General features: G+C 43.2%; 6 protein-coding genes and 2 long non-coding RNA genes across 19 annotated transcripts; 4 read left to right on the top strand and 4 right to left on the bottom strand.

Moving 5' to 3' along the window:
• Window positions 1-351: 351 nt before the first annotated feature.
• Window positions 352-23,242, bottom strand: LOC125098829 (uncharacterized). Its single transcript, XR_007126957.1, has 3 exons — window positions 23,120-23,242; window positions 21,487-21,574; window positions 352-656 (listed from the first exon to the last, which is right to left on the bottom strand). It is a non-coding gene; the product is annotated as an uncharacterized LOC125098829 (long non-coding RNA).
• A 4,993-nt stretch (window positions 23,243-28,235) lies between these two features.
• On the bottom strand, window positions 28,236-45,829 carry ANP32E (acidic nuclear phosphoprotein 32 family member E). Of its 2 annotated transcripts, XM_047727296.1 has the most exons (7): window positions 45,391-45,822; window positions 41,954-42,103; window positions 41,226-41,348; window positions 40,097-40,259; window positions 37,967-38,145; window positions 31,897-31,951; window positions 28,236-30,582 (listed from the first exon to the last, which is right to left on the bottom strand). In XM_047727296.1, exons 1-7 carry the CDS (start codon window positions 45,442-45,444, stop codon window positions 30,512-30,514), a joined length of 795 nt encoding a protein of 264 aa, XP_047583252.1. In that variant the 5' UTR covers window positions 45,445-45,822; the 3' UTR covers window positions 28,236-30,511. The 2 variants fall into 2 exon arrangements, with proteins under 2 accessions (XP_047583252.1, XP_047583253.1); XM_047727297.1 differs by lacking the exons at window positions 28,236-30,582; window positions 31,897-31,951; window positions 40,097-40,259 and having other exon boundaries at window positions 37,984-38,145; window positions 45,391-45,829.
• Window positions 45,830-57,239: 11,410 nt separating this feature from the next.
• On the bottom strand, window positions 57,240-72,505 carry LOC125097880 (uncharacterized). Its single transcript, XR_007126643.1, has 3 exons — window positions 72,355-72,505; window positions 70,058-70,193; window positions 57,240-57,299 (listed from the first exon to the last, which is right to left on the bottom strand). It is a non-coding gene; the product is annotated as an uncharacterized LOC125097880 (long non-coding RNA).
• On the top strand, window positions 69,484-76,774 carry CA14 (carbonic anhydrase 14). 5 transcript variants are annotated; one of them, XM_047726026.1, is made up of 13 exons: window positions 69,484-69,792; window positions 70,055-70,132; window positions 72,191-72,211; window positions 72,377-72,481; window positions 73,108-73,287; window positions 73,652-73,794; window positions 74,002-74,097; window positions 74,258-74,324; window positions 74,487-74,644; window positions 74,745-74,865; window positions 75,111-75,131; window positions 75,246-75,330; window positions 75,448-76,774. In XM_047726026.1, exons 2-13 carry the CDS (start codon window positions 70,078-70,080, stop codon window positions 75,509-75,511), a joined length of 1,116 nt encoding a protein of 371 aa, XP_047581982.1. In that variant the 5' UTR covers window positions 69,484-69,792; window positions 70,055-70,077; the 3' UTR covers window positions 75,512-76,774. The 5 variants fall into 5 exon arrangements, with proteins under 5 accessions (XP_047581982.1, XP_047581981.1, XP_047581984.1 ...); XM_047726025.1 differs by having other exon boundaries at window positions 70,032-70,132; XM_047726028.1 differs by lacking the exon at window positions 72,377-72,481.
• On the bottom strand, window positions 76,283-80,016 carry APH1A (aph-1 homolog A, gamma-secretase subunit). The gene is made up of 7 exons (XM_047726030.1): window positions 79,658-80,016; window positions 78,928-79,098; window positions 78,675-78,748; window positions 78,315-78,437; window positions 78,034-78,161; window positions 77,462-77,585; window positions 76,283-77,126 (listed from the first exon to the last, which is right to left on the bottom strand). The coding sequence occupies exons 1-7, from the start codon at window positions 79,999-80,001 to the stop codon at window positions 77,062-77,064; spliced, it is 1,029 nt and encodes a 342-aa protein (XP_047581986.1). The 5' UTR covers window positions 80,002-80,016; the 3' UTR covers window positions 76,283-77,061.
• Window positions 80,017-81,812: 1,796 nt separating this feature from the next.
• Window positions 81,813-88,157, top strand: C4H1orf54 (chromosome 4 C1orf54 homolog). Of its 4 annotated transcripts, none has more exons than XM_047726033.1 (7): window positions 81,875-81,938; window positions 82,345-82,403; window positions 83,628-83,711; window positions 84,140-84,198; window positions 84,600-84,710; window positions 87,295-87,393; window positions 88,079-88,157. In XM_047726033.1, the coding sequence occupies exons 2-6, from the start codon at window positions 82,358-82,360 to the stop codon at window positions 87,388-87,390; spliced, it is 396 nt and encodes a 131-aa protein (XP_047581989.1). In that variant the 5' UTR covers window positions 81,875-81,938; window positions 82,345-82,357; the 3' UTR covers window positions 87,391-87,393; window positions 88,079-88,157. The 4 variants fall into 4 exon arrangements, with proteins under 4 accessions (XP_047581990.1, XP_047581989.1, XP_047581987.1 ...); XM_047726031.1 differs by having other exon boundaries at window positions 81,884-81,938; window positions 87,292-87,393; XM_047726034.1 differs by lacking the exon at window positions 87,295-87,393 and having other exon boundaries at window positions 81,813-81,938.
• A 1,316-nt stretch (window positions 88,158-89,473) lies between these two features.
• CIART (circadian associated repressor of transcription) lies at window positions 89,474-93,844 on the top strand. Of its 3 annotated transcripts, none has more exons than XM_047726021.1 (6): window positions 89,474-89,641; window positions 90,239-90,664; window positions 90,833-90,908; window positions 91,347-91,425; window positions 91,538-91,649; window positions 93,162-93,844. In XM_047726021.1, the coding sequence occupies exons 2-6, from the start codon at window positions 90,299-90,301 to the stop codon at window positions 93,684-93,686; spliced, it is 1,158 nt and encodes a 385-aa protein (XP_047581977.1). In that variant the 5' UTR covers window positions 89,474-89,641; window positions 90,239-90,298; the 3' UTR covers window positions 93,687-93,844. The 3 variants fall into 3 exon arrangements, with proteins under 3 accessions (XP_047581977.1, XP_047581979.1, XP_047581978.1); XM_047726023.1 differs by lacking the exon at window positions 89,474-89,641 and adding an exon at window positions 89,716-89,801 and having other exon boundaries at window positions 93,162-93,843; XM_047726022.1 differs by lacking the exon at window positions 89,474-89,641 and adding an exon at window positions 89,727-89,859 and having other exon boundaries at window positions 93,162-93,843.
• Window positions 93,845-99,722: 5,878 nt separating this feature from the next.
• On the top strand, window positions 99,723-113,221 carry MRPS21 (mitochondrial ribosomal protein S21). 2 transcript variants are annotated; one of them, XM_047725503.1, is made up of 3 exons: window positions 99,723-99,854; window positions 100,282-100,397; window positions 112,421-113,221. In XM_047725503.1, the coding sequence occupies exons 2-3, from the start codon at window positions 100,315-100,317 to the stop codon at window positions 112,599-112,601; spliced, it is 264 nt and encodes an 87-aa protein (XP_047581459.1). In that variant the 5' UTR covers window positions 99,723-99,854; window positions 100,282-100,314; the 3' UTR covers window positions 112,602-113,221. The 2 variants fall into 2 exon arrangements, with proteins under 2 accessions (XP_047581459.1, XP_047581460.1); XM_047725504.1 differs by lacking the exon at window positions 99,723-99,854 and adding an exon at window positions 99,866-99,963.
• Window positions 113,222-118,570: the final 5,349 nt, after the last annotated feature.

Here is a 118,570-nt window from a genome sequence, read left to right as displayed (position 1 = left end):
GCAGAGGATCATAGGGGAAGAGAGGAACAAATTAAACAAGATGAAACCAGAGAGAGAGATAAATCATAAGAGACTCAATAATAGGAAACAAACTAAGGGTTGCTGGAGGGGAAGGGGATCGAGGGCTGGGGTAACTGGGTGATGGACACTGGGGAGTGTACGTGTTGTAATGAGCACTGGGTTTTATATGAGACTGATGAATCGCAGACCTGCACCCCTGAAACCAATAATATATGGGTTAATTAAAAAATATATATACAAAATAGAATGAAGAGTAAATGTTAAAATAGAAAACAAAAAACACAGGCATACCTCATTTTATTGCACTTCATTTTTTGACATTCTCTGATACTGAATTTCTTACAATTGTAGAATTTGTGGCAACTCTAAACTGAACGAGTCTATCAGGACCATTTTTTCAACAGCCTTTGCTCACTCTGTGTCACATTTTGGTAATTCTCACAATATTTCAAACTGTTTCATTATGATTATTTTTCTTAGGGTGATCTGTGATGTTACTATTGTCACTGTTTTAGGGTGCCATGAATCATGGCTATGAAATGGCAAACTTAATCATAAATGTTGTAGGTGTTCTGACTGCTCCACTGACTGGCCATTCCCCTGCCTCTCTCTCTCTTCTTGGACCTCTCCATTCCCTGAGACACAACAATATTAAAATTAGACCAATTAGGGGCGCCTGGTGGCTCAGTGTGTTGGGCCGCTGCCTTCGGCTCGGGTCATGATCTCAGGGTCCTGGGATTGAGTCCCGCATCGGGCTCTCTGCTCAGCGAGAAGCCTGCTTCCCTCTCTCTCTCTGCCTGCCTCTCTGTCTACTTGTGATCTCTCTCTGTCAAATAAATAAAAAAATAAAAAATCTTAAATTAAAAAAAAAATTAGACCAATTAATAACCCTACAACAGCCCCTAAGTGTTTAAAGGAAAAGGAGAGTCACATGTCTCTCAATTTTTAATCAAAAGCTAGAATGACTGAACTTAGTAAGGAAGTCATGTCAAAAGCCAAGATAGGCCAAAAGCTAAGTCTCTGGATTCAGTTAGCCAAGTTGCAAATGCAAAGGAAAAGTTCTTGAATACAATTAAAAGTGCTACTCCCGCGAACACATAAATGATAAAAAGCAAAACCACCTATTTGCTGATATGGAGAAGTTGTAATGGTCTGGATAGATCAAACCAGCCACAATACTCCCTTAAGCCAAAGCCCGATCCAGAGCAAAGCCCTAACTCTATCCATTCCTGTGAAGGCTGAGAGAGGTGAGGAAGCTGCAGAAGAAGAGTTTAAAGCTAGCTGAGTTTGGTTCATGAGATTTGAAGAAAGAAGCCATCTCCATAACATAAAAGTGTAAGACGAAGAGGCAGGGGCTGATGTCAAAACTGCAGAGTCACCCAAACAATCTAGCTAAGATGTTAATGAAAGTGGCTGCACTAGACAAGTTTTCAATGTAGATGAAACAGCCTTGTGTTGGAAGATGTCATCTGGAGCTTTCATAACTAGAAAGCAGAAGCCAACGCATGGCTTCAGGGCCTCAAAGCTTTAAAGGACAGGCTGACTCTCGTGTTAGAAGCTAATACAGCTGGTGAAGCCAATGCTGATTTACCATTCTGAAAATACTAAACCTTTAAGAATTACGCAAAATCTACTCTGCCTGTACTCTAGAAATGAAACAAGGCCCACCTCTGAGATCTACTTCTCAGAAAAAAGATTCCTTTCATAATATTTCTACTCCTGGACAATGTTTCTGGTCACCCAAGAGCTCTGATGGGGAGATGTACAATGAGAATAACATTGTTTTCATGCCTGCTAACCCAGCATCCATCCTGCAGCTCATGGATCAAGGAGTCATTCCAACTTTCAAATCTTATTTTTTTTTATTTAATTTTATTTATTTATTTGACAGATAGAAATCACAAGTAGGCAGAGAGGCAGGCAGAGAGAGGAGGAAGCAGACTTTCCACGGAGCAGAGAGCCTGATGCGGGGCTCGATCCTAGGACCCTGAGATCATGACCTGAGCTGAAGGCAGAGGCTTTAACCCACTGAGCCACCCAGGCACCCCTCAAATCTTTTTTTTTTTTAAGAAAGGTATTTCATGGGGTGCTTGGATGGCTCTGTGGGTTAAGCTTTGGCTCAGGTCATGATCTCAGGGTCCTGGAATTGAGCCTTACATCAGGCTCTCTGCTCAGTGGGGAGCCTGCTTCCCACCCCCCTGCCTCTCTGCCTACTTGTGATCTCTGTCAAATAAATAAATAAAATCTTAAAAAAAAAAAAAAAAGAAAGAAAGAAAGAAAGAAATGTTTTTCATAAGGATATTTCTACCAAACGATTCCTCTGATGGAGCTGGGCAAAATAAATTGAAAACCATCTGGAAAGGATACACCATTCTAGATGCCATAAGACTATTCGGGATTCATGGGAAGAGGTCAAAATAATAACATTAATGGGGCGCCTGGGTGGCTCAGTGGGTTAAGCCGCTGCCTTCGGCTCAGGTCATGATCCCAGGTCCTGGGTTCGAGCCCCACATCGGGCTTTCTGCTCAGCAGGGAGCCTGCTTCCTCCTCTCTCTCTGCCTGCCTCTCTGCTTACTTGTGATTTCTCTCTGTCAAATAAATAAATAAAATCTTTAAAAAAAAAAAATAATAATAATAATAACATTAACAAGAGTTCGGAAAAAGTTGATTCCAACCCTCATGGATGGCCTCGAGGGGTTCAAGAGTTCAGTGGAGGAAGTAACTGTAGGCTGGTGGAAACAGCAAAAGAAGGAGCATTAGAAGTGGGGCCTGAGATGTGACTGAATGGCTGTCATCTCACGATCAGCCTTGAAGGAACAAGAAGCTGCTTCTTAGGATGAGCAAAGAAAGTGGTTTCTTTTTTTTTTTTTTTAAGATTTTATTTATTTGTCAGAGAGAGAGGGAGAGAGAGCAAGCACAGGCAGACAGAATGTCAGGCAGAGGGAGAAGCAGGCTCCCTGACGAGTAAGGAGCCCGATGTGGGACTCGATCCCAAGACGCTAGGATCATGACCTGAGCCGAAGGCAGCTGCTCAACCAACTGAGCCACCCAGGCGTCCCAAGAAAGTGGTTTCTTTTTTTTTTTTTTTTAAGATTTATTTATTTATTTGACAGACAGAGATCACAAGTAGGCAGAGAGGCAGGCAGAGGGAGAGAGAGGAGAAAGCAGGCTCCCTGCTGAGCAGAGAGCCCGATGCGGGGCTCGATCCCAGGACTCTGGGATCATGACCTGAGCCAAAGGCAGAGGCTTTAACCCGCTGAGCCACCCAGACACCCCAAGAAAGTGGTTTCTTGAGATGGAAACCTCTCCTAGTGAAGATGCTGTGAAGACCGTTGAAATGACAACAAAGGACTTGGAATCTTACATAAATGGAGTTAATAGAGCAGTAGGAGGATTTGAGAAGACTGACTCCAGTTTTGAAACAAGTTCTGCTGTAGCTCAATGCTATCAGATAGAATAGCATGCTAGAGAAATTATTTGTGAAAGGAAAAGTCAATCACTACAGCAAACTTCATTGTTGTCCTCTTTTTTTTTTTTTTTAAGTAATTGCTACACCCAATGTGGGCCTCGAACTTACAACCCCAAGGTCAAGAGTTGCATGCTCTTCCGATTGAGCCAGCCAGGCAGGCACTCCTCTTGTCTTATTTTTAAAAATTGCCTCATCTGTCCCAGCCTCCAGCAACCACCACCCTGATCAGTCAGCAGCCATCAGCACTGCAGCATGACCCTCCATCAGCAAAGAAGGTAATGATTTACTGAAAGCTCAGATGATCGTTAGCATTTTTGAGCAATAAAATATTTTTAAATTAAGTCATTTTTTAAAAAGATTTTATTTATTTATTTATTTGAGAGAGAGTGCACAAGTGTGGAGGGGGTTGGGAGAGAGAGCATCTCAAGAGAGTAGACTTCCTACTGAGCATAGAAGCCCTAGCACGGGGCTTGATCCCACAACCCTGAGATCAAGACTCCAGCAGAAATCAAACGTTTAACTGACTGAGCCACCCAGGGACCTCTCATGTTATATTTCTACTATAAAGCTTGACTTAAAAGGACTGGACTCTAAGACTTCAAAGATCCCAGGTTTAAGCAATAAAATTTTTCCAAACTGTTTGATTTCAAATCTCTGCTCTGCCACTTCCTAGCTTTCTGACAATTATTTAAGCTCTCTGTGTTTGGTTTCTTCATTGGTAAAAATGGAGATGGTAATAATACCTACCTCACAGAGTTCTTATATGGATTAGAAGAGTATATACATGTAATGCACTGTGCTGAGCACTTACTCACCAGAGTTGACTTGGGTTAGCTATTTTCATTATCATTCACCATGCAGTGCAAAGTCACAACTGTGTCTTTACTGTGTAAAATACCTAGATGAAAAACAAAATACTGTATTTGGAATTATCAAAGATAATTATCAAGATAACATCTTGATAATTCCAAATATAGTATTACTTAGTATTAAATGATGTATTCTAAATATCCAAGAAGTTCAATGAATTTCAAGCCTTCATCAAGATGGATTGTGTCCTATACATTCATTCATTCAATGACCAAAGAGTCCTTGAACATCTACTACATGCTAGGCATTTTTACAAGTAGAAACAGACAAAAATTACTGCCTTCATGGAGTTTACATTCTAGCAGAAGGCAATAAAGCCAGCTCAGACCAATAAAGTCCATCTGAACTACTTACGTTTTCCTTTATATGACTTATTCTTGGATATTTAAGAGAGATCTTAAAAGTAAGCTCAGGGGCACCTGGGTGGCTCAGGTGGTTAAAGCCTCTGCCTTTGGCTCAGGTCATGGTCCCAGGGTCCTGGGATCAAGCCCCAAGTTGGGCTCTCTGCTCAGCAGGGAGCCTGCTTCCCCTCTCTCTCTGCCTGACTCTCTGCCTACTTGTGATCTCTATCAAATAAGTAAATAAAATCTTTAAAAAAAAAAAAAAGCAAGTTCAAAAATTACATGAGCTCATTATTTTCCTCATCTTTTCTCCATTCCTAGCACCCTCTCAAAACAACTATATATGAAAACGAACATAACATCATTATTTGTATTAGTAAATTTGGAAACAACCTAAATATCAATAATAATAAAAATAACAAATAAATGTTGGTATTACTAGAGCTATTTGTATCAACATGGACATAACTGTTGAAGGAAAAACACAAATTACAGAACACTTACATGCCATGCATATAGAGTTTTTAAATAAAAGTACAAAGAAACAAAGGAGAATGTTAAATATCAAACTCATTTCCCTGGGTCTAAGGGCAGGGCAGGAGGCCAGGAGAGAAGGATGCAAATGAAGAAGACATGTCTATTCTTCATACCATGTTGTATACCTTGAATGTTTAACAATTTATAAAAATGTGAATTTAGGGGCAACTGAGTGGCTCAGTGGGTTAAGCCTCGGCCTTCGGCTCAGGTCATGATCTCAGGGTCCTCGGATTAAACCCCTCATTGGGCTCTCTGCTCCGTGGAGAGCCTGCTTCCCTTCTCTCTCTGCCTGTCTCTCTGCCTTCTTGTGGTTTCTCTTTCTGTGTCAAATAAATAAATAAAATCTTAAAAAAAAAAAAAAAGTGAGTTTAACATGAGTCTACCAAATGGTTTAACCTGTTTTTGGGGAAGGGGGTTCAATTTTTATTAAAAATCCCCCAAAACTCAGGTTTACGCCTGGATGTCTCATACTAAGAAGAAAAAATAATTATCTCATTTATTTGTTTTTTTTTTTAATTTAAACTCAATTAGCCAACATATAGTATATCATTAGTTTCAGTTCAATAATTTCAATAATTCATCAGTTGTGTATGACACCCCTGTCTTCATCACATCAGGGGCCCTCCTTAATGCCCATCACCCAGTTACCCCATCCCCCCACCCACCTCAATTGTTTCATTCTTAAAAACTGGACTGACTCTTAGGAAAAAACAGAAAGTGTTACTGTATTCTTGGATAGATGGTTGATGTAAATAACTTCCAGCAACAAACAGGGTATTATTTATCTGTTTCATAGAATCACAGAGTTGAGTCTGACTCTGAGTTGTCTAATGGGTTCAATTACTTTGCCTAAGTTCCCCTGTTCTAGACACAGCTTCAACAGCATTACAGTAATCCTTATGCCCTAGGAATAGCGACTTGCCATCACCTGCTTCAAGGGAGCACACAGAAGTGTAAGTGGCAATGACGTTAGTGTTTCAGTGTGTGAAAACCTAGTGTGAATTTTCCCCTTTCTCTGCAACAGTTCACAAGGTATCATTATAAAAAGAAGAAGGAAAAAAACCCTTCTTGCTCTGCTTCTACCGACTTCAGAAACAGTAATCGTTAAAACTGTCTTTTGATCTAGAGTCACTTAAATACTCCTTTAAGGATCTTTCACAGTCACTTTTCTTCACATTACCTAAATCACAAGCTCTTTTTTTCCCTTAAAGACCCTCCCCTCTCCTCACCAAATTAACATCAGTGGCAACTGTTGGGCAGGTACTGCCCCCTAGTGCTTACACTTTTATAATAACATTTTAAAACACTGACCTCAGTACCACAGACAGTCCATCAAAAATTAAATAACATCCTATTAACCCAAGATTTTTCAACTTCACACTATTGATATTGGGGGCCAATCAGTCTTTGCCCTTGAACTGCTGGATGTTTAGCAGCGTCCCTGGCCTCTACCAGCTCAATGCCGCAGCATCTCCCCAACCCCAGCTGTGACAAAATGTCTCCAGACTTGGCCAAGTGTCCCCAGAGGAGCAAAATCACCTCTGGTTGAAAAACTATTGTATCATGCTAAGGGTTGTCCAAAATGTTCACATTACTCCTGAAAATTATAAGCAGAAAAAGTCTTCTTCTGTAGACTAATTAAGTGAGATAAAGGAGAATTTCATTGGTGCGGTAAACAAAACAAAAATGGAGAATTAAGGTTTTCAGGTCTCCTGCTCCACTCCCCAAAGTCCTGGCTAGTGGGAATTTCTTCACACCTTTAACTTTGTATTCCAGTTTTGCTTCTCAGATCTTTTCACTTCCTTTCAAAGTGCTTAGAAAACAAATCTTGCTCTTCTAGCTGAATATAGTGGAGGCTGGCAGGGAAAAGGAGGGGCTGAGATTATGTGTCTGTACTGTTCTAACATAATATGAAACATAATAAATATAATACAAAAATTCTTACAAAATATCAGAAGGAGGGTGCCTGGGTGGCTCAGTTGGTTGAGAGACTGCCTTCGGCTCAGGTCTCAATCCCGGAGTCCTGGGATCGAGTTCCGCATCCGGCTCCATGGGGATCCATAGGGAGTCTGCTTCTCCCTCTCCCCTCTCATGCTCTCTCTCACTCTCTCTCTCTCAGATAAATAAACAAAATCTTTAAATAAAAAAAAATTTAAATATCAAAAGGAATTTCAAACCTGGATTCCAGAAAGTTACATTAAGAGGGTTTATTCAGATCTGCTGTGAATTATTATTCCTCATGTAAGCACATTATGCTTATAGATCCTGGTTCTGTGAATTTTAAAACCTACAAATGACTGAGGACTAGACTTTTTTTTTTTTTTTTTTTTTAGATTTATGTATTTAAGAGAGAGAGAAAGAGCACCTTTGAGAGCAGGGGGAGGTGGAGAGGGAGAAGCAGACAAGAAGACTTCCCACTGAGCAGGGATTCCTACAGGGGTTGGGGTGGAGCTCTCCTGGGGGCTTGAGCCCAGGACACTGAGATCATGACCTGAGTCAAAATCAAGAGTCTGATGCTCAACCAACTAAGCTACCTAGGCTTGGACTTGCACTGAATGTAACTTCCTCCCCTCACCAAATTTCTCACTGATTTAATTGGTTTTACTAAAGAAAAAAAAAAAACAATAAATAAGAATCTATAAGCAAGGGGCGCCTAGGTGGCTCAGTGGGGTAAAGCCTCTGTCTTTGGCTCAGGTCGTGATTCCAGGGTCCTGGGATCAGGCTTTCTGCTCAGCAGGGAGCCTGCTTCCTTTTCTCTCTCTGCCTACTTGTGATCTGTCTGTCAAATAAATAAATAAAATCTTTAAAAAAAATCCATAAGCAATTTTTATTATATGATTAAAAATATATCACTTTTTTTTAAGAATATATCACTTTTTGGGGCGCCTGGGTGGCTCAGTGGATTAAGCCACTGCCTTCGGCTCAGGTCATGATCTCAGGGTCTTGAGATTAAGCCCCTGCATCGGGCTCTCTGCTCTGCAGGGAGCCTGCTTCCTCCTGACTCTCTGCCTACTTGTGATCTCTCTTTCTCTGTCAAATAAATAAATAAAATCTTAAAAAAATAAAAGAATATATCACTTTTTATTAATGTATTCCAATCCACTATTTTATTTATTACTTAGTGAAATTGGAAATACTATACTCTACAATTGTCAAGCTCTTATTAGCAGAATCTTGGGATGGAAAATCTATTCTGCCTACACAGAGCAGTTTGTGATCATTCCCTAAACCTCCTCTGAGAAGCTTGGGCTTTCCTGACTCTGTATATATTGGTTTCATCCTATCCTCTCTAACTAAATTCGATTAGAAGGTCTTCTGGTGGCACCTGGGTGGCTCAGTCAATAAGCATCTGCCTTTAGCTCAGGTCACCATCCCAAGCTCCTGGGATGGAGCCCAGCTTCAGGCTCCAGGCGCAGCGGGAAGCCTGCTTCTCCTTCTTCCACTCCCCCTGCTTGTGTTCCCTCTCTGGCTGTGTCTCTCTGTCAAATAAATAAATAAAATCTTAAGAAAGAAAGAAAGAAAGAAAGAAAGAAAGAAAGAAAGAAAGAAAGGAAGGAAGGAAGGAAGGAAGGAAGGTAGGTAGGTCTTCTAATCATGTAATAAAGCAAGACACAAATAGGTTTTATTTATTTTTTAAAGATTTTATTATTATTATTATTATTATCATTATTTTTGACAGAGACAGAGATCACAAGTAGGCAGAGAGGCAGGCAGAGAGAGAGGAGGAAGCAGGCTCCCTGCTGAGCAGAGAGCCCTATGCGGGGCTCCATCCCAAGACCCTGGGATCATGACCTGAGCCCAAGGCAGAGGCTTTTAACCCGCTGAGCCACCCAGGCACCCCTTATTTATTTTTTTAAATTCTATTTACTTATTTGACAGAGATCACAAGTAGGCAGAGAGACAGGCAGAGAGAGAGGAAGGGAAGCAGGCTCCCAGCCAAGCAGAGAGCCCAACGCAGGGCTCGATCCCAGGACCCTGGGATCATGACCTGAGCCGAAGGCAGAGGCTTTAACCCACTGAGCCACCCAGGAGCCCCCACAAATAGGTTTTAGCCTTTAAAGGACAATCAAATGGTTTAAAATATATATTTAAAATGATAACACAGAAAAGATACATGACTTGCACCAAAGGAAAACAAAATCTAGAACGATATCACTCTGATCAGAGAGAGAGGAGATATATATGTCACCCAGTAATATTATTTGAGAGTTATTTTGCATAATTTTTTTCAGTCATACAAAGAGTCCAGGTTACTCTGTAATATGCAGATATTTCAAAGCATTCACAAGTTTTTTAAAAAGCAAATTATTGAAGAGGCACCTGGGTGGCTCAATCAGTTAAGCAGTTAATTGGTTAAACATCTGCCTTCAGCTCAGGTCATGATCCCTGGCTCCCCTCTCAAGGTGGGCAGTGAGAGAAGAGTCTGCTTATCTCTCTCCCTCTTCCTCTCCCCCCCCAACTTCATGCATGCTCTCTCTCAAATAAGTAAATAAAATCTTTCTTTTTTAAAACATATTAGGGGTGACTGGGTGGCTCAGTGGGTTAAAGCCTCTGCCTTCGGCTCAGGTCATGATCTCAGGGTCCTGGGATCGAGCTCCGCACCGGGCTCTCTGCTTAGCAAGGAGCCTGCTTTTTTTTTTTTTTTTTAAGATTTTATTTATTTATTTGAGAGAGAGCGTGAGAGAGAGAGAATATGAGAGGGAAGAGGGTCAGAGGGAGAAGCAGCTCCCCAGTGAGCAGGGAGCCCAATGTGGGACTCGATCCTGGGACTCCAGGATCATAACCTGAGCTGAAAGCAGTTGCTTAACCAACTGAGCCACCCAGGCACTCACAGATTTTATTTATTAGAGAGAGAGAGAGAGAGCATAAGAGGGGAGAAGGTCAGAGGGAGAAGCAGACTCCCCATGAAGGAGCCTGCTTTCCCCTTTCTCTCTGCCTGCCTCTCAGCCTACTTGTGATCTCTGTCTCAAATAAATAAATCTTTAAAAATCAAATTAAAAAATAAATAATAAAAATAAATAAATTATTCTAGAAATTAGTTTATGTATTCATTGCTAATCTCACATCACTTTAAACTTCTCCATGAGGGAAGTATTTCCTTAGGTTTTGATTTAAAGGAACTGTGGTCATCAGAAGCCCCCAAAAATCCATGTCCCAATCCCCAGAACCTGTGAACATATTACCTTATATGGTAAGTGGGATTTTGCAGGTGTGATTACGGTAAGAGTTTTGAGACGGGGAGATTCATCTGGATTATATGGCTGGGCCTAATGCCATCACAAGCGTCCTTAGAAATGAAAGAGGAAGACGGGAAAGTCAGAGGAGATATGATCACAGAAGCAGAATTCAGAGTGATACAGCAGCTGCCTGTGAAGATGGAGGGACCAGGAGCTTAGCAGTGAGGGCTGGAAAAGACAAGGAAGGATTAGTCTCCACTAGAGCTTGCAGATAGCCGGAACTGGCCCACAATGTATTCTCAACTCATTTCACTGGTATTTTAATAGTGAAAGCAGCAGCCACTGGGAAGACTCCCTACACAAGCATCCATACACTATTCCTTCTCATGTAGAAGTATTATTTAGACATGCTTTAAGGAATTCTAGTTAAAATCTACTTCAAATAACCACAATAATGGCATATACTCCCAAAAGAAAACAACTTTCCCTCCTTTGCCAACCCACTAACAGATCTGGAAAGTTACAATTCCAAACATAACATTCATTATTGCTTATGATTTTGTTCCTTGAAACTTTATGAAGAAAATTCTGTACACGTCTTTTCCAAAGTACTTATGAGAAACAAGAATATTTAATCCAGATGCTGTTTCCTAAATTGGCCAAAATGTGTTCTTCCCTGATTCAAAATGTAAAAAATGAGTTTAGCTTAGCACTTGCCGTTCTTTAAGAAAGTAAGCTTCAGAAATTCTCTTGCTTCATCTCCTCTTGTCCTGTTTCAATATTATCTGGCCTTTCAATTAGAACATGAGTTCACTGCTTCTCAGTGTCCACAGAGTTAATTAATTCAATACAGAACATTCTATTTTCAGCTAGCATAAATGTGGACATTAATGTATTCTTTGTACTAAGCAATTTAACCTGAATTGGCAATATATTGATTAAATATGTATAGTAATTTAGGGATTATTTTGTCTTCTTCCTTGAGATAGTAAAATGTCTCTAGATGACCTTGTGTTTTAGGTCTAAACAGCAAGTACAATGTGAGTTTAAGGGGAAATACTTCAAGAAAACTAAACTCTAGCCTTTTTTTTTTTAAAGATTTTATTATTTGTCAGAGAGAGAGAGAGCAGCAGACAGAGCGAGAAGCAGACTCTCTGCTGAGCAGGGAGCCCGATTAGGACTTCATCCCAGGATTCCGGGATCATGACCTGAGCCGAAAGGAGACGCTTAACCGACTGAGCCACCCAGACGTCCCAAACTCTAGCCATTTTTAACCTGTACTTGAAATTTTTCCTTTTTTACAGTTCTATAATGGACAGCTAATAACTGAGGGGATTATAAAAATCTAAACAAGTACTATAAATAAGGCATTGCTACAAAAGGTAGAAAAGGCAAATTCCTGCGCTCTATGAGTTTTTCCCTTTCATGGTGCTGTAACAGGAATTTAGTAAGAAAGAGATGTAACACTTCCACTTCTATTTGTTTTAACAAATTTTGTAACAGATTTTTATATCAGGTCTACATCTTCATAATATTAAATTTGATAATGATAGTAACAATCCATTAGAAAAGAAGAAAACACATTTACATCGGATTACTTACATCGGATTACTTTAAAATGTTAATACCTTGTTCACTAATGTATCCCTAGAGTTTGGAACACAGAAACCAAGGAATATGTATTGAACGAATAAATGTCTTGCTCTTTGTTTATTCTTTAGATCAACTGTAGAAAAAATTTTCAGTTGCTGCCCAGAAAATTCCATTGAGAATTTAAATGGAAATTGCATTAATTTTTTAAATTGATTTAAGATGGCCTGTAATATTTACAAAGCTTACACTTTCCATCCAAAACTTAGCATGCCTCGCCTTTTATTCAGTGGTGACAAATTAAGGGTGTTTCTATTAAAGGGTGTTGCCAGTGTTTTTTCTCTCTGGTAACAGTTTGAATAGTTTGCATTATATAGATCGAAAACACTCTGTATTAAGAACCTAACTATAAATTGTATTTGTTGATATGGTGAATGAAATCTTTTTTTGTTACATTTTCTACCTAATTTTTGCCAGAATAGTAGAGTGCTTTTTCCTGAACAACTCTATTAATTCAAATGCTTAGTCTAACATAAAAATTCTATCATCTACTTTCTGCACCACCTCCCAAATTTAAATCACTTGTTTACTATCTGACTGCATTAGTCAGAAATTTCAAATCAATTTTAAATTATAGTGCATGACAGACTAAATATACAAACGGACAATGGCCAGACCATATAGAACACAGAACCTTGACCCATAAGCTGCAGCCATCTGCCCAGGAAACCAACCCCTTATCTACAATAAACAACCCAGGAAGTCAGCCTGTTACAAGTCAGACTTACAGGAAGCCAGGCTGCTTTCTATAGTGACAATCCAAGAAGCTAAACAATAACTTCTGTAACAATCTGCCCCAAATGGCCATGACTTCATTAATAACTGACAGCTTCCCTAATTTTGGTCCAACTTCTAATGTGGGACCAACAACAATAGAAAGCAAAGTATGCACCCCTAACCAGGTGCATAGAATGTCCCATTTCTAGTTAGCCTGCCTCCAAGCTTCCCCAGGCCAACAGTTTCCAGTTGGGCAGGACATATGTGAAGCCTTTCCTTATCTCTACTACAAAGTTTTCTCAATTTTCTGCCTGCCTTTGAGTAACTGACAGAACTCTGGTGATGGTAGCTGACTCCCTTCATTTATTTACACCGGCAAGAGCCGGGCATCCCTTAATTTTGCTCCTCATTTTAATGGAAATATTAATTATTTTGCCATTAAGAATAGTATTGTTATTTTGATAAAGATGTTATCATGTTGAGTGGTCCTTCTATTTCATTCCTAAACAGTACTTAAAATAGGAGGTTCATTTTTATCAGATAACTTTTCAGCATCTTGTATTTTTCATACTTAAAGTTTCTTTTTTTTTAATTTATTTGACAGACAGATCACAAGCAGGCAGAGAGGCAGGCAGAGAGAGAGAAGGGGAAGCAGGCTCCCTGCTGAGCAGAGATTCCCCATGCAGGGTTCAATCCCAGGACCCTGCGACCATGACCTGAGCGCAGGCAGAGGCTTAACCCACTGAGCCACCCAGGTGCCGCCATACTCAAAGTTTTAAGATTAGAGTTATTATTGAACCATCCTCAAATTTCTGAGATAAGCATTTCTCAGTTATTGAATTATTCTTTCAATATATTGTAGGTAAGACTCATTTTTAGTAGTCAGTGTTGATCTTACTAGTTTTTTTTTCCAATGATAATTTTATTTTCAGATTAGGAGGGCATCTTTTAGGTAACTAAAAAAGATAAACCATAACGCTAGTAGCCACTTATAATTATAAAGGAATAATAAGCAAATACCTCATCTTCAAGGGTGTAACAAAAATCAAGTGTATTCAAAAGTGAAATGAAAATAAACCTACTTGCGGGGCGCCTGGGTGGCTCAGTGGGTTAAGCCGCTGCCTTTGGCTCAGGTCATGATCTCAGGGTCCTGGGATTGAGTCCCACATTGGGCTCTCTGCTCAGTGGGGAGCCTGCTTCCCCCCTCTCTCTCTGCCTGCCTCTCTGCCTGCTTATGATCTCTCTGTCAAATAAATAAATAAAATCTTTAAAAAAAAAAAAAGAAAAGAAACCTATTTGCAAATTTCTGCTTTAATCAAATAGAAAACCATTATTTTAAGCATTGCCTTTATTTGAAAATTCTCTACTGTTGAAACGATGTCTCAGAAACAGGAATACTACATACATATAATAATGCTTTCTTTTTAAAAAATAATGCTTTCTTTTAACACTACTCCTATATTAAATGATAGCAAGTTTTAGAGATTAGATTAATATATGTTTAAAATTTAACTTAATGATATGAATATCCTGATGTTAATGATACTCATATTTTCAAATAATTAGACATGTAAAATATAACACACAAGAATATGCTTAAAAGATATCACAAATCACTGGCAAAGGGATAGATTATTCAATAACAAGTAGTGCTGGGATAACTAACAATTTGGGGGTGTGGAAAGACAACAAAGATTGTCCAAAGAATTATCCAAGGGGCTCCCCCAAGTTACCTGCCTGACAATGAGCTAGCTGGCTGGTATCTTGAGGGCCTGATCTCACCTTCCCCCAAAGTACCCAAGTGCTGGGCAGCCAGCATTTCCAGCAGCTCTCTAAAGAACTGTCACCGAAGCTCCAGCTATCTGACACCCAGATTCAGCTCCACTCTCGAGGCCTCACCCATGTTTGACCACAGTGCTCCTGGTACACTCAAGCCAGCCCACTCCTCTCCTGGATGGTGAGCACATGGCCGCCCACTCCTGCTGACTCTTCTATTTATGAATTCCTGCTTGAACCAAATCATGCTTGCTGGGGTATGCCTGAGCCCTCTTGCTTGAGGAAATAACGGGTTTAAACTCTGACCTCACATTATGCACAAAAACTAATTCTAGGCGGTCCATAAGTCAACAAAAATAAATCAAGACAATGAAAAGCTAGAATAAAATAGAATTCAACGATCATCAAATCTCTGGAAGATGAGACAAATTTCTAGTCTTCGTAAGAATAAGATGAATCACATTGGGCGCCTGGGTGGCTCAGTGGGTTAAGCCGCTGCCTTCGGCTCAGGTCATGATCTCAGGGTCCTGGGATCGAGGCCCGCATCGGGCTCTCTGCTCAGCAGGGAGCCTGCTTCCCTCTCTCTCTCTCTCTGCCTGCCTCTCCATCTACTTGTGATCTCTCTCTGTCAAATAAATAAATAAAATCTTTAAAAAAAAAAAAAAGAATAAGATGAATCACAAATTAAAAACACTAATTGACTTACTACATAAATACTTTGAACATTCATATAACCAAAATAAAAAGAGGAATAATAGAAGAAATATTTTTATCTAGTATGACAAAGGGTTAAAGTCCCTATTATGTAAACACACTAATACAACTGATTTTTTTTAAATCAAACGCCACTCGATAAAGTTATAAACAATTGACAAAGGAACTTGCAACTGGTAATCAAGAAATGCAAATGAAAGCAACAATGAGGGGAGGTTTTTACCTACTTCTCCTACCTTTCTGACAGCTCCTTCTTAGTCTCTTTTGCTCTCCATCTCCCCAACTTCAGTATGTTGAAGCTCTAGGAATTCCACACTTAGATTTCTCTTTTTTCTATCTCTACTCATTCCCTAATGATCTCACCCAATCTCATGGCTTTAAATAGCATCTACTTGTCAATGAGTCCCAAAATTTAGATCTCCAACTTGGACTGGAATATTCAGCTGCCTACCTGCCATTTCCACATGGATTTTTAACAAGTGACTCAAACTTAATGAAAATGTGTCTCAGTCTGAACTACTGATACTACCTCTCACCCCCCAAGCCCGTTCTCCCACAGCCTTCCCCTTCTCAGGGAATGGCAATCCCATTCTTCCTGTTGCCCAGGCCAAAAATCTTGGTACCACCCTGATCCACTTTTCCCCTCATCTGCCACATCTCATCAGTCAGCAATTCCTGTCAGCTCCACCTCCAGGACACACCCACAATTCAATTCACTTCTCCCATCACCACCAAGATCCAATCCACCAACATAGTTCACTTGGATTATTGCAATAGCCTCCTAACTTGTGTCCTGGCTTCTGTCCTTGCCCCTCTTCCTTTGTTTTCAGGAGAACAGCCAGAGTGAACCTGTTAAAACCTAAGATAAATGTCCTCACTTCTGCTCAGTTCTCCAATAGTTGTCCATTCCCAGTAAAAGTAAAGTCCAGGGACACCCGGGTGGCTCAGTGGGTTAGGCGTCTGCCTTCAGTTCAGGTCATGATCCCATGGTCCTGGAAGCGAGTCGGGCATTGAGACTCCCTGATCAGCCAGGAGCCTGCATCTCCCTCTGCCTGCCATTCCCCCTGCTCATGCTCTCTCTCTGCCAAATGGATGAATAAGAGCTTTCAAAAAAGAGTAAAATCCAAAGATCTTATAAGCCCTACAGAATCTGTCCCCTTTTTACCCTGCTTCACCCCTTATCTCCCAGACCTTATCTAATATTGCCATCCTTCTTGCTGACACTGCTGTAGCCATATGGCCTTGTCATCTCCACCACACCAGCCATGCTCCCACTACATAACCTTTACACTTGCTATTCCTTATCTGGAATGGTCTTACCAAGGTATCAAATAGTTAGCTTTCTCACGTCCTTTGGGGATTAACTAAAAATTTTCCTTTACTTTTCCTCCTCCCTTTCTCTTCCTTTCCTAAAGAAATCAGTCCTACTGGGGCGCCTGGGTGGCTCAGTGGGTTGGGCCTCTGCCTTCAACTTGGGTCATGATCTCAGGGTCCTGGAATTGAGCCCCACATTGGGCTTTTTGCTCAGCGGGGAGCCTGCTTCCCCCCTTCTCTCTCTGCCTGCCTCTCTGCCTACTTGTGATCTCTATCAAATAAATAAATAAAATCTTAAAAAAAAAAAAGAAATCATTCCTACAGGATGGGGCAGAACCAGGTAGACCAGCACACAGTGGTGTGTCAGAGCAAAGAAGGATAATGAGGGCCTCTTGCAGAGGGGTGGCCTGTCATGCGTGGGATGTCAGACCCCCAGGTGGGATGTGCTGAATGAGGTGAGAAAGGTATTGAGGCAGGGAAAGGTGTGACAGCAGAGGAAGAGACCAATAATACACAGTGGGTTTGATCAAATATGTAAAGAAATTAAGGATAAAGGGAGGTAATTTCTCACAGAGTATGAAGATGGAAAGGGGATAAAACTAGAATGAGCCCTAAGGTGTTAGATTGAAATTGGTGAATGCATGATTTTCAATATAGGTATAGAGACATAAATATAGATAATTATTGTGTGTGTGTATTGTGTGTGTATATATCACATATATATATGTAAATGTATATATGCACATATATTCTCCGTCCATTAAATGGGACTGGGAGGAGCAACTCCATTCAACCCCAACAGCAATGAGCACACCTAGCACCCAGAGTTCTGACTTCAAAATAGCACTCTCATGGGATCCTCAGAGAAATGGCCATTTCGAGGACTGGGCCAGGAAGGTACAAGATAAGCCTGGAACATATTGGAGTGCCAGAAAACAAGGAAGTGTTCAAAGAATGATGGTGGCATGTCAAAAGGACACTGAAGCTAAGCCTGAAGGGGTTCCAATGGGAAAACCTAAGAACAGTTTAAACACCAAAATAATGACACTCACTCACGGACTAAAATAAAAAACTGAGCTCATACACATATAAACAAACAAACTGAAAGTCTGATGTGGAGTATATCCAGTTTCTTGCCATAAAACACTTAATTACAAAGAGAAGAAGAACTTTACAGTGGACAAGCTTAAAAGATACCTCCAAAATCAAGTGACCAAAGTAAACATTATCAGTAATGGAACAAACAGAAATTATGTGCCCCCGATAAGATACAATGAGAACACAGCATTGTTTTTGTCATACTCCCATCAAAAACAAATAACGCTAAGTCTAATCACAAGGAAACACCAGACAAACCTAAATTAGGGGATATTCTACAAAATAAGTGGCCTGGAATTTCCAAAGGTTATCAAGGTCACAAGAGCTGAAGAAACACTGAGAAACTGTTTCAGCCTGAAAGATACTAAAGAGACATGATAACTAAAAGCAACAACTTGATGCAGAACAGGATCCTTTTTCTATAAAGAGCAGTACTGAGACAACTGGCAAAAATCTGACTGGGATATGAGGATAAGACAATATTAACGTCTTGGTGTTAATATTCCTTTTTTGGTGCTTAAAAAGTTTAGTGTGGTAAAAACACACTAAACTATTTGGGAAGGTGGGACATTACATGGGTAATTCTCAAATGTTTCAGAAAAAAGACAGTTTTTGCTTCTATACTTGCAAGTTTTCTGTAGGCTTGTGATTTAAATTACAATATATTTTTAAATTTGTCACTTACTCAATGAGATCTTTACCAGCCACTCTAATTAAAATGCTCATCCCAGTGACACTCCTTCATGCTTTATTTTTATCCCTTAGCACCTATATTTTATTTATCTAGTTGACTGTATCATCCAAGAGGGTCTTGAAGAACAGGTATTTTTTTACTTTTTTATTAACATATAATGTATTATTAGTCCCAGGGGTACAGGTCTGTGAATCACCAGGTTTACACACTTCATAGCACTCACCATAGCCCACACCTTCCCCAATGTCCATAACCTAGCCACCCTCTCCCTACCCCCCTCCCCCAGGAACCCTCAGTTTGTTTTGTGAGATTAAGAGTCTCTTATGGTTTGTCTCCCTCCCGATTCCATCTGTTTCATTTTTTCCTTCCTTACACCTCAAACCCCCCTCTTTGCCTCTCAACTTCCTCATATCAGGGAGATCATATGATGATTATCTTTCTCTGATTTATTTCGCTCAGCATAATACCCTCTAGTTCTATCCACGTCATTGCAAATGGCAAGATTTCATTTCTTTTGAGGGCTGCATAGTATTCCATTGTGTGTGTGTGTGTGTGTGTGTGTGTGTGTGTGTGTGTGTGTACACACACCACATCTTAGAAGAACAGGAATTTTTGTCTTTTATTCACTGCTGTGTCATGAGAGCTTAGGACATTGCCTGGAGCATAATAAGTACTCAGTAAATGTTTAATGAATGAATGAATGTAAAAGCCTATTAAATAAGTAAATGTTTTAAGTCAGATAATAACCATTATGAAGGAAAAAAAATAACCATTATGAGGACAAGTGAAGTAAAACTGTTATTCTCATCATTAATGATAACTTGTTAACTGTCCTTTGGGAAAATAATTTGGCAGTTAAGAATCATAAAAACAGGGGTGCCTGGGTGGCTCAGTGGGTTAAGCCTCTGCCTTTGGCTCAGGTCATGATCTCAGGGTCCTGGGATCGAGACCCGCATCAGGCTCTCTGCTCAGTAGGGAGCCTTCTTCCTCCTCTCTCTGCCTGCCTCTCTGCCTACTAGTGATCTCTGTCAAATAAATAAATAACAGCTTAAAAAAAAAAAAAACCTGTTTGAATACAAAGTATGTTAATAGAAGAAAGCAGTTTACATAAAATCAGAAGAATTTGGCTTTATTAGTCTTGGACTCCTGAGGCAAGATATGCTAAATACAACAAATTCTAACACCATGAAAAGGTATACTTTAATGTGGATCAGGGTAGGATCATCACACCTGTCAGACCAACAAAATAGCACTCAAGACCATCCAGCACCTTCTGTTCTAATTCCATGATCTGATTATAACTTGGCCTCCCAGTTTTCTTTTCTTGGAGGAAAATATTCTAGACCTCTACTTAGCCAGAGGAGTACCTGAAATGCAGCTAATCCTAACTGAGATGTGCTTTAAGTGTAAGATCCACTCCAGATCTCAAAGACTTAGTATGGAAAAAAAGAATGTAAAATATCTCAGTAAGAATTATGTATTGATTATATGTTAAAATTATAACATTTTGGATATATTGGGTTAAATACAATATATTATTAACATTAATGTTACCTGTTTCTTTTTACTTTTTAAATATGGATACGAGAAAATTTAAAATTACTTCTGTGGCTCACATTTGCAGATAGTATTATATTTTTGTTGATGAGCACCAATCTGGAACACTGAACAAGAATACTACAGTCAATATAAATGTACAATCTCCCTAAAAACTAAGAAATTGACACCAGGTTTAGACAGCAGTCTCTCTGAGCTCTCATGGGGGCATGAGTTTATCCCTTGTATCTGTACTGACAAAATCAGATCTTCAATGAAGTGAGTAAATCGAGGTTCTGGCACCCTCTGAGCTTCCTGGGCACACGCTGTCCGCTCTGCTGTTTGTCTGCTTGCCATCATTTTTCTCTTGGCTCATAATCTTGAGTTTAGACTGTATTCTTCAGGGGATAGTGCTGTGTGTTCCCACCTTTGTTTTCCTAGCACTTCAGTGCCTTAAACAAAGGTATTAAAAGATTTTTTTTTTTTTTTTTAGGAGAGCACCTGGGTGGCTCAGTTGTTAAGCATCTGCCTTCAGCTCAGGTCATAACCCCAGAGTCCTGGGATCAAGCCCACATTGGTCTCCCTGCTCAGCGGGAAGCTTGCTTCTCCCTCTCCTATTCCCGACCCCCCTCAACCAGTTCCCTCTGTAGCTGTGTCTCCCTCTGTCAAATAATTAAAATCTTTAAAAAAAAAAAAAAAAAGAAAGAAAGAAAAAGAAAAAAAGGTTTTCTAGGGGCTCCTGGCTGGCTCACTCAGTAGAGCATGCAACTCTTGATCTCAGCATTGTGAGTTCAAGCCCCATGCTGGGTGTAGAGACTACTTAAAAATAGTCTTTTTTTTTTTTTTTTTAAGATTTTACTTACTTATTTGACACACAGAGAGAGCTAGTGAGAAAGAGAGAGCCCAAGCAGGGGGAGCAGTAGGCAGACAGGCAGAGGGAGAGAGAGAAGCAGGCTCCCTGCTGAGCAAGAAGCCCCATGTGGGGCTCGATCCCAGGATCCTGGGGTCAAGACTTGAACTGAAGGCAGCCACTTAACTGACTAAGCCACCCAGGAGCCCCCAAAATAAAGTCTTTTATAAAAAAAAAAGTTTGTTGTGGGGTGCCTGGGTAGCTCAGTCATTGAGCTTCTGCCTTTGCCTTGGGTCATGTGTGATCTCAGGGTCCTGGGATCAGGGCCCACATCAGGCTCCCTGCTCAGCAGGAAGCCTGCTTCTCCCTCTCCCACTGCCCCCTGCTTGTGTTTTCTCTCTCATTGTGTCTCTCTCTGCCAAATAAATAAAGTAAAATCTTTAAAACACAAAAACAGAACAAAACAAAAATTTGTTGGGATGCCTAAGTGGCTCAGTCGGTTAAGTGTCTGCCTTTGTCTCAAGTCATGATCCCAGGGTCCTTGCTTAGTGGAAAACCTGTTTCTCCCTCTGCCTGCTGCTAGCCCTGTTTGTGCTCTCTCTCCAAATAAATAAAATCTTTTTAAAAAATAAAAATGAATAAAATTTAAAATATTTTTAAAGTTTATTAAATGAACATTCTTCCACATATTATGCCTTTATCATACCTATAGACCTCCTTACCTTAAAAAGCTTATGTACAACTTCTCCATTGTTTTTTTTCTTCACCAGGTAATTATAACTGACTTGCAAAGATTGAACACATCAAAACCTGAAAGTAAATCACAATCATGTGAACCAAAAATAATGAATATATAACATGGAGTGATAGCTTAACAACCATCCCAACGCAATGTATTTTACTATTAAGGATAGAGCCTTAGAGACAAACCACAGAATTTATATTTCTTCGTTATGCAATGGCCTACATTATATGACCTCTTATTTGTCCCTGAATTCTAACAGCAACCTCATGGTTGATACAGAATAATAGTGGAAGGGAAAATAGATGACACAAAAAGGAAAGATTTATCATGAGATCAGCGTGATATTTGGCCTCTTAATGTAGACCAGGTAACAATAACGCCTTTCTCAGCAAGTAGTTTCTCAATGTTCTATCATTTGTAAAGGAAACAAATTCACTACTAACTTTCCCTGCTAAGTAACTACTTCTGAGTACTGTGTCAGCATCAAAACAATGCTGAAAACATAATCTCTCAATACAGGAGGGGAGGAACCTTCCTCCCAAATATTTACCCTGTCAAAAGGAAAATTGTTTTCAGAGAAATGCTGTTACCCAACAGAAAATCTTGGCTTCTTAAAATACAGGTATGTTCCCATCTCTTGTTTTAACTGAAGCAGTTGGTCTTCATTTAACCCAGTTTTGAGCATTTTATAAAAGCCATTGAAAAAGCCTGAGAAAATAGTGACATGAGATTTACTAGAATTAAACATTCACAGGGGCACCTGGCTGGCTCAGTAGGTAGAACATGTGACTCTTGATCTCAGGGTTGTGACTTCAAACCCCATCTTGGGTATAGAGATTACTTAAAAATAATTTTTAAAAAATTAAAGGATGGGTTTATGTTTCTATAGAATTAGCAACTATAAATTTTTTGTAAGATCTTATTTTTAAGTAATCTCTACACCCAAGGTGGGGCTCAAATTCACAACCCCAAGATCAAGAGTCACATGCTCTATGAACTGAGCCAGCCAGGTGCCCCAGTGTCCTTTGATATTTTTTTAAAAACTGTTACACCCAAATATTATCTGAAATGTGATTTACTAATCCCAATAAAAGTATAATTTGATGAGTTTTTCTTCAATAGTTTGAGACGCTTCTAACAAACTCCAGTTTAGCTGCCCTACCCAAAGGAAGAAAAACTCGAGTCCTTTGCAAACTTCCCCACTGGAAGGATTCTTTCCTTTCAGGAGAAAGAAAAAAACAAAACAAACAAACAAATTCTCAACCTATGTTAAACCTCTTTATCATTTTACATGTGGCCTAAGTGTCATTTTCCAGTGCTTTGTCTATGAGTTGCTGGTCGCTCTAATACTTTCCAGAATTGATTTGCCCTTAGGTACCAACTTGACTGAACTATTAAGACTAGGATCCAGCAATTTTGGCTTTAAATAGGGAAAATGAAAATAGGAAAACCATAGAACAGCTGGCTAGCTCCTAGAAACAAGCAGTAAAGGTCACGGGGCAAAGGTCACCCGAGTGCAAACTTAAGCATGCACAAAGAAACAGCAGCAAAGTGTCCTGAGCTCCAGTTGCCTTTCCACCTTAGAAATCTTGAAAACGTACAGAACACACCAATGTTTATACTTGCTAACTTGGATGTGATGCTCATGAATGGGAGCCCAAGAATAATTCAAATTTCAGATTAAGGAAGAAATTAATTCAGATTAGGAAGAAATCAGAAGCTCTGTAAATCCTCAAGCGAGGGTTGGAAAACGTTAAAAAAAAAAAAAAAAATGGATGAAAAGGAAGGTTCTAAGGAAGGACCCGACCGGCGAGTTCCTGTCGGCGTTAGCGTAGCCGAGCGGACCCAGAAGAGGAAGGAAGCGGAATAAGGACCAAGGGCGCTTTTCCGCCGATGGTTGGCGCGCGAGCTGCCGGCGCGACATCGGCACTCACGGTCCCCCGCGCCTGCGCAGCTCGCTGACTGGAAGTTGCAGGAGCGCTCCGCCCTCACTTATCTTGGGGGTGGGAGGGGCGGGCGGGGCGATGTCACGTGACCGGCATTGCGGCATTTCTGGCCCAATCCAAGGCATTTCGGAAAGCGCCCTTGCAGAGCAATTCGGGTAGCCCCGGCTCGACCAGAGGCTTGACCTCTTTTTAAAATGCTGGCTGTTCGAGTCTCTTCTTGGATCTAAGAATCTGGTTTTGTGCAACTTTTTGTCGTGCGTCTCGCAAGTCAAATTAGGGGCACAGTCTGGAGTGATGGGCGCTTTTTATTTCTTTTTCTCCATAATTAGAGTGTGAGCTCTTTAACTTCAAGGCCTCTTATCATCCCCCCAAGACGCTCAAATCCGATTCCTACTGCTGGAGACTCCAGCATCCCTGGAGGGCGTATTGTTGTAAAAATAGTACTCTGAAAAAAGAAAAACTGCTTTATCTGTATCTCAAGGCTTGAGGATTGGGGAAATTAAGGTAAAAATTTTAAAAGGCAGGTGTTCCATAGGATTCCGATAGATAACTGACCTCAAAAACGCACCCCCAGGGCGCCTGGGTTGAAGCCTCTGCCTTAGACTCGGGCTGTAATCCCGGGGTCCTGGGATCCAGCCCCGCGTTTGTCTCTCGGCTCACTGGGGAGCCTGCTTCCCTTCCTCTCTCTCTGCCTGCCTCTCTGCCTGTGATTACTGTCTGTCAAATAAATAAACTTTTTTAAAAAACGCACCCCCATAAGATCCCCCCCTTTTTTTAAAAAGATTTTATTTATTTATTTGAGAGAGAATGAGTGAGAGCATGAGAGAGGAGAAAGTCAGAGGGAGAAGCAAATTCCCCAAGGAGCTGGGAGCCCGATGCGGGACTCGATCCTGTAAGTCTGGGATCATGACCTGAGCTGAAGGCAGTTGCTCAACCAACTGAGCCACCCAGGCGCCCTCCCCCCCACCTTTTTAAAAGATTTTATTTATTTATTTATTTATTTATTTGTTTGTTTGTTTGTTTGTTTGACAGAGATCACAAGTAGGCAGAGAGGCAGGCAGAGAGAGAGGAGGAAGCAGGCTCCCTGCTGAGCAGAGAGCCCCCAGGATGCTGGGATCATGACCTGAGCCACCCAGGCGCCCCCCATAAAATCCCTTAATCTCAGTTTAAGCATTTAGGGATCTCTGGGTGGCTCAGACGGTTAAGTGTCTGCCTAGGGCTACAATCATGATCTCAGGGTTCTGGGACTGAGTCCCTAGTCAGGCTCCCTGCTCAGTGGAGAGCCTGCTTCTCCCTCTGGTTCTCCCCCTACTTGTGAGCTTGAGCTTGCGCTCTCTCTCTCTCTCTCAAAATTTTTTAAGAAAGGATTGATATAAAAATCTCTCACTCTTGTTTTTTTAGGCCTTCTATCAAGAATCTAAGGCAGCGATGCTGGGATAAGATTACCTGCACGATGTTGTTGGTAAGCCCCAGAGGAGTGTGAAAGGAAACAAGGCCTTAGAGAATCTCCGTCTTAAGGCTGGAGCCCTTGAAGTGAAAAGGAAGTGGGGTAAAAGAAAAATGGATTGAGGCTGAGTTCTAACGTTCTAATCCTTCACCTGCTGACTGCTACAGCTACTGCCCAGGAACCTTGGCAGTGGGGAATCAACAATGCAAAAGGAATCAACAGTGCAAAAGGATAAAATGTCAAATAACAAAAATAAAATAAAATGTCAAATAAAATGTCAAAAGAATTAAAAAAAAAAAAAAAAAGGATAGCGCCCTCCACATTTCCTATTACAGAGAGCTTGGTAAAAATAAGCACCCCTTCGACCTGGAATCCTAGTCAGAAAATTTCACTCATTTCCTACAAATGCTAAATCCTTAACACAGCAGAAATGAATTCGTTCTTAACTCAGAATATTCTCGTAAATGGTATGGGGTGGGGGGAGTGCAGAACTAAAAATGCTGGACTTGCACTGACTTCTCTGCCAGAGTTGCAGAGTGATTGTAATTGCTGCTTCCCTTGCAGATGCTAGTTTTCCCTGGTGCTGCTCTCATTGGTTCTTAAGTATACTTGCTTCAACTGCAATTCCTTCCAGTACACTTACAGGTTCTTCTACGAAGCCATCTTCCTCAGTCACAGCTGTCCATAGAAGTGATATTGAGCTCCCCTGAGCACACTGTGCTTCTCTGTGCTAGCTTCTCTGTGCCAAGAGAAGACTGGGAGAAAATGCCTCCACACAGAGAAACTCCGTCGCCTCAGGGAGCTAACTCTGGGGCTGTGGAATGAGTTTATCCAGCTGAAGTGAAAGCACAGATCATGGCTGTCATCTTGCAAGATGGTGCTGTCTGAGGGGCGCCTGGGTGGCTCAGTGGGTTAAGCCACTGCCTTTGGCTCAGGTCATGATCTCAGGGTGCTGGGATCGAGTCCCACATTGGGCTCTTTGCTCAGTGGGGAGCCTGCTTCCCCCCTCTCTCTCTGCCTTCCTCTCTGCCTACGTGTGATCTGTCTCTGTCAAATAAGTAAATAAAATCTCTTTTTAAAAAAGTCATAGTTGCTTCTGATTCTTAGTCAGAATTGCTGTTATGGGTTAACCCTGCTTCAGGCTTATCACCCGAAACAGTGACTAGATTTGTATGAAATAAAACTATTTTACCAGTATATATGCTATTTTTAAAGATGCTCCTGGAGATCAACCCATTTTATAATTTCCATTATGTGGTATAACCTGTTCTCCTCCTTCAAGTTAGGACTGATCAACAGACTAACACAAGTCACTGCCTCGGGCGAAGTCACCCAAGCCGGTTTTCAAATCTCAGGCTGATTAGTACATGAAAGAGGAATGCAGTAGTAGAATGCTATTATTAAGTAACAGCTGCAGAAAATCATTGCATCCAATACTAGGAACTGAGGGGAAATTTTCAGCAACTGGGAGAATGTCACATGTTCCAAAGCCTCTCTTTAAAATACAGAAGGAATAAACACTACTTAAGTGTTTTGAATCACAATCTCACAGAATTGCTTCATTATCTAACACCACCAAAAACCTTTAGTGTAGTTCTATCATTTTCTTTAACCAAGGGGGAAAAGGCTTTAAATCTTTTAAGACGTAAAACACATGCACACAAAAATACTAATTTTAATAAACAATTTCTATAGTTGAGATATACTTCAATATTTTCCATATCTCAAGGAGCAGAGTTCTATAATTAAAATACCTTTTCAATATTAAACCTTAGGCAATCATAAAAACATTACTTAACATATTTGTGCCTTGACTTTGTAAAATACATTCCAGAGTTGTCTATAAATGAAACATGATGAAGATTTTTTTTAATTTGACAGAGAGCACACAAGCAGGGGGAACAGCAGAGGGAGAGGGAGAAGCAGGCTCCCCATTGAGCAGGGAGCCCAACAAGGGGCCCGATCCCAGAACCACAGGATCATGACCTGAGTCCAAGGCAGACACCTAGCCAACTGAGCCACCCAGGTGCCCCAACAAATGAAACATGTTAAAAATCACTTCTCCCTTGAAAAACAAAAGACAGCAGAAAAAGTGTTGGTTCAGGTTTCAGTCAAGGTGAACACGCAAGAATTGTTTCTATTGGGGCACCTGGGTGGCTCAGTGGAGTCTGCCTTTAGCTCAGGTCATGATCCCAGGGTCCTGGGATCAAGTCCCACATGGGGCTCCTTGCTCAGCAAGAAGCCTGCTTCTCCCCCTCTCTCTCCCCTTGCTTGCATTCCCTCTCTCGCTGTGTCTCTCTCTGTCAAATAAATAAAATCTTTAAAAAAAAAAAGAATTGTTTGTATTATATTATCTAAGGATTCTGAAGAAAAAACTCTGCAATATAAATGAAGACTTTAGATTTCATTCGTTAAAACTATTGGTATACAGGGGTGCCGGGGTGGCTCAGTCATTAAGTATCTGCCTTCGGTTCAGGTCATGATCCCGGGGTTCTGGGATGGAGCCCCATGTTGGGCTCCCTGCTCAGCAGGGGCCCTGCTTCTCTCTCTCCCCTTCCCCCTGCTTGTGTTCTCTCTCAAATAAGTAAATAAAATCTTTAAAAAAAAATAAAACTATTTGTGTACAGCAGATTTATAATCACCGTAGTTAACTGTAGATAAGTTACTTCAACTATAGGTAACAAAGTTACTACTTCACACTAAAATACAGAAAGTACTGGCTCATTTGCCACAAAGTGAATGGAACTAGAGGGTATTACACTAAGTGAAGTTAGTCAATCAGAGAAAGAATTATCATATGACCTCACTCATATGTGGAATTTAAGAAACAAAACAAGAGGATCATAGGGGAACAGAGGAAAAAATAAGATGAAACCAGAGAGGGATTCAAACCATAAGAGACTCTTAAATCATAGGAAATAAACTGAGGGTTGCTGGAGGGGAGTGGAGAGGGGGTTAGGGTAACGGGGTGATGAACATTAAGGAGGGCATGTGATGTATGAGCACTGGGTATTATAATATGACTGAAGAATCACTGAACTCTACTTCTGAAACTAGTAATACATTATGTTAGTTCACTGAATTTAAATTTTAAAAAATTTAAAAGTACTGGCTCAGTTTGCAACTCTGAAAGGAAAATTAAGGGAATCCAGAACTTTTCCTGCTTCTTGGACAAAAAAAAATAAGGCAGATGATGGGTTAAATTATTACATTGTAATACCTCTTATGACATCCGAGTGTTTGAGAACTTCTAAGCTGTTTGTTTTTAAAAAGACTTTCAAAGCCCCCAGTGGTGGTGTTCAAAAAGTGAATGTCATACACTGAAACTAATAATTAACAACAAATCTTCCATTTATTGAAGCAATTCAATTTCAAAACTTTAAGTTACAGCAGTCACAGAAAAAAAAAAAAAACAGGAAACGGTCAGAAATAAAAGAATAATCAGGAGTGCTGCATTTTTTTTTAACACTGTCATGGCTTTATTCAAAACACAGTTGCACAAAAGTATTAACTTCAAAGTTTTTAAAGGAGAGTTTTGAGGAAATTTAACACACTATATACATACTGCCATACAAAGAGCATTAAAATAGGACCAAAAACTTCTACAAAATATAAAACCCGCCCTTACTTATTTGCATGAAAATACCACCCACAAAGCTAAATAAGTCTTAAAAAGTTATCTGGAGGCTCTAAATGTTGTTTTCAAACCAAAGAACTCTAATTTTGATTGCACAATAAGATGATTGGTAAGAAAGTCGTTATATAGATTTCATTTTAAAAATAAGTATTTTATAGTCTGGCATACACTATGCGATGAGAATTCTTAGGGACTAAAACAGGGCTTTTCAAGTGTTAAAAAAGGAGTAAAATGTTAGCCTTTTGGAGATACCAGTCCCCCCACTGAACTTATTCCAAGAGTTTTATTTCAGTCACTTGTACAACTTTTTTAGTTTACCCACAAATAACTTTGTAATTTTTACTTTAAAACCCCAAGTCATACATCTGAAACTAAAAAAGAAGCTCTTCACTCCGTAATTTAAATGTGTCCCAGTATAGAAGTATAACTTCAATTAATTTGCTGATGCTAACTTTAAAAAACTCAGATATTCAAAACAGCGGAAAAAAATTAAGCCAAGATTTGAAAAGCAATTGCCTTGAACACGGAGCCTCCGCAACAAAAAGGGGAATGTACTTGTCTTATTTTATCATATTTAGTAGCTGTATAAAGAAACACACCCAGCCTAAATATTTTTCTATTTTTAGTGGGTTTCCACTTGAAAACAAATCTTAATTTTAGCATTTAGTTTCAAATATTTTTCCAACTGCCCAGTGTATTCCAATTAAAAGTTATATCTGGTAATATCTTAAAACTGTAGGAAGAATAATTAAAGGTTCTATTCCGAAAAATTAGAAATACTTTGCAGTGTAGTATCTAAACCATTTGGGAAGCTAACCTCCCCCCAAATTTGACCTGAATGTCTCACTAATTATCAACAGGCAATTGTTCTAGCTTCTGTGGAACAGCAATGCTGCTTCTAAAAGCTTCCTCTGCTTTTCTTTCTTCACACTATTAATACAGTCTGCACATCTTGTCAACCAAGAGAGTTACAATAACCAGAATCTGTTGCATAAAGCTGTATTGATAATAATATTCATAGCTCAGAAAATACTCAATTTCTTTCATTTAACTTGTTTAAAACTGAGACCGTCTGAAAAGGTTGCTGAGGTATAATAGACTAAATAAAGGTCTTCCTGAAGAGCCATAAGTTTCCCAACTTTTTTTGGAGATAGAGGGAGGGGAGTGAAACAAGAAATGAAAGTGATCATAAAGGAATTGCTGGGAGGAAGAAAAAGAATGCACACTTAAAAACAAAGTAAAACTAACAACCGCTGGCATGTCATGATTTTCAGTGAGAAAAACAAAGGGCTCACCTGCATGTCTCTGAACTTAGTACAAGCATTTTTCCTTCAAAAATAAAATCTTATTAGTCACCTGGCTTAAAAGGTTTCAGAAGCCTCCACAAAAGCCTTGAACTATATTGTTGAATAGAACCTTTGCTATTCTGCTCCTACTTTCTAGGTTATTCATGTGACAAAAAAGCACCCAAATACCCATACGCAAAAAAGCAAAAACAAGTCATTGCCTTCAAACTAAAGATCTCTGGGTCACCTCTAAAAATATAACCAACTTATCAGTCAAGAGACTATTTTCATTTCATATTCCAGCCGACTGTGATTTCAGTTAACTTATAAATAACTTTATAACCTTATGAATGAAATGCACCAAACTACGCCTGTGTAAAAGTGATCATGTTTTAATTATGGGCTAAAAATAACTAATACAGTGAGCCTGAATGAGAAAAATGAAGATTCTAAATAAATTTCACAATGGGGTCAACGAAAATTTTTTCTCTACATATGATATGATCATTAACAGACTAGTAAATCTTATTTGGAATGATAAGGCAAAAATAGTAAAACCACACTTTTCCTATAAAAAGTTACAGGTTATCTTCCGTAGGGATCGCTATGGTACATGAAGAAACAAAGAAGATGGGATCACTCTATTGCACACCCAGGAACATTAGGGAATCTGGTCTTAGAATGATCTAGTCATCTTCTTCATCTCCATCATCTTCAGCATCTCGTTTCCTTTTTTCCCCTCGAAGACCTTCTTCTTCTGAAAGAAGAATGAAAGAAAAATTTATGATGTATTTTTTACAAATGAATATTTGTCAAATTACAGTTGTGAATCTATCTTATTGAAAACTTAATGGCATAAAAAATCATACGTCAAGTTTCCTCTCTGAATTTCTTTCAATTTTGGTGTACTGAACAGACTTAATAGACTTAGAAATCCATAAATAATGATAGCTTGCTGTGCACCCTTGTGGCCAAATCATGAAGTACAGACCAAGAACTAGGGGTCGGTCATTAAGAGTCATTAGTAAACTTTTAAGTTTATTTTGAAAGGCCTAGGTAAAGAGTACTAGAGAGCAAATCTCAAAAGAACATTATCTGGGAGTTCAACTGCTCTTCTCTTAGGGACAAGGCTTCATTCATCCTCTTCAAAATCAAAGACCTAAGAAAATAATAAATTAAGCTCAAGGTTATCTCATCTCTTCAAACCAGTTTTGAAAATAAATGTTATAGGCTAGGTGGTTTTTTTTAAATGAAATTATTGAATGCCTTGAGAAAATAACTTTTTTTTTTTTAAAGATTATTTATTTATTTGAGAGAGAGAGAGAGCACAAGTAGTCAGAGCAGCAGGCACAGACAGAGGGAGAAGCAGGATCCCCACTGAGCAGAGAGTCCCATGCTGGGCTCAATCTCAGGACCCTGGGATCATGACCTGAGCCGAAGGCAGACGCTTAACCAACTGAGCCACCCAGGCGCCCCCAAAAATTACTCTTTTAAAAAGGTTTTATGGGGCACAGTGACTTAGCCAGACGTCTGCCTTCAGCTCAGGTCATGATCTCAGAATCCTGAGATGGAGCTCCACATGGGATCCACGCTAGGCCTGGAGCCTAAGATTCTCTCTCTTAGGGCACCTGAGTGGCTCAGTTGTTAAGTGTCTGTCTTCAGCTCAGGTCATGATCCCAGGGTCCTGGGATGGAGCCCTGCATCAGGCTCACTGCTCGGCAGGAAGCTTGCTTCTCCCTCTCCCACTCCCCCAGCTTGTGTTCCCTCTTTTGCTCTCTCTTTCTCTCTCTCTGACAAATAAATAAAATCTTAAAAAAAAAAAAAAAAAAATTCCCTCTCTCCCTCTCCTCCTACAACCCCCACTACCACTTGCATGCTCTCTCCTTTCTCTAAAAAAAAAAAAAAAAAAAAAAAGGGAAGAAGGTTTTACACCTCTCAAGGCACTCTATGTTACCAAAATCAAATCAGGGGCCAGTAATAATTTGAATTATTAGAAACACATTCTTTAAAGCATGTGAATAATAGCTCTAACTTTAATGTCAGGATTCCTTTTATGGCAAATGCAACTCACCCTCTTCTTCCTCTTCTTCCCCTTCTTCAACATAGTCATCATCATCTTCTTCATCCTTGAAAACCAAATATTCAGTTTGAGAATAAAAAGCCTTGACATACTTTTCACCGTTTGGTAGTAATACATTCCAACAAAAGCAAAAAAAAACATGGTTATTCTGTGAATGTTCTAACAACCTCTGCCTAACACATAAGTCTTTTTTAAGAATGCAACTAAATCTAGCTTATGAAAATAAGTTACATTTTAGACCAGCACTGTTTAAAAGAACTTTCTGGAACAATGGAAATGTTCTGCATCTGTGCTGTCCACACATGGCCACTGAGCATTTAACATGTGATCAGCACAAGGGTGCCTGGCTGGCTGAGTCAGCAGAGCATGCAACTCTTGATCTCAAGGTTGTGAGTTCGAACTCCACGGTGAGTGTAAAGATTACTTAAAAATAAAAAATCTTTAAATAATTATAAAATAAAATAAAGTGTGACCGGTACAAATGAGGAACTCAATTTTTCATTTTATTTAATTTTAACTTAAATAACCAAAATGTGCCCAGTGGCTACTGTAACGGACAGAGTTAACATGACAGTTTCAAAGAAAGGTTTCCTATTTTATAGAGTGAGATAGAAGTTACCTGAATCCTAGCCCCAACATAGTTACATGCATTGAATAAGTCACTTAATCTCCCTGGACCTCATTTTTCCAATCAATAAAGGAAAGTGTTCATCTAGAAAGATCTATAAGTTTCTCCTATATCTAAAAATCTACACATCAAAATAGCAATATCAATAAAACCACAAAACTTGATCTACAACTTTTACTGAAGGAGCTGTTCTGGATGGCTCAGATGTAAACACAGCCTTGAAACATCATAACAGGTTTTTTTGTTGTTGTTTTTTGTTTTTTTTACTTTAACCAATTGGGATAGAAATCTCTAAAGTGCCCTTCTACCATTTTATGCTAAACCTAACAAACTTTTCTCCTGAATAATCAGTCATAATCATTTGATCATGAACATAACACTAATTAGCATATCCTGATTCCCTCAGGACCTATCAAAATATGTATGATGGTTTTCTCCTTTTAAAAACGACCCTGCGGGTGCCTGGGAAGCTCAGTTGGTTGGGCGATTGCCTTCAGTCGCGGGCTCCCAGGATCGAGTCCCACATTGGGCTCCCAGCTCCATGGGGAGTCTGCTTCTCCCTCTGACCCTCCCCCGCTCATGCTCTTTCTCTCATTCTCTCAAATAAATAAATAAAATCTTTAAAAAATAAATTAAATATAATTTATTTTATTTATTTATTTATTATTTATTTATTTTATATTTTAAAAAATAAAGTAAAATAAAAAATAATAAATAAAAATGACCCTGGCCTCTAGTTTAAATTGTATCTTTTCCTAGTTTTCATACCTTCTTCTTTTCAATTTCACTACTTCAATTTTAATTTGCTATGGATTCAGAAAATAGACTGTCAAGCTTATTAGAGAATTGAATATAAGAGAAAATAGGTTTAGAATAACAGCTTGAACACTCACCTACGTAGAAAGAAAATGTCTTTTGTTGCTAAATTTTGGCTAATCAGAGGTCTTTTACACTTACCGCCATGTTCTAAATAGTTGAGTTCTACCATATGTTTGAAAAAAATAGAACCAATCTAGGGTCTCCCCTCCAACCCCACAAAAGTTTAATGCTCCTTAAAAATACTTTTAAGTGGCAAATGTCAAGAACTCCTGTGTAGTTAGGGGAAAACTTGGACAATCCATCCTTTTCATAGTATCCACAGTCCCATTTGTGTCTAGAAATACTAAACAGAACCTGATTTCCCAGCATGTAGGTAGAATCCCCTGAGAAACTCGACTGTAGGAAATTTGTATCAGAAAACAATCTTATAGGGTGCCTGGGTGGCTCAGTGGGTTAAGCCGCTGCCTTCAGCTCAGGTCATGATATCAGGGTCCTGGGATCGAGTCCCGCATCAGGATCTCTGCTCAGCAGGGAGCCTGCTTCCCTTCCTCTCTCTCTGCCTACTTGTGATCTCTCTCTGTCAAATAAATAAATAAAATCTTTAAAAAAAAAAGTAAAAAAAGAAAACAATCTTATAGATGGGGCGCCAGGGTGGCTCAGTGGGTTAAGCCGCTGCCTTCGGCTCAGGTCATGATCTCAGGGTGCTGGGATAGAGTCCTGCATCGGGCTCTCTGCTCGGCAGGGAGCCTGCTTCCCCCTTCCTCTCTCTCTGCCTGACACTCTGCCTACTTGTGATCTCTCTCTGTCAAATAAATAAATAAAAATCTTAAAAAAAAAAAAAAAAAAGAAAACAATCTTATAGAACCAATTCAAACACTGAAAAGCATTCTGTACCAGAACACCATCAAGATACAAAGAGAAGAAGGAATAAATGGGCTAGTCAGTAGCATAAAAAAGGAATCACAATAAAAATCGCAGAACCTAAAGCTTTAAACTAAAGCGGAAAACAAAGGAAGAGAGGGTAGAGGAGAGGGGACAGGGAAGGGGGAGGGAGGGGAAGGAAAAGGAAAGAAAGAAAAAAGAGAGAGAAAGAAAGATAAGGGGCACATTTTAAACATCTCAGATCTGTGGAGAATGATAAATGAGGATGTTTAAGTATTTGTGATTTTTTAAAAAAACACTTGAGATACTAATCACATTTATACTTTGACAATTTAGAAAACCCCAGGTCTCAAAATCTAATTGCTTCTCCGGATTTTGTTTTAAACAAAATATGCTTAGATTACTTGATTCATGCTTTTAAGCCTTTCTTAAAATGGGAAGTACAGCTGACATACAGTATTATGTGAGTTTCAGGGGCACAACATGGTGATTCCATAAGGCTACACCTTAAGCTTTGCTCACCACAAGGACAGCTATCATCTAAGCCTTCAGTTTTTAGTGTCATCTATTAGATGATATCCCTCAATAAAAACAGCTTTCACCAGAAGCTTGTTCAGTAGAAACTATGATCTTTCCCTAACTAATGGGAAAGAACTGTTTGCTCATTGTACTCTGTAGAGTCCAGAGGGATTACAATTCCCAATTCTCCTAAAGTCCCCATCCCCATTTTTAAAGAAATATACTACCCAAACATAAAGCCCTTCTTTATACATATTAATTTCTGACTTCTGAAGAGTAACTGAAATAAAAATGATACTCAAACCAAAAACAGCTACTCAATTCCCGTTTCCATCTCCTTCTACTTTCTTTTTAAATCTCAAGAGTAAAAAAAATAAATAAATAAAATAAATCTCAAGAGTCTCGGAAGCTTGTACTGACTTTCATCTTCTAAAAAATATGTTTAAAACATAACTAATTAAGGGGCGCCTGGGTGGCTCAGTGGGTTAAGCCTCTGCCTTCGGCTCAGGTCATGATCTCAGGGTCCTGGGATCAAGTCCCGCATCGGGCTCTCTGCTCAGCAGGGAGCCTGCCTCCTCCTCTCTCTCTGCTTGCCTCTCTGACTACTTGTGATGTCTCTCTCTCTCTCTCTGTCAAATAAATAAATAAAATCTTTGAAAAAAATAAATAAATAACTAATTAAAAATACTAAAAACATCATTTTTAATATTCAAACCATTCATCATGTTTGAAAGCTTCTGGTACGTGTTAGCCAGGTATTACAACACTGACCTGACGTTGTGGTTATCATCTCAGAGATTTTTACTCCAAACTTGACTGTGTCACTTTTATTTTACTTATTTATTTTTAAGAGAATCTTTTTTTTTAAGATTTTATTTATTTATTTGACAGACAGAGATGACAAGTACACAGAGAGGCAGGCAGTGAGAGAGGTGGAGGCAGGCTCCCTGCCGACCAGACAGCCCGATGCGGGGCTCTATCCCAGGACCCGGAATCATGACCTGAGCTGAAGGCAGAGGCTTTAACCCACTGAGCCACCCAGGTGCCCCAAGAATCTTTTTTATTTTTAAGATTTTATTTATTCACTTTTGCAACAGAAAGAAAGAGGGAGAGAGAGAGAGAGGGAAAGCATGGGTGGGGGAAGGACAGAGGGAGAAGCAGACTCCCCACTGAGCAGGGAGCCCCACTGGGGACTCAGTCTGGGAGGGAGCCCCACCTGGAACTCAATCCCAGGACCCTGGGATCATGACCTGAGCCAAAGGCAGATGCTTAACCAACTGAACCTCCCAGGGACCCTGACTATGCCACTTTTAGTTAATGTTCCCCAAAATTCAATGGAATGATAAACACAAACATTTGCAGTTGCTTGAAAGTCATTTTTAAACTACTTAATACTATACAGGCTTAATGAAGAATTCCTGACAAAGACAAAAGCCAAATAACATGAGTCCATTATTTTATTAAATAACTTAAAACTTAGACACCTGGGGGCTATGTCAGTTAAGCATCTGCCTTTGGCTCAGGTCATGATCCCAGGGTTCTTGGGATCAAGTCCTGCATCCAGCTCCTTGCTCAGCAAGGAGCCGCTTCTCCCTCTGCCTGCCGCTTCCCCTACTTGTGCTCTAACAAATTAACTCTTTTATAAATAAACAAACAGGGGCAAAATATTCATGCTGTATGCTGATGTAAACTGAATGGGCTGATTTTCTCTAGGAATGCTTAAATGCTTATTGTACAGCTGCTGACTCACTAAGCCCCAAACAAGTTTAAGTTCTATTTTTCCACATTAGTTTCATATTTAAAATGGTATCAGAAAAAAATTATCATTGATCAGTGATATTATCTATCTAACCAATGTAAAAGTCATTAGGAGAACAAATAAGAATAACAACAAATAAAAACAAAAATAACAAATAACAACTTCTCGTCTAAATAAGACATATTATTTTTGATAATAAAAAACTTGAATTATGAAAATAAAACTCAGTAATTTAAAAACATTAGGAGGAAACAGTAATTCACAGGAGCTAAAGATCATTTGTTCAAGTCAACTGACACTTCCTATGAGCTTACAATGCCCCTGTCAGTGTATGAGATGCTGATATACCAAGACAGATGACCATCCCCTTGAGGAGCTCACCATCTAGGGGAAAGTGGCCAAATAAACAAGTTTTTACAAAAGTGCCTACAGGCAACAGAAGACTAACTGAGATTCAAAGGTAACAGAGGAAGGAGAGATTATCTATAAAAAGTTACAGAAAGCTTCAATAATGAGACAACTCCAGAACTAAATTTTTAAAGAGCTCACAAAGCATGATCTAAGTTTTTAAAGAACTCACAAAGCACGCACAAAGCATGCTCTCTCTCTCTCTAGTATATAAGTAAGTAAAATGTCACGAATGTGTACATAAAATCAATGCACTTTCCAGGCTTCAACTATACTTATGTTTACCTCTGTAAAAAAGAAAATAAAGTTGATCAGAAAGCATGGGTAGAAAGTCATTTCAGATAAGAGCAAACAATGTATCTACAGACAGAAAGGCAAGAAACAGCCTGGTATGACAATTAAATTTGGTATTGAGGGAAAAGAGGCTGGAGAAGGAAGCAGGGGCCAGATAATGATAGGCCTTGTATGCCTGGGTGGCAACAGGGAAACATTAAAGTGTTTCAACATTAAAGTGATACCATCACATCTGCATTCAGGCGAGGCAGGCACAAACCGAAACATGCAAGAGACACTTAAGTGGTGATACTGTATTCAGACAGGCCATTTGGAAAGCTACTACAAAACTGTAAGCAAGAAATCATCAGGGCAACGAAAGTTTTCCTGAGTGCCTACAATGTGCCAGTGACTAGACACTTGACATATATTATCTTCTTAAATCCTTCAAAGAAGCCTAAGAGGTTGATACAATCTTTGTTTTACAAAGAAGGAAGCTGAGGCTCCGAAACTTTTGTAAAATGTTTCCACCACACTTTGAGGTGCCCAGCAGAATGGATTTGAAAGATATCTGGGCAGTAAAATCAATATGCGTTTAGGATTATCTGGATACAATCTGAGCTGGGGGACAGTGGGAAAAATGACAGGCAAGACAGATACACTCAGACCCACACATTAGGAACTTTCAGATTTCTACACAACTCACTATTTATAGTACTTGGCCCTATGCCTAAATAATTAATTTTCAGCACACATAAAAAGTGCCCATTCACCTGGATTTCTTCTTTCATTAAGTATGAGAGGCCCACTTCCTCTTCTCCCTCTCCCAGCTCTGAGCCTGCTTCATCTTCATCCTCATCCTCATCCTCCTCCTCTTCCTCCTCCTCTTCTTCATATTCTTCAGGTGGACCAGCTTCATCTTCCTCTTCTTCTTCATCATCTTCATCTCCATCTTTAAAAATATTTTAAAAGATGAGCAAATGGCTGAGCAAATTTTCTTGCAAGTATGTTGATCCTATCCACCCTTGCCCCAATCACTTCAAATTCTTAAGCCAACGGGTAGGTGGAAAGTATCTCAGGGTGATTTTCTTTTTTTAAGATTCCCTTTTAAGGGGTGGGTGGGTAGCTGAGTCGGTTAAGCGTCCGACTCTTGATTTCAACTCAGGTCATGATCTCAGGGTCATGAGTCAGGCTCCATTCTCAGTGGGAAGTTTCCTTGACTATTTCCCTCTGTGCCTCTCCCTGCTTATGCACACACGCGTGCTCTCTCTCTCTCTCTCTAAAATAAATAAGTAAATCTCTAAAAAAAAGAAAAATTCCCTTTTACAACATCCATATTTACTATTTGAGAAATATGGTTTCTATTTTTTTTTTTTAAGATTTTATTTATTTATTTGAGAGAGAGAGACAGTGAGAGAGAGCATGAGTGAGGAGAAGGTCAGAGGGAGAAGCAGACTCCCCATGGAGCTGGGAGCCCGATGCAGGACTCGATCCCGGGACTCCGGGATCATGACCCGAGCCGAAGGCAGTCGTCCAACCAACTGAGCCACCCAGGCGTCCCGATTTCTATTTTTTTTTAAGATTTTATTTATTTATTTGACACAGAGAGAATGAGGACAAGCAGGGGGTAGGGACAGAGGAAGATGGAGAAACAGACTCCCCACTGAGCAGGGAGCCCGAGGATGTGGGGCTTAATCCCAGAACACTGGGATCATGACCTGAGCCGAAGGCAAACACTTAACCAACTGAGCTACCCAAGCGCCCCAAGAAATATGGCTCCTATTTTTTACTTTTTTTTTTTTTTTTAAGATTTTATTTATTTGAGAGAGAGCGCGAGCAAGCTAGAGCATGAGCCGGGGAAGGGAGAGGGAGAAACAGACTTCCCTGCTGAGCAGAGAGCCCAATGTGGGACTCAATCCCAGGACCTTGGGATCATGACCTGAGCTGAAGGCAGATGTTTAACCCACTGAGCCACCCAGACGCCCCAAAATATGGTTTCTAAATACTGAAATATTTCCAACATACAGATTTTCATTGAAACATTACATGCACTAAAAAGTTTGTTTTACCTTGTGGACACTTCAAAACTACCTTCTCTATCATTCTGTCATTTTCTATCAGATTTCTTTTTACAGTAAAAAAATTTTCAACCAAGAGTAACAGCGTCCCATTACTAACAAGAGCCATTCCATCATCTGATCTGTTAGTCACCCATTTATCCAATAATATATATTCACCATCTAATTCTAGAACATTTCCATAACCCCACACACACACCCCACACTTCAAAAAAACCCACAGTCATTAACAGTCACTCCCCATTCTCCTCTCACCCAGCCCTGGCAACCACTACTCTACTTTCTGTTTCTATGAATTTGCCTATTCTGGACATTTCATACAAATGGAGTCACACAAAATGTGGCCTTTTGTGTCTGGCTTCTTTCACTACATAGAATGTTTTCAATGTTACAGCTCGTATCAGTAGTTCATTCACTCTTATGACTGAAAAATATTTCATTGTATGGCTATATTGCATTGTTTATCCATCAGTTGACAGACCATTTGGGTTGTTTCTATTTCTTGACTATTATGGATAACACTACAAAAAGGAATGATTCCTTTTTTTTAAAAAGGTACTATTTAACAAGTTCCCACTTTTACCAGGTAGTGGTTAAACAAGTTTATACGGATATAAAATATCACAGAGCTTGACAGTATAATAATCATTTAATTCCCCAAAGGTATCAGAAACCTGAAAGAAGAAATACAGGATTAGGGTTGTGGGTTTTGTAATTTTTCTTGTCTTACTAACATCTTTTTTTTTCAACACCTAAATATCCAAGCCCAATCGAAATGGCATCGTTAGGCTGGAGCCTATATTTACAAGCATCAAGAATGATTACCCTCATCCTCCTCTTCTGAGTCTGGTGCTTCGTTATCCTCCTGATCAAATCCATCTAAGTAGGTGATTTGCTGCAGCAGCTCAAAAATACTTTCTCTGTAATCTTCCAGGTTTGTGATCTCACAGTTAAACAAGTCGAGACTTTTCAAATTTTTAAGATTTTGCTGGAAAAGTATAAAGTTAAAACTTAAACATTTCAAGATTTTAAATACTATGTTCTTTCTTTTTGATTCATGAACCAGAAAATATATATATGAAATCAAAAGAATGACTTGGGGGTTTTTCAAATTTTATGATGAAGAGTTTTGGTATCAATTATCTCTCTTTTTTAAAAGATTTATTTATTTGAGAGACAGAGAGAGGGAGGGAGCAAGTGAGCACAAGGGGAGGAGAGAAAAGGGAGAGGAAAAGGCAGGGAGGCAGGATCCCCATTGAGAAGGGTAGGGAGCAGGGCTCGATCAGATCTGGGACCTCAGAATCACACCTTAGCTGAAGGCAGAAGCTCAACCAGCTGTGCGACCCACGCACCCCACCCCCACCCCAACCCCCAATAGCAATTCTCTTAATGAGGCCCTGTATGTAAACTCCACAAGAATAGGAACTTTGTTTTCACCACTGAATCTCCAGCACCTGGCTTAGTGCCTTACTATAGTAGCCATTCAATGTATTTTGTTGACCAAGTAGGTACATAAATAGGCAACAACAATAATGTGTTTAGCTTAAATCCAGTCAAGCTCCTTGTCAACAATTTCAACCTTCTCCCAAGCTTTCTAAAATTGGAGCAACAATTTTTGTGGGTTTCACTTCATCTCATACCAGGAAAGAAAGGAGCAAATAAAATAACTTTAAAAAAAAAATCAAGAAGGAAGGAAAAAGAATAGAACTTAATACTGAGAAGTTTAAAACCAGATATTCAACTCCTTAAGTTAATGATAAATAAATTTCTCTTAGATTTAAAAATTTATCTGTTTCACTCTAAGAGAAAACAGTAAAACATATAGATACATATAGATAAAAACCTTTAAGAAATTCAGAAGTTTCAAAGAGTGAAATATAAATCAGCAAGATAAAACACAAGCAAATCTCAGCAGACAACCAAAAAATACCAAGTTCAGAGACTTTCCACTCACCAAAGCTTCTACTGTACTGAGATCTTTGATTTTGTTTCCACTCAGATTGAGGTAGGTAAGATTAGGACATTTCTCTGCCAGGACTTCCAAACCTCCAGAAATTATATTGTCACTAAGTTCCAACTATATATTCAACATGGAGGAAAAACAAACAATTATGAAGGCTTAGAGCAAATCAGATTTTTTTTAAGTTTTTTTATTTTTTAAATAATCTTTACACCCCATGTGGGGCTCGAACCCACAATCCTGAGATCAAGAGTTTCACGTTCTGACTGAGTCAGCCAGGTGCACCCAGATTTTTAAAATATACCAATTTAAAGAAGAAAAACAACTGTCATTCTCTCTAGCTTCAAGAGACTGTCACAACTTACTAATTTCCAAATTCCTACCCATAATCACCAAATAATATATTAGAACTCCTATATAATAAGCTTCTAACCCAAGTTTGGTTCCAGATGTGTTACAGATAGACTTTATGTTTCAGAAAAAAACATTTGGGAGATATTAAGCCCAAATTGATATCATAAAACAATTTCATTATTAAACTTAAATTTTTAAAAGCTGTATTAGAGCTGATTCTAAAAATCCTACATAACCCATTCTCTTATCTCTAGAAATTTAGAACCTTCTAATTAAAAGGCAGAATGGTTGTTTCATTTGACCAAAACCTAGACATACTAGCCCTTGACATCAAAACTATGATGATTTCGCACTTAATACCAACTTACCTTTCGAAGTTTATTTAAGCTGGGCAACCGGGCCAGTGAACTTAGTTCCACATTAGCCATACTCAGAAACTCTAGTTTTTTAAAAGTATCATTCAGACCTTCAATTTCCCCATTGACACAAAGGCAATTATCAAGGACTAACTCTGTCACCTGTAAGACAGAAAATGAATGATTCTTTACTTTGAGTCTGTTTAGCAAAAGACCTGGGTCAAGACACACTGGAAATGTGAATATTAAAACCATGAATCCCCCTTACACAGATCCTTTTCATTCTCTCCTCCCCTATCAAAAATTTAAATACAATCTAAAGTCATCATTATAAGTTAAACTTTTAAATTTAAACTTAGACCAAGAAGTTCAATGCCTGCTCAAATCCCTGATGCATAAAAAATAAAACTTTGGGGATACCTGGGTGGCTCAGTTAAGCCGATACCTTTGGCTCAGGCCATGATCCCAGCATCCTGGGATTGAGTCTCTCATCGGACTTAAGGTTCCACAGGGAGCCTACTTCTCTCTCTGCCTCTGCCTGCCACTCTGCCTGCTTCTGTGTGCTCTTTCTCTCTCTCTGACAAATAAATAAATAAAATCTTGTTTTTTTAATAAATAAATAAATAAAACTTTGAAAAAGGTCCCATGTGAAACTTGCTTCTGCCCCTGATAAGAAGGATTCTCAGGGCATATATTTACGTAGCGAGGGGATACCCAGACTACTGGGAAAGGATTCAAGTGAGCTGCCCTAAAACAGCAGGTAGAAGAAAGGAAACTATTTTATTCACATTAAAACACCCTTATCTTCAGTTGATAAATGCCACCATAACTCAAAAATACCTTGTTACCTTTCATGAAGAAATGTTAGAAAGCTCATTTTGAGAAAGCTGGCTTTCGGAGGTTATTTGTTCTTAATGGCAGGGCCAAACAATGTCACCCAGAACAATACATCCTTGACAAGATGTTATTTCTCCATAACACCCTAGTAGCATTTTTGTGGACTTCTCCCCATTGCGGGGTGGACAGGGTAAGTTAGGCTGCATCCCCTTATCACATCAGAGTTGTAGAACAAAACCTACTGGTTTTGTTAGACTTAATCTAAGGGGGAGACAAGAGATCCCAGATCTCTACTCCCAGTACAAAAATATGTTTGAGGAATTCTGAGGGCTAAAAACTAAACAAGGAATGCCACCTTCTTTATTTGAATATGACTTTGACATAATTATTTTAGAGACCAGAGTAGACATATAATCTCCTGTTTAGAAGTAAGGAAGCCAAGGGGCACCTGGGTGGCTCAGTGGGTTAAAGCCTCTGCCTTCAGCTCAGGTCATGATCTCAGGGTCCTGGGATAGAGCTGAGATGGAGCCCCGCATCAGGCTGTCTGCTCAGCAGGGAGCCTGCTCCCCCCCACCAACCTCTGCCTGCCTCTCTGCCTACTTGTGATCTCTCTCTGTCAAATAAATAAATAAAATCATAAAAAAAAAGAAGAAGAAGAAGAAGAAGGAAGCCAAGGCCCAAAGGATAAGAATGACTTGGCTAGGGTCACACACTTAGTATGACAGAGCTGTGCTTCCACTCTAAATTTTCTGACTCCTAGTCTAGGTGAATGGAGGAGAGAGGGCCACCAGATTTGGTGTCAAAAAACCAGTTCTTCCACTTGAGTAAAGAACTTCACTTCCCTGGGACTCCGTTTGCTAATTTGGATTCTAGAACAATACAATCCACCTTACAAGTCTGTCTGAAAGAGAAAGGTAAATAACAAACACAAAAAGTGGTTTGTAAACTATAAAGAGCTATACAAATAGATGGTTATTACACTCTAAGGGAGGAAGGAGAGGCTGCAAAAAGACAACGTCTGGCACCCCCCAAAATTGTAGAGGAAATTCCTATGGGTAGATAAACAAAAGAGGGTGGGGGAGCAAATCTACTTTTCCAACCCAAGACATACAAAAAAGCATTCTAAATGTGTGCTCCTGAGAGGAAGTTTTTAAAGTTTGATTTTGTTTGTTTTCTTGCAGCCCCCAAAGAGTAAGCCCTAGAAAACTCCCAGCTCCCTCTGGATGATAGTACAGACTCTTTCCTTTTCCTTGCCTTTTGCTAATTTCAGGGAACCAGAGACTTAAAAAAGAAAAAGAAAAAAAAAAGGTATAAAGACCTTGGGTTCCCACTGCGCACGCCTCCACAGCCCACCAAAAAGACCTACTCATCTTCTGCCCTGGTAGGCACCGGCACCACCCTCACCCCTTTTGAAAACAACTACATCCCTTAGAATCCACTTCTAGTGTTTATTTCAGAGGCCGCAATTAACAAGACTCTTGACGCTCTCTTCTGCGGTCTGAAGTGCCAGGTTCCTAGCTGGCTAGCGGCCGCGCTCTCACGACCAGCCGCTCCGACCCATGGGAAACCCCACACGGGGCGGGGACTCCTCAAGAGAAAGAGGGGTCGCCTCCCCGCCGGCGTTCCCAGCGCCTCCGCCCCGGGCGGGGAGGGCTGAGAGAAGCCGAGGAGGGTGCCCTGGAAAAGGAGGCGGAAACGCCTCCCGTCCGACCCCCGAAAAGTTGGCCGCGACCAGCTTCACGTGGCCCCTCCCAAACCCGTCTCTTTAACTAAGGGGACAGCAGCCAGAGAGCATCATTTCGTTTCGCCGAATCCATCTTTAAAGCACAAAACTACTACGACCCATTTGAGTTTTTTGAGACCTTCTCCAGGGATCAAATTCGGAGTTGCGGCCACTACGACACGACACGCCGAATATCGTGACACCGCGGGGGGACGAAGAGGATTACGCCTCGCGTCCCCTCCTCACCTCCAGTCTCTGCGGCGACTCCCAAAACTTACCCGCGGCGGGGGAACCGACCGCTGACCCAGATTCCGCCCCACCGCGGTCAGCGCGCGCCCCTTTCCGGGGGAGTGGGCGCCGACAGCAGTAGGTGGTCCTGAGACCTCCGGGGACCCCAGCCCGCGCCCGGCGCGACGTCACACACCCGGGCCTCAAGGAGGGGGGCACCCCCCCAAAAAGGAGAAAAAGAGTTGGCAGCATTGCAGAAAAGTTGGACTAACTTAGGCGACGATGGCTGCGGCAGGGGCAAGTGGGACTGGGGGGTCGCGCCCACGCCGCCGGCCCCCAGGAGGAGGAGGGAACCAAGCGGCGGAGCGGACCCCAGCACCCCGCTTTCCGCCCCTACCAGGCCTGGACTCCCGATTCGTAGAGAGCCTAAAGAGGCTAAGACCCCCAGGCACACACAAAAACGCCCCTAGAAACTTAAACCCTTCGCCATTTTAAGTAGAAGATTTTAATGATTTAACACTTAAAATTAAATATCCCCCAACCCTAACCCCAGGGGGGGAATAATTCATTACCCCTCCGCACACACATACCCGGACCCCCAGAAACCCGATCCTCTGAATACAGGTCTGGTGGGGAAGGGGAGGGGGCTGAGTCATCTCACCTCCTCCGGGGCTCTGTTCCTTAACTCCAGGTTAATCCTCTTCTTCATCTCCATGTCCTCCTCCTGCTCTTCTGCTACTACTCCCTTCCCTTACCCTTTCCTGCCTTTCCCACTACCCCCAACCCTTAAATTTTAAAAGATCTGGAAATGAATGAAAAGAAAAGCAAATATAAACGCCCACCACCTCCAGATAGGTGTGGGGGGAGAAAGAATAGAATAGCAAATGGAGTCCAAGGAGTTGGGACTCTAACTCGGCTGCCCCCACCTCCTTGTCCACACACTCGCGCGCACTCACACGCACGCATACACACACAAGTACGCACACGCGCGCGCGCGCGCACACACACACACACGCACACACACACACACGCACACACACACACACACACCGCAGTTCCTTCCCTTTCAATGGCTGCTCTGAGACTGAGCCTCCATGACACGGCACCGCCAACCCCCTGGCCTATACTCCACCCACCTCCCGAATGTATTGGTTAATTTTTCAGCATCGCACTGTTTCATTGGACCGCATAAGTGTCCATCAGTCTTCTGGGTGGACCTGAACCAGAAGCGCTGTATCTATTGGCTACAACCAAGCGCGCAGTTAACTCCGATAGGTTCGGGAGGGTGTTTGTCCTGGGGAAACGATTTTGAATCCCAGTAGCCCCCCTCCTTTTCTTTGTGTGGTTGGCGCGCTTTCCCTAGGCGTTCGGACGGTTTTAATACCTGCTGGATTTGTTTTTTTCGGTTTTGTTTTTAGTGTGAAATGGAGGAACAAAGCAACCTTATTATGGGCCCAGGTTGCAGGACTGATAATTTTGCACACAAATACGCACTAGCTCTTGGCTGTTTTAAAGTCCCTTGCAGCCGAGGTGCACGTGAGCTTTCGTGGCACTGCTCGGCTGGGGATAGGCTTCTGGTGCAGAGTTAGACGCTGGATAAAGATAGTATTTTAACTTCCAACAAGAAGGACTGAACGTTTTTGAAAACAGTTGGGTGAAGTATATAAGTTAGGCATCTTTAAACAAAACTAGCCCGGAGGAATTGTTACTTAGGTAATTGTTGCTGTAATGAACATTAAGCAAGACCTTGGAGGAAAAACGGTGCTGGACTAGTGAAAATCAGACTTCAGTTCGCCTGGAAATGGTACTGCAATGCCTCTCCTTTCTCATTTCCCTTTGGTTGGTTTCCATGGATATCTCTAGGTTAAATGTGCTTTTATATTTTTTAAGTCTTTTTTTTTTTTTTCTTTAAGATTCTATTTATTTGACAGAGTGAGAGAGCACAAGCTGGGCGGACAGTGGGGAGAGAGAGGGAGAAGCGTACTCCCCGCGGAGCAGGAGCCGGTTACGGGGTTCGATGCTAGGACCCTGGCATTACGACCAGAGCGGAAGGCAGACAGACACCCAACCATCTGAGCCACCTAGTCGCCCCTTAAATATGCTTTTAAAAGTCTATGAATGGGAGATATAAAAGAGCAGGATAAAAATGACTTTTTTAAATTTTATTTTGTTTTGAGAGTCGAACTTATTAGTTCTTGCTTAAATTTGCCCTTTTCATTCCCTTAATCCAGTTTCAGGATAAATACCCAAAGAAATTCCAAATTATTTGGGGAGAAAGTGGGTGCGTTAGTCCAACCCTTCTCAGATCCGGGTGCTTGCTTGCAGTTTTCAGTTGTTTGGCATTTTCATTTTCTCTGGTTAGAGACCTTAGCGTTTCAAAGAGACTCCTCACCACTTTGCCACCACCCCTCCTCCTCCCACACAGAGAAACACAACTCCTCAATTAGGCTTACATTGAAAATGTAGATATTTGGTAGTTAGCATGTTCAATACTTTAGGAAAACAAAATAGTGATTGTCTCTCCTGGATAAGTGTTTCCTTTGAATTCTTGAAAAGGAAATTTTGTGAAGATAAAAACAGAGGGAGAGGGAGAGCTTTTGGTATAAAATGACATCTTTGCAGGGCAATTTGGTGTCAATTAAGTTTATTTGTTTTCACACAGACTAAAGGAAGCCAGATAATAGGAAAACAAGGAAACGGGATTGAGGAAGAGTTTAAAAAGGGAGGAGGGGGGCAAAAGAGATAAAAACAACCCTGAAAGCATATTTTAGTACCAGCTTGGGAAGAAGTCGTGTGGTCTCATCCCACTAGCCACTGGAACTCTGGAATGGAATCCCAAAGAGAGTTCTGGAAGGAGATTCAGAGTTAGGAGTCATAGACATATGAGTGATAGTTGACCCTATGAGAAAAAAAATAAGATGCCCACAGAGAATATATTTAGTAAGAAGGCTATCAGGCAAAGGGGAGCAAAATATGATTGAGGGGAAAGAGGAGAGAGGGATTGTCTACCAAGGTAGTGGAAGAAACTGAGAAACAGGTAGAAAAGAATGAAGTGAATTTGGGTTGGATGTGGGCGACTGTATGAAGCCAAAGAGTTTCAAGGAAGACATGATTATTGAGGTTAAATGGTAGGACTTTTTTTTTTTTAAAGATTTTATTTATTTATTTGACAGAGAGAAATCACAAGTAGGCAGAGAGGCAGGCAGAGAGAGAGGAGGAAGCAGGCTCCCTGCTGAGCAGAGAGCCCGATGTGGGGCTTGAACCCAGGACCTGGGATCATGACCTGAGCCGAAGGCAGCGGCTTAACCCACTGAGCCACCCAGGCGCCCCAAATGGTAGGACTTTTATATCAGAATACATTAGACAGAATGGGAGAATGTGTTGGAAATAATGAATGTGAAGATAGGCCATGAATTCATTTTACCCTTGGATAATAGTTTCACAAAGTACACTGTAGGAAGCATAGACAGGGGTTCACCAAAGTGAGCCTTCTCACTTGCCATGGACCCCACTCTCATGTCATTTCTCAATGCATCACCTCAATACCTTGTAACCCACCTCTTTATAGTCTATTTTTTTTTAAGATTTTATTTATTTATTTGAGGGGAGGCAGGAGGGGAGGGAGAGTATGAGAGGGGGTAGGGTAAGAGGGAGAAGCAGACTCTCCGCGAGCCAGGGAGCCGGATGCGGGCCTCTAAGCGGGGCTCAATCCAGCGACTTCAGGATCATAACCTGGGCGGAAGGCAGACACTTAACCCACTGGGCCACCCAAGTGCCCCTCTTTCTAGTCTTAATCAAGAAGCCAGGATAAGGGGACCCTGAATGGGCTAGTCATTAAACGTCTGCCTTCAGGTTGTGTCATGATCCCAGAGTCTTGGGATCAAGCCCCGCCTCAGGCTCCCTTGCGGGGGGAGCCTGCTTCTCCCTCTCCCACTTCCCCTGCTTGTGCTTCCTCTCTCGATGTGTGTCTGTCAAATAAATAAATAAAATCTTAAAAATAAAATCTACACCCGAAAGGACAGAGAGAGTGAGCAAAGAGAAGACAGCTGATGAGAGAGGGCAAAAACATCTTTTTTAAAGATTTTATTTATTTGAGAAAGAGAGCACAAGGGGGTGGGGAAGGAGCAGAGGCAGAGGTTGAAGAAGCAGACTCCCTGCTGACCAGGGAGCCCAATTCAGGCACTTGACCAGAAAACCCGGAGATCATGCCAGGAGCCGAAGGCAGATGCCTAACAGACTGAGCAACCCAGGTGCCCCAAGCGCAACAAAATCTTAACATCTGGAAAGTGATGTACCATGTAGTTTAGAAAGGCTTGCTTACTCCTGAGGTCTTCTTGTGAAAAGAGCTCAGGTAGTGTAACTGGTCTTTCTCAGACATTTTTTCACCCACCTAAGTGGAATGTTCTGCCGTGCTCCATCCTCCTTGCTCTTGGGAGAGGGAGCCTGTTCCTCAGAACACAAAATTCTGCTTTGGACCTCCACAGGGAACCCTGTCTCTGTCCAGGCTGTCTGGTTCTGGGCACAGTTAGCAGGCCCATTAACGCCCATACTAAAGTACACCTCCAATCTGGCCTCTAAGAGTAATAAAGGTGGTATGTGTACCTCCATATTTGCCTTATTGATTTATTTCTCGACTTGTTCAGGACCCCTGCATCAAAGAAGGAATGCCATTATTGGAATCCCCTTCAGAGATCCCGGTAGATTAGAAGTAATCAGCTTAGAAGAAAAGAGAAAGTTGAAACCTAACAGCCTGCAGGAGATTGAGATACAAACTAATTCACATTAGAACTACACAAACATTTGGAATTTGGAATCACTAAGAACCCTTGAAGATGAGGGTGAGGGGAGGGCTAAAATAGATTTGGTTGAAGTTCATTTTATTTTATTTTTTTTTGAAGATTTTATTTATTTGTTTGACAGAGAGAGACAGTGAGAGAGGGAACACAAGCACAGGAAAACTGGAGTGGGAGAAGCAGGCTCCCCGCTGAGCAGGGAGCCCAACTCGGAGCCCATCCCAGGAGGATGGGATCATGACTAGAGCTGAAGGCAGATGCTTCATGACTGAGACACCCAGGGGCCCCTGAAGTTCATGTTAAAAGTAACTGAATTCCTTCCCAGCTCTGACCCACAGAGGTCAAAATAAGGTATTCTAAACTCAGAGACACCTGCCATAACAAAGACCAAGTTAAATGTAATGAAAATTGGCAGGAAAAGCAAAAAAATCTATATTTCGAACAGTGAGAACTCACCGCCACAAACCAACCCCTTTCTGTCCTCCATCCATCATACAATTGGGTGTACCTTCAGGTTAAAAGTTAAGCTTTCCTGTCTGGAGAAACTAATCAGCCTAGCAGAAAGTCCAGAAGTATTGACAAAACTGTAGGAAATAGCCAGATACCTGTCCCATCCCCTCACAGTACAGTCTACCGGTCAACAAGCTTCCATGCATGGTAACACACACCCCTTAAGTGCCTCACTCTTAAATGTAAATGGATAGGTAAGGATCACCAAATATTTTAGAAAGGCTTTTCACATAAAAGCAGAGACCAAAAATAAACAAACCGGAAAAAAAAAAAAAAAAACTAGAGGAAAAAGAGAGAAGCAGAATACAATTTTTAAAAGAAAGCCTAGGGGCGCCTGGGTGGCTCAGATGGTTAAAGCCTCTGCCTTTGGCTCAGGTCATGATCTCAGGATCCTGGGATCAAGCCACACATTGGGCTCTCTGCTCAGCAGGGAGCCTGCTTCCCCTCTCTCTCTGCCTGCCTCTCTGCCTGCTTGTGATCTCTGTCTGTTAAGTGAATAAATAAAATCTTTAAAAAAAAAAAAAAAGAAAAAGAAAGCCTAAATTAGCATGATACAAGATAATGTATTTGTGAAAGTTTAAAAAAAAAATAGTGCTATAGAAAAAACACTCATGGGACACCAGGGTGGCTCAGTCAGTTAAGCACCTGCCTTCAGCTCAAGTCAACATCTGTGAGTCCTGGGATTGATTCCACATCAGGCTCCCAGCTCAGCGGTAGTCGGCTCCTCCCTCTCTCTCCCACTCCCTCTGCTCATTTCCTCCTCTCCCTAACTCATGCTCTCTTTCTCTGTCAAATCAATCAATAAAATATTTTTTTGAAAAGAACATTCGTGGAAGAAAGAGCTTATGAAAATTAAATAAATGAATGCAGAAATTAATAATTTAACAGAGGTGACAAAGTTGAGCAAATCTCCCTGAAAGTAGAATAATAAGCAAAAACATGGGGGGAGACTGGCTGGCTCAGTCGGTAGAGCATGCACCTCTTGATCTTGATCTTGATGAGTTCGAGCCCCACATTGGGTGCAAAAATTACTTAAATAAATAGATAAATAAGAAGTAAAAAGATGGAAATTAGAAGAAAAAGTTGGGAATATTAGAGACCAGTCCAAAGGGTTCAACATACAATTAATAGGAGTTTCAGAAGAAGAGAACATATAAAACAAAATTATCAAGGACAAATTAAGAAAACATGGCAGAGCTGAAGTGCATAAACTTTTAGGCAAATGAGCTCACAAAACACTCTTCCAAGAAATAAAAAAGACCTACACCATGATACATTATCATGAAATTATAGAACATCCAGGGTAAAGGAAATATATTAAAAGCTTCCTGAAAGAAGTCAGTCTAACTTCAGAACTGAAGGATAGAGAGTTCCATGAGGAATATTCCTTTTAAAAAATGTTATGACCAGTTGCTTGATACATTTGAACATGAAAGAGTTACATTTTCAACAGTGAGTTTAGAGATGAATAAGCAACTATTAAAGCAAAGAGAAGGAAGGGCATTATCAATTCAAGGGAAATTAGAAGTTGTACAAGAAAATACACTGCTGGGGTGCCTGGGTGGCTCAGTGGGTTAAAGCCTCTGCCTTCGGCTCAGGTCATGATCCCAGGGTCCTGGAATCGAGCCCCACATCGGGCTCTCTGCTCAGCGGAAAGCCTGCTTTCTCCTCTCTCCCTCTGCCTGCCTCTCTGCCTACTTGTGATCTCTGTCTGTCAAATGAATAAATAAAATCTTTAAAAAAAAAAAAAAAAGAAAGAAAATACACTGCTGCTTGGCTCAGCTGTGAGTAAATATTGATGATTTTCTAAATGCTGACTTAGCTGAAATTATGATTCAATAACTAATTACCAGGGAAATGCAAATCAAAACCACAATGAGATATCTCACACCTGTCAGATTGGCTAGAATCAAAAAGACAAGAAATAACAAGTATTGGGAAGGATGTGGAGAAAAAGGAGTCCTCAAGAACTGTTGATGGGAATGCAAATTGATGCAGCCACTGTAGAAAGAGTATGGAGGTCTTTCGAAAAATTAAAAATCGAATTACCGGGGCGCCTGGGTGGCTCAGTGGGTTGGGCCGCTGCCTTCGGCTCAGGTCATGATCTCAGAGTCCTGGGATCGAGTCCCGCATCGGGCTCTCTGCTCAGCGGGGAGCCTGCTTCCTCCTGTCTCTCTGCCTGCCTCTCTGCCTGCTTGTGATCTCTCTCTGTCAAATAAATAAATAAAATCTTTAAAAAAAAAATCGAATTACCATATTATCCACTATTGGCTATCTACCCAATGAAAACAAACACTAATTCAAAAAGATATATGCATCCCTATGTTTATTGCAGCATTCTTTACATAGCCAAGATATGAAAGCAACCCAAGTGTCCATCCATGGATAAAGAAATTGTGGTGTATGCAGTATATAACGCAATGGGATAGTCTTTATCCATTAAAAAAAAAGAGAGATCTTGCCATATCAACAACATGGATGGACATGGAGGGTAGAATGCTAAATGAAATGTCAGACAGAAAAGGACAAATACTGTATGATTTCACTCATATGTAGAATTTAAGGAACAAAACAAACGAGCAAACGAAGAAACCAAAAAAAAAAAAAAAAAAAAAAAAAAAACAACCAGCCTTTTTTTTTTTGTTTGGTTCCCAAGTTTTATTCAAGAACTCATATAAAATATTCCAGATAGGGGCGCCTGGGTGGCTTAGTGGGTTAAAGCCTCTGACGTCAGCTCAGGTTGTGATCCCAGAGTCCTGGGATCGAGCCCTGCATCAGGCTCTCTACTCAGCAGGGAGCCTACTCCCCTGCCCCTCTGCCTGCCTCTCTGCCTACTTGTGATCTCTGTCTATCAAATAAATAAATAAATAAAATCTTTAAAAAAAAAATTCCAGATAAATGAGTTTTAATCTCCATCTTCCTCGCACTGATAAATCTAGACGTAACAATTCCTAACTGTTGTTAGCAACTAGATACAACCAATCACGTAGATTATTTTTCAAATATTTTTCAGTGAAATATTTCAAACGTCTGCTGGAAAAAGACACCTCAAAAGGTACAATAATCTTGCTCTTGTTCCCTTCCATGGTTACAACCCCCCCCCAAGATTCCCAGCTTTTCTATTCACTTTGAATCTCTCTTGAATAAACCGCTCAAAAGGAGCAGCAGCCATGATTCCATCTTCTACAGGGTGAGTGCAGTCAAGGGTAAACTTCAGAACTTGCTTCTTTTCTTGCCCCCCTTCCCCACAAGCTTTTCCAGGGGTCTCAGTGTGTCAGTGGAGGCAGAAAGGGAGGTGGGCATACTACACAGAGGCAAAAAGCTCACCGGAAAAAAAGGTGATTCTTTTAAAAAAATATTTTATTTATTTATTTGAGAGAGAGAGAGAGAAAGAAAACAAGCAGGGGGAGAGGCAGGCAGAGGGAGAGGAATAAGCAGACTCCCTATTGAACAGGAAGCCTGATGTGGGGCTCCATCCCAGGACCCTAGAATCAAGACCTGAGCAGAAGGCAGATGCTTAACAACTGAGCCCCCCAGGTGCACAAAAACAGAGGTTTTTATTTGTTTGTTTGTTTGTTTTGTTTTGTTTTTAAAGATTTAAAGATTTTATTTATTTGACAGAGATCACAAGTACACAAAGAGGCAGGCAGAGAGAGAAGGGGAGAAGCAGGCTCCCTGCTGAGCAGACAGCCCGATGCGGGACTCAATCCCAGGACCCTGAGATCATGACCTGAGCCAAAGGCAGAGGCTTTAACCCACTGAGCCACCCAGGTGCCCCAAAAACAGAGTTTTAAATACAGAGAACAACCTGATGGTTTCCAGGGGGGAGGTGGATGGAGGGATGGGTAAAATAGGTGAAAGGGATTAATAATACACTTACCTTGCTGAGCACTGAGCAATGTACAGAATTGTCAAATCATGGTATTGTACACCTGAAACTAGTATAACATTGTTATGTTAATTACACTTCAATTAAAAATATAATAACTATGGGCGCCTGGGTGGCTCAGTGGGTTAAGCCACTGCCTTCGGCTCAGGTCATGATCTCGGGGTCCTGGGATCAAGTCCAGCATCGGGTTCTCTGCTCGGCGGGGAAACTGCCTCCCTCTCTCTCTCTCTCTGCCTGCCTCTCTGCCTACTTGTGATCTCTGCCTGTCAAATAAATAAACAAATAAAATCTTTAAAAATATATATATAATAACTATATCAGGAGGATAGGATAGAAATGTGTTGGGGAGTAACACATGATGAGGTAAATACTCATCTTTTGTAGTTGGAAATTAAAAGGTAATAATATCTGGGGCGCCTGTGTGGCTCAGTCGGTTAAGCTTGGACTCTTCATCTCAGTTCAGGTCTTGATCTCAGGATTGTGAGTTCAGGTCCCACACTGGGCTCCACTCTGGTCATGGAGCCTCCTTAAAAAAAATAAAATAAAATAAAATAAATATATATATATATAGGCACCTGGGTGGCTCAGTTATTAAGCATCTGCCTTCCACTCAGGTCATGATTCCAGGGTCCTGGGATCCAGCCCCACATCATGTTCTCAGGCTCCCTGCTCAGCAGGGAGCCTGTTTCTCCCTCTCCCTCTGCCTGCAGCTCCCCCTGATTGTGCTCTCTCAATCTCTCAAATAAATAAATAAAAATATTTTTAAATAAAAAATATTAAAAATGTCTTGGGGCACCTGGGTGGCTCAGTGGGTTAAGCCTCTGCCTTTGGCTCTGGTCATGGTCTCAGGGTCCTGGGATCGAGCCCCGCATCAGGCTCTCTGCTCAGCGGGGAGTCTGCTTCCCTTCCTCTCTCTCTCTGCCTGCCTCTCTGTCTACTTGTGATCTCTGTCTGTCAAATAAATAAAATCTTTAAAATATATATATATATATATATATATATATATATAAAATGTCTTTTAAAAGATAATATCTAAAACTGAAAAATCGGGGCGCCTGGGTGGCTCAGTGAGTTAAGGCCTCCACCTTTGGCTCAGGTCGTGATTCCAGAGTCCTGGGATCAAGCCCCACATGGGGCTCTCTGCTCAGTGGGGAGCCTGATTCCCCCTCTGTGTCTCTCTGCCTGCCTGTCTGCCTACTTGTGATCTCTCTCTGTCAAATAAATAAATAAAATCTTAAAAAAAAAAAAAAAGAAAGAAAGAAAGAAAGAAAGAAAGAAAGGAACAGCAGTATAAACATGTTTTTGGAAAATTTGGAGTTCTAGGGGTACCTGGGTGGCCCAGTCATTGCACATTTGCCTTCAGCTCAAGTCATGATCCCAGGGTCCTGGAATCCAGCCCCACAACAGGTTCCCTGCTCAATGGGGAAACTGCTTCTCCCTCTCCTCCCCATTTATGCTATCTGTCTCTCTCTCTCAAATAAATAAAAATAAAACCTTTTTTCCTAAAAAGAAAGAAAATTTAGAGTGCTAGACTGCAAGACACCATTAAAAAGTTGTAATTATTGAGGAAATAAAAGTTGGATATGGGGAGAATAGAGTATTATGAATTTTAGCAATCTATTTGGCTTTTTAAACTATGTACCTATACTGCTTTGATGAAATTAAAAGTTAAATTTAAAAAATTAACATGAGGTAGCAATTCCTGGGTGGCTCAGTCAAGTAAGTGTCTGACTCTTGAATTCAGCTCCAGTCATGAGTTCACAGTTGTGAGATTGAGCCTGAGTTGGGCTCCAAGCTGGGCATGGAGCCTGCTTAAGATTCTCTATTTGCCCCCCTCTCTCTGCCCTTCCCCATTCCTTCCCCCTCTAAAAATAACAACAACAACAACAATAATATATGAGGTAGCTAACAACTGACTTGTGGATCTTCTACAAAGAAGAAAATAGAGTGTTTTAGCTATCTTTAAGCCAACATTTGCTTTTCTTATTCTGTAGTAAAAGATAAGAAGATACATATATTTTGTTACAGAGGAGTTTACCATGCCAAAGCCAAACTCACAGTTACAGGGTAGAGAGCTTATTCAATGCACAATGCCTGTTGGGATTTTGGCATTTTCTTCTGCCATGTGTTTGGATAAGTGTGTTCCTCTGTTTATTTCTTAATACAGTCTGGATTTTTGCCAAGGCTGTGTTTGGGTTTCCATTTAACTTTAGTTCAATCATGTCAACAGCTTCCACAAAATACCAGAAACCAAGTCTTAGTAACCCAAGAGTTTAATGCAATCCTATGGAAATATACTGAAATTTGACAGAAGCTGAGTGAACTGGTGCAATGTGGTTCATTGAATTCAGGTTTCTCCTGCTTGGTTATTTGAGCTGCTTTGACAAGCAGTATTTTGCATTAATATAAATTATTTTGGTGTTATTACTTCTTACAACGTGGTGGGTTTACTTTCAATATATGTCTTTTATTTGTTGCTTTGTTTTTGTGCCTTTTTTTTTGTTTGTTTCTTCTTCGTTGTTTCAGTGTGTCTTGGAACAGCTTGCTACACTCCCTAATGTAGACTTTACTCACCTTTAAACCAAAATTTCCTCCAATTGAACATATCTCTCACTTTATGCTTGTGATCTCTGTTTGTCCCATGAAATCCCATGAAAAGATGGGATTTGTTGTACAAAAATTTAACCATGGTACAAGTGAATCTTATTTCTGTAAAATAGCTAAAAGGTTCTGTAAAAGCTAAAAGGTATTTCTGTAAAAAGCTACATGCCTGTAAAATAGCTAAAAGAGAGAAAAATACTAAAAAATACTAAAATTCTGTTTGTTGTACAAAAATTTAACCATGGTACAAGTGAATCTTATTTCTGCAAAATAGCTAAAAGGTTGTGAGGGAGAGAAAAATACTAAAATTTTGCCTAGCCATGGAACACCAATTGAAGGGTCCTTTCTCTATCTCTCCAGAGAAAGAAGGAAAGAGTGACAATTTATGTATATACCATTGGAGAGTATGACCTTTAAGGAGGGAAATATTACAATAAATATAGAAGAAAAAAAACCTCAAAAGGAACACACCCCAAATTAAACATATAATATATTTTTATCCCCAGGGGTACAGGTCTGTGAATCGCCAGGTTTACACATTTCACAACACTCACCATAGCACATACCCTCCCCAATGTCCATAACAGCACACCCCAAATTAAAAAGAAATACTGCGGGGGACCTGGGTGGCTCAGTGGGTTAAGCCGCTGCCTTCGGCTCGGGTCATGATCTCAGGGTCCTGGGATCGAGTCCCACGTCGGGCTCTCTGCTCAGCAGGAAGCCTGCTTCCCTCTCTCTTTCTCTCTGCCTGCCTCTTCGTCTACTTGTGATCTCTCTCTGTCAAATAAATAAATAAAATCTTTAAAAAAAAAAAAAGAAATACTGCAACAGACCTATTAGGATGGCTACTTTTTGTTGTTTTGTTTTATGTATATACACATGCATATACATATAGAGATATATCACCAAAAATGCCCAATACTAGAACAACTGGAGCTTTCACACATTGCTGGTGGAAATGAAAAATAGTACAACCACAATGACAGACAGTTTGGCTGTTTCTTACAAAGTGAAACATACACTTACCATACAACCCAGCACAGGGTGTTCACTCCCACTATTACTCCCACCCAAGAACAATTAAAAGAATAGGTTCATTCAAAAACTCATGCCCCAGGGCACCTGGGTGGCTCAGTGGGTTAAAGCCTCTGCCTTCGGCTCAGGTCATGATCCCAGGGTCCTGGAATCAAGCCCTGCATCAGGCTCTCTACTCAGTGGGGAGCCTGCTTCTCCCCCTCTCTCTGCCTGCCTCTCTGCCTACTTGTGATCTCTGTCTGTCAAATAAATAAAATCTTTAAAAAAAAAAAACTCGTACCCCAATGTTTACAGTGGCTTGATTCTTGGTCGCTAAAAACTGGAAACAGCCCACATGATCTTCAACTGGTAAATGGATAAACAACTTGTGGTACACCCATAGAGTAGAAAAATGCAGCAATAAAATGCAACAAATTTCTGATATGCAACAACACGAATGAATGCTAAGTAAAGAAGACAGACTCGAAACACTACATACTGTATAATTTAATATATAAGACATTCTGGGAAAGGCAAAATCATAGGGTCAGAAAACAGATCAGTAGTTACCAAAGGATGAGTGTGGGAAGGGAAGCTGACAACAAATGCACAAGGGAATTACCGAGCAGCAGGCATGATGAACTGTTCTGTCTTGATTATGATGGTCATTGCGGGAATGTATGCATTTGTCAGAACACATAGAACTTTATGCTAACAAGGACGAATTTTACTGCATGTAAATAACACCTTCATAAACCTGACTTTTTAAAAAGGATTGGGGACACCTGAGTGGGCAGCTGGTTAAGCGCCCGACTTTTGGTTTCTGCTCAGGTCCTGTTCTCAGGGTAGTGAGATCAAGCCCTGCATCAGGCTCCACTCTCGGCATGAAGTCTGCTTAAGACTCTCTCTCGCCACCTCTCTGCTCAGCAGGGCTCTCTGCTCAGCAGGGCTCTCTGCTCAGCAGGGAGCCTGCTTCCCTTCCTCTCTTTGCCTGCCTCTCTGCCTACTTATGATCTCTCTCTCTGTCAAATAAATAAAATCTTCAAAAAAAAAGTATAAGAGAAACAGGGATACATATTTATGGACATTGAAGAGTGTTCACAAAATAATGTTATAAAAAAAGGTTACAGACCAAATATGTGTATAGTATGGTTACATTTTTGTAAAAAGTACATTTATACACATAAATGTATGCATTTTTTAAAAAGATTTTATTTACTCATTTGACAGAGAGAGCACACAGAAGCAGAGGAGAGACTAGAGGAAGAGAGAGAAGCAGACTTCCCGCTGAGCAAGGAGCCCCATGCAGGACTTGTTCCCAGGACTCTGGGATCATGATCTGACCTCAAGCCAAATGCTTGACACACTGAGCCATCCTGGTGCAGCAAAATGTATGCATTTAGATGTAACTTCATATAAAAATGACTATAGAGGCAAGATGGCAGAGGAGTAGCACACTGAAATGACATCAGATCCCAGGAGTTCAGCTAGATAGGTATCAAACCATTCCGAACACCTACAAACTCAACAGGAGATAGAAGAGAAGGAGAGCAATAATTCTAGGAACAGAAAATCGACCACTTTCTGAAAAGGTAGGACAAGCAGAAAAGAGAATCCAAAGCATTGGGAGGATAGACCGTGGTGAGAGGGACCATCTCCCAGCAAGCGGTGGAGCAGGGAAGCACAAAATCAGAACTTTTGGAAGTCTGGTCCACTGAAGGACATCACTCCAGAGGCTAAGCAGGGGTGGAGCCCTCGCAGGGACAGTATGGTCTCAGGTCCCACAGGGTCACAGAAAGATCAGGGGTGTATGAGTGTGGCAGAGCTGCCAGGTTTCAGAGCGGGGAAGCCAACTTACAGAGACAGAGCCAAGGAGTGAGATCTCAGTTGGGGTTACCTTAAACCATGATCCAAGACACAGTCAGACCACTACTCTTCAAGCAAGAACCCCCCCCCCAAGTGGCCAATCTGGGGAGACATAGCTTCCTCCTCTGGGAGGAGCAGCACGGCAGGAATCAGCTGGGTTTGGAGACTCCAAATGGGGCCGTGCACCACAGATAGATGTGCTTGGTCACAGACCAGGTGAGCTCAGAGCCCAGCCAGAGACCAGGGAGATGGGAGTGATTGTCCGCTTTTCTCTGAGGGGGCACTGAGGAGTGGGGCCCCAAGTTCTCGGCTCCTCTGGGCAGGAGACTGGGAAGCCGCCATTTTCATTCCCATCCTCCAAAGCTGTACAGAAAGTGCTCAGGGAAACAAAGCTCCCGAAAGCGAACCTGAGATTACTTAGCCGGGCTCCTGGCAAGGGTGGTGCAGTTCCACCTCAGGCAAAGACACTTGAGAATCACTGCAACAGGAGCCTCTCCCACAGAAGAGCAGCAAGAACATCTAGCCAAGACCAAGCTCACAGATGGAGAACAGCGGAACTCCAGAGCTAGGGGAAAGCAACTCATAGAATTCACGGCTTTTCCCCCATGATCCTGTCATCTTGCAAAGTTAAATTTTTTTTAATTTTATTTATTTCTTAATCTATTTTTTAACTTTTCCACTTTCCTCTTTTAATGTTTTTAACTAGTTTATCTTAATAATACCTTTCTTAAAAAAAAATCTTTTTAGACCTTCATTGTTAATAGTCACATTTTATCCCTTCATTGTATTTAACCTTATTTTTTGTATACATATGGGTTTTTTTTTCTAAAAACTTTTGGGATACAATTTCTTCTAATAAATCAAAATATACTCTAATCTAGCACATGGCTTTGTTCTAGTCTCCAGCCTGAGCACATTCCCTCCTTTTTTTTTTTTTTTCAACTAACTTAACTTATCAATTCCTCTTTTAGAATTTTTTCAAAATTTTCATCTTTATAGTCACGTTCCATCCCTTCATCGTGTTTACCCTTATTATTGTATACATTTAAGTTCTTCATTCTTTAAAATTTTGGGAGGTAGTTTCTTCTAAGGTAAGGGAGGTAGTTTGGGAGGTAGTTTCTTCTACACCCAAAATCAAGTAGGTGGCTCTGTTCTATTCACCAGTCTAATATATATATATATTTTTTTTTTTTTAATTTTTATTTCTTTGTTCCCCCTTTCTTCTCCCCCCAGTTTTGGATCTCCTTTGATTTGGTTAGCGTACATTTTTCTGGGGTCTTTGCCACCCTTTTAGTATTTCATTTCCTCGTTTATATATTCTTATCCAGATAAAATGACAAGGTGGAAAAACTCACCACCAAAAAAAGAACAAGAGGCTGTAATGATGGCTAGGGACCTAATCAATACAGACACTGGCAATATGTCAGAACTAGAGTTCAGAACAATGATTCTCAAGGTGCTAGCTGGGCTCGAAAAAGGCATGGAAGATGTTAGAGAAACCCTTTCTGGAGAAATAAAAGAACTAAAATCTAACCAAGTGGAAATCAAAAAAGCTATTAATGAGGTGCAATAAAAAATGGAGGCTCTTGGGTGCCTGGGTGGCTCAGTGGGTTAAAGCCTCTGCCTTCGGGTCAGGTCATGGTCCCAGGGTCCTGGGATCGAGCTCCACATCAGGTTCTCTGCTCAGCGGGGAGCCTGCTTCCTTCTCTCTCTCTCTGCCTGCTTCTCTGCCTACTTGTGATCTTTGTCTGTCAAATAAATAAATAAAATCTTTTTTTAAAAAATGGAGGCTCTTACTGCTAGGACAAATGAGGCAGAAGAGAGAATAAGTGTTATAGAAGACCAAGTGATGGAGAATAAAGAAGCTGAGCAAAAGAGAGACAAACAACTACTGGACCCCGAGGGAAGAATTTGAGAGATAAGTGATACCATAAAATGAAATATTAGAATAATTGGGATTTCAGAAGAAGAAGAAAGAGAGGGGCAGAAGGTATATTGGAGCAAATTATAGTAGAGAATTTCCCTAATATGGCAAAGGGAACAAGCATCAAAATCCAGGAGGCACAGAGAAACCCCTCAAAATCAATAAATATAGGTCCACACCCAGCATCCAATGGCAAAACTTACAAGTCTTAATGACAAAGAAAAAATCCTGAAAGCAGCTTGGGACAAGAAGTCTGTAACATACAATGGTAGAAATATTATTTTGGCAGCAGACTCATCCACAGAGACCTGGCAGGCCAGAAAGAGCTGCCATGATGTATTCAGAGCATTAAATGAGAAAAATATGCAGCCAAGAATATTATATCCAGCTAGGCTATCATTGAAAATAGAAGGAGAGATAAAAAGCTTCCAGAACAAACAAAAATAAAAAGAATTTGCAAACACAAACAAGCTCTACAGGAAATATTGAAAGGGGTCCTCTAAACAAAAAGAGAACCTAAAAGTAGTATATCAGAAAGGAATAGAGACACTATACAATAACAGTCACCTTACAGGCAATACAATGGCACTAAATTCATATCTTTCAATAATTACCCTGCATGTAAATGGGCTAAATGCCTCAATCAAAAGACACAGGGTATCAGAATGGATAAAAACCAAAATCCATCAATATGCTATCTGCAAGAAACTCATTTTAGACCCAAAGACACCTCCAGATTTAAAGTGAGGGGGTGGAAAAAAATTTACCATGCTAATGGACATCAAAAGAAAGCTGGGGTGGCAATCCTTATATCAGATACATAAGATTTTAAGCCAAAGACTATAATAAGAGATGAGGGAGGACACTATATCATACTTAAAGAGTCTGTCCAACAAGAAGCTCTAACAATTTTAAATATCTATGCCCCTAACATGGGAGCAGCCAACTATATAAACCAATTAATAACAGGGAAATACAAAGCAAAACCACAATAAGATACCACCTCACACCAGTCAGAATGGCTAAAATTAACAAGTCAGGAAATGATAGATGTTGGTGCGGATATGGAGGAAGAGGAACCCTCCTACACTGTTGGTGGGAATATAAGCTGGTACAGCCACTCTGGAAAACAGCATGGAGGTTCCTCAAAAAGTTGAAAATGGAGCTTCCCTATGATCAGCAATCACACTACTGGGTATTTACCCTAAAGATATAAATGTAGTGATCCGAAGGGGTGTGTGAAGCCAAATGTTTATAGCAGTAAGGTCCACAATAGTGAAACTATGGAAAGAACTTAGATGTCCATAAACAGATGAATGGATAAAGAAGATGTGATAGATATATATATATATATGTATATATATATATATATATATATATATATATACATATATGTACACACACACACACACACACACACACTGGAATACTATGCAGCTATCAAAAGAAATGAAATCTTGTTATTTGCAACAATGTGGATGGAAATACAGGGTATTATGCTGAGTGAAATATGTCAATCAGAGAAAAACAATTATCATATGATCTCCCTGATATAAGGAATTTCAGAGGCAGAGTAGGGGGTTAGAAAAAATGAAACAAGATGGGATCTGGAGGGAAACAAACCATAAGAGACTCTTAATCTCACAAAACAAACTGAAGGTTGGTGGGGGCAGGGGGTTATAGAGAGGGTGGCTAGGTTATGGACATTGGGGAGGGTATGTGATATGGTGAGTGCTGTGAAGTGTGTAAGCCTGACAATTCACAGACCTGTATCCCTGGGGCAAATAATACATTATATGTTAATAAAAATAATTAATAAAAAAAAAGAAAAATGACTATAAAATACCAAATATTAACACGGTTATTCTTTTTTTTTCCGAAAGATTTTATTTATTTATTTGACAGAGAGAGACACAGCAAGAGAGAGAATAGTAGTAGGGGGAGTGGAGGAGAGAGAAAGGCTTCCCACCGAGCAGGGAGCCCAGACAGGAAGCCCAACTCAGGGCTTGATCCCAGAACTCTGGGATCATGACCTGAGCTGAAGGCATACATTTAGAGACTGAGCCACCCAGGTGCCCCCTACACGGTTATTTCTAATTGAAGGAATTTCTAACTGAAGGAATAGGACAAAGTGATGTTACTTTTTTTCTTTTTTGAATCTTCTATTTTCCCTAAATTCATCAGGTATTACTTGTATAATTAAAAAATAATAAAGAGGGGCGCCTGGGTGGCTTAGTGGGTTAAGGCCTCTGCCCTTGGCTCGGGTTGTGGTCCTGGGATTGAGCCCCTCGTCGGGCTCTCTGCTCAGCAGGGAGCCCACTTTCCCCTCTCTCTCTGCCTACTTGTGATCTCTATCTCTGTCAAATAAATAAATAAAATCTTTTAATAACAATAATAATAAAGAATTAATAATAATTAAAAGGAAAAGTGACAAGCCATTGCTAAGATCCAATGTTTTCTACCATTCTAGAGCCAACTCCTAGTAATTATTTCCTTTGTTTTTATTTATTTATTTTTTTTAAGTAGGCTGCATGCCCAGTGTGGAGTCCAAAGTGGACTTGAGGGACACCTGAGTGGCTCAGATGTTTAAGAGTCTGCCTTCAGCTCAGGTCATGATCCCTGGGTCCTGGGATCAAATCCCATGTGGGGCTCCTTGCTTGAGAGGGAGTCTGCTTCTCCCTCTGCCTGTTTTTCCCCTTGCTTGTGCTCTCTCTCTCTCTCTCTCTGACAGAATCTAAACAAAAAAGAAAGAAGGAAGGAAGGAAGGAAAAGACAAGACAAGACAAAAAAAGGGTGCCTGGGTGGCTCAGTTTGTTAAAGGTCTGCCTTTGGTTCAGGTCCTGATCCCAGGGTCCTGGGATTCAGCCCCGAATCCGGTTCTTTGCTCAGCGGGGAGCCTGCTTCTCCCTCTCCCTCTGCCTGCCACTCCCCCACTTGTGCTCTCTCTCTCTTTTTCTCTCTGTAAAATAAATAAATAAAATCTTCTAAAATTTAAAAAAAAAAACCAACACCACGAAGTGAGGCTTGAACTCACGACCCCAAGATCAAAATCTGAGCTGAGATTTAGTCTGAGGCTTAACCAACTGAACCACCCAAGGGTCCCCCGTTTTTTTTTTTTTTAAGGAGGAAAAAGTCAATTTTTCCCAATGTGAATGGATTTATAACCACCCTGTGAAAGTACTACTTAATTAAAATATATGTAATACCCTAAATAATAAGTGCATTTGATAGTAGAACAGTAGAAAGAATGCAGGATCTGTGAGCTCATTAATAGCTGCATTCCACTTTTGCAGATGATCCTTAGAAATTACTTGAAGTTGGGGCACCTGGGTGGCTCAGTGGGTTAAAGCCTCTGCCTTCGGCTCAAGTCATGATCTCAGGGTCCTGGGATTGAGCCCCGAATAGGGCTCTCTGCTCAGCAAGGGGCCTGCTTCCCTTCCCCTCTCTCTGCCTGCCTCTCTGCCTACTTGTGATCTCTGTCTGTCAAAAAATAAATAAAATCGTTTAAAAAAATTGCTTGAAGGTTAAAAAAAAATAGATTTGTTGGTTTTTGGACTTCCTCCTTCCAGCAATGCCTCCTCAGCTACTACAGGGAACTAACTGCGGCAGGAGCAACAGCCAGAACCAGAAATGTCCTCTATTTAAAAAAAAAAAAAAAAAAAAAAAACACCTCTATTTTCCTTAAAGGTTTTTGGTCTTGTTCTTTAAAGCATTTTAACATGTTTTGAGTGAGGGGTCAGTCAGAACCTGATTCTTTGTCCCAGAAATATTTCTATATGACTTCAGCCAAGTCACTTGACCTTTTAAGACTCACGTCCTTTTATTTTTTTTAAGATGTTCTTTATTTATTTTGACAGAGAGAACACAAGTAGGTAGAGAGGCAGGCGGTGGGGGCCGGGGGGTGGGGAGCAGGCTCCCCACTGAGCAGAAAGCCCAATGCGGGGCTCGATTCTAGGACCCTGAGATTATGACTTGAACCAAAGGTAGTAGCTTAACCCACTGAGCCACCCAGGCGCCTCTAGACTCCTGTCCCTTTTAAAAATGTGTTACTTTTTGATTAAAGTTACAAGATTTCAAGGGAGCCTGTGTGGTTCAGTGGGTTAAGCATCTGCTTTTGGCTCAAGTCATGATCTCAGGGTCCTGGGATAGAGCCCCGCATCGGGCTCCCTGATCAGTGCGGAGTCTGCTTCTCCCTCTCTCTCTGCCTGCCTACTTGTGATCGCTCTCTGTCAAATAAATGAAATCTTTTAAACAAAGTTATAAGATTTCAGGTCTGTCTTCTGTCTATAGTAGTCTCACATTGCATTTGTTGGACAATGTGAACTGGAAAGGTGAGAAAATGATCCAGAATTTTGACCACCCCTCTCCCAAATTACTTGGACTTTATTTATTTATTTATTTATTTATTTATTTATTTATTTTATTTTTTTACTCTGACTTCAATTCTTGAAGTTCTTGTGTTTGCTTAAGGGGCTTCAGTACTCATGTGTTAGAAGACAAGTGTGTGATAATAAATGTGATCATCTACCAAATTAGAATATCTCTGCGTCTACATTATTTCATGGCACAAAGTTACTTGCTCTTTTACGAAATCGGATTCCATCTAATTGTCTCCTTATTGGTTCTCTTTTCTCAGTAATTAGTTACCAACTGTATTGCTTGAATAAGTTCCTGTGTTGGCCATTCTCCTTTCTTTTTGTTTTTATTATTATTTTTTTTAATTTATTTGTTAGAGAGCATGAGGGGTAGGGAGAAGCAGGCTCCCTGCTGAGCAGGGAGCCCAATGCAGGGCTGGACCCCAGGATCCTGAGATCAGGACACAAGCTGAAGACAGACCCTAAGTGACTGAGCCACCTGGCGCCCCTCCTTTCTTTTTGATTAGCCTCCCTCCCACACTGAACTCTTGTATACCCACCACACAAACTCAAAGGGCTTAGTGGGCTCCTGGAAGGTGTTTTAGACTATTTAGGACATTTATTGAGCTTAAATATCCTTTTTTTTTTTTTAAGGATTTTACTTATCTGACAGAGAGAACGAGTATGCACGAGCATGGGGAGCAGGAGTCAGAGGCGCCCCTAAATATCCCTTTTATTTATTTTTTTTAAGATTTTATGTATTTATTTGACAGACAGAGATCACAAGTAGGCAGAGAAGCAGGCAGAGAGAGAGGAGGAAGAAGGCTTCCCGCTGAGCAGAGCCCCATGCGAGACTCGATGCGGGGATCGATTCCAGGACCCCAGGGATCATGACCTGAGCCGAAGGCAGAGGCTTTAACCCACTGAGCCACCCAGGCGCCCCCTAAATATCCTTTTTAAAAGGACTTTTTTTTTTTTTTTTTTTGACCGAGAGATCACAAGCAGGCAGAGAGGCAGGCAGAGAGAGAGGAGGAAGCAGGCTCCCCGAGAGAGCAGAGAGCCCGATGCGGGGCTCGATCCCAGGACCCCGAGATCATGACCTGAGCCGAAGGCAGTGGCTTAACCCACTGAGCCACCCAGGCGCCCCTTAAAAGGACTTCTTAATGGGATGCCTGGCTGGATCATTTGGAAGAGCATGACCCTCTTGATCTCAGGGGTTATAAGTTAGAACCCCACATGAGGTGTAGAGATCATTTAAGTAAAAAAATTAATAATAAAATAAAAAGGACCTTTTAAGAAAAAACAAACCAAAAAGCTACCACAGCTGGACACTTGATTCTCTGACCTGCTCACATTTCACTGCATTTGAAAGGACAGGAGATGGCGCCAGAAGGCAGTGGAACGCCTTTGGGTTTAGCCAAATCAGTCTAAGGATTGTGCTGGAGAAGTAGGAATTAAAACAGAAGTGCCAGAGTTTGAGTAGCTACTGAGGTGAAGGGAGTGGGAGGTGGAATGGCATTTTGTTTTGTTTTAATGTATAAAGGTCCTCTTGACACATACTCCAAATTAGCTTGGTGACAACAGAAATATCGTAGTGGAGCCAAAGATCAAAATAAGGACAAGTGCCCTGAGGTCAGTGCTTGCCTCCTTTCTCCCTTCCACCCAGAAACCAAGGCTTTTGTCCGCTTAGGAAGCACCAGGGCCTGGAGAGGCTGCTCACTTAGAAGTGGGAAACTGCTGGTCTGGGGTTGGACATTTTAGTGAAACAATGTTTATTCCTGTAGGCAAAAATCCCAAGTCCCACCAGCAGCGAAACACTTCCCTGAAACAATCATACACACACACACACACTTTAATTAAAATTTTAGAATTTAGGGGCATCTGGGTGGCTCAGTTGGTTGGGCCTCTGCCTTCCGCCCAGGTCATGATCTCGGTTCTGGGATCCATCCCGCCATCAGGCTCTCTGCTCTTCCCGGGAGCCTGCTTACCCGCCCCCCCGCCGCCCCCGCCTGCCTCTCTGCCTACTTGTGATCTCTCTCTGTGTGTCAAAATAAATAAATAAACTCTTTATTAACTAATTAATTAATTAATTCTTGGTTTTATTTACTTTTTTAAAGATTTTATTTATTTATTTGACAGACAGAGATCACAAGTAGGCAGAGAGGCAGGCAGAGGGAGGGGGATAGGGAAGCAGGCCCCCTGCTGAGCAAAGAGCCCGATGCGAGGCTGGATCCTAGGACTCTGGGATCATGACCTGAGCGGAAGGGAGAGGCTTTAACCCACTGAGTCACCCAGGTGCCCCTAATTCTTGGTTTTTAAAAAATTCCTGAGACAACCAGGAGGTGGCGCCTACAGGCCTGGGGGAAGCTGAATTAGAGTCCGGCGTCTGGGAGGAAACTCTGACCTGGCGAAGGTCATTCTATCCAGGCCCACTCTTTACCCCCAGGCAATAAATGTCTCCGCTTTTCTTCTTTTCTGTTTCTGTATTTCTCTCTGTTAACTATCCTGATTCCCAGGATGTCTAGTTTACACTTTATGCCTTGTACTCTTCTTAGACGAGAGGGGTGGGACTTTGGGGGAACCTCAAAATATAAACTGCGCCTTGGAAGGGAAAAATAATTCTGAGGGTGATGATGAGAAAATGAAGAAGGAAATGATATCTGCCGAATAGTTTTGCGTCCCAGATCAATGAGGGTGGGGGGGTGCCAGGAAGGCACGGCGGCTCCTGCCTGTGCAGGCACTGATGAGCCGGCGCGTGCATTATTCTGTTCATTTGGCTTTCTCCTGCTCCCTTATCTAGCTTCTGCTCCCTTGTTTTGGCTATTTCTTGCTCCTTGGCAGGAGGGACTAGCGCAGAGGGAGCTCAAATGGGCGCATCCTTGGGCGGGTGACTCTGGCGAAGGGCACGGAAGAGAAAGAGGTCTCAGTGCCTGGCTGGAAATTATTTCACATTCTCTAATGGGGGATTTAGGATGTACATTCCGATCGGGATTTCCAGTCCCGTGGGGAAACAGGCACCAGCCCACATTCCTGAGACCCAGCAGCCACCATGCTCTACATATCCAGCTCCCAGTGGTAGATTTCACTCAGTCCCACAGGTCGGGCCCCTCGGCTCTTTGTTGAGCGGGAGGGAAGACCCTGGGCCCCACTTCCAACTAGATCACATGGTCTCTCAGCTCCCTCCCCTCCCTTTCTCTAGAGTCCGCCTTTTTTTTTTTTTTTTTTTTTACGGTGGTAATGATTGTTTCAGAGGTCTTCCCCCATCTCTCCTCCTGCCCTGGCCTCCCTGCCAAGGGTCAGTGTCCTCTTCAATGACAAAAGCCGCCCTAGATCTGGGCTCCCTGGGGAGGGAGGTGGCTGGGTCTGGCAGTTGGAGCCGCTGTCTCTCCACGGTGCTGCTGCAGCCCCTCCCCCGCTGGGCACACAAATGGGCTTTATACTGCAAACAAAACCACCACCCCCACCCAGACCACACAGGCACGTGGACCCAGGCCTCACTGTGGGAAGGGGGTGGTGACAGGCGCATTAAGAGATCGCTCCAAACAAGTTCTCTTGCCTCACTTCTCTTCTTTATTTTCCACAAGCTGGGTTTTAGCCCTGGACTTCCTACCCTTCACCTGCACCCTGGGTCTCCAACTCCTATCTTGGAACTCTGGACTCTTCCCATTCCGGGGCAGCTCTGCTTCTGCAGGCGACGGGGAGCAGGGCTTCCCGCCCTCTGCCCCAGACCACCCAGAGGAGTTGCTCCTCCGAAAAGCCAGACAGACCGGGAATGAGAGCACAATGTCCCCCTCAGGGGCCTGGATTGGACCCCCAAGCCCTCCTTCCATGCCCCAGACCCGCTCTCGGGGACACCCACCTGGCCAGTGCCCATGAGAAGAGCGGAGGAAGGAAGAGCTAAACCCCAGCTGCGCTCCTGAGCCAGGGCCAGGGCTCCCCGTGAACCTGCTGCACGCTCCAGCTCCACATGCCTAATAGACTATTTAAGGAGCTGTTCGCCAGCAACCCAGGCAGCACCCCCCCACCACCACGTACACTCATCCAGAGCCACCTTAAAAGCGGGAGGCAATTGTGAAGTCACTGGCCAGCAAGTGGAGTGAAGACTGTAGAGGTAGATTAAATAAGAGAGGAAGCGAGACATTTGTCCCAGGGATCCCAAACCCTACGCTATCCTGAAAACCAAATCCCCTGGAAGCCCACAGAGACACAGAGACAGCTAGAGAAAAAGAGATAAATACAATCAGCTCAGCTCCAAGAAACTCCTCTCTCACTCTTTCCCACTCTGTCCCTCCCCACCCTCTGTTTCTCTCTCTCTCTCTCTTCCCCCCAACTGTTTCTCGGCCAACCCTCGCCTCTATTCCCCAAACTCCCAGTACCTGCTTCTTCCGGGGATACCATGTTGTTCTTCACTCTCCTGCTGGAGGTGATTTGGATCCTGGCTGCTGAAGGGGGTAGGTACATCTGGATATCTGTGTGTCTGTCTGTGCTGATGTCCATATGCTGCCAGGTTTACTAAATGGAGTGGGGGGGGAGCGGGGGAGGGGGCGGGAGGGGGAGAGATATAAAAGGAAGACTAGGAGCTTGAATAATAATGGACTCAGGGATGTGGGAGAAGAGAGAGGGGTGGGGAAAAGAGCACTTTCCTTCTTTCCCCTTTGCCTATGCAGCCTTGCTGTTTGTGGGGATGGGGGAGGGTTGGGGAGCTAGCTGGGGAACAGGATGTGGACACACACTGCAGGAATCTCCTTGCAAGCTACAGATTCTCCCCGCACTCTTTCCTGCACTGCCCTAGTCCCAGGCAACCCTCCTGGGCCTTTTTTATTTCCGACCTCCCTCAACTAAGGGAGCCAAGGAGGTAGGGGGTAAAAAAATAGAGAGGATTGATGGGGGTGGGGGGCATCCCCCTGCGCCTCCTGACTAACTCAGACCCTGATCCCCACTCATGAACCTCATGGCCAGTGTCCATGCTTGATTCTATAGTGTCTCCCTGAAAGCAGTAGCAATAATAGTCAACATTGTTGGGCCCTTTACAGCTTACAAAGGATTTTCAGAAGCTCCCAGGAGATAAGGAGAACAGGCCTTGGGGCTCCCAAGAAAGTCCCCAGGACCCCTACCCCCTCATTTTTGTGTTACCTATGCCTAGCACAGTAGCGGTACACAGTAGGTGTGTAATTAAGATCCCTTGGAGGAGCAGGGTGAGGGCAAGGGCCTGGAGAGCAGAAGGGGACTGCAGGGAGGATGAAGGAGTGAGGGGGCCAGCCAAATGGAGAGCTGGAAAGTACATTTGAGGGAAAAGAAAAAAAACAGGGAAAGAAGAGGAAGAGGTGAAGAACCAGCAGGTTGAGAATTTGGCGGGAGAGGAAAGGCAAGGCTGTGAGCCTGCCCCACATTGAACGCGGAATTCAAGTTGACAGAGAGTCCCATGGAGCTGGTGAGGGAGAGGCTGCCTCCAGCCCTGCCCCTTGGGCTGCCTTTCAGAGTTGTCTGAACCAAGGGATGGGTGAGAAAAGAGCCCAAGGATGAGATCAAGGATATCTCAGAAGTCTGAGGAATTTGAGGGAGTAAGAGAGAGATTGGAAGGAATTTAGGATGTTTTTTTCCCAGAGCTTGAATTTGAACTAGAATGGGAATAACAGAGAGAAAACCTGCGGGAAGGCCTTCCTTTTCACGCTGAAGCCCTTTGGCCCTGGGTGAGCCTGGACCAGAAGACCCCCCCAACCCCCACCTCAGGCTTTCGGCCTGAGATAGGACTGCACGGGAGCATGTGACCCAGTTGGCAGCTCTCTGTTCCGCACACAATGCCTCACTTTCAGCCTGTGTCTGCCAGCCTGGCTGCCGGTGCCCACCCACCACCACCCTCAACGTGGCGTGGACCTGCCCCGACTCCCACCTTCCCTAGCCATCTGGGGATCTAGAGAGCAGAGGCTCCTGGTAATGGGCAAAGTTTCCTTTAGAGCTCCTAGGACCGGAAGAACTTGAATGTTAATTCACAGCCAAGGGCCTCTCCTCAAGCCCCGACGGGGTGCTTCAAACCCAATGAATAATGGCTTTTCTCCCCTTGGGGAGCAGCATCCGTCCTCCGCCCCCCCCCCCGCCCCCTTCCCCGCACACAACCTTCCTCCCCTCCCACTCCCCCGTTCTAGTCCCTCTCTTCCAAATCCTCTGTCCACACCCTCACCTCACCCTAATCTTCTAAGTGTCGGACTGGCTTGGCTCCCGCGGGAGCAAAGGGAGGGCAGGGCAAGCTGCACTTTTGGGTCCGGGTTAATTTTAGTCTCCGGGCTCTACCTATTCCTTTCTCCTCCCCCCTCTGCTCACCACGCTCTCTCGCCGCGGGGCTGGTGATTTTAAATAGGGCCCCCGACCTTTCCGCCGAGGTGTCCGGTTTCAGGGCTTCCTTTGAGAAGCGCTCTGGGAGGAGGGTGGGGAAAGAAGAGAGGGAGGTGGGGCGGCGCAGTGTCCGCGGGAGGGAGAGGGCTGGCGGCCACCCCACTCTCTCTGCCTTGCAGGTCAACACTGGACATACGAGGGTGAGAGCAGAATCCAGGGCCTTCCGCTACCCCTTTCGCACTGGGACCTCTTCACCTGCCGGGAAGACTTCTTTCGAGTGGGTGGGGAGTTGCCTTTAGCTTCCGACCCCAGCTCCTCCCTCCCCCAGACCCCCAGGCCCTACCTTTTACGTATATGACTCCTAGACCCGGTTCTGTCAAATCCCACACCTCCGGATTCAGCAGAAAGGCCAGTGATGTCCTCAGTCAGTGTGTGTGCGGATGAGGGAGCTGGAGTGGAGAGGAAACCAGGTAGGGAAAGGAACACTGATCTTAGCTGCCCATCCACCACTTCCTGGCTCTTTTTCTGACCTCAGAGATCCTACTTAATCTGGAATTGAGGTCCGTCCAGGAGGCTGACAGGATAGTTGGTGACCCTGACGGAGGCGGACTCAATTCCTTTGAATTTCTGACTAATAAGCAAATTCCAGAGTCAATGCAAAGTCCTGTGTGAGAGCGAAAAATGAATGGTGGGGAGTCAGCAGAGGGAACGAAATCCCCAGGCCACTTCCTGGGGGGCCCCCAAGAATCATTCATCATTCTAGGATCATTTTATTTCCCCAGCTTTCCTGCTTCGGCTCTAGTCCCACCTTTCCAGGCATGCAGGTTTTCTATCCATCCCCTTTTCCTTTCATTCAGCTTTCTTGTCCCCAAACTACAGGTAAGTAAAAGCCACTACTCTTATCTATCAGAAAAGTGGGGGAATCATCACTGCCTCAGGGAAGGTGAAGGGTGCTGCCGCATCAAGTCCATCAGGGACCCCTTCCTCATGTAGCCCTACACCTGGGGTCTTCGCCAAAGGTTGGGGTGGGAGGGAGTTCCTGAAGGGTGGCTGGAGCTTGGAGGGCAGGACAAATGACCATGGTACTCTCCACCAGGCCCACATGGTCAAGACCACTGGTCAGCCTCTTACCCTGAATGTGGAAGCAATGCCCAATCCCCCATCAATATCCAGACAGACAGTGTGACTTTCGATCCTGAGTTACGTCCCCTGCAGCTCCATGGATATGACCAGCCTAGCACTGAGCCTTTGGACCTGCACAATAATGGCCACACAGGTAAAAAGCCCAGGCTCCATGGAGGGATAAACTCCAGTTCCAATCTTAGAAGTCAGGGAAAAGAAGCATTTGCCTAACTTCTAAATTCTCAGAAGGTTCCATCTACAAATCTGGAGGTACGAAAGCCAAAGGTGGAGAGTGAATGTCTACAATCAGGGTGGATTTAGCATCATAACAGCAACTGGATCCTCACTGAGAAAGGGAGAGATATGCTAGGAAAGCCTTGGTGGGAAGGACTGGGTGCCACTGGGGAACGGAGGTAGAAAAGGCTGGCCCGAGTCTCCCAAGGAACAGTGGCATCAGAGGGGTAGGAATGTCTCCACACTCCTCCACCAACCCAAGCTTGCTCTCTTGGTCATCACAGTGAAACTCTCTCTGCCCTCTACCATGTATCTGGAGGGACTTCCCCGAAAATATGTAGCTGCCCAGCTCCACCTGCACTGGGGCAAGACGGGATCACTGGGCGGATCAGAGCACCAAATCAACAGTGAAGCCACAGCTGCTGAGGTACCAGGGAGCAAAGCGTGGACTGGGACATAGCAACAGGCATGGTTGGTGCCAGGGAAAGGAAGAATCTGGAAACTGGGGAAAGTTCCACCTTTGTGGGACAGGTTTAGGGCACTCTGGAGGTGGTTGTGGTGGCTAGGGTCAAAGCCTTTGGGAAGGGGTAATGGAGAAACATTAAATGATTTAATTCCCTCTCCCCTCCCTCAGCTCCACATTGTACATTATGATTCTGATTCCTACGAGAGCTTGAGTGAGGCTGCTCCGAAGCCCCAGGGCCTAGCTGTCTTGGGCATCCTCATTGAGGTCAGTGGCCCCCCAGACCCTCCCAGGTTTCTCTCCAATCTCTCTACACCCTGCAGTCCTATTCTCCCCATGTCTATTGCTGCTCTCCCTCCCTAAGCTAGTCAGCAACCCATTCTGACTGCCAATTTACGGGGACTCATTCCAAACTCTCCCTTTCCAGGTGGGTGAGACCAAGAATCCAGTTTATGAACACATTCTGAGTCACTTGCATGAAATTAGGCATAAAGGTGAGCCTGTGAGATTGGACCTCAGGGGTATTTGCCCAAAAAGGCCTATGAGGCCTAGGATGACAGTGAGTTAGGGGCCAGGGGTTTTTGCTTCTGGGAGTTCTATCTAGGTAAGCTGGGGTACAGTGAGGGGAAGAGGAGTCCTAGTCTGTTCTCCTCCAGATCAGAAGACTTCGGTGCCTCCCTTCAACGTGGGAGAGCTGCTCCCCCCACGGCGGGACCAGTTCTTTCGCTACAACGGCTCGCTCACCACACCCCCCTGCTATCAGAGTGTGCTGTGGACAGTCTTCAATCAAAGGGCTCAGATTTCAGTGGAACAGGTGAGACATGGAGAGGTGAGGCAGCAGGGACATAACCTCACACCCTTTCCCGCTCCACAAAGTGACAATTCTCCCCTCAACCCAACCTTCTACTCCTCAGCTGAAAGAGCTTCATGAGACGTTGTTTTCCACGGAAGAGGAGCCCTCTAAGCTCCTGGTACAGAACTACCGAGCCCCCCAGCCTCTCAATCAGCGAATAGTCTCTGCTTCTTTCATCCAAGGTGACTGTACCGGGCTTGGAAAAGGAGATGGGAAATTGGGGGGCACGGCAACAGGAACTAGGGCCCCCTGGGAAGAAAAGAAAGGCTGGGAGGGGAAGGGGTTTCTAGGACTTGCTTGGACTAGGACTACCACCAGTCCCTTGAGTGCCAAGTGATGATCTCCCCCAGCATGGAGGCATAGTGTGCTGCTCCCAGCTGGAATGGGGAGCTCAAGTCCCACTGACCAGCATCTTATTCCCTTACAGTGCAATCCTCCTATACTACAGGTAAGACACCCTGAACCAAGTGGGGGCCGGGGGGAGCACACCACAGTAAGCGAGGCAAAGTCTCAGTATCTTTGTCACTCTTAGGATGACACCTTCCGTGTTTGTCTCTCCCAGGCGAAATGCTGAGTCTAGGAGTGGGAATCTTGGTTGGCTGTCTTTGCCTTCTACTGGCTGTTTATTTCATCGCTAGGAAGATCCGGTGAGGTCCTACTTTCCATTCCTTCAGTCCTTTCTTTTCTACTGAAAGCACTCTATTCTATTGTAATCTGTTTCACCTAGGACACTAGTAATTTCCATGAACCATTCCCCCTTCCAGGAAGAAGAGACTGGGAAACCGGAAAAGCGTGGTCTTCACCTCAGCACCAGCCACAGAGGCATAGATCCCCTCCCCCGCCCCCCGCCCCATTGCCAACATCATGGATGCCTTCCCCTTGTGCCAATTGGAGAGCTTCTAAAATGAGGTGCAGGGACTGGTCAGAAAATACTGTAAGAGTAGTGGGCAGAGACACCTCCTTCCTCCAGACAGCCCCTACAGAGAGGCATGGACAGGCTCTGGTTCGTGGACTAAGAGCAGAGCCTTTGACCTCTCGAAATGTACAGATCAGGACAACCCTATGTTGACAATGCAGATGGCAAACTGTGTTTAGCTGTGGAGGAAGTTGGGGATGTACCTCCCAAAGTCATCCACCCCCTTACCTTTATGTCTTTTTCCCTAGATATAGGGCAGGACCTCCCCTTAGGAAAAAGAGTTGCTGCTGTTGGGGTTATTATTATTATTATTTTTTTTTTTGCTCAATATATCTGGAAATGAAAAATTTCTAATCCCACCTCTGGTCTTCCTTTGGGGCTCTTGAGAGGGGAGGAGTTCCTTAATCCCTCATGTGGCAGAGGCTGGCAAAGGACAGGGGAAAAGAAGCATAGGTAAATGACTCTTTTTACCCCAGTCCTGCAAGGGGAGATCTGCCTCTGGAAAATACTTAACCCAAAGTTCCTGACATGTGAGAGTGCCAGCCCAGATTTCTGTCCTCATACCAAAGCTATGCTGGAGGGAATCAGAGGTTGCCAAATAAGGAAGGAGGTTGGATAAGAGATGTGGGAGGGCAGAGGTCTTGATTAACATGTTATCCCTTCCCTTAAAAGCCAAGTCCCCCCACAATTATAAAGTCCTTTTTATTAGTCAAAATCACAATCACCTTGATTAAAAGGATGCGATATGCCATCCTCAGCAGAAAATGGTACAGTTTATAGAAAACCTCCCCACCCCCCCTTCCCATCCCCCAATTAAAAACTAGAAAAAAATCTGCCCTCCTTCCCTGTGATGTCATGGTAGTCTGACTTCTCCAGTGGCATTGCAGCTCTGGAGTGGGCCAGCTCACTGCAGCACCCTCCACTTCACCTTGGGGAGGGGAGGGATGCTGGTGGTCAAGGAGGTTAAAACATTAGTTCCAGTAATACCAGTTTCCCCAAACATGCACTTCCTTCCTTTCCCCCAAGGCCTGGGACAAAGGGGAAAGGTGGATAGATATAAGCCCCACCATGAGGAGCAATTTGGGGAGGAAAAATATAGTTCAAGGAGGTTAGAAGAATTCCAACACACCTCTTCCCTCCCCCACTCAAAAAAAAAGAAGAAAGAAAGAAAGAAAGGAAAGGAAAAGAAAAGAAAAGAAAAAGGCAGTTTGGGGTCTATATCACACCAAAAATGGTTCCCCTCAGACCTGAGAAAAAGACCAAGACACCCAGTCTGGGGAGGAGGTACTGGGAAACTGAGAGCTCGTCTACCCTTGAGCCTCCATTAATTTCATCTCCACAGCAACGGCTAAGCTAGGTCCCTTTTCTTGGCAACCTGCACTGTCCAGGACTGGAGATGGAGAAATACAGGGCGAGGAGATCAGGAGGGCACCCCAGGCCTAGGGGTCCCCCCCACGTTCCCTCAGTCCTCGGGTGGGATGCGCAGGGCAGAATACACCATCACCCGACTGTCCTCCTGCCGGCGGCCTGCAGAGGGGAAGGGGGGTGAGTCTTGCGCAGGGTGAGAGCAGAGCACTGACACATGGGGAGTCCTGGACAACGAGGGGGGTCCCCAAATGGTGGGGATAAGTACAGATTCAAACCCACCAGTCACTGACTGGCTGAACCCAGGCTGCTCCTGGTGAAGCCTAGATACTAAAGGTGACGAGTGGACAAAGCAAAACCCTGAAGGTGGTGGGATGGACCGACGAGGAGACAGAGAATGGTGGGCAATGGACCCGGGCTAGGGCTGGGCTCAGTCATGGGCAGTGGGAAGGCAGGTGGGATCTGTCAGGCGATCAGTCCAGGTAGTCAGTCCTTACACGAGAGGCTGCGCTGGATACTTCGGAGAGAACCTCCAGCTGTGATGAAGGCCCAAAGCCCCATGGAAACAGTGACTGCATAGATGGGCAGCAGGCTAGCCTCATACCAAGGGTTCAGGAATGTCTAGGGATAGGGTAAGAGTAGAAAAGAAGTTAGTTTCTCCCTCTGCCTAATCGCCACATTCTCTTCGTGCCTTTGACCCAAACCTCCCCCCACCCCAGGTGGCTCACTCAAACCCTCCCCACCCCTCCCCTATCCTTCCCTTCAGGGCACCAACATCTTGTGGTTTAAGAGGACTTTTGATTTTCAGCTACCCCAGAGGTTTCTGACCCTCCTGCTCCTCTCAGCCATCTGTATTACAGTCGGACTAACCCATTCAAACTCCTCCCAGAACATCCCCAGAGCAGGTTATACAACTGATGCTGAGGTGAGAGACTTCTAGACACTTACCTTTCTGCCACGCCTCTCTAGGTACGTTTTAAAATGTTAAGAAGTGAGAATCTATCTCCCCTCCATCCCACTCACCATTAAAGTTTTTTCTCTCTAACTCAGCCCGGTATCCCCAACTCACCAGTCCCGATGTCAGTAGGTGACTCCCAACCACCAGGCCCAAAGCCCAGTACCGTCTCCTCTCACAGGCATCAAAGAACACAACTCCCCAAAAGGTATGGAGCAGGATAATGGCTGCTGTCAGAAAGGCTGCAGGGAGGGAGATGGGGATGAGCTACATCCCTCATCTTCTCCCAGCCTCCTGAGATGTTGAGCCAAAGAGGTCTCCCAGTGAAGGCTAATAAACCAGATCAAGGCCAGGGATGGATAGGGCAAGAAGGCAAGCCGGAAAGCAGACCTTACCTGAAGTTAGGAAGTAATAGGGTGAGTCTCCATGGATGCCAACCACACCTGGCCCAAGTGCATCAGCCAAAATATTGATAACAGAGAAGACACCACTGATGATACCGAAGGAAAGACCAGAAACTGGGGGGGAAGGAGGGTCTCATCAATGTTACAGATCTCTAGAACCTGATTACCAGTGATCCCGCCCCATTCCCAGTGGCAATTCCCCCACACCTACTCTTCCCTCCAGACCATCTCTCCTTGGAAGTCAGGTATGAAGGAAAAGCAGCAGCCACTTAGAACACGTGGATGTTTTTTACTTCCCTGGGAGAGGGGGGTTGTCCAACTCCCTCCTCCAGTCCCTCTCCCTTGGCTCACCATAGGCCATCTGGCGGATGGAGATGGGTGATCTTCCGTCCTCACTCAGCGATGCTAACCCCTCATCTGCCTTCCTGGGATGGGGCAGGGTGGGGTGGGGTAGGGGAAATATGAGGGAGGGCAGGAATGCTCCTTTCCCTCTAACGTCCTCCCTTAGTGCCTCCTCTTCCAAACCCACCACCCAGCATTTTGCCCCGCTTCTCATAGTGCAGTCCTCTGCCCTTCTCCCCTCGGAACCATCCCATCTTCTTACTTAAGCAGTTTGTAGTAGGCAAAGCGGAACACCTCCTGTAGAAGGACGGAGACCGCAGCACCAAAAATCAGGAGGCCATACTGGAGCCGGGCATCTGACCGGTCGGTCACATGGACCAAGATGAACCAGACCACAGAGGCCAAGAGCAAGGAGACCAGCCAGAAAAATGCCCTGGGGAAAGACAAGGGCAATCAGACAGGTCAGGGTAGGGAGAGCCAGAGAAATCAAGGAGGGGAACCAATCAAGGCTGCAGCATGGAAAGTGGAAGTTAGACTTCCGGATGGTCAGGGAGACTGGGAGGAGACAGGATCGGTGTCTCCACCAAGGGAGTCAAGTAGGGATCTGGACGCAGGGGAAGGGATAGAAATCTGATTAATGAGTCTTCAAAGCGATGAAAGCCAGAATGTATGCGCGCAGTAGCGAGAGGTATCCGTTCCTGGATCCTCCCGTAGGCCGCCGGAGGTCAGCACACCCCCCTCACGAGTCTTGGCCTTGGGCCTCCTCTGACGTCGCCGGGAGGAGTATAGGAGGAATCTGTGCAATCCCTGGAAGGCGGAAACCAACTGCGGGAAAGGGCAAATCATCTACACCCCTGACTCGACGCTTTCCAATCTTCACCTCCGAGTTGTCTCCCCCAACTCAGGCTCCCAAGCTTGCCCAGCCCCTTCCGGATCTCTCTCTCTCTCTCTCTCTCTGGCGCCCTCCCGCGTCTCGTCGACCCCCTACTCACCCCGCGACCAGGATGATGACGCGAAGAGGGTCCCCAGCCACAGTGATCAAGAAAAGCGCAAAGGCCGGGCCGAAAGCGACGAAAGTGCATCCGAAAAACACTGCGGCCCCCATGGCTGAGCAGCAGGGGGCGGAGTGGAAAGCCTGGCCAAGAGGGGTGGATGGGGGCAGGACGCCAGCTGGGGAGTCCGCTTGGGGTGGCGACGCGACCCCGTGAGGGGCGCGGTGCAATGTCACCCCCGGACCCCGGGGAAGGGGAGGGGGGACACCGAAACCCCAGATACAGGTCCGCGCGACTTCCTCTACGGAAGCCGAAGAGGGAACAAACCCCTGTCGCAGCCCCATGGCCACCTCCCATCCAATCCCCACCCACCGAAGGCCAATGGAGATTCGGCGTGGGCGGAGCTCCGGGGGCGGGGCAGTACTACCTGCTGGGAGTTGTAGTCCTTCTGCCCTACTGAGCCTACGACAGGCGTTCTGGGAGTGGCTCCAGCCGGTCAAAGAAGGGAGTGGGTTGGGACTGGCCTGGGTTCCTGGGTCCCGATGGGCCTTGCCTGCGGCTTCCTTTCGTTATTTTGTGGAAGAGTGGTAGCAATTCTACGTCTTCGTCAAGAGCTGCAGGGGTGGCGGGGGGTGGGGGGTGGGGGGTGGGGGGAAGATCCTGTTGGAACCTAAAGGACAAATACAAAGAAGCACAGGATAGAGGGTGCAGGGAGATAGGGACGGGTATTGTTCTTACTTGAATGAGAGGAAATGGGCTAGAGCTACTGCCTAAGAGATGAAGGTTAGACTTAAAAGTAAGATTCTTTTAACAGGCTAGTATAGGAAACATGCAATTCTGTGGGTATATCGCTAATGAAGCCTTCATCTGTCATGACCAGTGAATCAGAAGAATAGTAGCCTGGGAAGCAATGTTAGGAAGGAGGTTACTTGGGCTTTGGTGTTAAGATTCAAAGTTAAGACTGTTTGTAAAAAAGCAATTCGAGCTATGGGATTGAAGGAAAATCACGCACACATACACATACACACACACACCAGCCAAGTCACACAGTTCCTTTTAGGTCACACTTCCTCCATTTATTTTCTGAAAATGAACCTCAGTGGTATCTTTTCCTTAGGCTGGTGGAAGGCAGAGTGGCTATGTGTATCACAGTGAGAGAAAATTAAAGTAGGAGAAGAGGGTATTGTAACCTCATTTGGATGGGGCTAGGGTCTGCCTTTAGGAAGGATATTTAGGTAAAAGAGTACCAGGATGGGAAAGTGAGGACATCTGGAAAATTGTTTTTGAGAGACTCTCAAAGTACCAAAAAACCACAGAAATTGTTCAAAGAGAACCAGGCTTCCTTTCCTTCCTGGAAATGACTTATGACTTAATGCATATGGGTACATCCACATAAGCATTTTACATTTTTTTTCCCAGGAAATTCTTAAAAGGAGCTGAAGGAATAGGTTGTGTAGATTTACATGGAAAACACCATAATCAAGCAAATCCTCCCCCCAAAAGGCTGAGAGGATGGAAACATCCTGGCCAGTGCTCAAAACTCCAGTATGTCTTGCTTCTGAGCATAACAGGCTGAGTCAGGGGAAGAGATAGGAGTGAGACAACTTTTCTTATCTCTCCTTTGAGCTATTACCACAGCACCTTCTGACCGATGAGAGCAGGCACCTAAACCTGTCTTGTCCACAGGTGGTTCCACAGAGACCCTCATAGCACCTGGCTCTTAGTAGATGTTGAATAGAAACTTATCAACTTCCTCTTAAAAAACATAACGACGCTCATCCCCTTGCCAGTAGACCCTGCATTGCCTATCAGACCAGGCCCAGCATATATGTTACTAAATGTTTCTGAGCTGAATGAAATGAAAAGGGGAAATAAAAAAGCAGAGAAAACAGTGAGATGACCTCTATCCCTGTGGGCTGGAATGAAGGGAGCATACCAAGTGACTGAAAGTGGGAGAAGGATGGGGGCATCTATATGGGGAAAGAGGCTGTTTCCTCCCTTCTTCCATCCTGTATCCAGAAAGTAGAGAAAGAAATGAAATGAGGTCAGTACTCACTAGAGAGGAAAAAACTAGCCTTGGCTGAGAGATTTTTATCAGAAGTAATGCAGTAAGTGCTTTGAGTATCAGACAATGATGTTGATATTGCTTGTGTACTTCATAATCCAAGATAGGCAGAGGAGAGGGAATTTTTTTCAGTCCAGAAAAAATGCTCATCCCTTCCTCACAACATTTTGCCTGTGAAGAGAGACTGTGCATAAGCCTCAAGTCTGCTTGGTGATGGTAAGTCAGGGACAGTGAGAAGGAGGGGGATCTTGTTGTGAGGACTGAGGAGGGAAGGAGAGGAGGGGAGACAGGAAGTTCCTAGGCCAGCTGAGGTTTTTTGTTTTGGTTTGGCTTTTTGCTTGTTTGTTAGCTTGTCTTGGTGGTGGCCACCTCGGGAGTCCTGAATGGATCTAATCTAGGGCTGGGGAATTCAGTGCACCCATTCACCTCAAAACCCACTTTGCCTCTCTTAATCTGGGCAGATCTGGCTGACCAGTCACAACTGAGGATCTAGTCCGTCAGCAAGTGGGTGGGGAATTCAACCCCCTGGGAGAAGAGTTGCTCCAGCGTTGGAGGAGGGCAGAAGGCGGGGTAAGTTTGGTTAGAAACTCTGTAATTTCCTTTTTTACTTTCACAACAATAGTGCAGAATCCAGAATGGATGTCCTCTTCGTAGCCATCCTTGCTGTGCAACTTATCCTAGGTAAGTTCACTTCTCTCCCTGAGCTCTTGGACCAGGTCTTCTATCATAAGTGGGGTGGGAGAAAAGAAAAATGAGGAGAGGGTGAGAGGCGCAATTTGATGGAGAGTGATAACACCCATCTGTGCCAGAGTCCAGTTGGGGGCAGGGGGAGGGACCTGGAACATAGAGCCAGGAAAAGGGGAGGAAAGCAGAGTCCTGTCAAAGAAGAGACAGCTGATGCGGATGGAGCCCCAGATACTTGGAGGTCCTAACAAGAGTGACCTTAGCTCTCCATCACCAGAGTTGAGTAAGATGGAGAGGGACTCCAGAGAGGGTGGAGGAGAGAGGTGGGCTCCTGGAAGGTGGGGCAGTCTGAAACTGGTGAGAGAAGCCAGGGTATCTTCTTTCCCAGAGGACTGGAGAAAAACCGTTATATTAGTAAGGAAACAGAAATGGGGGGGGGTGGCCTTTAGGGTAGTGGAGAACTGGCTTCCCTCCGGGAGAGAGTCCCAAAAGTAGCTTGGCTCCTTCCCTCCTTTGTTCCCAGGCTGCCAGGTACTCTCATTGTTTCCTTTTCCTCCAGATTCCTGTGTCATTGCCTGGGGTTTGGGGAGAGCATTCAAGGAGCTTAGGGAAATGTGTAGTTGGAGGCCTGGAGCCCGTGATCTAATCATGCCAAAGCCACATATTTTTAGTCCTGGGAAGGAAGAAAAACTAATGCAGATGGGTCATTTAGTCCAGCTGACTCATTTAAAGAGAGCGGATGTTAAGTGGCTTCTTCAGGATTGTTCTGCTAGTTAGCGGTGAATCCGGAACTAAAACCCAAGTCCAAAAGCCTAAGATGTGTGTTTGTGTTATATGTGAGACACACCAAGAAGAGAAGGAGGGCTGTCACAAATCCAGTACGGTGTGCAGAGTACTGGGGAGGCGATTTGGAGTTCTTCTTTGCTGGCACCTCTGCTTCCTACCTTTTTTAGCTTTAGCTCTCATTTTGGGTTTACAGAATGTGAAGGGATCTGTTTTCTCTCTAGGAGTTCCTAAATTGAAAGGGCATGGAGTAACAGCCCTCATCATAGATATGGAGCCCCAAAGACTGAGGAGGGTTTAGAGGCAGTGAGATAGTAAGACCCTTAGAGGGGGGAGGTAGAGAGAAAAGAAATTGATAGAGCTGAGGTCACCTTCTGGTGGCCTTCTCTTGCTAAGGAGTTCCAGATGCTCCCTGACTTCTAGTCCTTGTCCCCATAGGACAAGAATATGAGGATGAAAAAGGACTGGAAGAGGATGATTATTATCAGGTGATCTATTATTACACAGTGACCCCCAATTATGGTGAGTATGTATAAGGCTCTGAGCTATAGCAGGATACACAGAGGTTTTGGAGAGATTTAGTTCTGAGACTTTGCCTTTCTCTTTGCAATGGGAACAACTAGATCAGAGAGAAATTAGGCTATGAGCAAAGCCCTTATCAAGCCTCATAATGTTATTTCTCAAGCTAGTGATTTTCAATTCTTTGGAAACCGGCTGAAACAATTTGAAGATTTTCAAATTTGTAAATTATTTTCAATACCAGTTTGAAAACATAAATGCAGATACATTCAAAAACATTTTTAACATTCAAGTTCATTAGAATTAGATTACACCAGTAAATTTTGCAACTTGAGCAAGTTAAAGTATTCTGAGCAGTTTCTACCTCCTTCCATTTCTTGACCTACTGCTACCTTTTTCATTTGTCACTACTGATTTTTTCTCCTCCCCAGATGACTTTGGTGCAAATTTCACTGTTGATTACTCCATGTTTGAATCTGAGGACAGACTGGTGAGCGACCTCTACATCTCAGATGGTCGGGATAGTTAACAGTTAAAAAAAGAACTGGGCAATGTCGAAATATAAATGATTAGCAGGAAAGCAAATAAGTTAGTGAAATGGAACTGAGAAAGAGGCCCAAAGCAGACATGTTAACCACAGTTGGGGAAGAGAATAAAACCAGAACTCAGTAGGTTTGCGAAGACATTGAGAGGGAGGGGCACACCTTGACTCTGGGGAATTGGTGATGCGATAAGGTACATAATCTATGCAAACGTAAAGTAGGGAGGATCCCTGAGCTTAAGTTTTGGGGGGTGGGGGGTGCAGGAGAGAAGGAGTCTAAACAGAAAAACTCTGAGGATGTTGGATGGAAGCAATGATAACTTTGTGTTTCTTGATCCTACTGAGGGCAGAACAGGCTGGATAAGGAGGTAAGGGAAGCAGCAGAGACTACCATTAGTCATGAAACAGAAGGTGCAGACACTCAGAAGCCAGAAACAGTGAAACCAATGACAACGGAACCAGTAAGTGGGTTGGGGATGGTGGGGCGGGGCAGGGGGGTGTGCAGTGGTGGATCCCAGGGCTGGTGACAGAGAACAGAGGGAGGGCTGAAATAATAGGCTTCGGTGGAAGAAGGAACCAAATAACTAATATAGCAATGCAGGTGTCTAGCTCAGCTTGGCCATCATACCTCTCGCTGAGATTTTGTTTAGTTGCTTTTTTTTTTTTAAAGATTTATTTATTGGGCGCCTGGGTGGCTCAGTGGGTTAAAGCCTCTGCCTTCAGCTCAGGTCATGATCCCAGGGTCCTGGGATCGAGCCCCGCATCGGGCTCTCTGCTCAGCAGGGAGCCTGCTTCCTCCTCTCTCTGACTGTCTCTCTGCCTGCTTGTAATCTCTGTCTGTCAAATAAATAAATAAAATCTTTTAAAAAAAATATTTATTTATTTATTTATTTATTTATTTATTTAAGAGAGCGAGAGAGAGAGAGAGAGAGAGAGAGCGCACGTGCGCCAGGGGAAGCAGGGATGAGAGAATCCTCAAGCAGATTCCCTGCTGAGTGTGGAGCAGACATGGGGCTCTCAATCCCAGGACCCTGGGATCATGATCTGAGCAGAAACCAAGAGCTGGGCACTTAACTGACTGAGCCACCCAGGGGCCCCTTCATTGAAATTTAATACTAACCCTGTATTCAGAAAACTGGAAAGATTTGGTGCAGTTAAATGTCAGTTCAATAGTACTTAAATGTGTATGTAACCTATGACCACCCACTGTGAAGGATTCTGCTGATGATGGAAAGGAAATCTATGATGTTTTTGATAAAGTATTTATAAAATTCAATTCACACTTACAAAACATTTAGGAAAAAATGAAGAGGTTCATAACCATGTTCAATTACATATATATCTGAGAGCATCTGACATGGGCAAGTGTTTTAGTCAGTGGAAGGACAGAAATCAGAATACACTGGAGTTGCCTCAAAGACTCTTAGAAGGTGAGATATACTTTGAAGAATAGGTAAGCTTTTGAGTGGCAGTAAATTATGGAAGTAGGAAAACAATTGGAAGAATGGCAGATGTAAGAGATGCATTGGTGAGGGGACAGAATACTGCATGTTTGGTGGATAGGTATGATTGAAGGAGAAGGTGTATGGGAAGAAACAGTAGGAAATTTTTTAAAAAATTAACCTTTACAAGTCTCCTAATATTTGCTTGGTAATTTCACATAGGGAAAGCAATAGGGCTGAATCACAAGAGAATCTGAAGTGTCAGGCTGAAGTCTGGACTTAAAAGCACTTAAAAAGGACTTTAAAAAGGAGTCTAGTAAGTTCTTTAGTGTGGTAAAGATAGAGTGAAAGTGGTATTTTAGAAGAACTATTTCTTATATGCAGGATGCAGTGGAGTGGAGAGAGATGCATGAGATTTACATCATTCTGGAAACAATCCATTTTAAAGGCTTGGACTAGGGAAATAGCAATTTGAATGGAGAGGAGAAAAATAAATATTTTGAAGAAAATGCAATGAGCAATAAATGAGGAGAGAGTTGAAATAGCTTACAAGTTTCAAATATGGATGTCTGGGAAAATGGCTGACCAAAAGGGGAACTGTGAAAGGTCAGAATGGTTTAGGACTGAAGTTATAAATTAGGTATTTACATAAATTAGGTATTGGCCAAGCTGAATTTATGGTGACAACCCTATCAGGGTGTCCTAAAGGTAGCTGTCCTAAAGGTAGCTGACCTACATCAGAGCTACAGTTCTAAGTGCAAAGTCAGAGTTACGAAAGTAGACAAGCTCAATAAAGCCAGTACACAGAAGACCAAAGGCCAATGACTATGCCTGTAGTCAGCAGGAGGAAGAGGAATCAACCAAGGAAATGGAGAAGAACTGATTGAAGAGGTAGGCAGAGAGGCAAGTCTGTATTATAGAATCTAGAAGATAAAGTTTAATATAATCAATAAAAAGCAACCAAGAGGCCAAAGAAAAGGAGGTCATTGGTAGCTCCAAAGAAAGAAGTTTTAGAGTGGTTAAGCAAAAGTTAGGTTTTTGTGGAGTTAGAGAGGGAGTACCTTGTGAAGAACATAAGGGAGAATAAGACCAATTATTGAGAAATCTGGTAATGAAAAGAGAGAAGCAACAGCCAGAAAGGGCAAGAGGATCAAAGTGTAACCTGAATATAGTTGAACACAGATGGAAGGAATCAGTAAGAATGGAAAGTTGGTGATTGATGACAAGGACAAGGAAATATTTTAAGGTATATAGTAGGCTCCATTTAGATTGTAAACCCTCTGAAGAAAGGAGCAAGGTCTTAATCACACTTACAACCCCGCTGTAGCACCTAGCCCTGTGACTAAGCATAGTGTCATGCACATAACAGATAAAAAAATACACATTGTTGAATGGAGCTGACCCTCCCTGGTATGCTCAGGAGGCTGAAAGGCACAGAGGAAAGGACTCCTCATAGTTATGGGGAGGAGAGCTGGATCTTTAAGCTCAGAAGAAAGAAACACTGAGGTTGGTATAAAGAGATGGCTATCCTTCTAGAGGGGGAGGAGGGATGGTAGGAAGGATGACACTGGCCTACCGTGGGGGAATGTCTGTATTTTAGCAGAGTCCAGATCTGAACGATGCTGTATCCAGTCTGCAGAGTCCTGTTCCCCTCCTCCTGTCCTGGGCCCTCGTTCAGGGGGGGATATATTTCATGTAGAAGGTGAGAGTGCAGCCACTGGCCTTGGGGGAGTCCATGAAGTAATTTTTTACAAATATCTCTGGCTAGTGTTTCCAGCCTGGTCAATCAATTCTCTGCTGCTTGAAGGTCAAGGGGTCCTGTTTAGAAAAATCCTCTCTAATTTTAAAGAGGTTTAGGAGATGTTGAGGCAAAGACTTTTCAAATGAGAGTCATTACTTTTTCTGAACTGGGAGAACTTCAGGACCTCCTACAGCAGAAGCAGGTGAAACAGAAGAAACCTCTCCAGATTTCCTTGAGGAATTAAAGCTTGTTCCAGCCAGGAGGTAGTTTAAGATATGGCAGTTGCCAGAGGGCATAGTGGGAGGTGCCCTACAACCTGGCAGAGTCAAGAGGCAAAGTTCAGAGGCAGAAGGGGTGGTGTTTGGTTCCCTAAAGTAGAGGAGAGATGGTGGAGGCAAGAAGGAGGGAAGAGAAGCCTGTACTATAGGAAAGGGATTTAAAATTGGGATTCGAAATAACTATGGGTGAAGAGACTTACCAGAGAAAGGAGTGAGGAGGGGAGGGGACATATCTTCCAGGAGATGAGGGAAATCTAGCCCAGAATATGAAATCTGTGGACTTTTCATAGAGGGGGGGGGGGGGGGACACGAAGGGCTTCCTGAGCCTCCTGGGCCCCGTATTTTTCCCTTTTTCTTTGCTTTTTTAGGAGAAAGAAGGCTGCTACAACTCTTTTGATGGGGATTTGGGAAGAGGAAATTGGAAGATAAATAAATGAAATAATCCGGTTTCTGTCTACTCCTTCATAAGGGTCTGTTCTAATCTCACAAGGCTAAGATATGGGGATGGAAGGGTAGATTAGAAAGGGAGTTAGGTGTCAGTAGAATTAGAGGGAATAGTTAGGACTGTGAATAAACCTGAAATGTGAAAAATGGAGAAGAGAACCAACAGACAGTTAATTTCATCTAATTCTAATATTTTATTACACATGGTGTTGAGACTGTGTTTGGGAAAAGAGAGTTGAGGTTTATGTAGAACACTTTTTTCTTTTTATAAAATAAGCACATTGTTAAACATATGTAAAATATTAAAAACTACTTAGAATAGATCTTAAAAATTCACACCCTCCTCCACTTACACCCCCAGCCCCCAACAATGTGCCTTTTCCAGCGCTTAATTAGGGCAGGCAGGGACATACTTTAACTCTCTGTCCTCGAGACCCTAATCAGAACTGGGCTGCCCCCTTGCGGTCTCTTCGGTGCCACAACCTCAATCAACCCTCCGTCCCCGAGCCTCTCCTTCGCCGCGCTGTACTTTGCGTACTGCAAGGGGCACTGAATAGTAAATTCCTGACTCTGTCACCTCCGGACTCGCCACCTTCCCTCCTTCCAAGCCTTTCGAATCTTCTCCAGGGAACAAATAAAGGAAATGAAGCAGGACAAAGGTCCATTAGGAAATCAGGGACCTACCCATACTCCGTTCCCTGCGCTAGAAGTCACAGAATTCAGGGCGCAGGGGCCGAGGAGCCCGGATAGAAAAGTCAGGAACAACCGAGTTCGGCTTTGACCTCTAGAGTCGTGGCTGGCTGGCATCTGAGCTGGTAACGTGCGTGGCGGGTTATGTAAGGAAAGGGCCGGAGGAGCCGCCCCAGTGGGAGTGCGCGAGAGGACGCGGTGTTCTCGGCGGCAGTCCCCACCCTCCTCACCCAGCAGGGCAGGAGGCACCCAACTTGTAGGAGGAGGAGGCGGAGAGGGTGAAACAGAAACCCGAGAGTCACGAGGGCCGCGCGGCCCAGAGGGGGAGAGGATACACAGTGGGATACATCCATTCTCTCACTACACGTTGCAGACTCAAGTCGCTGATGGCTTCCACGTGCAGCCCTCGTGAGATGAGGGGGGAGGGGTGAGGGGGGTTGCGGGGGGGGGGGGCGCTGCTACCGAGGAGGAGCCCAGAGTCCCACATCGCAACACGCGAGCCGCAGATCTCACAACCAGTCTGCACACTCCAACCGCACGTCTTCTGCCCACCATCATCCTATTTAACGCCACGGGCTCCGCCCTTTTCTACTCTTTCCCGTCCTCCTCCTTTTCTCATCACCGGGTCCTGTTCGCAAGCCGCATGTAGGGGCGGGGCACGGAATTATTCCCTTCCAGCCAATCGTCATCTACCTGGGTCTCTATTGGCCGAGTCCCTGTAGGCTGTAGCAAATGGAATGTGAACTTCAGTAACAAGAGTCACGTGCCACCGGCTAGACGGCCAATGAGGGTGCGAGGTCTGTGTACGCAGGGGTAAGGCACGTGCCCAGCCGCACGTGTCGGGGAGGGGGGAGAGAAGGGGCGGGACCCAGTGGGAGAGAGGCGGAGGTGGGCAGCGGAGACCCGCAGAGTTAGAGAAGGAGCAGGAAACAGCCTGGGCTGAGCGGACCGGTACGGGTGAGGAGGCTTGCAGGATAAGGAAGCGATCCGCGCGAGAGGATCAGACCCGGAGAGAGTAGGTTTTGGGACCGAAAGCAGATCTTGGTATTGGGAAGGATAGCATCACGTGGCAGACGCGACTGTAGAGGGTCCCGGGCGAACAACTGTCAGGGGATGGTGTCAAGTCGGTCAATTTACTCTGAACAGAGGGGAGGAAGAACAGTCTGTATCATACTGAGAAACTGTTCTGCGGAGGCCAGAGGGGCAGTCCAGGTTCTTAACGGGGAGGGGGGGGGCGGGCAGGAGGAGGAGATGACTTTTTCTATTGTCTCTGAGACATGTAATGCTGGGGAGGAGAGAAGAGGTATTACCGTCCCACATAGTACACCCCAGTCTCCCAATCCATTTCCTAATTTCCAGGTTATGGTTACAAACTCCCTCGCTTTGCTCTTCAGTTGCAGGTTCCGATCTTTGGGTACTCCGGGAGTTGCTCTCCAGCCCCTGCTTCTGAACCTATGGATTCTCCAGCTAGCGTTTCCTCCTGTTCTTCCTACTCTCTCTCTTCCTCTTTTTCCACCTCCCCAGTGAACAGTGACTTTGGCCTCCCCTCCGATAGCGAGGGGGAGGACAAGGGGACCCATGACCCCAGGTCCCACCCTGTCGGGCAAAGGGGAGGTTCTAGGCCCAGCCCTGGTCCTATTCGCTGCAGGCAACGGCCCAAGGTTTTCAGCAACCAACATACAGTATCTCACTTGGAACAGCGGGGCTTGGCATCTCCTTTGGCAGGATCTGGGGTCAAAAGATCAAGAGATGGTGAATTACAGCCCAACATAAACATCCAGGGTTGTACCACAGAAGGAGACCTGCTTTTTGCTCAGAAGGTAAGAGAAAGCAGGAGAAAGGAGACAATACTGGAATGACTTAGCACCCAGATTGTTAGTAAGGACCCTATGAAGATAGTGTTGGTTCCCAGATTTGGAGGTGGGGAAGAACAGTACTGTATGGGCAATTCTCAGTCCTCTCATAGCCTTTGTCCTGTTTTCCTACAGTGTAAAGAGCTTCAAGGATTCATTCGCCCTCTCACAGACCTACTGAATGGGCTGAAGATGGGTCGATTTGAGAGGGGTAATTATCTGATTAGTTGCAATTATCTCTGCTAGGTTCATCTCTTTCTCTTTCTCTCAATGTTTTAAATGTGTATTTCTCTTAAATCTTCATAGGATACATTATTACCTTTCTGCATCTGTGATTTAATTTCTTTTTTTTAAAAGATTTTATTTATTTATTTGACAGACAGAGATCACAGGTAGGCAGAGAGGCAGGCAGAGAGAGGAAGGGAAGCAGGCTCCCTTCTGAGCAGAGAGCCCGATGCGGGGCTCGATCCCAGGACCCTGGGATCACGACCTGAGCAGAAGGCAGAGGCTTTAACCCACTGAGCCACCCAGGCGCCCCTGTGATTTAATTTCTTTAGGTGCATTTATTCTAACCCTGTTCTGTCCTTCCTTTCCCTGAAGAAATTCTTGAATCTCAACCCTTGATGTCTTTCTCTCTCCCTGACCCCAGGATTGAGCAGTTTCCAGCAGAGTGTGGCAATGGATAGAATCCAGCGTATTGTAGGTGTTTTGCAGAAGCCACAGATGGGGTAAGTTCCCCTGGTTCTTTCCTCGGTACTTCATAAAAAAGGAGATATCTATAATCCTGTCTTGTTGTTTTTTCACACTTTATGGCTTTTTAAAGACATATCTTTTTCACAGGGAACGTTACCTAGGAACCTTGCTACAGGTAGAAGGGATGTTAAAGACTTGGTTTCCTCACATAGCTGCTCAGAAGTCATCATCGGGTAATAGCAGGCATCAGCTGACCAAGGTGAGAACTTGTAAAACCGAGGGGGAGGTGGGGAAATAAGGAAACAAAGTGTACCTGCAGAAATGGGTTCCTTCTTCTGTTTTCTCTTGAGTCTTTTCCTCTTTTCCAACAGGTTTCTTTTCAGGGGAGGGAATGCCTCACCTTCCTACACTGTCTTGGTTCCTGTATGGTTTTTGTTCTGTTTTGTTCTGATCACTACAAAGAACTCCATGAAGTTTAACCCTTTCCTTCATGTTGCAGTTTATCTGCTTTCTGCATAGATACAGAAGGCTTTTCACCTGGCCAAATGAGTCATGCAGGAAGAGTCCTTAGCTTTTCTCTACAATCCCTTTTTTCTCTGTTGCCCTAAAACTCTTTCCTTCTCCCTCTTTTTACTCCTACCCAAGTATCCTTGTACCAAATCCTCTGGAAGGGTGGGCTTCAAGGACTGGTCATAACAAGTATATCACTGGGAGGGGAGGAGGGCTGTCATGCGTGCATAGAAGGACCTGTGTGGGGGCGCCTGGGTGGCTCAGTGGGTTAAAGCCTCTGCCTTCAGCTCAGGTCATGATCCCAGGGTCTTGGGATCGAGCCCCGCATTGGGCTCTCTGCTCAGTAGGGAGCCTGCTTCCCTTCCTCTCTCTCTGCCTGCCTATCTGCCTACTTGTATTCTGTCTGTCAAATAAAATGTTTAAAAAAAAAAAAAAAAGAAGAAGGACCTGTGTGGAAGTGACCTGTTTTTTTGTGCCTTCAAATAATAGGATATTTATTATCTCCTTGAATAACAGGGAGGGTAAAATCCCCTATAGATAATGGACAGTCCTTTTTGTATTCTATTAACCATAGTTATTATTGCTGTGGGAATAACTCATTTAAAAATAAGCAGGGGCGCCTGGGTAGCTAAGTCATTAAGCGTCTGCCTTCGGCTCAGGCCGTGATCCCAGGGTCCTGGGATCGAGCCAGGAACCCCGAGCTCCACACTGGGCTCCTGGCTCAGTGAGGAGCCTGCTTCTCCCTCTCCCACTCCCCCAGCTTGTGTTCCCTCTCCCACTGTGTCTCTGTCAAATAAATAAATAAAATCTTTAAAAAAATTAAGCAGGAGGATGTTGCCTGCATATTAATTTACATTTAAGAAACTCAACAAAGGGAAATTAAAATTTAAAATAAAGAAATTGGTGACTGATGATTCCAACTAAAAATAGACTTTTAAGAAAGAAGCTCCAAAACGAATTATTTTATAAACAGTGAGAACCTATGGGACTGTTTGTTTTATTTTGCCTGTCTGAATGTCCAGTGCCTGATACAGTGTATGGTACATAACAAGCCTTCAAGTATTGGTTCAGTAAATAAAAGTATAATTAGGTTATTAAAACTTTTAATCATTGCCTGGCAGAAAATGAGCTGTTGCATAAAACGAGGTATGTTTCCATTGCAAACAGAGTCCCCAGGGAAAGAAAAGTTTTAAGCAACCAAGTTGAGTTAATCTGAAAGCTCTCTCACATATTTTTTTTTCTTCTTGTCTCCCCTTTCTAGCATTTTCCAAGCCACCACAGTTCCTCAGCTGCTTCCTCTCCTACACTTCCCATGGAAAAGATGGGCCAGACCCAGCTAGGACGTCTACTGTTGAAACCAAAGCAGCCTTGGCATCTCACTGAATGGCCAACTATGCACCTGACTTGGATCCACACCACTCCAATTTGCAACCCCCCCCTCAGTTCCCCAGGTACCATTTCCTTTAGCCATGGTCCTTTAGGCACTGGAGCCAGCATTGGTGTTATCCTTTTTGTCCAGCATGGAGTCCAGCCCTTCACCCACTCTGCCCCAGCCACTCCAGTTCCACCCACTACAGTGTCTCCTGTCATCTCTGGTGATCCTAAGAAACTCTCTGGAGATGGACCTCATTGCCACCGTTTGCCAGTAACTGTGCCACCAGACTGGGGCTGTACCCGATCTGGGCCTAGTCTACCCACCATGGCCAGAGAGATGACTGTGGGACATCTAGAGCAGCAGAGAAGCCATCCTTCAGTTGCTCCTGATGTCCATTCTCTCAACCCCTAATCCAGGACTTGAGACTTTGGTTTCTCATTTGTGTAAATATATGTCTCTCTCATCTATTTTTTTTTACTTTTAATATGTACATTTGTGTTGAGGGAAGAGAAGTCCTTTTTGATTAAAGAAATTTTATACCTAAACAGTTTGTTGATTGAAGGAAGTTGCAACTTTCTGCTCCAAGTACCAGTATCGATCCTCTGAGCTGCAGAGAAGAAAGGGGGTGGGAATGTTTGTGACAGTGAGCTCTAGCAAGTTTTATATATATATATATATTTTTTTAAGATTTTATTTATTTATTTATTTGACAGAGAGAGAGAGATCTCAAGTAGGCAAAGAGGCAGGCAGAGAGAGAGGGGGAAGCAGGCTCCCCACTGAGCAGAGAGCCCGATGTGGGGCCCAATCCCAGGACCCTGAGATCATGACCTGAACCGAAGGCAGAAGCTTAAGCCACTGAGCCACCCAGGCGCCCCAATATATATATATATATATTTTTTTAAGATTTTATTTATTTATTTTTTTGAGAGAGAGAGAGAGAAAGAGAACATGAGAAGGGAGAAGTTCAGAGGGAGAAACAGACTCCCCTCCAAGCAGGGAGCCCGATGCGGTTCTTGATCCCGGGACTCCAGGATCATGACCTGAGCTGAAGGCAGTTGCTCATGCAACTGAGCCACCCAGGCACCTGAGCTCCAGCAAGTTAGAAGTCTGGATGGAATGATAAAAATCCTGTGGACAAAAATGATGACAAAAATCCTGCTCTCTGTGGAGACCAAATGAGACTACAGCTGGCTTCCTAAGGACCACTCCTGGGATGGTTATAGGGTTTGGAATTGGGCTTGTGTTTTCATTTAGTCTAAGAGACTAGTACCTTTCCCTTTTGTAGTCTTCCAGCTGGCCCAGATTCTTCTTCTGGTTCTAGCAGGTTCTTCTCCTCTGGGATGGCTCTCTGCTTTGATGAGAGCTGTTGATGCTTGTGGATAAATGCATATGTCATCTTCTGTGGGCAGAGGAGGGACACAAGAACCAGAACACCCACTGTCGTTGTCAGTTTCAAAGAGGAAGGGGTGCCCTAGAACTGTCAGAATGGGGAGTCTCCTCAGACACTGGGCCACATCTTTATTCAAAAAGCTGAGGAGGGGCACCAGCATGGCTCAATCTGTTAAGCTTAAGCATCTGACTCTTGATTTTGGCTCTGGTCATGATCTCAGGGTTGTGAAATCAAACCCCATGCTGAGCATGGAGCCTACTTGAGAGTCTCTCTCTCTCCCTCTCCCTCTGCCCTTCCCCCACTGAAATAAATAAATCAATCTTAAAAAAAAAAAAAGCCTGCAACTAAATGTATGCAAGAGTAAAGAAAGCTACCCAGAGTTATCAGGAGGCAAACATGAAAGTCTGTTAATTTATCTACATCTACCTTTCTTTGTATATCACACTGACTCATTTGTCCCAGTTTCCACCAAAACCATGTCTTCTCCCATCCTAAGCCTTGGCAGTGTATCAGACTACTTGCTCATTTTAGTTATTGTTTATTGGCTACTTAGCATGTTTCTCACAGCTAGTTATACATCTTTCCCCTATTTCTCAAGTCCCTGTTCTCAGGGAACAATTGTCTTTGGTTTCAGAAAACATGACCTCCTTTCTATTTCATTTCATTTCATATTTCCTTTCATTTCATATTTCATTAATTTCATTTCATTTCATTAATTTCATTTCATTCATTTCATTTCATTTCATTTAAATGGAACATGAGCAGAGAGAGGGGCAAAGGGAGAGGGAGAAGCGGACTCCCTGTTAAGCAAGGAACCCCAGGCAGGGCTCAATCCCAGGACCCCTGAGATCATGACCTGAGGCAAAAGCAGATGCTTAACCAACTGAGCCCCCAGGCTCGCCGCATGACCTCCTTTCTAAGGCAAACCTCTCTGTTTGTGCTCTGGATTACCTTTCTCCTCTGGAACTTTTGCTGTATCATTTATCCCCTCTTTATCTTGTAACTTCACATTGTTCTTGAATTATTTATTTTTTTCTCCTACAAATAATATTTATTCCTCCCACAAGTGGGACCAGGTCTCCCCTTCTGGAAAACATCTCTTGAGTCTGATTGTCCTCCTTCTCCTCTTTTCCTCAAGGATCCAGGGATCCTTGGATCCAGCCCTGCGTTGGGTTCCCAGCTCAGCCAGGAATCTTCTGCTTCCTCTGCCCCTTCCCCATTCTCCACCCCCCGCCCAACCTGGCTCGTGTTTGCTCTCTTTCTCTCTCAAATAAGTAAATAAAATCTTTTCTAAAAATTAAAAAAAAAAAGATTTTATCAGAGCATGCACACACAAGCAGTGGGGAGGGGCAGAGGGAGAAGCAGACTCCATACTGAGCAGGGAGCCCAGTGCGGGGGCTTGAACCCAGGATCCTGAGATCATGACCCAAACCTGAAGGCAGACAGTTAACGCACTGAGCCACCCAGGAGCCTCCAGGATCAGGTATTCTAATGTAGCTTCCACCAAATCAATAGCTAGATCCAAGCACAAAGGCTATGTGCTTCAAGCTCTCTGTAGCATTTGACATTCTTGATGCTACCTACTGAAACTCTCCTCCCTTGGATCCCATGACAGCACACTATCCTAATCCTCCTCTTACCTACCTGGCAGCAACTTCTCTATCTCTTAATGGCCCCACTTCTGCCTGCTCCAGAGCATGGGTATTACCTTAGGTTCAGTCCTTGATCCTCTACTCTTCTGACTGTATTCTTTCACTTAAAGATTTCATCTCTCATGGTTTTATTGCCTCAACTTTGAAGACTTCTGAATCCCATCTCTAGTCCCACTCTCTCCCCTGGAAGACATACTGAAAGTCTACATCTTTGCTGAGCAATTCTATTTATATGTTATTGACACCTAAATACTGTTGAAAATTTCAGCATTTTAGAGCCAAAAGTTATCATTCACTCCCCTAATTTTTTATTTTTATTTTTTTTAAGATTTTATTTATTTGGCAGAGAGAGACATAGCAAGAGAAGGAACACAAGGAGAGGGAGTGGAGAGGGAGAAGCAGCTTCCCCACTGAGCCTCCCCAATGTGGGGCTCGATCCCAGGACTCTGGGATCATGACTGGAGCTGAAGGCAGATGCTGACACTTAATGACCGAGCCATCCAGGCGCACCATCACCTCCCTAATTTTTTAGATGAGGAAATTTTGGTGGCTTGTGCAAGACAACACAACATGGGTACAGAACTCAGGGTTTCCAGTCTGGTGCTTTTTCCAGAAGTCACTGATCAAAATATTATCTTTCCTTTAAAGATGTCCTGTTCTTCCTTATACGCTTTTTCTTCTGTTAACGCTATCTATGCTACCTTAGTTTTTTCTAGATAATTAAACTTAAAACTTGGTGCCATTCAGTCACCAAATCCTATATATATATTTTTTTTCTTAAGATTTTATTTGTCAGAGGAGAGTATAAGCAGAGGGAGAAGCAGGCTTCCGCTGAGCAAGGAATCTGATGTGGGGACTCAATCCCAGGACCCTGGCATCTGGACCGACCTGAAGGCAGAGGTTCAACCTACTGAGCCACCCAGGTGTCCCACCAAATCCTTTTTGTTCTGTATTTGGAATGTCTCTTAAAATCCATTTATTCCTACCCATTTCATTGCCACATCTTTGGCCTAAACTTTAATTATAGCATTAGTCTCTCTTACTTCTAATCCCGTCTCACTGATACCAAGTACTTTTCCTAGAACAGTGTTTTGCATGTCATCTCCTTTTTTTAAAAAGATATTATTTATTTGACAGACAGAGATTGCAAGTAGGCAGAGAGGCAGGTAGAGAGAGAGAGGGATGCAGAGAGAGAGAGAGAGAGAGGGAGGCAGTCTCCCCACTGAGCAGAGAGCCCCATGCGGGGCTCGATCCCAGGACCCCAGGATCATGACCTGAGCTGAAGGCAGAGGCTTTAACCCACTGAGCCACCCAGGTGCCCCTTCCTTTTTTTTTTTTTTAAATAAAGATTTTATTTATTTATTTGACAGAGATCACAAATAGGCAGAGAGGCAGACAGAGAGAGGGGGAAGCAGTCTCCCTGCTGAGGGAGCCTGATGTGGGCCTCGATCCCAGGACCCTGAGATCATTACCCCAGTTGAAGGCAGAGGCTTAACCCCCTGAGCCACCCAGGCACCCCCACATATTATTTCCTATTCAAACTGTTCAACAGCTCCTCAGTGCTTTGAGAAGTTCAAAGCCTTTAGTCAAAGTCTTTGTTTCTCCTTCTGTTCCCCTACTTGATACCTCTGTTCACTTTTTTATTCAACCTTGATGAACAATTAAGACTTTTTAACTCTAAACATTTGTTCATGCTCATCACCTTGCCCAGCCTTTCTTGTTTCTATCAATTAAACCCTACCCCCTTTTAAGAGACTAACTCAAGTCCTTCTACCAATTACTTTCTCCACTAAACATGATATATAAGCTGTCTTTGGCGCTTTATTTCATCAAATGAGATCATGCACATAAAATGCCCATACAAGTTTTGGAATATAACAGATTCTCAAAAATGTTACTTTCCCTCTTCTTTTATTTAAAAAAAATTATTTTATCCCATTTGATTCCCATGACAAATTTTTTTCCCATGACAAATGTTGTGTGATTGAAGGCAACTACCCAAATCTGCCATTGTTGCCCAGACCAGGCATATCTAATATATGTAAACAAATGAGCACAAGTGTGTTCTAATAAGGTTTTATTTACAAAAACAGGACTGAGGGGCACCTGGGTGACTCAGTCATTAAGCATCTCAGGTCATGATTCCAGGGTCCTAGGATTGACCCTGCATTGGGCTCCCTGCTCCCCATGGGAAGCCAGCTTCTCCCTCTCACTCTCCCCCTGGTTGTGTTCCCTCTCTCACTGTGTCTCTCTGTCAAATAAATTAATATATTTAAAAAAAAAAATCTCTGCTTTAGGGGCACCCAGGTGACTCAGTGGGTTAAAGCCTCTGCCTTCAGCTCAGGTCATGATCCAGGCTCCTGGGATTGAGCCCCGCATCAGGCTCTCCGCTCAGTGGGGAGCCTGCTTCCTCCGCACTCTCTCTGCCTGCCTCTCTGCCTACTTGTGATCTGTCAAATAAATGGATAAAATCTTTAAAAAAAAAAAAGATTTTATTTGTCAGAGAGAAAGAGAGAGCACGATAGAGCAGGGAGGAGTGCAGAGGGAGAAGCAGGCTCCCTGCTGAGCAAGGTGCCCTGTGTGGGACACTTGTGCACCTTTCTTGAGTCTTTCTGTACTGTTTTCCAGTAGCCACTAGATCTGAATTTATGTGAATAACCACAGATGGATACGTTAAGTAACATATGAATAAAAGAAAATCTGTTTCCACAGTGAAGAAATAAAGGAGATATTACTACTAGGTCTCACTGGGAGGCAAATGGATAGTAGTCATAAAAGAGTCTTCAACTCAGGCGCGTGGCTGGCTCAGTTCGTGGAGCACCGGACTCGATCTGGGGGGGAGGGGTTGGGGGGGATGGAGGGGACTAGGGGGGAAGTGGGTGGGTTCAAGCCCCACCTTTGGTGTGGAGATTGCTTAAGAACAAAATCTGAATTTAAAAAAAGAAAGAAAATAGAAGTCTTCGATTCTAAAACTTCAGGCGTTTCCTAATTCTTTGTTTAGTAATCTCACTTTATTTAGTGAAATGCCTGGGCAGATGATGTTTTTAAAAAGTCATGTTATGTTCATTCCGTTTCTTTCCTTAGTTTTTAAGCAGATGAGGGGCGTGAAGCTGTTTTTTTCCGGAGAGCAGATCTCAAAGAATCTTGTCCTTTGAGAAAACAGGAAGCAAGTTCAGGAAGCTTTGACTATTTCTCTCATTTTCCTTCCATTAAAATAAATTACTTAAATCTCTATTACAGATTTGATAGGATTGGGGGTAGGGAATCGCGCTGACCTTCCGAGACCGAGGGAGGAGAAAACGAGGAACCTGTTTTGTGCGACTTTAAGGCAACGAATATCAGGTGTAGAGTCCGGGATGGAGGTGTTGGGGTGGAGGGCGTGGAGAAGCCATCAACTGGAGCCAGGAAGAATGTTGCCATGGTTTCCAGGAAGTTTTCTCCTTCCAGCCAGGATTTCTTCGCGCGGCGCGAGAGATGACGTATTTCCGCTTCCGGCCGCGAGCTACCTTTGCAGGGGCCGGTTCCTGAGAGCGTGGGGTGAGGATCTGGGTTTGGGGATGGGGAAAGCAAGCCGAGTGTGGCGGGAGGGGACGCTTGCCTGAGAAAGATTTCATACCAATCTCCCACCCCAAACCCTCCTGGGGCGGTGAGCGGTAACTGGAGTGTACCCTGTGGCGCGTCCGGATCCTCCCGTGCCCGGCCACGTACATCTCCGTGATGACGCCCCGCTACCATCTCTTTTCTTCCCGATGCTAGGGTTGTATTGCCAAAGAGAGCTAGGCAGTCTTGATTATGATTAGCGTATCCTTTCTAGGACATGAAGACTTCCACGTGCCCCTGTGTTCCTTGTTCCCGGGGACGTTGCTTTTCCAGACCCTGAGTAAGCCACGCGGTAGAGTGTGCATTCTGCTGTGTTTCTCTTTCTTACCTGGTCTCTATGCTTCCTTTATTCATTATTCTTTAGGTGCTGCAGAGTGAAGATTTAAATTCCAAGGTCATGGCAAAACATCTGAAGTTCATTGCCAGGACTGTGATGGTACAGGAAGGGAACATGGAAGGTGCATACAGGACCCTAAACAGGTAACCAGAATTGTGCCTAGAAAAGCTCTCTTGGAAAGTGCTTGGGTGGCTATTTTCTCCCTTCCCCCGTCATAGATTGTTCTCAAACTTCCAGCACCCCAGGTATTCACAGTCTCTTGAAACTTTTCAGCGCCTTAGTTTATTATCTTTAAAACGGACTTTTCCCTCAAACCTGATTGTATGAGGTTTGTTTATACAGAGCCTGAATTCCCTCCCCCAAGACCTAAGGAACCCAAAGGGAAAATCAAAGTGTAAAGTTGTGGGGAAGCAAGGATGTAGTACATGATAAATAGAAGGTCGAGGGTGGGATTGGTGTAGGGCAAGGCTATTGGAAAGATGAATTCAGATTTGGGATCTTGGAGAAGCAAGCAAGAGATGGAAAAGTGTATCAGGTTTAGAGGAAGGTTACAGCATAAGCAAAACATAAAGATGGAAATGAACTGGGAGTAGAAGAGCTGTTTTGAAAGGTTTTGAATGCTAGACTAAGAGATGTAGAAGGGCTGTAATAAAGAATACCTTACTGTCGTACATTCTCAGACCAATAGTTCCTTAGTCTTCCCTTATCACTGATTGTAAGGATTTTGACTTTCTGGCTGGCTTCATCATTTTCTCTCCCCAGTGTGAAAGAAACAAATCCTTGTGGAGTTGAATTATCAAGGAATTTTATGAAAGAGATCTTAAGAGAGTATATGAGCTATTTTTCTGTCTTAAGGCCAGTAAGGTGATAGCTTTATTACACAAGTGAGGGAAGCTTAGGACATGGAAATTATGCTTCTTGGATCACACAATTATTGAATGGTAGAGAGGAACATAAATCACACCTTTCTACTGCAGTGTTCTTTGCTTTATATCACTAAATTGCTTACTGGTTTCTCTGGAAATGTAGACACTTATGGCAGTCATTTTCCTGTTAAGAATCTGTATTTGAGGGGTGCCTGGGTGGCTCAGTGGGTTAAGCCGCTGCCTTCGGCTCAGGTCATGATCTTAGGGTCCTGGGATCGAGTCCCGCATCAGGCTCTCTGCTCAGCAGGGAGCCTGCTTCCTCCTCTCTCTCTGCCTGCCTCTCTGCCTGCTTGTGATCTCTCTCTGTCAAATAAATAAAATCTTAAAAAAAAAAAAAAAGAATCTGTATTTGACTGGGTTTATTGTGGGGTTCTTGGGGACCGAGAAGGTAAATAAAATGAAAATAGTTCTTAGCAAAGAGTTTTAGGTGTGGAGGGTTGGATGGCAGAAGACCATAGTAAATGAGGGCAACCATGCTGTCAAGCTGTGTAATTGAGAAGCACTTGCAGGTTCAAGATGGATTGTGTGTCTTTTATTTATTTATTTATTTTTAGTTAGTTGGTTAGTTATTTGAGATAGAGAGCGGTAGAGCAGGAGTAGGAGAGCAGAGGGAGAGAGAGAAGCAGGCTTCCTGCTGTGCATGGAGCCCCATGCAGTGCTTGATCCCAGGACCCTGGGATCATGACCTGAGCTGAGGGCAGACAGTTAACTAACTGAGCCACCCAGGCACCCCACGATTGTGTGTCTTTTAAAAGGATCTGGTCAGGGGGCACCTGGGTGGCTCAGTGGGTTAAAGCCTCTGCTTTCGGCTCAGGTCATGATCCCAGGGTCCTGGGATCGAGCCCCACGTCGGGCTCTCTGCTCAGCGGGGAGCTTGCTTCCTCCTCTCTCTCTGCCTGCTTCTCTGCCTACTTGTGATCTCTGTTTGTCAAATAAATAAATAAAATCTTAAAAAAAAAAAAAAAGGATCTGGTCGGGGCACTTGGGTGGCTCAGTGGGTTGGGCCTCTGCCTTCGGCTTCGGTCATGATCCCAGGACCCTGGAATCGAGCCCATATCGCGCTCTGCTCGGCGGGGAGCCTGCCTCTCCCTCTCTCACTCCTGCCTCTCTGCCTGCTTCTGATCTCTCTCTCTCTGTTAAATTAAAAAAAAAAAAATCTTTATTTAAAAAATATAAATAAATAAAAATAAAAGGATCTGGTTTTAGGTCAGCCCCATTACCTCATTCTATGTCTGTGCATACCAGTCATATCCTTGCATAGAAGCTGTTCCCTAAAAGTAATCAGTTAAGTATGGTGTGGTAAGATACCCTATATCATTTTTTTTCTTTCGCTGCTCATTCCCAACCCTTTTCCTATTTCAGACCTAGTGGCATGTCTGTGAGAGGCTCAAAATGTCTAATGACCTTTCTGTGCTCATATAAGCACAAAATAAATGTCTTTATAGACTCAGTAGTGAATTAGCCAGTGAGATGAAATGCTGAATTTGGGAAAAGGAAGTCTTGCAGATTCCTCCACCCTTTTTCTGATCTTTCCCTGAAGTCTTTGTGTGATTCATTTTGGTGGATTTAGAGGGGTCTGTTAGCCAGGGTGATTGAGATGTTTGTATTATTGACTAATGTCAAAGGCCAGCTATTACTTGATGGTAAAACAAATTTCTAAAGGCTTAGCTTAGGCTCCCCTAAACTACCCTGTTCCTAAAGTGCAAATAACACAAAAGCAAAAATTTGATTTTTAAGAAATGAGCTACTTTGGCAAGGAATGAAGAAACAGTTTGTGGTGCAGAACTATTTATTGAACCATTTCTTATATTTGTATCAAGAAAGTAGCTACAACTTTAATACTTTTGACTGTAGTCATGGCTTGAATATAAGAGCACAGACATCCCCGCATCCCCATATCTGAGTGGCTCAGTCGGTTGAATAACCAACCGTCTCTTGATTTCAGCTCAGGTCATGATCTTGGGGTCATGGGATTGAGCCCTAAGTCAGGCTCTGCACTCAAGGGGGAGACTGCTGGAGATTTTCTCTCTCCCTCTCCCCTACCCCCCCACCCCAGCCCCTGCTTGCGTGCACTCACTCTCTCTCTCTCAAATAAATCTATTTTTTAAAGATTTTATTGATTTATTTGATAAAGAGAGGGAGATAGAGCACAAGCAGGCAGAGCAGCAGGCAGAGGGAGAGGGAGAAGCAGGCTCTCTGCTGTGCAGAGAGCCTGATATGGAGCTTGATACCAGGACGCTGCAGATACCCAACTGAGCCACTTAGGTGCCCCTAAAATAAGTAAATCTAAAAAAAAAAAAAAAAACACAGACCCTGAAGCAGATGGCCCAGTTCAGACAGATCTCAGCTCTGCCATTCATTAGCTGCATGATCTATCATAAGCCACAATGTCTCTCTCTGCCTCAGTTTCTTCCTCTGTAAAGTGGAACTAATAATAGTACCTACCTCTTGGGGTTGATGAGGATTAAATTAGTTAATATGATTAAATTGTTTAGAACAGTGCTTGGCACATAGTAGGCATTGTGTGTTAGCTATTATCATAAGCTGGAACTCATAAGAAAGTTTTAACCCTTTTGGTTTTGCTTGTGGGTGTTTATTTATTTATTTTGAATGATAAAGAATTTACATTAGCTGTTTTTTCCCTTTCTTCCTTGATCATTAGGTTATGCTCAAGAAGGTGGCCTGGAGATGAAAAAGTGAGAAAATTAAGCTTTATTTTGTCAGAACGGTCCAGTTTGCTACTGATACTGGAATGACTTTTCTTATAGACTTTTTTTTTTTTTTAAGATTTTACTTATTTATTTGACAGAAAGAGAGCACAAGCAGGGGGAGAGACAGAGGTAGGAGGAGAAGTAGGCTCCCCACAAAGCCGGGGAAGCCCAATACGGGATTCAATCCCAGGACTCTGGGATCATGACCTGAGCTGAAGGCAGTGGCTTAACCAACTGAGCCACCCAGGCGTCCCCTCTTATAGACTCTTATAGAGTGATACTTTCCAACAAAGGCTCTTCTATTTAGCCTGTTGCTAATCTCATTTTGAAATAATAGCATTTATTTCCTCTGTATGGTCTGCTCTTTTTTTTTTTTTTTTTTAATATTTTATTTATTTGACAGAGAGAAAGTGCACACAAGCAAGGGGAGGGGCAGGCAGAGGAGAAGCAGGCTCCCCGCTGAGCAGAGCCCATGTGGGGCTCTGGGGCTCAGTCCCAGGACCCTGGGATCATAACCTGAGCTGAAGGCAGAGCCTTAACCCACTGAGCCACCCAGGAGCTGTGTTCTTTCATCTCCTGTTTCCAGTTACAAAAGTTTAAAACTTGAAAAACAAAATATTTCTGATTTCCTGCCTGAAGGAATTGATCTTTCAATTGATGTCAGTCCTGAATTAGGCCTTCTCTCTTCTGAGAGAAGACTTTTCCATTGTCTTTGTCTGAGATTGTTCTATTTAACTTAGAACCAAACTTCTATTTATCTGCATCTCCCAAAATCCAATTATATTTTTATTTTAATCAACATTAGTTTTTCTTTTGCTGTTTGTTTGTTTGTTTGTTTTTCATTTTATCTAAAAATCCTTCCTGATTCCAGATGCAAGTGGGTGGCAGGTGAGGGAAGAATAAATAAGTGGCAGAAGGTGAGGCATGTTTGGATTCTTTCTGCCATCTAGCCTGGCCTGGTACTATCTCACTTCTTGTTCTTAGGAATCTGTTTTCACATTCCTCTCTGTCTTTTTTTTCTCTCTCTTTTGTTCTTCTTTTTGTTAAATAGCAGCCCCATAATTCTTTCAAGATTCTCTTTTTGTAGATGAATGGCAGTTTATGCATACTTTTTTCCTAGGTATATGTGCTAATTTTAGTCGGAAACCACAGGAGATTGGTCATTATGACACCATGTGGTTTTCAACTCTGACTACCAGTTTAGAATTACTTGGGGAACCTTCCAAAAAAATTCTTGATCCCAGGGCCTAGCCTGAGACTAAGTCTGGGCAGTTGCGGCTGACCAGCATTTTTATTATGTACCATGAGGACGCCTGGGTGGCTTAGTTGGTTAAGCTTCTGCCTTCAGCTCATGATCCCAGGTCCTGGGATTGAGTCCTGTGTCAGGCTCCTTGCTCAGCAGGAAGCCTACTTCTCCTCCCTCTGCCTGCTGCTCTTCCTGCTTGTGCTCTGTCTCTCTCTCTCTGACTAATAAAGTCTTGAAAAAATTAAATAAAATAAACAAAAATGTCCCATGAGATTTTAATGTTGAACCAAGATTGTAATGACCTTCTTAAGAGCAGAGACCTGTGCATTTTCATTTGTATATCCCTTGCATATGCCAAAGTGGCCCATAGAAAGCTCTCAATAAATGTCTATTTAATGAATGTAGATATTTCTTTATCCTTTTCAGTCTCTTACTTTAGTGTTTGTCAAACCTTTCCACTGAAGTATCCTTAACAAAGGAGAGCAAAGGAACTATAGGGGTTCTGCTACTATAAGCAAACATGGAAGCTCTTTGAAGTCTCTCTTCTTTTAATTAAAGTTTTAAGTGATTTTTTTTTTCAGTTCATTGCCATTACATCTGTTCTAGGGCTAGCACCTCTGCCCCTATTCAAGTTAAAATTAGTGCTCTGGGCAAATGCATCAAATTTATCCAGAGACTTCTGTCTCTGGATTATACCCTTGACACACTGTCAAGTATTCTAATTAAGAAACGTGGCATTGGGGCGTGTGGGTGGCTCGGGTCATGATCCTGGAGTCCCGGGATGGAGTCCCACATTGGGCTCCCTGCTCGACAGGGAGCCTGCTTCTCCTTCTGACCCTTCCCCCATCTCATGCTCTCTCTCTCACACTCTCTCTTCCTCAAATAAATAAAATCTTAAAAAAAAAAAAAGAAAAGAAACATGGCATTACTGGGTGGCCTAGGTGGTTCATATGGTTAAGTGGCAGACTCTTGATTTTGGTTCATGTTATGATCTTAGGGTCCTGGGATTGAGCCCCACGTCACACTCCTTGCTCATCGGAGTCTGCTTGAGGATTCTCTCTCCCTCTCCCCAACCCTCTACCTCTCCTGCTTGTCTCTCTCTCTCCCCCCTCGCTAAAATAAATAAATAAATGTATACAGGGGAAAAAAAGTGGCTTTACTTTTTCTTCATTTCAGGGATTGAAACACCAATTTAGGAATAGCTTTTGGGGATAAACTATATATTACTTAAAAAGGAAAGAATTTGATCGGAAAGAAGAGGAATGGTTGGAAAGAAAAATATATGAAAAGATTCAAGTCCCAGAGACTCAGAGCCTGGGGTGTTATTATCTCTTTTCGGCTTTCTTACAAATTTAGAAAATTAATATTGTGTGGTTGGGATTATCTAGGAAAGTGGTGCAAGATGTGCATGTTGTAGGGGTGCTTGGTGGCTCAGTCGGTTAAGCATCTGCCTTCAGCTCAGGTCATGATCTCAGGATCTTGGGATCAAGCCCCACATTGGGCTCCCTGCTTACCAGGGAGTCTGCTTCTCCCTCTCCTTCTGCCCCTACCCCCAGCTTTTCTCTCTCTCTCCTCTCAAGTAAATAAATAAAATCTTTGGGGTGTCTGGGTGGCTCAGTGGGTTAAAGCCCCTGCCTTCCGGTCAGGTCATGATCCCAGGGTTTTGGGATCGAGCCCCAAATTGGGTTCTCTGCTTGGTGGGGAGCCTGCTTCCTCCTCTCTCTCTGCCTGCTTCTCTCCCTACTTGTGATCTCTGTCTCTCAAATAAATAAATAAAATCTTTATTAAAAATAAATAAATAAAATCTTTGAAAAAAGAATTAAAAAAAGAAAAAGAACAGTGTATGTTGTTGGAAGGTGCCAGGTTGGAGCAGTGTTACAGTAGTGATTTTTATAGTCTTTGGGGAGGATACTTATTTTGTCAATTTGCGTTCTGTCTTTAAGGAAGCTACATTTCTCTTCCTTTTAATCTTGGAGTATTAGATATATATGCTATAAATTGTATTTTAGTTTCGGGGGAGAAAATGGACAAATATTTTGCTCTTAGAGTAATTTTCTAGGCAAGGACTTTTAAGCTTGAAAATGTGAATCCAGCTAGTTCTGGAGTATCCCAGTCTTCCTGTCGGTCAAACACAGTATTTTCTGATGCACTTTTCTTATTTTTCTCTGCTTTTTCTTTATATCCTCTTTGGCCACCTTTTTTGTATTACACTTTTTCTGTATTCTGTATTCTTTATTATATATCCCAGGCTTCTCCTTATCTCTCCCAGCTTTCTGATGGTTGGTAGTTTAAAAATTAGTTGAATGTCCTGTGGTCTAATTACAACAGTAGGTAGGAGAGCAAGTGAGAGAGAGGTGGTTAAAGCTTTGGCGTGTTTGGAGCACAAAGGCAGTCTTAAAAAGGAAACAGGCTATGTGTCTGTTCAGTGAGACCACCACAAAATGTTTGTTATACAATGAAGGGTCCTCATTCCTGCCCTGGGATGAGGAGATGGAGAGTGGGGGTTACTAGGAAGCCCTGTATGATTGTCTAGCCACCAAGCAAGGAAAGGCAAGCACCCTGGAAGTGTGCCTAGTTGACCTCTTTTATTCCCGGTAGGCGAGCTTCGGGGCCCAGTGAGTCCTTGTGCATACACGTTATCCTGATGTAGGCTGGCTATGCTGACATGTGAGTTTGCCACTTCCAACCTCCCCCAGCCTGGGCAACTTAGCTCCTTTTACAGAATCTGATGAATTTAACTAAAATTGGCAGCTGATTTCTCCTTCAGTGTTAGGTTGCCAAGCACCCGAACTCCAGGCTGATCTGTTGACTCTAAAGCTGTTGGTCTGCTAGTCCCTGAACTACCTTTGGAAGCAGAAGCATCATTACTTCATCAGTTCTACAAAGCTCTTCTTGCAATTTTTTTTTATTAGAAATGAGTTGAGGGGTGCCTGGGTGGCTCAGTGGGTTAAGACTCTGCCTTTGGCTCAGGTCATGATCCTAGGGTCCTGGGATCAAGCCCCATATCTGCCTCTCTGCTCAGCGGGGAGCCTGCTTCCCACTCTCTCTCTGCCTGCCTCTCTGCCTACTTGTGATCTCTTTCTCTCTCTGTCTGTCAAATAAATAAATAAATCTTTTTTAAAAAATGAGTTGAGTAGATGCCTCTACGGTAGGGACTCTGGAGCTTTTTTGGATAACTAAAAAGAGCTGGGTAAGGGTTCACTAGAGTAGTTAGAGCTATCCAGGGAACACCATTTATTTATACCATCATTATGTTGGGGACCATGATCTTTTCATTCTTTCCCTTCCTCCATTCTTAAATCCTTCTGTACTTTTTTCTTACCTTGCTTTTTTTTTTTTTTTTTTGCCTGATCACACAGGCATTTACTTGCTAAGGTGATCACTTTTTTTTTTTTTTTTTTTTTTAAGATAGAGAGTGAGAGAGAGAGAGCATGAGCAGGGGCACAGACAGAGAGGGAGAAGCATGTTCCCCACTGAGTAAGGAGTCTGATGCAGGACTTGATCCCGGGACCCTGGGATCATGACCTGAGCCAAAGGCAGAGCCTTAACCTTCTGAGCCACCCAGGCGTCCCACCTGGGAGTCTTTTAAAACATCTCCAGTGCGTAATTCCATGCTAGACCAATTAAATCAGAATCTTTGAGGAATAGGGCCCAGGAGTCAGTACTTCTAAAAAAAAAAAAATTTATTTGAGAGAGCGAGCTTATGTGCGTGCACATGAGCACATGCGTGCGTCTGTGCAAGTTATGGTAGAGGCAGAGGGAAAAAAAACCTCCTAGCTGACTCCCATTGAGTGTGGAGCCCTGCCGCAGGGCTTAATCCCAGGACCCTAAGATCATGACCCAAGCCGAAACCAAGAGTTGGCTGCTCAGCCAACTGAGCCATCCAGGTGCCCCAGGAATCAGTACTCTTTTAAAAACCTTTTAAGGGATAATTCCATTGTGCATTAGTGTTGAGGCTCACTGGCAAAGGTTAAGGAGGTCATGTAGAACCTCCTTAAGAAGGTGTAGAAAGAAGGTTTTTAGTCAGAATCTGGAGGGATACCAATATTCAAGAGTAAATTTAGGAATAACGTTAGCAAAGGAGACCTTTATGGGCCAGGATATGGAGTCTTTTAGGCTTTGGTGCCTCACTTCTCTATTGTAAGATTCTAGTGTTGGGTCCACATGACTTCTGGGCATGACTGTGTTTCCAGTAGAACCTGAATTATCTCCTTCTCCTGCTTCTGGGAATTTGCAGCAATTCCCTTGCCTCCTATTTTCCTACCACTAATACCTAGACAGACTGATTTATACAAATAAGATTTTCTAGTAACCTATAGAGCATTCTTGATATTAAACAGCAGGAGCCTGGGAGATGATCCCATAGGACAGTGGTTCCCATGTCTATTCACATTTATAATTTACCTAAAGCTTACATCTTTTTTCAAGTTCATATTCATTCTGTAATTGTTATCTTGGGCTTTATGGTATAACATAGCAGCAAGAAATAGGGCTTCCCACTGGGCAGAAGTAGCTGGTGGTTTCTCTTATTTTGATTTTGATTTTCTTTTTCCTCTGTCCCCCTTCTTCCACTTAACCTCCTTAACTCCAACTGTGTTTGTGACTTGCTTTTTACCTGTAATGAAAGAACAGGGTGAGCAGTAAAGGGGCCATGTAAACAATGCCAGAAATGGAGGGCGGCAGCAGCAGATGCCTCTAGACCTCCTTAGGACCAACTGGTGATGAATTGAGAGGAAGCAACAAATTACAGAATGGAGCCAGAGTTCTCAAGAGCCTAGGGATTGAGTAGTTTATAGAATAAGCTCCAGTGTTTTTGTGGAAGAACAAAGAGGTAAGTTTGAGTTAGATGTGTTATAAATCCAACAAGAGTACCCAATGACCCTGCAATTGCACTACTAGGTATTTACTCAAAGAATAAAAAAAGACAGGTTCAGAGGGGTACATGCACCCCAATGTTTATAGCAGCATTATCAACAATAGCCAAACTATGGAAAGAGCCCAAATGTCCATGGACTGGTGAATGGACATAGAAGATGGGGGTGGGTGGGTGTGTGTATGTTACTGAACCATCAAAAAGAATGAAATCTTGGTGCGCCTGGGTGGCTCAGTGGGTTAAGCCGCTGCCTTCGGCTCAGGTCATGATCTCGGGGTCCTGGGATCGAGCCCCGCATCGGGCTCTCTGTTCAGCAGGGAGCCTGCTTCCTCCTCTCTCTCTGCCTGCCTCTCTGCCTGCTTGTGATCTCTCTCTGTCAAATAAATAAATAAAATCTTTGGGGCGCCTGGGTGGCTCAGTGGGTTAAGCCGCTGCCTTCGGCTCAGGTCATGATCTCAGAGTCCTGGGATCGAGCCCCGCATCGGGCTCTCTGCTCAGCAGGGAGCCTGCTTCCTCCTCTCTCTCTGCCTGCCTCTCTGCCTGCTTGTGATCTCTCTGTCAAATAAATAAATAAAATCTTTAAAAAAAAATTTTTTTTTTTAAAAATAAATAAAATCTTTAAAAAAAAAAAGAATGAAATCTTGCCATTTGCAGTGATGTGGATATAGCTAGAGTGTATTATGCTAAGTGAAATAAGTCAGTCAGAGAAAGACAAATACCATATGATTTCACTCATGTGGAATTTAAGAAACAAAACTGATGAACATTTGGGAAGGGAGAAGAGAGCAGGGGGGAAGCAAACCATAAGAGACTCTTAACGATAGAAAACAAACAGAATTGATAGAAGGTGGTGGGTAAGGAATGGGCTAAGTGAAGAGCAGTAGGTGTTATATGTAATGATGAATCATTAAATTCTCCTCCTAAAACCAGTATTATACTATATGTTAACTAATTAGAATTTCTTTTTTTTTTTTTTTTAAGATTTTATTTATTTATCTGTCAGAGAGACAAAGCACGAGCAGGGAGAGTGGCAGGCAGAGGGAGAAGTAGGTTCCCTGCTGAGCAGGCAGCCCGATGTGGGATTCCATCCCACGACCCTAGGATATGACCTGAGCTAAAGGCAGACACTTAACTGACTGAGCCACCCAGGCATCCCAACTAACTAGAATTTCAATAAAAATTTGAAAAGAAAAAAATATGTGCAACAAGAGGAACTGCATTGTAAGGAATTGGGTGGGCAAGAAAAAAAACAGATTGAGCTCAATTTTATAGACCCTTAAAGATTAATAAAACATGGTTTCTTCCTTCAGAGATTTTCAGGGAGACGTTTGTATTAATAATTAACGGAATAGAGGAATGAAATAATTACTAGGTAGGTATACAATAATAGAAATGATTTTCTCTAAGAAGACAAGAAGCCTTTTTGGAGAGGTGACATCTAGGTTTGGCATCAAAAAGATGAGGAAAGGGATGCCTGGGTGGCTCAGTTGGTTAAGCAGCTGCCTTCAGCTCAGGTCATGATCCCGGCGTCCTGGGATCGAGTCCCGCATCGGGCTCCTTACTCATTGGGGAGCCTGCTTCTCCCTCTGCCTCTGCCTGCCATTCTGTCTGCCTGTGCTTGCTCTCTCTCCCTCTCTCTCTCTGACAAATAAATAAATAAAAAAAATCTTTAAAAAAAAAAAAAAGATGAGGAAAATTTTACTCAGAAGGTTGGCAACTGGACATGGGGGTGGCATTCTAGGTTGAGGAAGCAGCATGAATAAAGACTTGGAACCAGAGTGTGTTCAGGGAGCAGTCAGCAGACTAGTGTGGTTGGAGCATGTGGTACATGGGGAAAATGGTGGGTGAGGCTGTTACTTAATACTTCACTCCCATTTGTATCATTGGTGTGATGAAGGCCTCTTCTCTCCTTGTGTTAATTAAATCCAGGAATATCTCAGGCCTGCAGACTTCAGCTGTGTCCATTAAACTGTAGGGATGGGGCAGCATTTGCCACTAAGGATGAAGCAGGAGTCACCCGCAGTGATTTATTTTCCTACTACAGATGAGTCACCCCATCTGAAGATTCTGAAATGATCTCTTGGTTGAAAATCACTGCCATGGAGAGCCACTGTTTATAAGGACTGTGTCACATTCTTCAGATGTGCTGTAGGAGAATAAAGATTGAAAATATGACCCTGATTGTAAACTCCCCAAGAGCAAGGATTGTGTCATTAATTGCTCTGGTATTTTGCACAAATTCCTATTTGGGGCCTCGATAAGTAGGCAATTAATGCTATATAACCACCATTTCACATCATAATTTTTATAGACGCCAGTTGTTTGGTCAGTTGACTTCTGGCCATCTGTGAAACTGGAAAAGAATAATAATGAGCCCAGGTTTCTAACTTCATCGCCTGCCTTTATACAGAATCCTCACCATGGATGGGCTCATTGAGGACATTAAGCGACGGCGGTACTATGAAAAGCCTTGTCGCCGACGACAAAGGGAAAGCTACGAAACCTGTCGACGAATCTACAACATGGAAATGGCTCGCAAGATCAACTTCTTGATGCGGAAGAATCGGCCGGATCCATGGCAGGGCTGCTGAGGCCTGTGGATAGTAGGCCCAGTATGAAAATCCCTATCTAGGTGTCTCCTTTCTCCAATCCCATTTTCTCTTACTTTTCTTATAATAAATTCAATCCCGTATATGCAAGAAGGCCTGCAAATATAGAAGGAATCCCATAGTTAGCAATGGACCCTCTGTTCTATTGTGTGAAAAAGAAACTAAGCCAAAAAATAGTCTAGGAGTAGAATGGTGGTTCCCAAGGGCTGGTTGGGAGTGGAGAATGGGGAATTAGTGTTAAGTGGGTACAGAATTTCAGTGGGGAAGCTGAAGAAGTTCTAGAGACAGATGGTGGTGATACTTGCACAATAATGTGAATGTACTTAATGCTACTGAACTATACACTTAAATGGTGAAAATGGCAAATTTCACGTATATTTAGCTGTGATAAAATGCTTTCGTCTAGGAGAGGTAAGGAACTTTTCTAAAATGTAGTGGAATATATCTACCATTTCCTACTCAATTCTTACAAAACCCAAAGCAAGACATTATTGGAAAAGCATCTGTTATTCTTTCCTGAACTGTCCCCTCCTACCAACTGTTAGATAAAAGGAGAGGAGGCATCTACATATTTGGAATAAATTTTGCTACTGAAACACCCACCAATGAGACTAGAGTGCTGGAATCCTTATGCAGAGGAATCCTTAAGACAAATCTGTTTTCTTTCTTCTTTTTTTTTTTTTCAAAGATTTTGTTTATTTATTTTGACAGAGAGAGAGAGGGAACACAAGCGGGGGAGCAGGAGCAGGAGTGGGAGAGGGAGAAGCAGGCTGAGCAGGGAGCCCACTGTGGGGCTTGATTGTGACCTGAGCCGAAGGCAGGCGCTTAATGACTGAGCCACCCAGGCACCCCATCCTTTAGTTTTCCTAAAGGAGTCTAATGAAGGGATAATGGAGAAGAAATAAAACAGTAGGTAGATGGTAGAAAAGAAGGAATGGGTGAGTATTAAGGGATATAAGGGCACAGAGCCAGAAATATCTACAGCAGTGATTCTCAAAGTGTGGTCTTAAGATCAGCAGCATGAACGTAACCCAATTAATTGGTTGAAATGCAAATTCTGGGACCTACTTTAGACTTTCTGAATAGGAAATTGGAGTTAGAGCCCAGTAATCTATTTTAACAAGCCCTGCAGGTGATTTTGATGCCCGCTAAAGTTTGAGACTCCCTGCCCCATCCTACTCAAAAGTAGTTTCCAGGCAGAGGTCCCCTCTATCTACTTCTGCTCAACAGGCACTCTTGGGTATGTGAGCCACTCTGCTTCCTTTCCTGCTGTTTCCTTTGGCCTTGCTCCCCTGACAGCCACACTGCTAGTATAAGGAAAGTTGGTGCCAGTCCCTGTAGAACACAGTGAGTAGGTGGAGCAACTAGCCCATCTCCTCTCCCAGGCTCCAGCCCTCAGTATGGTGTTGAAGAAGGAGGTAAAGGGCAGACTGCCAAGCACCATGTCTCTCCAGATTACTAATGTTCAAACACTGCCCCCTTGTGGTATAGCTGCGTGAAATCTGATTTCTCTGGTCTTAATTTTAGTCTTTTAAATATCATTTCTCGGGGCGCCTGGGTGGCTCAGTGGGTTAAGCCGCTGCCTTCGGCTCAGGTCATGATCTCAGAATCCTGGGATCGAGCCCCGCATCGGGCTCTGCTCGGCGGGAGCCTGCTTCCTCCTCTCTCTCTGCTTGCCTCTCTGCCTGCTTGTGGTCTCTCTCTGTCAAATAAATAAATAAAATCTTTAAAAAAAAATAAATATCATTTCTCCTTTTCACAATTATCATACTTATTGATTAGGCAGGCCTACATGAAGATATGATGGAACCATGGTTCCTTGCCTTTCAGCGCTTGATCATCTTTCTTCCCCTCATGAGTAAAGCTCTTGGTGAATAAATCATATCTTAGGGCACAGCATAGAAGTAGCTTAGAGATAGAAGATTTGGTCCTTGCACTCCAGAAACTTATACTGCTGTTGGAGAAATGCTAAATACAGACTGTGTTCAATTTTGTTACCTTTGTTCAACCTCATTTTCAAGTTAGACATTGATACTTCTGAATCCCTTTTCAGTCTCTGAATTTGGTCTTTAATGTATCACTTTCGAGTGATTTTGAGCCATGGCACTGGTTCACCTCCTGCCAGTCGCTGCTGCTGAAGAATAAAGGCCTGGCCTTTGCCGAAATGGTAGGGTATGTTTGTGATAGAAGAGCTAAGGCCTCTTTAAAAAAAAAAGAAGAAGAAGAGAAGGAGCCAGGCCTGTTACTTGGCATATTCCTCTGAGATTACCTTTGCTCCTGGGCTCCCTCCAAAACATCAGGTGGTGGCTTAAGATCTGGAATTTCCTTTATCTCCGAAATGATCCCCTGCTTGTTGTAGTCATTTTCCTGACCATTGCCAACATACCCCAGCTCAGTGAACAGTGATGGGTTTTAGCAGATAGCTAGTTGGGAGGCCTCTTGGGTAAAGGAGTTCATTGACTGTCTGCCTGAAGTCCACTCAGTTTGTGTTGTCATGGCAGGGAAAGAGACCTACTCTCTGCTCTGAGAAGCTGGAAGGTATCTCATGGTCATCTAATGAATAGGAATTTCTGTATCCTTTTATCCCTGCCTTGGGTTCAAGAGAGGGGTGGTTTGGTGTTTGACCCAGTTGGAGTGTGATAGATGTGGTACCTCATATCCTGATCCCAGGCACCCATGACATTTCTTAGATGTCCACTGGATTTCCTCTGACAGGTCCATTCTAGTCATAATTTAAGGATCTTACAATGTTTAGTGCTCTGGAAACAGGTACCCCTTTAAAACTGGGACTCTGTTGTGGAACTCTGACATTGTACTCTAAAGCTTCCAGAAGTGCACAAGTATGAAATGAGAATTTGCCCCTATGTTAACTGAAAACATTAAGGAGTAGTAAGTCACTGAATACTCACAAGGTAAAGTAATAATGGAGTGATATGTTAAATATAGGTGTTTGAAGGGAGAGGAAAATATTGGGACTTCCAGTGTGTGCCTGTTATCTTACATACAAAGTTGTTTACTTAGATCTGGATTTAATCATGCTGTTGGCAAATTATTTAATATAAAATCTAGTTTCCCCTGTAAAATGAGAATAATTGTATATAGGGGTTTGTGGTGAGGATTAAATGAGATCATGCATGTCAAATGCTCAGCATGGTTTCTGGCACGTAGAACTTAATAAATGTTAGCAATAATCCCTCAGTTGTGCCAGGCAGAAGCCTGATCATTGAGTCCTCCTCCACACTCAGCCATCACTAGCATCCACTTATTCCCCATCTTGCGTCAGTGTTGCCTGGCCTTCAATTCCCTCCACCCTTAGTTCAGTGTGATTGTTCTAAAATGCAATCTTGAGGGGTGCCTGGGTCGCTCAGTGGGTTAAAGCCTCTGACTTTGGCTTAGGTCATGATCTCAGGGTCCTGGGATTGAGCCCCGCATTGGGCTCTCTGCTTGGTGGGGAGCCCGCTTCCCCCTCTCTCTCTGCCTGCCTCTCTGTCAAATAAATAAATAAAATCTTTTAAAAAAAATGCAACCTTGGGGCACCTGGGTGGCTCAGTGGGTTGAGCCGCTGCCTTCGGCTCGGGTCATGATCTCGGGGTCCTGGGATCGAGTCCCGCGTCGGGCTCTCTGCTCGGCGGGGAGCCTGCTTCCCTTCCTCTCTCTCTGCCTGCCTCTCTGCCTTCTTGTGATCTCTGTCAAATAAATAAATAAAATCTTTAAAAAAAAAAAATGCAACCTTGATCGTTTCACTTTCCTGCTTAAGGAGGTATTTGGTTCCCATTGTTTTCAAGATAAAGTCCAAACTACTAGCACAGCATTTAAGGCCTTTCATGATTGAATCATACTTTTCTGTCTAGCCACTGTCCCCTCCAATGTACTTCTGGGACATGCTGTTTTCTCCTTCTGCCTGTTTACCAGCTCTTGGTTTGGACGTTCTCTGAGATGACTTCCCTGATCTCTATACCAACTTTTCTTCTATTCTCTCTTATCAGCTTATTTCTGTAATAGTAGTTTCTTTCTCTCTCTCTCTCTCTCTTTTTTTTTAAGATTTATTTATTTATTTGACACAGAGAGAGAGCACACACACACACAAGCAGGAGGACCAGCAGAGGGAGAGGGAGAAGCAGGCTCCCTGTGGAGCAAGGAGCCCAATGTGGGGCTCGATCCCAGGACCCCAGGATCATGACCTGAGCCAAAGGCAGACGCTTAACGACTGAGCCACCCGGTGCCCCAATAGTAGTTTATTTCTATAATTTTTTGTGATGTACTGCTTAGTTGCCTTTCTCCCTCCATTAGATTTTCAGTTACCTGGAAGTTGGATCTTTGTTGGTGGTGGTGGTTTGTTTTGAGCCACTGTATTCCCAGTGCCTGGTATAATGCCAAGTGTCTAAATGTTCAATAAATGGGGCACCTGGATGGCTCAGGCGGTTGAGCGGTTGAGCATCTAACTCTTGATTGCAGCTTAGGTCATGAACATCGGGTCTTGAGATCAAGCTCTGTGCTTGGTGGGGCATCTGCTTGAAATTCTCTCCCTCTGCCCCTCCCCCCCCCAAAGTAAAGAAATCTTTAAAAAAATAAATGCTTAACAAATATTTTTTTGGACTTTTTTTCAAGGATTTTATTTGTTTGACAGAGACACAGTGAGAGAGGGAACACAGCAGGGGGAGTGGGAGAAGAAGCAGGCCTCCCACCGATCAGGGAGCCAGATGCGGAGCTTGATCCCAGGATCCTGGGATCATGATCTCAGGCGAAGGGAGATGCCCAACAACTGAGCCACCCAGGCATCCCTCTTTTGAGATTTTTTTTTAAGGATTTTATTTATTTAATTTGACAGATCACAAGTAGGCAGAGAGAGAGCGGGGGGGGGGGAAGCAGGACCCCCGCCCAGCAGAGAGCCTGATGTGGTGCTCGATCCCAGGACCCTGAAACCATGACCTGAGCCGAAGGCAGAGGCCTCAACCCACTGAGCCGCCCAGGCGCCTAGAGATTTTTTTTTTTTTAAGATTTTATTTATTTATTTGACAGAGAGAGATCACAAGTAGGCAGAGAGAGTGAGAGGGAAGCAGGCTCCCCACCAAGCAGAGAGCCCAATGCGGGGCTCTATCCAAGGACCCCAAGATCATGACCTGAGCCGAAGGCAGTGGCTTAACCCACTGAGCCACCCAGGCGCCCCTGGAGAATTTTTTTTTAAGGTCATCTCCACACCCAGCATGGGGTTCAAAATTTAAAACCCCTAGATCAAGAGTCAAATGCTCTACTGACTGACCAGCCAGGTACCCCTCAAAAAATATTTCTTGAAGGAGCATACGACAGTAGCAATGATCAGTTGAGTTTTACTATGTGCTTGACACTGTACTAAATATTTCTTTTTATTATTATTATTATTATTTTTTAATTTGTCAGAGAGAGAGAGAGAGCGCGAGCACAGGCGGACAGAATGGCAGGCAGAGGCAGAGGGAGAAGCAGGCTCCCCGCCAAGCAAGGAGCCCGATGTGGGACTCGATCCCAGGACGCTGGGATCATGACCTGAGCTGAAGGCAGCTGCTTAACCAACTGAGCCACCCAGGCGTCCCTAAATATTTCTTTTTTTTTTTTAATGTACTAAATATTTCTTTATTGAAACAAAATATACATAACATGAAGTTTGTCATTTAAACCATTTTTTAAGAAGATTTTATTTATTTATTTGACAGAGATCACAAGTAGGCAGAGAGGCAGGCAGAGAGAGAGGAGGAAGCAGGCTCCCTGCTGAGCAGAGAGCCTGATGGCGGGGCTCGATCTTAGGACCCTGAGATCATGACCTGAGCCAAAGGCAGAGGCTTTAACCCACTGAGCCACCCAGGAGCCCCTAAACCATTTTTAAGTGTACAATTTAGTGGCATCAAGTACTTGCACAATGTTGTGTGACTATTACAACTATTTCCAAAACTTTTTCATCACTTGAGACAAATTCGGTC

The sequence above is a fragment of the Lutra lutra genome, chromosome 4, assembly GCF_902655055.1.
Source record: "Lutra lutra chromosome 4, mLutLut1.2, whole genome shotgun sequence".
Taxonomy (NCBI): Eukaryota; Metazoa; Chordata; class Mammalia; order Carnivora; family Mustelidae; genus Lutra; species Lutra lutra.
Note: the sequence above shows the minus strand (reverse complement) of the source record. Positions and strands in the feature narration are given on the sequence as shown.

Bases quoted from the DNA above. Each gene is read 5' to 3' on its own strand.
- ANP32E (XM_047727296.1), bottom strand. From the start codon at position 45,444: ATGGAGATGAAGAAGAGGATTAACCTGGAGTTAAGGAACAGAGCCCCG. The intron at 40,260-41,225 runs GTGAGTGGAAAG...ATACTTTTCCAG, and splicing joins TCAGTACAGTAGAAGCTTTG to CAAAATCTTAAAAATTTGAA. The intron at 30,583-31,896 runs GTGAGTTGCATT...TTCTTCTTTCAG, and splicing joins GGAAGAAGAGGAAGAAGAGG to AAGAAGAAGGTCTTCGAGGG.
- CA14 (XM_047726026.1), top strand. From the start codon at position 70,078: ATGTTGTTCTTCACTCTCCTGCTGGAGGTGATTTGGATCCTGGCTGCT. The intron at 72,212-72,376 runs GTGAGAGCAGAA...TATGACTCCTAG, and splicing joins TCAACACTGGACATACGAGG to ACCCGGTTCTGTCAAATCCC. The intron at 74,325-74,486 runs GTGAGCCTGTGA...GTTCTCCTCCAG, and splicing joins GCATGAAATTAGGCATAAAG to ATCAGAAGACTTCGGTGCCT.
- APH1A (XM_047726030.1), bottom strand. From the start codon at position 80,001: ATGGGGCTGCGACAGGGGTTTGTTCCCTCTTCGGCTTCCGTAGAGGAA. The intron at 78,438-78,674 runs GTGAGCCAAGGG...CTTCCCCCCCAG, and splicing joins CATCCGCCAGATGGCCTATG to TTTCTGGTCTTTCCTTCGGT. The intron at 77,586-78,033 runs GTGAGTTGGGGA...CCCTATCCCTAG, and splicing joins ACCTACTGACATCGGGACTG to ACATTCCTGAACCCTTGGTA.
- C4H1orf54 (XM_047726031.1), top strand. From the start codon at position 82,358: ATGGATGTCCTCTTCGTAGCCATCCTTGCTGTGCAACTTATCCTAG. The intron at 83,712-84,139 runs GTGAGTATGTAT...TCTCCTCCCCAG, and splicing joins CACAGTGACCCCCAATTATG to ATGACTTTGGTGCAAATTTC. The intron at 84,711-87,291 runs GTAAGTGGGTTG...TCTGTATTTTAG, and splicing joins AACCAATGACAACGGAACCA to CAGAGTCCAGATCTGAACGA.
- CIART (XM_047726021.1), top strand. From the start codon at position 90,299: ATGGATTCTCCAGCTAGCGTTTCCTCCTGTTCTTCCTACTCTCTCTCT. The intron at 90,909-91,346 runs GTAATTATCTGA...CCCTGACCCCAG, and splicing joins GATGGGTCGATTTGAGAGGG to GATTGAGCAGTTTCCAGCAG. The intron at 91,650-93,161 runs GTGAGAACTTGT...TCCCCTTTCTAG, and splicing joins GCAGGCATCAGCTGACCAAG to CATTTTCCAAGCCACCACAG.
- MRPS21 (XM_047725503.1), top strand. From the start codon at position 100,315: ATGGCAAAACATCTGAAGTTCATTGCCAGGACTGTGATGGTACAGGAA. The intron at 100,398-112,420 runs GTAACCAGAATT...GCCTTTATACAG, and splicing joins GCATACAGGACCCTAAACAG to AATCCTCACCATGGATGGGC.